General features: G+C 39.5%; 9 protein-coding genes and 1 pseudogene across 12 annotated transcripts in view; 4 read left to right on the top strand and 6 right to left on the bottom strand.

Moving 5' to 3' along the window:
* The window catches only part of LOC145500898 (uncharacterized), an 18,492-nt gene extending 787 nt beyond the window's left edge, over positions 1 to 17,705 (bottom strand). The window contains exons 1-5 of the mRNA XM_081480434.1: positions 17,439 to 17,705; positions 12,420 to 12,510; positions 10,436 to 10,516; positions 6,813 to 7,076; positions 1 to 3,420 (exon numbers count right to left, since the gene is read on the bottom strand). The exon at positions 1 to 3,420 is cut by the window's left edge and continues 787 nt beyond it. Of these exons, the coding sequence (XP_081336560.1) occupies positions 515 to 3,420; positions 6,813 to 7,076; positions 10,436 to 10,516; positions 12,420 to 12,510; positions 17,439 to 17,678 (3,582 nt within the window). The 5' untranslated portion in view covers positions 17,679 to 17,705 and the 3' untranslated portion in view covers positions 1 to 514. The remainder of the gene's footprint in view (positions 3,421 to 6,812; positions 7,077 to 10,435; positions 10,517 to 12,419; positions 12,511 to 17,438) is intronic.
* A 15,200-nt stretch (positions 17,706 to 32,905) lies between these two features.
* On the bottom strand, positions 32,906 to 59,925 carry LOC145500897 (uncharacterized). Its single transcript, XM_081480432.1, has 4 exons — positions 59,837 to 59,925; positions 41,724 to 42,408; positions 38,395 to 38,820; positions 32,906 to 36,075 (listed from the first exon to the last, which is right to left on the bottom strand). The coding sequence occupies exons 2-4, from the start codon at positions 42,352 to 42,354 to the stop codon at positions 33,149 to 33,151; spliced, it is 3,984 nt and encodes a 1,327-aa protein (XP_081336558.1). The 5' UTR covers positions 42,355 to 42,408; positions 59,837 to 59,925; the 3' UTR covers positions 32,906 to 33,148.
* Positions 59,926 to 68,586: 8,661 nt separating this feature from the next.
* On the bottom strand, positions 68,587 to 69,594 carry LOC145500147 (uncharacterized; annotated as a pseudogene).
* Positions 69,595 to 79,895: 10,301 nt separating this feature from the next.
* Positions 79,896 to 86,985, top strand: LOC145500920 (histamine H2 receptor-like). The gene is made up of 2 exons (XM_081480472.1): positions 79,896 to 80,481; positions 85,920 to 86,985. Exon 2 carries the CDS (start codon positions 86,014 to 86,016, stop codon positions 86,911 to 86,913), a length of 900 nt encoding a protein of 299 aa, XP_081336598.1. The 5' UTR covers positions 79,896 to 80,481; positions 85,920 to 86,013; the 3' UTR covers positions 86,914 to 86,985.
* A 12,227-nt stretch (positions 86,986 to 99,212) lies between these two features.
* On the bottom strand, positions 99,213 to 100,877 carry LOC145500921 (uncharacterized). Of its 2 annotated transcripts, XM_081480474.1 has the most exons (3): positions 100,133 to 100,877; positions 99,992 to 100,024; positions 99,213 to 99,714 (listed from the first exon to the last, which is right to left on the bottom strand). In XM_081480474.1, exons 1-2 carry the CDS (start codon positions 100,875 to 100,877, stop codon positions 99,993 to 99,995), a joined length of 777 nt encoding a protein of 258 aa, XP_081336600.1. In that variant the 3' UTR covers positions 99,213 to 99,714; position 99,992. The 2 variants fall into 2 exon arrangements, with proteins under 2 accessions (XP_081336600.1, XP_081336599.1); XM_081480473.1 differs by having other exon boundaries at positions 99,992 to 100,877.
* A 58-nt stretch (positions 100,878 to 100,935) lies between these two features.
* On the top strand, positions 100,936 to 101,943 carry LOC145500923 (uncharacterized). The gene has a single exon (XM_081480477.1). The coding sequence runs from the start codon at positions 100,936 to 100,938 to the stop codon at positions 101,755 to 101,757; it is 822 nt and encodes a 273-aa protein (XP_081336603.1). The 3' UTR covers positions 101,758 to 101,943.
* Positions 101,944 to 105,562: 3,619 nt separating this feature from the next.
* LOC145500901 (uncharacterized) lies at positions 105,563 to 119,250 on the bottom strand. The gene is made up of 7 exons (XM_081480438.1): positions 119,083 to 119,250; positions 118,413 to 118,695; positions 116,764 to 116,854; positions 114,394 to 114,492; positions 114,056 to 114,154; positions 109,875 to 110,138; positions 105,563 to 108,099 (listed from the first exon to the last, which is right to left on the bottom strand). The coding sequence occupies exons 2-7, from the start codon at positions 118,647 to 118,649 to the stop codon at positions 105,857 to 105,859; spliced, it is 3,033 nt and encodes a 1,010-aa protein (XP_081336564.1). The 5' UTR covers positions 118,650 to 118,695; positions 119,083 to 119,250; the 3' UTR covers positions 105,563 to 105,856.
* A 154-nt stretch (positions 119,251 to 119,404) lies between these two features.
* On the top strand, positions 119,405 to 124,537 carry LOC145500916 (uncharacterized). Its single transcript, XM_081480468.1, has 3 exons — positions 119,405 to 121,463; positions 123,556 to 123,632; positions 124,526 to 124,537. Exon 1 carries the CDS (start codon positions 120,095 to 120,097, stop codon positions 121,094 to 121,096), a length of 1,002 nt encoding a protein of 333 aa, XP_081336594.1. The 5' UTR covers positions 119,405 to 120,094; the 3' UTR covers positions 121,097 to 121,463; positions 123,556 to 123,632; positions 124,526 to 124,537.
* On the bottom strand, positions 122,449 to 129,326 carry LOC145500913 (uncharacterized). The gene is made up of 3 exons (XM_081480464.1): positions 129,048 to 129,326; positions 126,744 to 126,844; positions 122,449 to 126,381 (listed from the first exon to the last, which is right to left on the bottom strand). Exons 2-3 carry the CDS (start codon positions 126,832 to 126,834, stop codon positions 125,282 to 125,284), a joined length of 1,191 nt encoding a protein of 396 aa, XP_081336590.1. The 5' UTR covers positions 126,835 to 126,844; positions 129,048 to 129,326; the 3' UTR covers positions 122,449 to 125,281.
* Positions 129,327 to 137,598: 8,272 nt separating this feature from the next.
* Positions 137,599 to 144,179, top strand: part of LOC145500899 (uncharacterized) — a 15,097-nt gene continuing 8,516 nt past the window's right edge. Inside the window, exons 1-5 of one of the 3 annotated variants that reach the window (XM_081480435.1) lie at positions 137,599 to 137,892; positions 140,396 to 141,587; positions 142,434 to 142,539; positions 143,190 to 143,400; positions 143,897 to 144,083. In XM_081480435.1, the coding sequence (XP_081336561.1) occupies positions 140,410 to 141,587; positions 142,434 to 142,539; positions 143,190 to 143,400; positions 143,897 to 144,083 (1,682 nt within the window). In that variant the 5' untranslated portion in view covers positions 137,599 to 137,892; positions 140,396 to 140,409. The other 2 variants (XM_081480437.1, XM_081480436.1) reach the window with 2 other exon arrangements.

Below are 144,179 nucleotides of genomic sequence, written 5' to 3' on the forward strand. Positions count from 1 at the left end.
GGAACTATGAGGCACGTATTTCTCAACTAAGCTCGACTAAACACTTCATTATCGCTTTTTTCCTGATTTACACGATACATTTTTAGACGAATTAACTGTAAGCACCTTTTTTTTATCTTATTTATAGAGGATATCATATAATTTGTTAATTCAAGTTAACAAAAAATTGTCCGCTACAATAATGAGAGTCCAAAAATTAAATAACAAAGATCGTGACTTGCTATTTGATAGAAAGCCATTTACGCGCTACAAAAAAAAAAAAATTCACTTATTTCACTGAATGTCCGATTTAGATAACAATTAAAAATTGTCGAGAATTACATTCTGAAAGTAGGTTACGGTGTTTACACGAGTAGCTCGAGAAACAATGGTATCGCCTGTTATTGTCAGATGTTATTCTATGACCTCAAGTAATGTCAGTTTGAACGTGGTGCAGGGACGAGCAGTTTAAGTCACGTGACACTGAAGACAATCAGTCCTTCTGCCAGAATTCACTGAGTGGATGAACCTGGTATTACCAATAGCTAAGATGAACCTGAGGCAGTGCTTGTTGCACAATAGATCGTAACTCGTCCAGGGAGGCCAGTGGATTGTCCGTTAGGATCAGTTCCTCCAGATCAGGAATGAATCTTAAGCTGTCCAGCAGACCATGAAAGTCACGTTCATCCATAATTAAATTATCAAGACCTAACACTAGCAAGTTGGGAAAGAACTGCACGCGCTTGGTGAGTGGAGCAAGGCTACCCCTTGCGTTGAAATTGTAAAGACCAAGCAATTGTAAAGCTGGGAATGTTTTGTTCATTCCTCCAAACAGCGCCTCCATTTCCTCCTCTTGCAAAATGCTTTCATACACCCCCGATATAAGGAGTCTTTTTAAAGACGACATTTCAGGAAGTGACCGACCGAGCGACGCGGCTGCTACTAGAGTCAGGCTTATACCGCATAGCACCAGTTCCTTAAGAGTCTTGTGTGTGATACTACAAACAAGTTTGTTTACTGCTGCAGCACAGCAGTCATATAAATTAAGGCTAAGAGCGGTGATGTTGATAAATCGTGGTAACACACCAGCTAGTTTTTCTGCTGCCACTGATGTCAATGAACACTGTGACGTTGGACCACCAATTTTCACACAGCACGTGCTGGGATTTGGTACTTGTTCCAGCAGTTCACACATACCCTCTCCGCATTCACCAAATTCAATGGTTTTCAAATGTCTACAGTTTCTGATAACTGCACCAAGATCTTTCAATGTCTGCGCATTCACAATTTTTTTACAGTCAAGAGATCTTAAGAATTTCAAACATGACTGTTTTGAACACGAAATTTCGGAGCAAGATGGAGTAGAAATGGTAATAGTCTCAGTAAACAGTCTCGCATGGTTATCACAGTACAGACATAACCTTGTTACGTAAAACTGAGCTTTCCCATTATGGACACGAAGGACACAATCAATACAACACCCTTCGCATCCTACAGTCTTAAACTGCCTTAAAAAATCTTCAATCAAGAGAGCAGCAGAGTTCTCGGTTATTCTCAGTGGGACATGTAAGCAATCGAAAAACTCCAGAACCTCATATAGCCTTGACATCCATTTCCTGTCATTATCAGGAAAAAAACTGTAATACCAACCAACGTGAAAAAATAAAGCTTTACAGGAAGAATCTTCATTTACAATTGTCATCTTTGGTATATGTTCAGGAAATGGTCTCCTTAGGGAAATCAGGATGATCCCAGCTGTGCAGTCTAACCAATATCTCGCCAGTGCACCTTTTGATTGAACTTCTTTCAAAGAATCGTCAACCAAGGCACTGAACTTCTCATGCCTGTAAGTGACGTCACACAGTGGCTCGTCTGTCTCGTTTTCTACATCTGGTATTGTCTTTGATAAATCTAAGGTTGGATCAGTGATCCTGACTGATGTTAAGTGTTGAAAAATCTTCACTGCTCCATCGTCAGACAAGCCGCAAACGAACTGCACAACATTCTCCCAGGCTTTACATTCCCCCAAGGTACGTGTGTGCTGTTCAATTCCACCGAGATTTCTTTCAGGGACACATCTGTAGGAGATGAACCACGCTGCCAAAAATTCTTGAATGCTCTTGTGGATAAAGGATACCATCCCTGCTGGTCGAAGATTTTCTGCGTACTCGGTAACTTGAAGTAGGCCAATAATCTGACTTTGGTCACAGCGAACGGCAGCGGACAACTGCTCGTACTCGAACACATGATCGTCCCTCAAAAGACATTCCAACGCCACCTTTCCGATTTCAGCAAGAACATCTTCAAAATCGTGTACTTTGCCAAAGTGAGTAGGCGAATCTTTCCCTTGATTGTAATCCAAAACGTACTGGACGATCGCCAAATACAATTTTGTTTTGCTTTCAGGAAAACTCTTCGACTTGCCCTTTTTCCACAGGGTGCAAAAGAAGAGAAGAAGAAGCGGAACTTTCGCTAAGTCTTCCAGGTTTTGCTGGTCAAGATGACGACTTAGCTCTTTTGCTTCTGCTTCGCCACCAAGCATTTTTCTCATAAAGGCCTTTCTGTCCTCTTCACTAAACCCGGTAATCTCAGCATGCACGTCTTTAAACGTTCGTAGCTCGTCAGCTTTGGAAATTCGAGTCGTTATCAGGGCACAACAGTTTCTCAGTTTCTTTCCTTTGAATATCTCGTAGATTTCAGAGTTGCTTCCACAGCGATATTCGTCGTAGCCATCAAACACCAGCAGTACTTTGTCTTGGTTTTTGGTAATGTAACGTAACATGCCCTCGGTCAGGGCTGTCTCTTCCTCCGTAAAAATGGAAGACTGACTTATGACGTCTTGGAAGCTCTGGCATTTGGACACTTCCTTGAGATTAACAACAAGAACGAGCTCGAACTTTTTTAAGGCATCTTTCTGATTTTCACGCATGTCCTCATTGATGTACTCCTCATCAATTGACGTATCTTCATACTGCTCGTTACTTGATGTGACTTCGCAACCATCTTCACTTGACGAGGATTCGTCATCTTGTTTTGTGTCTCTCTTGTCTTCATCATCTTCGAAGCTCTTCATTGCATCTTTCTGTTCGTGTCCCGTTATCTCGGGATCAAGTTCAGCCCAGTCCACAGCCAGTTTCTTGACGAAAGTGCTCTTCCCAATACCCGTCTGTCCTTGCACAAGTATCCTCTTTGGTACAACACCGTTCTTGTTTGCAGTGAACACATCAGTGTAATGTTTCAGTTCAGACCGTGATGACCCAGCTGGGGTCTGTTCCTCTTTCACCCAGGACAGTCGAGTGTAGATCTGGTAAATGTCCACGGGGGACTTTTTAGACCAGGCAGAGGTGGGCACTGTGGCGGTTCTCTTGTAATGCTCTGCCAGTTTACTTCGACAGAATTTCACATCAAAAATGTCCTCCGCAGATGCTTCTGAATTAGTAACTGCAATGATAACGAATTAGGGCTTCAATAAAAATAGTAAAATAGCAAGCAAGCCGCGTTATCAAACTCAATATACGTACGCAAGTTAAAAAATCCACAATAATTTCACAAGACATTTTTTTTCTGCGCAAGTAGTCCCGTCGCTCATTTATTAGGCACCTTAAGATACCAGCACGGGACGAGCTAGGACGGCTACCGGAAGTAAATTGACTCAACCGGGCATGCGCACGAGAACTCTCGCCTAATCTCTCTGCCGTCCTTATCTCGTCGAGGACGCCATTTCGCCCGACTAGCCGTCGTATCGAAGACGTGAGTATTTTGCACTTGTTTTGCCCCGATAACTGTTCCAATCGCCTTTATTTTCAGTTATATTGATAGATATGTTTATAGCGTTCACAGTTTTCGTGATTGTAGCGTAGAATACTACGCTGAGATACGAAAATGTGAGTAAAAATATTCCTCGTCTGTTCGTTTGTGTTTCTGCAGCCACTGTGCAGACGCTATCACGAGTGTGCAAGCTCAATACAAACTCTATGCATTGAGAATACAACAGTGTAAGTACAGTTGATAAATTGTTGTAAGAATGCATGCCATGGAGCATCTATCGAGCAAATAAAATACACATTTTCAAACTGATGTTTAGTTGTTGTTTTTATACTACCCAGAATTTGATGCAACGTTTGTTTGATTTTTATAATGCCTGATACAATTACAGATGGAAATTGAAACGTTCAACAAAAGTCAGGATTCTTCGGCGACAGAATTCCCAAACGCTTTAGTGGTAAAAAGCCATCTGAAGCAGGTCGATCAGATTGTTCGTTTAATTTTTTCATACGGAAATTATGGTTTCTCTATTAAAATATTGACAGATGTTTGCTTCGCTTATAAAGAAAAAGAAATTCAGCATCGCTGTTCACTATCGTTTAAGCCTAATAGGATAAGATTTCTATCATCTCTTTTATAGTCTAATGGATGTCATTGCTTCTGTGAATAGCTTGTACGAGGTTCCAATTATTGACGTCGCCGTCCTTTGCGAAAATGCACATCTTAAGCATTTTGTTTTTGGCGACACGACGGGACCCGCGAAAGTTTCCCGCGTCCACTGCCGTTGCCGTCCTGGCCTTCCCGTCCTCGTATCTTAAGGTCCCTATTTTCACCGGCAAGGTAAGAAAACAATTGGTACATGAATTAAGTTGTGCATCATTGAACTTAGGCTGGTTTCCATATGATCGCTGTGATCGCTTCAGAAAAAGTTACGATAGTTGTCGTAACGATTCCAATGACCGCTGAACCCCTTTTTATGCTGCGATCTTAGAGATGATATGGAAACCAGCCTTAACGATGCGCGCAGGAATTTTGTCTTGCTCATTAGTTATGCTCCCCTGAGTTCTCGCGTGTATCATAGCTCGATGAAACACCCTCAGGGCCGGCAACACTACGCCAGAGGACTGAAAACGCAGCTTTATTTTTACGGTTAGGCCTTCTGTCCGCACTAATCCGTCACGAAAACGGAGCTTTTCGGAAGCGCACTTCAAACTGGAGGAATTTGAAAACGTCGGCTTTTCGTTTTTGTGTGAACAGCAAAAAACATTTTGAAAACGGAGCTTTTCGACAACGATGACGTCGCGATAATTACGTCATTTCCCTGACGAAGATTTCCTCAAATACAAATCCAAAAACACCGGTGATTGTTGAGTTTTCAAATTCCTCCGGCGCAGTGTGGACGGAAAACATTTGATGGGTTTTCAGAGTGAAACCTCCGTTTTGTGATTCTTCCGGCGTAGTGTGGATGAGGCCTAAGGCATGAGTCATACTGTACTGCACACGAGAAACTGAAACAATACATGTGAGAATGTAACTTCTTACTGTCTTTAATGTGTTTTACAATAGAAGGCCTTTTTGACTCAAAGATTGATTTTTACAGTGTAAATTCTTCACAGCTTTTCTGTCTTTTTCAACTTAATGTAAAGGAGTGGTAATAATCACTCCATAATGCATTGCAAACATGAATAAACCTCATTTGTCTATGTTTTTCCTTTTATCTCCGCGGAAATCACTTTTTTTGGGTTCAGATCGCGTCTACTGCAGGTTTTTTTCCCTTTTAATTTTCCAGTTCACTCACCAATTGGTCTAAATGTGACAACACGGTATAGATTAATAAGAAATAACACGCAAACTGCGGTGATAAACATGACAATAAAACGCATGTTAAAAAACAAAGTTCATTTACTTGACGTTTCGTATGTTTCAACATACATCTTCAGAAGTGACCGTTAGGAATAGAAGTAACAACTAAATTTCAATTTAAAATAAGTAACTAATTAACAATTACAATGACAGAAGCTGAGAAAAATTGGCATATAAACAATGCAAACTAATAAAGATAAAGCTTTTCGCTGCTTACATTATCATTTAGGGCGGGTTTTAATTCCCTTATTAGCAGAGTCTCTTTTATCTTGCAATGTGTATCTGTCCTACCTTTTGCTAATATATCAAAGTGGTCCCATTTGAGGTTGTACCCCTAAATAAGGTAAAACTAAATACGGTACAAAGCAAAATTGTTCCCAAAAAACTGAAGACCTACATTAAGAAGTTTTATGGCTGCATTAATCTTAGGGTTATTTTCCACAGCGCTTATCGCATTAAGTCTTTATTTCCCTACAAAGATAGGATCAACCGTTCCCAACTGTCGAAAGTTGTGTATAAGGCTAGTTGTTGGGACTGCCAGGATTTCTACATTGGAAAAACAAAACGTAGATTGCATGACAGAAAAACTGAACATTTTAAATCGATCACGAGTAGCTGTCATGCTTCTGCTATTGCAGACCACGTCACGTCAACTGGTCACAAATTCAATTGAACTTTGTTTTTTAACATGCGTTTTATTGTCATGTTTATCACCGCAGTTTGCGTGCTATTTCTTATCAAGCTACGATGGCCAAAGAAAAAGAGTATTTACGACAAGGTAGAGATTAACCCTACGTATTGTACTTTATACAAACTGTAGGTGAGCAAGGCTCCCGCCATGCTTTTCATCGTGTATGCGTAATACAACGTGACTGAAATTGACATTAAATTTTGCTTCTAAAACTTCTTAAGTGCGTAACAATGCTGTATGATCTAAGGGAATGCTCAGTAACTCCTTCAAGAAAGTCACCTTCGGGGTCCCTCCTAAATTCAATCCGTACCTAAGGGCTTGATTTCATAGCAGTTAAGAAAACACTGCTTTGCATCACATATAAGTGAAAACTATTGTATTGTGCCAAATGTACGAAGGCTAAAAATACTGTCTTGTAGATTGTGAGGAGACCCTATCCTCGGCTATTTTTTTCATTTCCCCACCTCGTTCAAGCAGTCACACTGTAGCAAAATGCTTCATGCAGTTTCCTTACCACAAAATTCGTTGGCCACGTTATTGAGACCAACTCTCTGATGAACCAAAGCGTAGTAGAGGTCACGATAAAGTGTAGCCGAAGCTGTTGTATTTCTCCAGTGAAGTAACATCCGATATGATTTGCGTTTTTCATTAGCATCTATTTCGTCCAGTTTATCTTGAGAAATGTCAAGGCGAAGTCCCAGCTCCTGCCACTTTGCACAAATCTTTCCTGCAAGCTCATCTAGGTCACGGTCACCAGGTTCGCCTTCTTTAAAAACAACTATATGAGAAAGAGGAAAAGTTTGCAGTTAACTAATGACGCAATTTTGTTACATATCCCAGTGATAAAAACATCATTTCTCTTCTCAGTGAAACAAGAAATTTATTCACGACACTTCAAGCCAAATTGTAAATTTTTACATTCGATTTTCGAAAAGAGCCATTGTTATATTTTTGCATAAAGTTATCCTTACCAGTGAAAACTCCAATTGAAAAATCTATTCTTTGCAGTTCAAAAACTTTTCAAGCTGAAAACAAAAGGCGACGTTGATGACAGGTTTGGATGTACACTCTTGATACAACGATGATAGTTTGACTCCATGTTTATACCGTTTAAACGTTGGAACGTGGTGTTTCACGTTGTTGTACTCAGTAAGCTGAGAAACTGGTTTGCGAAACTGTTTTTCTAACTGCTTTTTTTGGTACCTTTCTTCTGAGAAGTGGACAAATGTTTCATGGGGCAGTCGGCAAGAGAATATTTATAGCTGGGTTTCTTCACAAGTCGAGTGATGTGTCGAAAGAAGGTAACATGGCTAACTTTCTAATACTTCTGAACGAGGTTAAGATTTGTTAACACCTACGGCTAAGCTCATGTTGTTCTCTGTGTTTTAAGTGTGTAATCTTCAACTGTGTTAAATGTCTGTGATAATTTAAACAAACCTTGACTAAGCAATTTCTAAGTTCTTATGCTTAATTCTAGCGTAGTATTTTTTCTTTAAGTTACTATCGCTCTTAATTAAACAATGCTCTGTCTATAACTGATACTGTTACTACTTACATTTCTTTTTATATTTATATCTAAATATATTTTTTTTCTCTTTCTACCTCTTCTTGTCTTTATTTTTCCTACAACCGATTTAAAGCGTAATAATTCTTGTAAATACTCAGCTCGTTTAATTTTTACTATTTTGAGTAGTTTTTTTGTTTATTTAAGTTTAATGTATACTTTTGCTGTATGATATTCTCTGCATTATGCAAAATAAAATGGTTATTGTTGTTGTGTCAGCTTAGCAAAGTCGCTAGTCTTTGGTAGAGTAGTTTTGAACATTTTGTTTAAAAAAATTTTTTCCCGCCAATTTTCCCTAAGCCACTATTCGAAATTTTAGTGGTTTTGGAGAACTTTCCTCCTGATGCATGTAGTCGTACACTGAAAAGGGCAAGGATTGTAAATGGGCCATTCCATTTTTGTTCCACACCCCCCTGTTGAGGATATTTTCTGAGGGGTATAGGGAATAAGTCGAAAATTTCCGAAAGTCATGGGGACGCTTTTGAGATTTTCTGAGGGTCAGTATTAAGAAGATCTAAAATTTCTAGACAGTCACAAGGTTACCGTGCATTTTTTTTTCTGAGGGGCCTTGAAAACATCGTGTCGGCACTTTGATCTTTTCTTAGGGGGCTGGCAGTCCAATTACCTCATTAATGGAGGGGGGAGGGTGTGGATATTAAGTGGCATGGCCCAATGTCGGTCGACACTTGCGTAAAAAGCCCTACACATACAAATAATGTCCTTGTAATGCTGAACAACACAGCCACAATATAATCAAATAACAAGGCATCGACTCCCTTTAAGGACGAGCCTATATTCCTAATGTTTAAAGGGAGGGTTTCAGGATTCGGCGCATGTCTCGAAATCAAAATACTTTTGTTCGCTTCTTGTCAATGTTATCGCTTTAAAAAAACCCCCTCAGATGTAGTTTAGTTATCACATGCTATAGTTAGTCGTGGTAGAATGACGGATAACCAGACTTCTCAGAAGATTTCAGAGGATTTCACCGACGCTGTCAACCGTTGAATTTAGTGTTGACCCGTACGATTTATTCTACGGTTGATGATTTTACGGCTATTTGCATACGAAATTAGGTAACTTGCTCACGATTGGTTCATAAACAATGAAAAACTGGGCCTTTGCCAAAAAGCGTGCAAAGGCGAATAAATAATACAGACATGCGCTGAACCGTGAAACCTTCCCTTTAAATCAATTTATCAGTTATTTATTCATTTCTTTATTGTTAAAGTTATTTATTTATTTAGTTATTTTCCCATTGATTTCATTGGGGGTCAGCAACGGGGCCAGTAGCGGTCCAGTAAGGGTTCAGTGGGGGTCCATAGGGGTCACTAAGTGGGCCAGTGAGGGGTCAGTAAGGAATCAGTAAGAGGTTCAGTAGGGGAGTCAGTAGGGGAGTCAGTAGGGGGGTCAGTAACACGGTCCGTAGGGGAATCAGATAGCGGGTCAGTGAGAGGGTCAGTGGGGCTTCAGTAGGGGGTCAGTAGGGAAGTCAGTAGGGGGTCAGTAGGGGGTCAGTAGGGGGTCAGTAACGCGGTCCGTAGGGGGATCAGATGGGAGGTCTTGAGAGGGTCAGTGGGGGCTCAGTAGGGGAGTCAGTAGGGGGTCAGTAGGGGGTCAGTAACGCGGTCCGTAGGGGGATCAGATGGGAGGTCGTGAGAGGGTCAGTGGGGGCTCAGCAGGGGATCAGTAAGGGATTCAGTAGGGGGATCATTTAGGGGGTCAGTGAGGGGATCAGTGAGGGGGTCAGTACGGGGATCTTTGATGGGGTCAATAGGGACGTCAGCTGACAGGGTTAGTGTTCTGCGAGAACCCCATGCACTAGCAATTAGATTGCCCCTGGTGATTGGGCACCTGTTAGGCAGCAGTCTTGAAATATGAAATTATTCATTAAATAATTTACTAATAATTAGTAATTCACTAGCTGGGCTCTATTAAAAACATTCTTATCCTGATGTTAACAAGGAAGGCTCGCTCAATGATGCTGTTTTAGAAGTGATATAAAAATAAAAATAGTCTCGAAACAGAATTGGAATTTAGAACTAAGGGACTTGGTTTTTGTGGAGGGAGAAAAACCAGGAATGCTGGGGAAAACCCATAGAGAAAGAACAAGAGCCAACGATAAACTCATGTATGATGCTAAACCCAGAACTCAAACCCAGGACACACTGGTAGAAAGTGAGCCCTCAGCTCTTACTTCTGCATCACTCTGCTCTGACAAAGTTTCATTTCAGAAATTCATTAATACATGAATTTCACAGGGTGAGCACAAACAATATTGTCTTTACATTTGCTAGAGACTTAGATATAGATGAAATTCCAGCTCAGCTGGTTGCTAGGTTTTTTTTGAAACAAGACAAGTATCACATTGAATTAATTTGGAGGGCCATTTTGAACAGTTCAATAAACTAATATTAAAGCTAAGGGTTTTAAACCTGCAAAAATGCTGTGTTTTTCTGCGCCTCTAAATACACAAAAATACTTAGTACCTCTGAGAATGAAGCAGAATTTTGAACTATTATATTAAACTAGGCCTCAGCCTATGTACATACTAAAGACATTTAAAATAAATTAACCTGTTTTGTCCACATGTGTGAGTTTGGCTTGTTTAGGATCTGGTGTACTCCAACTGGGTGACAATCTTCTTTTCTCCTCTCCTGATTTATCAACAGAAACAAAATATCGGTAAGATGGAGACAATATCTCCTTGATATATGCACAGCACGTACTTGTAAACCCACTTACATTGGTCTCAACACATGTACACTATGCACAATTATTACAGCCCTTCAAGATTTATTTTCCTGGCTTTGCAGCAGCTCTTACCTTGTGGGGTGGTAGTAAGGGTCGTAGAGCAGTTCATTTAAGGGTTTTTTTAGAGTGAACATGTAAATTAGAGAACTCGGTTATCCATAAAAACTAAAGAGGGTTGGAATAGTTCTCTGTGAATGGAATCCAGCTACAATAAAGTTTGCCATGTGCCTGGTGCAAGAGCTGTTGTTAAACACTCACCTACTGCTCATGTTTCCTACAAGTATAAATTTCTACTTTCTTCTGCGTTCATAACTTAGACTTCAATAATTTATTCACTGTTATTATAACTTTACAACAACTTTAAGCGTGTCTAAGATAATAACACTTTACACTTTATTATTAAAAATTAGAAAAGGTTAGAAACTTAAACATAATAACAACATGAACCCACAGACCTATAGTCTAGGCTAATCTAGGCGGCCACATCTTTATCTTTTTATCTTATACCAACAACTTTATTAAGGTGTCTAAGATAATAACACTTTGCACTTTATTATTAAGAATAATTACACTTAAGTTAGCAACTTAAATATCACAATCAACGATAAGCCTACTATTCAACTACTTAGACAAAGATTTACGAACATGTTTATTGCAAGCGTTATTACACTGCATATGGCTGCCTCTCACAAGGACTAGGAACTACCGAATTCACAAATTTGATTGGCTGAAATCGATATTGACTTTGGTCTAGATTTTCCCATCTAGACCGGCATCTGGACTGGCATCTAGACCGGTTACATTTTGTGGGGAAAAAGTTGCAAACTAAAATGCAAGAATAATGGCAATTTTCTTTTAACAATATTTATTTACAGAAGTGCCAAAAAGCCTGATGAGAAAAAACAGTAAAGAGGACGAGCAAACTTTGGCAAAATTATGTTCGGCTCATCGCCGTTCGTAAGCAAAATGTCAGCAAGTACAAATCAGTCACATTAAATGAATTGAATTGTTCTTGTTCGCCATATAATAAACATCTTATTAACCAAGCTTAGTCAGTCTGTATGGGAGAATCTTGACCTTGGTCATGACCTTGGACATGACCTCAGTGGAGATTCTCCCATACAGACCTCCTGCTCGGTTAATAAGAGCTAATTATGAACTATTTTTGACTGGTTATCATTTACCTATTATTGATACTTGGAGCTATGACTAACTAGAGATAAGCTAAATGATGGTTCAAAATTAATCTAGCTTAGTTCAGTAAGCCAGTGCTAAAAGTGTTGAATTAAATCCCTTAACTAAAATGTGTTTCCTGTGGGTGGACAAATGACAAACCCATTAATTGTATAGGTCAGCAGGTACATGTACATGTAGATAACAAGATTAACAAGATGCATCAGGCTAAAATATGAAATTAGACAAATAATTGTTGATGTGTGTTAGCAGCATTGCTTATAGCTCATAACAAATGGGAAGAGAAAATAAAATAGAAAAAAAATACATATTGAATAAACATAATTATTAAAATGAATTACAGTAACACCACAGAGTAGTGGTTCATTTTGATTTACTGTTTGCAGATCAAACTGGAATTTAGACAAGTTGGCTTTTGTAGATCAAGGACAAAATTACTGACAACACAGGAGAACCCAGAAAAAATAATTAACCCAGCCCAGGAGCTAGATTGAGCTAGAACCAATAACAAATCAATCAATCCATACAACACTGTATTTAGGATTTAAACTTAGGCCACAAATTTCACACGGGGTTGGCTGACATTCCCTCAGCAGTAAAGTATCTACTTACTCAACGGTGTTGAATTACTGCCAATGTTTGACTGAGTCGGGACTGTGATCGACAGTGGAAGCCTGGGTGAAGGATTATATGAACCACAAGGCTGCATCAGAAAGAATGAAAGACAACCTGTTAGTTAAAACAAGGGACCTTATAAGTGACAAACTCCTAGCTAAGACAGATGTTCCTACAGCAAGTGGAGGCAGTGCCAGCATCTTTCATGACGACACATTAATACAAAGGCAAAATAGTTAATTATATATCTAAGCGAATCCACAAAAACATGCCCACTAGGTTTTCGCCTGGATTCGGGCTTTGCCTGAATCCAGGCGAAAAACCCAGGGGGGGCTCCGTCAAGGCTAGGCTGGGCACATGGCCCAGTGCCTGGCCTATCTGCTGGTGGCTTGCTGGGGACCAGCTGTCAAAAGTAGGGGGAGGGGAGGGTGTCTTTCACTGACACCTCCAACTAGCTAGAACTTGAGTTTTCAGTGTTAAATAAGCTTGATGTTGACTGTGTTTCTGGGTATTTTACCCAGTTGTTTGACCTTGTTTGAGGCTTCTGTCTTGACATGGCACTCTGCTGGAGTGGTCCATGCCAAGTGCATGCATGATTGGCCAATATCCTAACGGGGGGGGGGGGGGTGGTCAGAGGACTTCTGGCCACTGGGACTGTCTTTGAATCACTGCGGGCATGTTTTTGCGAATTCGGTTAGATATATTTCTGGATTTATGAAAACACACTGAATCAAGCATTTTTTTAATATTTATCCAGGCACTTTATTTATTTATTTTTGCTCTCATTAAGGTGCCAGCTTGTAAATCTTACCTAGCATGAACTGTAGAGAACTTCTTGCTGCATGTTTCATTTATTTATCTATTATTTTAATTACTTATCACTACCCTCCCCCCCCTTTTCAATTGGTGTTAAGTTAAGCCCAGGCTACACTTGTCTGAATTTCAGTTCACACGGTGACTCTGAGAAGGAGCCGACCAATCAGTGTTCTATAACTACTGTCTAAAGGAAGTCTGCCCGAGGACATCATTAGGTCCAATGAAAGTGCAAGTCGAACAATTTGCTAACAAGCGTTGCTAGCAAATGACATCCATTATCGTACATAAAGCGCTCCTGAGATGTATTAAACAGGACGCCATTTAGCCCCGTTGGAGTAGGTTGTTTGCACTGTGGCAATAATGTTGTGCTTGCTTTAGACAGCAAAGAGCTTTAGCCACATCAATTTAGGGCTTAGACGTGCAATGGACTAGACATTTCTGGGCTTTTCATCAGCGCTGAGTACTGACGCTCTCAAAATCGTGATAATCACAACTCTAACCTACTAGAAACAAAAACAATAGGTGAGTGCCTGTGACCAGATAATCAAAAGGAATGTGAAAATGACTTCTGGCATTTGATTTCCTCAGTATTTGGACTTAAACTATGGCAGAAAACTCATGTCTAGCTCACCCTCTGTAAGATATTACATTCAAATATTAAGTGCTGGTGTATTCAGAATCCTACATGATAACCATTGCGATGCGTGGAGTTTGGCAAAGTACATAATCTTCTCATTGATATTCAACTAATCAGTCTGAGATAATCCACCATAATTTGTATCCCTCAAGTGTTGTTATTAATAAACAGCAACCCAAAAACATAGCGAAGCCTTCCAGGGCCAGGGTCAGTCCCTTGCTTGCTAAAGTGAAATACTTATGTGCTGTTCTCCTTGCTAAGCCGCATGCTGAATGTAAATATGGCGTCCGATGGTGAATGGTCTGTCAAACAATGGTCAATTGATAGGAATTTGTCATGCATTGCAAAAAATGGAAAAAAGAATAATGAATAGAAAGATTAAATAACACGTTCAAAGCACACAATTTTTATTTTAAAGCCAAAAGGATCTGTAAATGTGATCCGTAAAATATCGCACAGAAATTTCCCTGGCAGAGAAACTGTGTTTTTATGTGTTTTGGGCTCGGGAAGGGGAGGGGCTGGGATAACTCCCCTGTATATGTTATCAGAGCTATGTGTAGCCCCAAAGGGTATGTTTTTAAACTGCTTATGTCTGAAAAAGGTGTAAATTTTGACCACATTGGAGTGAAATAGTTTGCTTTTCACTCTGGCTTGGCATTGAGTATTTTGTTTACATGGAACCGATTATTTCCGCATTAACATTGGTAAATTTGTAGCCCTTCTCAAATGTTTAAACAGATGGGGCCTTTTTCTGGTTTGCGGCAGTTGTATATTAGAGCTGCTTACTAATTTTACAGGTCTGATAATTGGTTATCAATTTTTCCCCCTGAGAGGGTGTTTTGGAGTTGCGTGACGTCTTGTATCTAACTATTTCATGTGACTGAGAGATCAATGCCGAATGATGTATCGTATACTATCATGATATATGTACCTATTTTGTTATATAATCACAATCTTTATAACTATTAATGAAATTCCTGCCAAATTTATCACTGTCAGAAAATAGTAGTAAGCTACAGAAGGGCAATGCCTTGGTAACTTTAGGCAAAAGTTGTCCCAAGTAATTGAACGTTGAACTTGCATACAGACATGCACTGGAAGGGAAAATGGACTTCAGGTTTACTTGCTGGTGCAGGCTAGCTGCAGTCCTATAACGGACGGCATGCAATCAAAAATTTGTGCCGGCTGCCTATGGGTGACCAAAGTGAGAAAAACTTCCATGGACTTGCCTGTAAATATTGATGATTGATCTCGACCAACATGAATGCAGGCCATCGTAAGTCCTTATGTCTACTAGCAACTCTGTTTGACCAATACATCAGGTCTTGAGAAAATAATAAAAAAAAGTTTCACAATGGAACTGATTTCACTGCCAGAATCGATAAAGATTATCAGAGCGGATTCACAGCTACCTTAAATTTTCCAAAGATTTTGGAAAATTTGAGGTGGTCCTGAATCTGCTCACATCATTCTTTTTACACTTACCAAAAACTTAAAACTTGACATGCTGATTAGAACTCGATTAAAAAAGGTTACAAGAGTCGTTCTTGAGTTACAAACCCATAAATCTAAAATTATGGGGTATTTCAAATGGGTTATTCTTTTGCAATATGCAATAATTTACATCAAGGAAATGGCCACCACTTGCTCACCAATGTTTGGGCATTTGTTTGATGCAATTATTGTAGCACTGAGGGCAGGCAGGTGGCCAGATGGCACAGATTAAACGGTTGTCTAACGAGAATCAATCATAGGCGATGCAAATAAGTCAAACAATGGACTAGCGCCTATACAGCCACCATAATGTTTATAAATTATTGTATCCCATCTGCAACACAATGTGCACAAACAATGTGCAGAAACGAGTTCACTTTCCACTACAATCGTAAGCTTTTCAATACATGTCACATATTTTGCTTTAATTTCTTTTTACGGTATTTTGTGGTCTTATGTTTCAGCACCGGAGTTCTGTGAAAAAACCTTTCATGCTATGATTTCAAACACAAAAAAAAGACTGACGTGATATAATCCACATCATAGGCTACAACTACTCACCATGCTCTTATTAAATCTTTCGATTCAGGTTTTGGCAACGCAACAAAATCCTATCAATTGACCATTACGTGACAGAAAAATTAAGTCGACATCGGACTGTTAACATTTCACCATGCAGCATGAGTGAGGAGAACAGAACATCAAGCATTTCATTTTAGCAAGCAAGGAAGGCTTCACTACTTTTATGGATTGCTTTTTAAGAACAAGGGACAGGAATGTGGTGGATTACCTCGGAGTTATTAGTTGAATGTCAGTGACAAGATGATGTACTTTGCCAAACTCCACGCATCGCAATGGTTATCGTGTAGGATTCTGAATACATGTACACCAGCACTTAATATTTGAATGTAATATCTTACAGATTGGAAGGTGAGCTAAACATGACTTTTTCTACCACAGTTTAAGTCTGAATACCAAGGAAATCAAATGAAAGAAGACTTTTTCACATTCCGTTTGATTATCAGGTCACAGGCACTTGCCTATTGTTTTTGTTTCTAGCAGGTTAGAGGACATTGTCATTATCACGCTTTTGAGAGCATTAGTTCTCAGTGCTGATGGAAAACCCGAAAATAATTTTATACCAGGTTTTACACTGACATTTTCCTCTTTCACAATGTCAGAATCTTAGGTGTTTTGCTGTTTCAGCAGGCAGTGAATTTGCCAATTCAAAATACATAATTAAGAATTTTGAGGAAGCGAATTTCAGTAATCTTAAGCGGCTCATTGTGACCTTGAAAATTAACCCACAGAAGTATAATTGACCTCAAAAAACTTGTAAACCCCTCAACAATACGTTTCCAGGCTCAAACTGGAGTGTTATTGTGATGCAGATTGAACAGAGCAACGTTTATGATAAGGTATTAGTCACTAAATTTTGTGTGTTTTTGACTAGAAGTGGGACTGTAACAAATTTTTGATTTTTTGGTGGGTTTAATAAACAATGAAAATTGTATTCAGAGTGAAAAAAAAATTCTGTTAGTAAGAATAATGCCTGAATACCTCATGGATTTGAATCAAGCATCAAATAGCCAGAGCCTCTGCACCAATCAAAATGTAGGATTCTTTTCACCTGAGCGGGGCACTCCCATATAAAAAGGCTGGGTTGCTCACTGTACCTTTTAGGTGTTAAAAAAGCAGTTCGGTACCTCTTAAGGTTTTCAGCCTAAAAAAACGTCCACAGTGGGAGCTTTTGAAGTACCTTTTAGGCTATTGAGGCGAAAAAAAAAAAAACAATGACAGGAGAATTTTGACAATGAACTTTATGAGTAGAAGGCATTTAAAGCAATCGTCTTTCTCCCTATCTAAAGTTATGAACAAATTATGAAATTGTAAGTTAGTATGTTGTTTTAGAATTGGTAGCTGTTAGGGGTTCTTTTCTAAATTTCCGACAAGCACCTCTGTCCTATTTAAATGGGAGTCCTGCCGGGTCTTTTCACTGGCCCCCTGTGGGAAATTAGTATATAAATAAACTCACAGAGTAAATAATGTTTCTAAATAATTATTGTTACCTGATTACTCCTGTGGAAGTCCATTAAGTCTGCAGGTAACTGTGAATCACCAACTCTTGAGAAAGATGCTAAAGAACTGCAAGGTGCATACCAAGTGGATGGAGTAGCTCGTCTAACTACTTGTGATGAAGAAAAAGCAGCTGGTGTTTCTGGTAGATAATAAGGTCTGCATGATGCAGTCTCTGAGCTGTCACTGGCAGTTGACTCGCCTGATGTCTTTCTTTCCCTCCTGTTGTCCATTTGTAGCAATACAGGTTAATCTGATCACTCAGCATTTGTTGGAAGCCTTAATTGTGGAAAATCAACAACTATTGAATCATAATAATTATAATTATACTTATATTCTAAAATATTATTTCAAATACATTTAGATACATTACGTATTTGCTGCTCATATTTATTAAATTTTGCAAAAACAGAGGAGGCAATCTGCTTGAGCATTTACATTTACCATTGGGCAAAAAAAAATCACTTTGGAAGAAGCATAATTTCACTCAAAAAAGTTCGATTTCTGATCCACATTTTATGCTATTATTTCACAAGTGGCTACTGAGAGTAGCCCCTCATGAATGTTATGTTAACCCGGACCATTTGATCCTGGGTCACTCCAGTGCACTTGATTAACCATAGCTCATTGTGCGGCTTCTTATGCCAGTGGTGGTGGTTCTAGTGAGACTGACATTCATAATTACAGCTTGCCTGAAGGGCAGTCCCTTTGATATCACACCTTTCTTTTTCTTCATTGGTTTGAGATCTTTTGAAGGTATTGTCAGTTAAGACTGTTGAGTGCTTTTATAAATAAATTGTTCAGCTATGAGCAACATGTTCCATAGCCCTGAGTTGGTGTAAGATCAAAGTTTTAGACCTGCAGGCATGAGACTCGGGTCTTAAGTGTCAGTGTTGGCTGGTATATTCTCTGACTACTAGTTTGTTAATTATACATACATGTAATGTACATGTACCATGCGACTTGAAAAGCAGAGAAATTATTTAGCTTCAATTTTTGCTATCAGCAGGGCATTTACTTGATTTGACATGGGACTTGACATGAAACTCACTGTTGCGCCTATTACCATGTCTGTGATGAACTTGTCTTGCAGCAAAATACAATTGAATTAAGCTACAACTTGCCTCGCAACAAGTTTGAATACAATGCTTGTTATTGACAATCAGCGACATGCAGCTATGCAGCACATTTAAAAAAAAAAACATGGCAGACAGAGAATTCAAATTAGACCTGGAAAATCAGAAATTTGTACTACAAAAAGACCTCATGGACTGTCATAGTCCTTGGGACACCTCATTTGTCCCTTCAAACAACAAGCAGCAAAAGGAAAAGGCTTGGAGGAACTGTCCGTTGCCGCACGTAAACTTTTTGATTTCACCTTCAGGGCCTGTCCTCATCTTCACTGAGCTAAAGGTCCAAACAGAGAGCAGCAAGCGCTCTCCTCCGACAAAGAATGAGTAGAGCAACCGCCATCTTTGTTTACACAGGACTGACCAATCATACGCGCAGGATTCTGCAAACTTGCAGCAAGACAAGTTGGTCATGGAAATTATGGCCCATTGCTTAATAAAGACAGTTTTAGTGACGATTTAGATCACAGTTGCAAATTAACGCCGCAAAGATTAATTCTGTAATAAACTAAGAGAGAGATTGCGAAGGGTTTTGATCTATAGCCTACGAGTAGTCCCACTTTCGCTTAGTCCGTCGAACAAAACCGCGAGAGAAAAAAAATCGCGATGTTCTTTCGCGTCTCGTTCGACGGACTAAGCGAAAGAGGCACTAGTCGTAGTCTAGGTTTGATCTAAAACTAAATCGGAACATTCAAAACATTTCTGGCAATCCAAGAGACAGTCTACGAAGAATATTAATTAAAAGTAAAAGCATTTTCACTTCACAGCGGAAGTGAAATGTGTTAACCTAACTAGCTACTCAGTCTGGAAGAAAGCGTCCATCTAAGTTAGGCCTTATTGTCTTAATTATTAACACAAACCTTGCAGCTTAACACCTGCATCAAACAAGTGACTGTAGTGAATATTTTATCCATCTGTAGATCGCCATTCCATCGCAAACATTCCGATTGCAGCCGTAAAAACTCTTCTGACAACACACTCGTCCCAGAATGCATCAGTTCAATATACACCACGGTTGCTCACCCTACCAGGCCCCGTCGATTTTTTGCTCTCGCCCCAATTTTCGCCCGACCAGTTGGCGAGGAACTCTTTGGTCCGCTTGTTACGCGGGTCAACAATGACTAAGAAAAACTCACAGTGCTTAGTGAAATAGAACAACTAAAGATAATAAATTTGTTATCATTGGAAAAGAGGCGATTGTTAGCAGATGTTACTTTTTTATACAAAGCTCCTCACGGAATAATTGATATCGATATTGAAACCTTATGTAGATCGCTATAAGGAAACTGATCACTATTCGTTTAGACACAATGATAAGTTAACTCTAAAGATAAGATATGCAAGAACGAATTTTCTTATATATACTTATTTTCATAGAGTTGTGGGAACATGGAACTCACTTCCGCTTTCCATTCGTGAGGCTACAAGTGTAAATTCTTTGAAAGCTTTGGTCAAAAAGTTTTTTATAGATTAATATATTCTTTGAATATTTTCTTGTTATAATATTATTATAATATTTAATATTTATTACTACCATATTTTAATTTGCATCATTTTTTATTTTAGTACCATTGGTGACCTGCTTTAAGAGGGTGGTGAATAGGTTAACGGATCAACGGATTTGGCCTTCAAAAGCGCACGGATTGCGGACTTTCGCGATCAATTGAGCGGTTTCGCGGATTTTTAAACTACGGCAGATCGTGGATCAGCTGTGAATTTCAGCGCGGATTCCGGACTCTCGATCTCTTGAAGTTCGGATCATGGATCCTAAACGAAGTTTTAATCATAGATATATGGTCGGTACGTTCAAGTTTCATCGACGTTATTTCTTTTTTCGGACGAAACTCAGTTATATAAACTCGACTTTGGCCGTCGATAAAACCAGGAACATGGAACATTCCGGAACATCCCGGAACATCGAATAATTATCATAATTACGCGAAAAATATGTAAAATGGAATTTTAAAAAATTAAATCAAACAAAAGTAAACTGGTATCAGCTCGGAAAATAAAAACAAAACAAAAACATAAAAAAGGAAACAAGAAAGAAAAATGAAAGTCACTACAATGAGTGAAGGCTAGCAACTAAGAAGAGTAATCCATTCCTTCCAGTCGTTCGCCGTCGGTTTAATCACGTGACTGTCCTTTATTCCCAGATTTCGTTCTTCACAGAAAACTAAGGTGGTGGCGTTCGAACTCCTTAATCAGACCTGAAAGTATGGGTACACGAGTGTGATTTCTTTTTTCAATTTATTACGTCAATACAAAGATATGCGTATACACGATTTCTCATGAAGAAATAGTTTCTCCATGAGATAGAAATAGAAACTCTTCGGCATCGAGTTTCTTGTCTAAACTAGTTCGGACTGCTCGACCTCTGATGACAGTGTAAACAAATATAAACACAAAATTTAAAAACATGCAGATCGTTATCTGACATTCGATCAAACTTAGTTTTCTATCGAGCCATTAGAACACCACCAAAGGAAACCAGACATGCGAAAACCGCGCGTGAACGCGCTACTCTATAAATCTTTGATTACCACTAGTTTAAATAACTTGCTTGTTACTCGGGCTTCCGGAAAGGCCGAGTCTGCGCTTAGTGCGTCATAGTGTTAGGCGTTCCTAGCGGAGTGGCGCGAAAACTGGGGATGATAAATAGCAACATGAAGATGGAATAGGGACAAGACTATGAATACTGGCTTAACAAGCAACTGTATGATGCTTAGACAAACACCTCAGATGGTGAAGAAATCAGGTATCAAAAAAGGAGACGCAATGAATTACCTGGCATTCATCGTCAGAATCGTCCATATTTGTGTTGAAAAACAGAGAGCTGAAAAGCGACGTGACGCAGTTGGCGGGAAAGAAGAGGAGCCTGCACCCATTGTGGTCAGTTGAATGAATACCCAACGTTCCCTACCCCTCTGCTACCGACTCCCCTATCCCTAATAATATCTTCTCATATTTCAAGCTGATACCAGTTTATTTTTGTTTATTTTAATTTTAAAAACTTAATTTTACATATTTTTCGCATAATTATGATAATTATTCGATGTTCCAGGATGTTCCGGAATGTTCCGGGATGTTCCGGAATGTTCCATGTTCCTGGTTTTATCGACAGCCCTCGACTTTGACGTTGTTATTGGAATTGTGTGATCTTTATCCAGTATGTTAAATTATTCACATTTTTTGCGAATTTGACAGTGCCATCCACATTTAGCAGTTTATTTACCGACGAACTTTTACGCTTCTGTTTCTTTCTCAGATAAAACCAAGTGGCAAATCCGTTTGATCAGTTATCCATTGTCTTAAGATTAGGAATTGAGTTATTGTGCCATAATTTCCAAAATACTGCGATGTCCTCCGGTCTAGAGTTCAGACCAAAAGGCTCAAAACCACGGCCTTTGGTGCCGCATATACCCCAAAAGGGGGGAGGGGGTAGTCTTACATACCACTGTTGCAGTAAAACTACGCCACAGAAAGTTTTTAAAAAACTGCGGTTCTGGATTTGAACGGAATTATTGGTGGATCGGCGGATTTGGCGAAAAAATAGCACGGATCGGAGGAGTTATGTACCCCTATTCACCCTCCTCCTTCAATATGGGGTCTTTGGTTCTTTTGCATTTCAACCTTTGGCTTCTCACTTTTTTTGTATGCCAGGAATTGTAATAAATTAATATTTAAATAAACTTCCCATTTGTTAAGAGTATGAAGGTAGATCGAAGACAAAATGTTCGACTAGTCGTTTCGTTATGACGTTTCACCGTTCATCCTCGGAGACCCAGGGGCAGTCAGTTGGGGCGGGAGGAAATAAGTCGAGCAAAAAAATGAAGCGTCGAAGGTTTACAAGCTGGTTTACAAGTAAGGCGGGAAGAGCTTTTCTCACCTCACTTGTAAACCACCTTGTAAACCTTCGACGTTTTGCCCGATTTATTTCCTCCCGCCGCCCCAACTAACTGCCCCTGGGTCTCCGAGGATGTTCGTCGTTCCGCACACCGATACTTCTAGTCGAGTGGCTGTTTTCCGAGATGGACTCGACCGTCGAATCTCCAGTTGGTCTCACCGTTTTAAGAAGTCGACTCATCGCTTCGTGAGTTCGTCTCGTCATTTTGTCAGTTCGCTTCGTCGACTGGCCTCTTCGACTACGCCTCGAGCAATGGACTCGTAGCCAATAAGATTGCGAAATTGTCAATAGTTAGCAAATAGATTACCTTGAATATTATAATAAACGCCCACTCTCTTTCACTGCCATGGGCATAGTTAGGTGTCTTTCACCACCATCTACTACTCATTAGCCTGAGTATAAATATACTAGTGTTCTATCACGAATGCTGTTTTCTGATTGGCCATGCTACTCATTATATCTATTCTGTTTTGATAAATCTACTAGCGTTCTGTCACGAATGCTGTTCTCTGATTGGTTACGCTACTCACTGTCTATTCTGTGATGGATAATGAGTAGCGTAGCAGTGTGTCCTTGCTAACAAAATGACAGCCGCTTCTTGGCGTTTTTGAAGTGCCTGTGAAGAGGATTTAGACAAAGTTTTGAACGACTAGAGGCCGGATTTATACTAAAACAATTAGATTATTCGCTCTCGCTTTCTGTGCGTGATAGTTGACTCGGGCTGCGCGCGCCCTCGTCAACTGTAGAAATCTAGAGCTCATAATCTAATTGTTAATTAGCTTTTGCGTAGATACCTAAAACAGGCCGAGACTGGAAGAGGTCACATTAGGTATTAACTTGCAGTTGGTGGTCGCTCACCTAAATTCCGGTCTCAAGCTTCTGATTTCAAGCAGCTGACAAACGCCCCCTCTGAGGTGTAAAGTTTCTATTATTCCTTCTACTAGTAAACTAATGCAAATGCTGCAATCTGATTGGCTGAGCTATCGCACACTATCAGCCATTCAGTGTACAGTAGCTGCAGATCTGTATACGAAAAATCGACTTTTTCTTGCTTTTCGGTTGTTTCAGGGTAACGTTTAGAATCTGGATAATTTAATTCCAGAGAAGCCCCCAGTTTCTGGACTTTTTAAAACTTGAAATTGTTGAAAACATTGATGAGCGCACGTACCGAACTGCAAATGACAATTCAGTCCACGCGATTTTTCAGTTAAAACCAGAAGTTTAATACAAAGTAGAGAAATCAGTATAGGAAGTTATTTGAACGAAATTTCAATTAGAATTATATTCAGCCTTCGCACTCGTCAACTATCACCTGATTGTTTAGTAGTCCGAGCGACATTCTGAATGTCTGCAATGGGTCAGTGGAAAGAAGAAATTTAAATATGAATGTTGTGAGGCACTTACAGTGTAAAACAAATCTTGTGCAACGTAATAAACATTACACGGCTCCTTTTTTGTACAAACCGTTTTTATAAGAACGTCGAGGCCGGTGAAGATTAAACCAAATTATAAGAACATACCCTAGGATGAGACTCACTAGAGGACGTGTCTTCACAAGAAAACAAACAAGATCGAATCTTTATCAGTTCCTTGTATCGTATGCACAGGTTATTGTGAACACTGGCGGAAAGAGAAAAGTGGCGCCTGTTGCTTGGATGATAATCATTGGTGACGCCCTTCATAACTTTATTGACGGCTTGGCCATTGGAGCATCATATTCCAGTTCAACTTATGTTGGTAACAGCATCTCACTGGCGATATTCTGCGAAGAGCTGCCACACAAACTTGGTTAAAACATTACTTGATGCAGTTTTTTTTACTATTATTTACAAATCAATCTGTTGATGGTTGTTTTGGTAAAGAGATGTCAATCCCGGCTTTACTTTCTGGTGCTTGCATGTTAGATACAATACGTAAATAATTTTGCACGCTTTTTAAGACAATAGAATTTCTTGTTTTCTTTGGATTAGTAAGTTTGTTGAATTTAAATGTTTCCCAGATAGTTTTGACATTCTTCTCAATGCTTGCATGGCATGAGCTTCTTATTTGGGGCTGATCATTGACTTGATACTTGGCACCAAAACATCGACAGTCAGGTGGACCTATGGAACGCCAGAACTGTCTTATGATACTTTTTTTTATTATATTGGGTGGTTATGTCATTATATTTAGTACTTATGTTATTATATTCGGTGATTAACTCATTATACTCGGTGCTTATTCCATTATACTCGGTGCTTATGTCTTTATATGCGGTGCTGTCTTCATTATATTCGGTGCTTATTCCATTATATTCGGTGCTTCCCTCGTTATATTCGGTGCTTTCTTCGTTATATTAGGTGCTTTTTTCATTATATTCGGTGCTGTTTTTATTATATTCGGTGCTTTCTTCGTTATATTCGGTTCTAACCTTGTTTGGTGTTTTCTTGATTATTACGGGTGCTAACACTATTATATTCGGTGCTCTCTTCCTTATATTCGGTGCAAAGGCCATTATATTCGGTACTTCCTTTTTCGGTGATTACTTTATTATATTCGGCCGGTGCTTTCTTCGATATGATCGTCACCAGTCTTCGCAAGGGGCCGTACAATTTGGAGGTAGTCTAGGGAAAGCCGGGAAAAACGGGTGTCACGAAAACTCAGACCCCGAAGACTCAGACCCCTCGAAATTAAAAACTCAATTGTTATCACCTGAATTGCTCTATGGCCACAATGGGGCGAGATGTTTATCTTCTCCGGTTTATGTTGTCGCGTCGATCAAACGGTGAAAAACAAATATTTAACTTCTCAGGTTTATCGCTGTCGCGTCGGTCAAACAGTGAAGAACTAACAAGGTTTAGAACAGCAGCCGACACTGTTTTTCAAAACAGACCTTTTTTATGCAATCGTATGCAGCAAAAAATGTGTTGTTCTCTGAAACATACTCGTTTGATCGCAATCTGCTTTTTGACTTTATGTGCGTTGCGTGACTGTCGGCACGTAACCCGCAGAAATTAACAAAATTTAGAAAAAAAAAAAAAGAAAAGAAAAAGAGAGTACATAGAGATAGCCATGTTTGCGTTCCAACTTATAACGGGAATAGTGAATATTTCTTTCAGGAAACAGTAAGTTTCAAACCAAACACTTCTATTTCTTTTTTTTCTTTTTTTTTCTTTTTTTCATACCGCCTGGATTAGTTAATTATTAAATCTGCCTCAGGCCCAAACGAAATAACTAACTGAATGCCTGGAACAAGCTAGAATTTTTGGCAGTACTGAAGAATTCTGTAGGACTGGAATTTTTTTTCTTGATTCCGTAATGAAGCTTATATTTCTTGAGTAAAATATCCTTTACATTCCTGAAAAGAATAATGGAAAACTTAGTACCTAGTAATAATATTTATTATCAAAATATCATAATGCAAACTACAGGGAAATAACATGGAAGATCAGGGGAGGGAGTGTAGACAGCAATTTCAAGAGAGCTTGTCTAAAGACAGAAGAAAAATTATTAATGATACATGACAATGCAAAAAGGTAGCTGATGCAGCTTTGTTCCCCTTTGGTTTATCTGAGTTCACTGTGTTTTGTACGTCAATGGAAGAAGCCACAAACACATAATTTTTATTATACAGCTGTATCTGCCTGTCACAGAAATTTTTGTGAACTCTTATTTAAATTTTTTATTTATTTATTTTTTTACATTGGTTCATTTTAATAGTTGACAAATTGTTCAGGCAGGCATGAGATCTGGGTTTGTAAGTGTGAGTAGAGTGAAATTGAAGTTTGCGACATTCAGGGATGAGATTTGGCCGGTAAAGCATGTATGCTTCTTTTGGACAGCCTTACTTGTAATAGCTGTTTACATTACACTTTCATGAACCAGTGCCTCACTCAGGATCATAACTTGGCTTACAGGGTACATGTAAGCAAAGGATCGAAGGATGGTACACTGTTATGAAAAGCAAAATGAATTAAAATGGATAGTGTAGACAAATTTCATTTTAAATTTTTTTTTCTGTTTATTGTAACAGACTCTTCTGAATGCTAAACCCATGTACATGTATGTGGCATCACTGGTGTGTGCGTACATCGTCATGGTGATAATGGGTGCAGTGGCGTTCAAAACTGCGGGAGGAAGTCTATTCAATATTTACAGACTAACTTCACGACAGACACAGCGTGACTACTAACATGAAGTCAGCATTAGACCAGTGGAAAAACTGTTGTTATGTAGCATTTTACAAGTCACACCATTTTGTACATTATTTTTTTTCTTTACTTAAATTTACAAGTTTTCTGTTGTGGTTGCTTTACTGGCGGGAATCAAGGCTTTTATTCACAACAGTAAGCGATATCTGCATGTCAATTTAATTGTAATTTTTTTCTTACTATTTCACACATCCATTAGACAGGTTTCAGAAATAGAGGAGCCGTCAGTTAATACCCATACAACAAAATTCCCAGAGCCGATATAGATAAGCTACAGCAATCAGTCAAGAGATTGAGATGGAAGACTTTTAGGAAATGAGTAACTTGTTGGCAACTTGGGGAGCGAGGCAACTCCCATATGAAAAGGTCTGAGAATGCTCAACTAAACATTTGAATTACACCCCTAAAGGAGACCAAATGAGACCTTTACCTTATTTGACACCCCAAAGAGTCTACATTCAAATGGACTTGACAGCATTTGTTTATCACTAAAATTTTCTTCAAGTGCAACCCTAAAATATCTTGGTGGCTAAAATAGTGATTTTTCAACCTGAACACCCTAAATATAAGTGAGACCAAAGTCCATGTTTTACACCCTTAGGGAAGACAAGCATCTCTGACTCTTTCACATGGGTTGACAGAGTGAACCCCCCCCCCCCCTTTCCAAGGTGTAAGCAGTCTAGCCAACAATTGAAATGCATTTGTAGTTTTCTACATAGTCAGAGCTGAAATGTAAAGCGGTAGTACAATGCAAGGTTATGTAGTCAAAGGTCATTCTGCCTCGATTCAAACCCACTTTCAGACCACCTGTTAATGGCATCTCTCTGATCGAAAAAAAACATTATTTCACTGCAGAAGTTGTTACCTCTTGCTACTTTTGGCACAGAACACAAACTAGTTATCAGGCTGAGTAATTATTGGCTTTGTTATTTTTGTCTCTGAAGAAGATGATGCATCCTCTATTGCAAAAACGGCAGCAGCCTGTCAAGTGTCATAGTGTTCAAGAGTGCTATATATGTGTTGCTTTTTTTTGTTGGAAACTCAATTCCTTTAATGGACGTTTAAATTATGCACTTGTGCCTCGATTGGACATAGCTTTTGGTTCATTGTTTTGGCTGGACACAACCACGTGACCATTAAAGAATCTGTCACACCCGGGCTGTCACAATGAGGCTCCATTAGCGGTGGGGGAGGGTCTGAGTAATTTTTGACCTAAATATCCTGCATCCTGCTAATTCCAGTTGCAAACATTTACAATTTTACTTCTTGATAACCCTTTTTATCTGATCCAAATATCTCATATCCCGTTAATTTTTCTCCCAAATGTGCTGTATCCCATTGATTTTTTCACCTAAATTTCCCGTAACCCGATATCCCTGGTAAAAGGGCCTCCACAACGCAAAAATTGACTGTAAGTGATGTACAAAGTCAGCTGCAAATAAAATAAAATGTTGAAAGATTATCTCGCTACTGAGAGTGCCCAGACAAATGGTTCATGAATTCACCAAACGGGATAAGCACTGGCCCAACACGCACAAAATATCACTGTATCCGCAATAACATAACCATCAATAAAATTAATGTACTGTTATTTACCTGAAACTCGTTCCCAGTGTCTGCAAAAGCCCTGGAACAAGGCTGTTAATTTTTGAGTCGTTTAGAAGCAAAGTAGGTATACATTTCAAATATTATCTTGTCTGCCGCTTTGTAAATATGATGCTCCGATTACGTCTCGAGTTTTCATTATAATCGTCATTAGATATTAACTCTCACAGGGGGGTGGCAGGGGGAGCGGAGATTCTCAAGTTTCATAACAGCCCCGACGATAGTTGATTAATAGTTAACGACTTCTTTTTTTTTTTTAGATACAAACGTATCTTTTGCAAAAGGATACATTCTTATGTATTTTTCCTCCTAGGCTTTGGTCCTTATCAAAGTCTGGTCAACGTTACTTTACAATTCTGCAATTACTCCCAAACATTTTTCATTGAGGCATTGCCCGCACTCTTGCCCAGTGATGCCTTTCCAGACTTTTCAGTGAACCGCTGGGCATGCTCTTTCTGGATACTACTCTTCAGCTTCTCAGATTTCTCTTTCAATTCTTGTAGTCTTATTAACGATTAATTGCTTGACGGTCAGTAGGTTTTGAGGGCTCCTCTTCTGAACCTCCTTCTGGAATTGCTGCTTGCAATGAGATAGCTGAAACTTTCATATGGGCACCTACTAACCATCCACATTACTGATTTTGTTTGGGGGGTGGGCCACTAAGTTTTTGTGTGCCACTTAAGGGGTGAGCCGCCTATTTTCTTGTTTACAATAATTCTGGGGTAGGCCACGGAAAAACGGTATTTTCAAAAATAATTTTTCATAGACCAACCCCCTCGCTCCCCTCCCCTGTCTGCAGTTTAAATTATTTCTTATCGATTTTTAAACGTTTTTAAAATGATGAGGCGAGACGGACTGCAACAGATATGTCCCCAGTCTTTCACCGCCCTTTTTCCCTCTCAAAATTTTCCTCACACTCCTTCTAAGATTTTACCCATTTACGGTAAAAATCAAACTAGAAGGTTTTTTTTTTAAGATAAAAAGACTCTCAATTCAAAGCCCTGTTTCAGTTTGGCGCTTGCAAATAAGAAATAAATATAGAGGAAGTTTGAAAATCAGGCCCTGTTCCGTACTACGAGCTTTCGCTCTACAGAGATCCCTGTAAAATTTCATGTTAAATTGGTTTCAATTCGCAAAAAGGAAAATTCGGCCATTTTACTCGCGACTGCGCCGCTCGTTCCTCGCGTGTTCAGAAAACCCATTAAACGAGAAAGCCCATTGAAAAACAAAATGCTTAAAAGGAGAACAAACTGCCAGTTCAGAATAAGTCATTTACCGATAAATAGAGGGAAGTATTGCAAGGAATCGTTCACTGTTTCACTGGTATGTAACTGAATTCCTGGAATATTCAACGTCCACCAAGTCAACATTGTTGCCGGTAGAATGTTATGGAATGCACTGAATTTCAGCCGTCCCTCCGAGTCGCACCGCCGAAAATTTAGGCTAATATGCGAGGGATCCGCACAGCTTGATAACCATGCAATTGGGCTTTCCTCTTTCCACAGAATTGTCTGTATAACTTAAAGACTTAGTCTGTATGGAAAACTAAAATGTAGAATACTTCAAGCTCTGACTATTATTAGGTTCCGTCAAAGGTCGAACTCCTTATGGGTCGAATTGAATTACAGTTTAGCTTGATGCCGCTGATCCCAATTACTCTGCAATATGGTTTGACAGGAGAACGTGCCGTGCCTCGATCCATACCTCCCCAGTGAATTAACCGAACTTCATTGAGATATGCATCAAACTACTCGTGATAAAAAATTTATCCACCGTGTTTAGCTCAACCTTTTACAAAGGCCTCAGTGCTCTAATCGAGGATGCGTGTTCAAACTGCCTTATATGCACTTCTTAATTCTTGAACTACTCACTTAAATATCAATTTTTATTTCTCTCTTGTATTATACTGTATTTGTAATTTGAGAAACAGTTTTTATATTATTTATAATTATTAATTCTTACTTATCCCTAGTGTACCCAATTAATTTTAATTCGTATTCTTAACTGTACATTTTAAATCTCAATACATTGTAACGTAGTAGTGTCCCCAATTAGCTTCTGTAAGCTAAATACCTACCCTGACACTTAAATAAAGTTATTATTATTATTATTATTATTATTATTATATCTCCCAGTTAGTACGCGCGCTGTAATTGGTCATTTTAACAGGCCGTATTCTACTGTACGTCCCGCTAAAATTTAAAGCTGTTTTTGTTGCCAAAAAGTTTCGTGATTTATCGCTAAGTGTTCTTAACTTTGTTAGCAAGTTAAAGTTTAAAACTATCTTTTACTTCTGAAATTGTGTATTAAAATCTGCTAACGACTTAAGGTTACAGTATACCTTCAGATCGGCAATTTTCTTCAAATTTGGATTTTTGGTTCAAAGTAATGGTCGAAGAGTAATCTCTAATTTCTGAAAACAAAATTGAAAAAAACTCAATATTGGGGGAGAAATGGAGGTTTTAAGTTACGGCCGGACGTAAAAGTTCCCTCTTGATTGACAGCCCTATAACGTGTACGCAATCAACCGAGACTACTTTCGCGGGAATATATGGATACCACGAATTGGCTGGCTACTCAGATCCAAGCATTTTTCGTATTAGATGTAATTCTATTAAGTTATAAGTAAACGTGGACAACGAAAAACTCTGTTTACCAGTTCGAAAAAGCGAAGAACGAATGAAAACACATCAATGAGTGAAGAAGCGAAAGTTGGCCTCGCGGATGAAGCTATAGCTATCGTATCAAGTGGGCAAAAAGATCGAGTCAAGAGTAGAGAAAGATTCTGTAAAAATTTGGGAACTCGACAGCTCTAACAGCGACGTTTACATTGACTCTTTTGTTGAGTCTGATACCGATGAATCGCCCAACTCATTGAGATCCATTGGAATATTATCCATGCACATTTGCTCCGCCGCGCTTTCTTTTGTTCAGTTTGTTATCGTCGCCCAGCCACTCTAACGTTCGTATCCTTTTACGTCTTCCCCATTTTGCCAGACCAGCGTCAAGAAAAACCGAGCTACAGAAAAATTATCTCTCCGCCTTGAGCGCATTGCGAAACACAAGGGTTTTTTCGAGATTCACGCGTAAATTTCACCGCGAGTTAATGGTAGTAAATTTTCCAAGGGCTGATTGGCTCAGTGATCTGAGAAACCAGTTGAAGGCGTTTGTGGCCGGAGTTTGTTTGCGAAGCAAGAGATTTTTCTTAGCGCTGTTTTCTCGAATAATTTTTTTCGCTTGAAGCAGACACTTTAAAGAGTTACAACTCAAAGGGGATTCGTTTGATTGCCCTCAAATTTGGACAGTAGCTAGATTAACATATAAAAAACAAAAACATGTCTGCGAATTGTTTATTTCGAAATATTTTTTCTCCGAGAGCAATTTTTGTACGATCACTTCACATTTTTTAAATCCTATTTTGAAAATGTTCTGTAACTTTTTACTGCAATTGAATGTGGCAAAACGCAGACACGCTTTTTTAGCGCTTTTTGTCCTGAAACCGAGGAAAAAAATAAATTGGCGAAAAACAAAATTCGCTTTGACTTGTAGCTTCCAAAAGATGATTAGGACGCTCGCATTTAGTGGCCGTGAAAAAATCGGCACTTCATTTTATTTCAAAATTTTTGGTATGGTTTGATAGCCAGCTCTACAAGCTTTAATTTGATATAGGGGTTTAGGTATCTACAGCTTAAACCGGACGCGCTACATCGCTTGGACGTGAGACACCCCTGAAGGTATACTGTAACCTTAAGAGTCACTTAAACAACGATTTTTTCGTTCCGCGTGAATAGAAACCGCTTCTGAACCCATCAGAAACACAGTAGAGATATAATAAATATCTTACTAACCTCGTTTTATCGGTCCGTACTGTAAGTTACGGATCCTCGTTTTTCCCTTTCGGTTTATGGCCCACGCGCTTTGCGCATGGGCTATAAATCGATGAGGAAAATACTCGGTCTGGTTCTTGCCTTACAATATAGGCCAAAAGTTTTCACACACCTGTTTTCAGTCTCGCAAGATTTAGCGTATTTGGATTAATCACACCTACTCGGATTTCAGGCAGTTTTTCCTTCATGCAGTAGTTAAAGGCTGCTTTCCTTGTGATCGATCACTCCAAAAGAAGTAGAGCGAACCTCACTAACCGGATTTCTACAGATCGCTAGGCTCATCGAAGTAAAACTAAAGTCTGTCTCGCTGCAGAGTGGTTTCCATATAATAACAACGATCGCTGAACCTTTTCGGCAGTGATCGTAAAGTTTATACGAAAACCAGCCTTCACGAGCTATTTTCAAAAATTCTATTACGAGAAACGAAAATAAAATGCACCTTTTTACACTGTTTACAAAATTACTGTTCATCTTGGAACTATGAGGCACGTATTTCTCAACTAAGCTCGACTAAACACTTCATTCTCGCTTTTTTCCTGATTTACGCGATACATTTTTAGGCGAATTAACTGTAAGCACCTTTTTTATCTTATTTATAGAGGATATCATATAATTTGTTAATTCAATTTAACAAAAAATTCTCCGCTACAATAATGTGGAGAGTCCAAAAATTAAACAACAAAAATCGTGACTTGCTATTTGATAGAAAGCCATTTACGCGCTACAAAAAAAATTCACTTATTTCACTGAATGTCCGATTTAGATAACAATTAAAAATTATCGAGGATTACATTCTGAAAGTAGGTTACGGTGTTTACACGAGTAGCTCGAGAAACAATGGTATCGCCTGTTATTGTCAGATGTTATTCTATGACCTCAAGTAATGTCAGTTTGTACGTGGTGCAGGCACGAGCAGTTTAAGTCACGTGACACTGAAGACAATCAGCCCTTCTGCCAGAATTCACTGAGTGGATGAACCTGGTATTACCAATAGTCAAGATCAACCTGAGGCAGTGCTTGTTTCACGATAGATCGTACCTCGTCCAGGGAACCCAGTGGATTGCGCATAAGTTCCAGCATCTTCAGATTAGGAATGGATCTTAAGCTGTCCAGCAGACCATGTAAGTCACGTTCATCCATATTTAACCTAATAAGAGCTAACATTGTCAAGTTGGGAAAGAACTGAACGCGCTTGGTGAGTGGAGCAAGGCTACCCCTTGCGTTGAAATTCGAAAAACGAAGCAATTGTAAAGTTGGGAATGTTTTGTTCATTCCTCCAAACAGCGCCTCCATTTCCTCCTCTTGCAAAATGCTTTCATACACCCCCGATATACGGAGTCTTTTTAAAGACGACATTTCAGGAAGTGACCGACCGAGCGACGCGCCTACTGCTGGAGTCAGGCTTATATCCCGTAGCACCAGTTCCTTAAGAGTCTTGTGTGTGATACTACAAACAAGTTTGTTTACTGCTGCAGCACAGCAGTCATATAAATTAAGGTGAAGAGCGGTGATGTTGATAAATCGTGGTAACACACCAGCTAGTTTTTCTGCTGCCACTGATGTCAATGAACACCATGACAGTAGACTACCAATTTTCACACAGCACGTGCTGGGATTTGGTACTTGTTCCAGCAGTTCACACATACCGTCTCCGCATTCACCAAATTCAATGGTTTTCAAACGTTTACAGTTTCTGATAACTGCACCAAGATCTTTCAATGTCTGCGCGTTCACAATTTCATTACAGTAAAGAGATCTTAAGAATTTCAAACATGACTGTTTTGAACACGAAATTTCGGAGCAAGATGGAGTAGAAATGGTAATAGTCTCAGTAAACAGTCTCGCATGGTCATCACAGTGCAGCCATAACCTTGTTACGTAAAACTGAGCTTTCCCATTATGGACATGTAGGACACAATGAAAACAACAGTTTTCGCATCCTACAGTCGTAAACTGCCTTAAAAAATCTTTAATCAAGAGAGCAGCAGAGTTCTCGGTTATTCTCAGTGGGACATGTAAGCAATCGAAAAACTCCAGAACCTCATATAGCCTTGACACCCATTTCCTCTCATCATCAGGAAAAAAACTGTAATAATAACCAGCGTAAAAAACTAAAGCTTTACAGGTAGAATCTTCATTTACAATTGTCATCTTTGGTATATGTTCAAGAAATGGTCTCCTTCGGGAAATCAGGATGATCCCAGCTGTGCAGTCTAACCAATATCTCGCCAGTGCACCTTTTGATTGAACTTCTTTCAAAGAATCGTAAACCAAGGCACTGAACTTCTCATGCCTGTCAGTGGCGTCACACAGTGGCTCGTCTGTCTCGTTTCCTACATCTGGTATTATCTTTGATAAATCCAAGGTTGGGTCAGAGATCCTGACTGATGTTAAGTGCTGAAAAATCTTCACTGCTCCATCGTCAGACAAACCGCAAACGAACTGCAAAACATTCTCCCAGGCTTTACAATCCTCCAAGGTGCATGTGTGCTGTTCAATTCTACCGAGATTTCCTTCAGGAACACATCTGTAAGAGATGAACCACGCTGCCAAAAATTCTTGAATGCTCTTGTGGATAAAGGATACCATCCCGGCTGGTCGAAGATTTTCTGCGTACTCGGTAACTTGAAGTAGGCCAATAATCTGACTTTCGTCGCAACGAACGGCAGCGGACAATTGCTCATACTCGAACACATGATCGTCCCTCAAAAGACATTCCAACGCCACCTTTCCGATTTCAGCAAGAACATCTTCGAAATCGTGTACTTTGCCAAAGTGAGTAGGCGAATCTTTCCCTTGATTGTAATCCAAAACGTACTGGACGATCGCCAAATACAATTTTGTTTTGCTTTCAGGAAAGCTCTTTGACTTGCCTTTTTTCCACAGGGTGCAAAAGAAGAGAAGAAGAAGCGGAACTTTCGCTAAGTCTTTCAGGTTTTGCTGGTCGAGATGACGACTTAGTTCTTTTGCTTCTGCTTTGCCACCAAGCATTCTTCTCATAAAGGCCTTTCTGTCCTCTTCACTAAACCCGGTGATCTCAGCATGCATGTCTTTAAACGTTCGTAGCTCGTCAGCTTTGGAAATTCGAGTCGTTATGAGGACACAACAGTTTCTCAGTTTCTTTCCTCTGAATATCTCATAGATTTCAGAGTTGCTTCCGCAGCGATATTCGTCGTAGCCATCAAACACCAGCAGTACTTTGTCTTGGTTTTTGGTGATGTAACGTAACATGCCCTCGTTCAAGGCTGTCTCTTCCTCCGAAAAAATGGAGGACTGACTTATGACGTCTTGGAAGCTCTGACATTTGGATACTTCCTTGAGATTAACAACAAGAACGAGCTCGAACTTTCTTAAGGCATCTTTCTGATTTTCACTCATGCCCTCATAGATGTACTCCTCATCACTAGACGGATCTTCATACTCGTCAAATAACGAGTCGTCATACTCGTCACTTGATGTGTCTTCGCCACCATCTTCACTTGACGAGGATTCGCCATCTTGTTTTGTTTCTCTCTTGTCTTCATCATCTTCGAAGCTCTTTATTGCATCTTTCTGTTCGTGTCCCGTTATCTCGTGATCAAGTTCAGCCCAGTCCACAGCCAGTTTCTTGACGAAAGTGCTCTTCCCAATACCGGTCTGCCCTTGCACGAGTATTCTCTTTGGTACAACACCGTTCTTGTTTGCAGTGAACACATCAGTGTAATGTTTCAGTTCAGACCGTGATGACCCAGCTGGGGTTTCTTCCTCTTTCACCCAGGACAGTCGAGTGTATATCTGGTGAATGTCCACGGGGGATTTTTTAGACCAGGCAGAAGTAGGCACTGTGGCGGTTCTCTTGTAATGCTCTGCCAGTTTACTTCGACAGAATTTCTCATCAAAAATGTCCTCCGCAGATGCTTCTGAATTAGTAACTGCAATGATAACGAATTAGGGCTTCAATAAAAATAGTAAAATAGCAAGCAAGCCGCGTTATCAAACTCAATATACGTACGCAACTTAAAAAATCCACAATAATTTCACAAGCCATTTTTTTTCTGCGCAAGTAGTCCCGTCGCTCATTTATTTTCACTGGCAATGTAAGAAAACAATTGGTACATGAATTTAGTTGTGCATCATATGGCTGGTTTCCATACGATCGCTGTGATCGCTTCAGAAAAAGTTACGATAGTTGTCGTAACGATCCCAATGACCGCTGAACCCCTTTTTATGCTGCGATCGTAGAGATGATATGGAAAGCAGCCTTAACGATGCACGCAGGAATTTTATCTTGCTCATTAGTTATGCTCCCATGACTTCTCGCGTGTATCATAGCTCGATGAAGCACCCTCAGGGCCGGCAACACTACGCCAGAGGACTGAAAACGTTGCTTCATTTTTACGGTTAGGCCTTCTGTCCGCACTAATCCGTCACGAAAACGGAGCTTTTCGGAAGCGCACTTCAAACAGGAGGAATTTGAAAACGCCGGCTTTTCGTTTTTGTGTGGACAGCAAAACACATTTTGAAAACGGAGCTTTTCGACAACGATGACGTCGCGATAATTACGTCATTTCCCTGACGAAGATTTCCTCAAATACAAATCCAAAAACACCGGTGATTGTTGAGTTTTCAAATTCCTCCGGCGCAGTGTGGACGGAAAACATTTGACGGGTTTTCAGAGTGAAACCTCCGATTTGTGCTTCTTCCGGCGTAGTGTGGATGAGGCCTAAGGCATGAGTCATACTGTACTGCACACGAGAAACTGAAACCATATCTGTGAAAATGTAACTTCTTACATGTATCTGCGAAGGCCATATCTAAAAATGTTGAAAATTACAGAATCTACAATTATACATACTGTCTTTAATGTGTTTTAGACTTGAAGGCCTTTCTGACTCAAAGATTGATTTTACAGTGTAAATTCTTCGCAGCTTCTCTGTCTTTTTCAACTTTCGTTTTACCTCCGCGGAAACCACTTTTTTTTTTGGTTCACATCGCGTCTACTGCAGGTTTTTTTCCTTTAATTTTCCAAGTCACTTACCAATTGGTCTAAATGTGACAACAAGGTAGAGATTAATAAGAAATAACACGGAAACTGCGGTGTTAAACATGACAATAAAACGGCGTGTTAAAAAACAAGGTTCATTTACTTGACGTTTCGTATGTTTCAACATACATCTTCAGAAGTGACCGTTAGGAATAGAAGTAACAACTAAGTTTCAATTTAAAATAAGTAACTAATTAACAATTACAATGACAGAAGCTGAGAAAAATTGGCATATAAACAATGCAAACTAATAAAGATAAAGCTTTTCGCTGCTTACATTATCACTTAGGGCGGGTTTTAATTCCCTTATTAGCAGAGTCTCTTTTATCTTGCAATGTGTATCTGTCCGACCTTTTGCTAATATATCAAAGTGGTTCCATTTGAAGTTGTGACCAGTTGAAGTGACGTGGTCTGCACTAGCAGAAGCATGACAGCTACTTGTGATCGCTTTAAAATGTTCAGTTTTTCTGTCATGCAATCTACGTTTTGTTTTTCCAATGTAGAAATCCTGGCAGTCCCAACAACTAGCCATATACACAACTTTTGACAGTTGGGAACTGTTGATCCTATCTTTATAGGGAAATAAAGACTTAATGCGATAAGCGCTTTGGAAAATAAGGTAGAACTAAATAAGGTACAAAGCAAAATTGTTACCAAACAACTGAAGACCTGCTTTAATAAGTTTTGTGGTTGCATTAATCTTGCGGTAGATTGCGTAGATTGCATGACAGAAAAACCTGAACATTTTAAAGCGATCACGAGTAGCTGTCATGCCTCTGCTATTGCAGACCACGTCACTTCAACTGGTCACAACTTCAAATGGGACCACTTTGATATATTAGCAAAAGGTCGGACAGATACACATTGCAAGATAAAAGAGACTGCTAATAAGGGAACTACTACCGCAGTTCATATATGAACTACCACAGACCATATATGAATTATTTCATATAAACTTCACATCAAGGGAATTAAAACCCGCCCTAAATGATAATGTAAGCAGCGAAAAGCTTTATCTTTATTAGTTTGCATTGTTTATATGCCAATTTTTCTCAGCTTCTGTCATTGTAATTGTTAATTAGTTACTTATTTTAAATTGAAAATTAGTTGTTACTTCTATTCCTAACGGTCACTTCTGAAGATGTATGTTGAAACATACGAAACGTCAAGACTACATCATATTTGGTCTTCTTTCTCTTTTACAAACCTGGTTTGACATCTACCATCCTCTGACTCTTGATTTCATGCGCCAGTTGTTCTACTTTGTCATCTGTTTTGGTGAAACTATCCTGCAGTTGTGCCATACCTTGCCCCATTTCTTCCACTTTGACCTTTGCTGCAGCAAGACCTCGTTCTGCTCCCTCGACTCGTTGTTCCACTCCTTCAATTCTTTGTTCCAATCCTTCGACTCTCCTCAATAATTCTTCACTCACCATTTTTTCCATGGACACTAGCCTCTCCAAGATCTTGTCAATCTCTTCTCTTCTAACCTCCTCTTCCTTTTCAAGCTTCGTTTCCACTGCATCTAGTCGTGCATCATGCCCTGCCAAGTCTGCAATGATTCCTTTTACTTCTCTTTGGACCAGAGATAGTAGATCTTTGTCCACAGCATGTCCCATACACAGCTGGCAACCTAAGAAAAGATTCATCAGTACTTTACTGATGACATATGCAAGTCACTAGGACAGGTCACCTAAGGACGTTCGCGTTCAAAATGTTCCCACCGACAGATTTTTTTAAATCTTGCCATGAAGTAAGGTAAAGATCAAATGGGGAGTTACCTTGCTCGTTTTTTAGATAAGGCACTTTTAAGACCTTTTGTTATTTTAAGATGATGTAAATTTACAGCTATCGGTCAGAAAACAAGCTACTATTCTAATGAAATTTAGATCAGGTAAATATACTCAATTCAACCGAACTAAGTACAGTCAAACCTCTATCAAGCGGCCCTCTTCTAAGCGGTCACCCTCTATCAAACGGACACTTATCAAATTCCCAAAAAGTAGTCCCCTTATTTACTGTCAATTTGACCTCTATTAAGCGGTCACCTCTGTTAAGCGGACGCGGTCACCATTTAGAATTCCCAACTGGCGAATTTTATCGTATTTCACCTCTATTAAGAGGTCACGTAGTCAATTACAATACGATATTTCAGGATATTTTGACACGATGATACGCGAACCATGTCCAGTTTCTTTCAACCGCTCATCAAACACAACATGATATACTGTTGTTGTAAACCGAGAGTCAGACAATATACTGTATACATGCTACTGTTCCATTTTTACCATATTTTATACTACATTTTGGGAAACCTCTATTAAGCGGTCAACCTCTATTAAGCGGTCAGTTGGCTCATTCCCGAGGGTGACCGCTTAATACAGGTTTGACTGTAAATTAATTAAACTTTTGCAGCTGATGTCCTTCTTAGAGGTAGAATAGGTACAGAAAAGGAGTAAATATTAGTCTTGTCCATCCACGTTCGAAGAAAACGTCAGTCACACGAGAGCAGAAAAAGCGAAATATTTGTAACTTTTTTACAGACAGATTTTTCCTGTTTTTTTTCTTTTGAGGAATGAGGCAATGTCTCCTGTCAGGTCTTAGAGAAAATGGTACAGAGAAGGAGCCACCTCTTTGGGCAGCTCTTAGAGTAGGTGGTGTAGGGGTGAATCAAGTTCCTCTACCTTCATTTACAGTAGATGGTGGAAGGATAGAGATATCTAGTGGATGGGATGGACAAAGCTCCCTCAGCGGCTCTTAGATTAGAAGGTGGAGGGATGGAACAAGCTCGTCTTCTTGCAGCTCTTAGAGTAGGTGGTTCAAAACTCACAAAGGGATGGACTCTTACAAGTAAGTGGTGGGGGAAAGTGGAAGCTCTCTTGGCTGTAATAGAGTACATGGTGGGGGATGTAAAAAAGCAGGTTTTCTGGGTAGCTCTTAGAGTAAGTGGTGCAGGATTGGAATTAGCTCCCCCGGAACTTCTTGTAGTAGGTTATGGAGGGATGGAGGATGCTCTCCTGTCAGCTACTAGGGTAGTAGGTGGTGAATGGATTGAGCAAGATTGATCTCTTGCCAGTTCTTGGACTAGGGGTGGTTGATTCTCAGAGGTGTCAAGAGAGTTTGCGCACAGGCTTGTCCTTTTTTTTCAAGAATGTGACGACTGTTGAGGATGAAGAGTGGTAGGGAGCCTGTAAGTTGTTTTGAAGGAGCAGCTTAAAATCAGAAATCTCCCTCAATGCTGGAACCACACTTGTATCAAAGTTTCTTGTCTTTCCACTAAAAATAATTATTATCACTTCTTTGCAACTTGCAGGGAAAAGTGGCTGAGTTTTCTACAATGTGCACCACAGAGTTTGAAGTTTTATGGCATCTCTGTATCTTCCGTGTATTCCTCTTTTCGCTGATGGATAATTACTTGGATTCCTCAGAAACAACGGAAAAGCATAAACAATATCTAGCCTAATGCAGATCAATTATGTAAAGATCTGTTATTCCAACGGATGGAACGAAGTGACTTGGAACGAAGTGACCATGGAACGAAGTGACTGTAAACAGTGTGGATCAGTCATGAATGATGTTACAGTCACTGCCAATACATTCACATATCAATAACAGATCTTTACATAATTGATCTGCATTATACAGTCACTTCGTTCCATGGTCACTTCGTTCCATCCATTGGTCACTTCGTTCCATCAAATAGTCACTTCGTTCCAAAGGTAAACTAAGCTACTACCCTCAAGAAGTTTTGTCCGCGGGTAACTGAGTAATACAATTCTTTTGATCGCTGTCACATGCGATGCGAAGATGAAACCCCTTTCACTACTTTTATAAGTGAACTAGAAGTTTGTATCGAATCGATTCAAGATGTATATTGAGTCGACTTTGCATGTGCATAAAAACGATGTCGAGATATAACAAAACGACATGGAAACGACAAAAGGACCGGATACCAGACAGTCCAAGGACTCTATCCGCTTAAGGTGTTTAGTAGCTTTGTAAGATTAGAAGATTACTTGCTTAGTTTGTAAAAAAGATTAGCAGTTTACCTGCTTAGTTTCCCCTTGGAACGAAGTCACTATTCTTTCGAACGAAGTGACTCTTTGATAGAACTAAGTGACCAACGGATGGAACGAAGTGACTTGGAACGAAGTGACTTGGAACGAAGTGACCATGGAACGAAGTGACCGGATACCATCCACACAATAATTTCGCTTTAGTGTATCTGTAGTCTCTCGTCGTAACTGTTGTTAATTATTATTTGTAATATAGTTAGTTTATTAGTTGTCTTTAGTCATCGTTGTCAATTCTAGTCTCTTAAGTTCTCTTGTTACCTTCAGTTGTATTTAGTTGTACCTAGTTGTATATTAATAACTCGTCCAAACATGACTCGCCTAGATTAGCTCAGCTATCCGCGGGCATGTTACAATTGTAATTTTAATTTGATAACAAATAAAATGTATGTATATGTATGTATGTATGTCGAGCTAGTTAAATCAGAATAAAGACAAACCAGAATCTATCTTTCATGAGTACCTTTTGATTGCCAATCAGAAAGCTGATCTACAGTGGTCTTCTCCACACCACCAGTCAGTCCCAGACTTCTCACCAATGTTGCCAGCTGGGAGAAACAATCACTGAAGAAGACTTCAGTCCAGTCAGTAACATTACAGTGGCCCCATGTGTTCCTGACATTTTCCCTGACATCATCAGCTGAACTCTGAATAGACAACCCTGGATTTGGAGAGTGGAAAATTGGTGCTGGGTTGTTAACTCCCAGCAGACGAAGGATTGCACTCATGTCCAGTGACTCGTCAAAGCCTGAAAACTTAGCAAGATGATCTGGCAGGAACAGCTTGGCCAAGTCCACTGAACTGTTGATGTTGTAGTTGTACTTGTGTAGGTCTTTCTTTTTCATGCCATACAACTGACGATTATTGTTGATGTTCTGGAATTTCAAGTGTTCAAAGCATGGATCAGTACTGACCTGATGGTAAGTCAGTGCCTTTAGGGTACAAGGTGTGGCCAGACCACTGCAGTAGTTGTCCAGGTTTGTATAATGAGTGTCCATTCCTTGTTTGATGAAATCCCTCAATACTGGGGCTGCTACTTTGTTCATGGCAATCCCAACTACAAGCCATCTCTTCTCCTCATCAGAGACCATCATCTTGACTTACCAATTAATTTTACTCTAAATAACCTCCACAATGTCTTCACAGATCTGGAAAACAATAAAAATGAAATAGTCCATTTTGAGTCAAATACATGTAATGAAACTCCCTATCGTCACTTGAGGTTACAAAGAAAAATATTTCATCCCACTGTAAATCAATGGTACTAGACAATCAGTAAGGCATAATTATGTACTTTGATGCATTTAAGTTTAAAAAAAAAAACAATGTCCAAATCTTTCAATCACCAGATGCTAAGAGCTATATCTGTAATCTGTTCTTTGCAATCTTGTGTACACAAGGTGAAATATTATGAAACTACATGCGTATCTTAACTAGAGGACTAATTTATTTATTGATATATTTATATGCAAACAGTTATTGACATTATTTTATAATCCATCAAATATTTTCACTCGGTTGGTCTAAACACGTCACGTAACTGAATATGACCCAGCTAAAACTGGCAAATACATGTATCCAAGTGATATTCTCCAATTTTCAAAACTATGCTTGTCGCAAAATATATTAATTTTGAAGGATATATAATAAACACAAATGCCCCAAAAGCCTCCATTTTGGCATGAAAATATAAAGGGATATTTGTCCTTGGACATTATCTGTTCCTCGAAGCTCAGAGTTTTCCTCAAGCCATGCTCACAGAAAACTGTTTGATTCTCAGAACAGATAATGTCCACAGACGAATATCGGTGCATATTTTTGCACCAAACAGACGCCATTGTTTATTTATCACTGCTGCTTACACTGAAGGTGCAAGAGGCTGAACTCATATGTTATAAGATTGAGGTGTTTGATTTGAACAGGAAAGGGTCCATCACAGCACCCCCATCCCTATCCCCCACCCCCCACCCTTCCTTGCCTGTTTGGGCATCCCTGGATTTGCAAAATGGTCTTGATCAAAGGACATGAAAAACCAATAAAAACTGTTCAATAAAAGTAGAGCATGGAGTTCCTGTTGTCATGGTTTGATTTGATCTATCTGCCAGTTACCAACACAAGCCAGGAGTGAGTTTTGTGAAAGATAAACCACTATCACTGTTATACATGTGGAGACTAGTTATATTTGCTATCTTCATTCCTGTGTGTGAATTATGTACAGTACTTGTATTGTACATATTATGTAACATATACATCGTATAACCCTAATTCCTGTGAATTACTCAGCATCGTTATAATGTAAATCTAATCAATTGCTACTGTTTTCTGATGTTTTTTTTTTCACGTGTTTTGTGTCACTAGCTGTCTTAAGGTTCTCTTTCAGCTTAGTCTTCTCTAAACCAAAAATACTGCAAGGTATGACATGTTTTGTCTTTGAAAGAATAAACAGAAAAGAAAATTTTTTTCAAAGCTTGAATGAACTTCACAGTCAAAAATATATTTCTAGAAAATAAACAAATGAACCACATAACTCTTACAAGAAACCAACCATCTTCTAAACCAGGTCACTTAAAACAATTTTTAATTATAAAGAATTTTACTGGCCTGTATGGAAAACATATATATTAATAATGGTAGAAACATCAAATCATTGAAATCATGTTTTACCACCTGGATTTCAAAGATTAAAGACCTTCCACCCCCGACCAGATTTCAATTAATTCATGGAAGCTACAAATTTACTTTTGAGCTAATGAAAAGATGTGAGCAGATCATAAAAAGTTTGTAACTTTAAATTGAAAATAAACATAAACTCAAGTACATTTAATCGTTGAATCATTTGTATTGAATACAGTTTACATGTAAGCCTTAAGCTCAATATTTTTTTCTTATCCATGACAATGCCATGGATCTGCGAAAGCTTGGATTTTAAAAGATTTTGACATCAATTTCACAGTTATTTCAGGCCTCATTTGAACTTGTCAGTTTTGTCAATAACATAATTATATATTCACGTTTCCATAAAATACATAATTATTAATAAAACAATAAATCATCTAGAAATGTTGTGTTCAATTGCAGTTGTTGCGTTCATTTAAATTAAATTTTAAAATAATTAATACAAAAAATCTCAATACATGTAGTGTCAGCTTTTGGATTGACAACTGTGAACTTGTCCACCTTATTTCTTCCAATGCCTAATTCAACTGGACAGAAACTTTGCGGTGAGTAGCATGTGTTGGCTTAACGGATTTTGCATTTCAGCATAAATGCATTTCACACACGGCACTGAAACAAACATCATGGTGAGATTTTGCTGACAGGACTTAAACTAGATCTGCAATGCATTGTGGCTTACAGGTTCTTGCAATTACCATAATAAAAATAAGCTCTGTGCATTTTTCCAGGCTTGCATATATATATTAAAAAAACAAAAAAAAAACAATTATTTGTTCAGCCACCAATGTTCAGTTTTGCCAAACAAAAGCAAAATGATCACTCATGATCATAATTTTATTTTCCTTACTGGCAAATTCCTAGCAACAGAGGCTACACTAATAATAAGTGAAGTGGGGCCCCAGTCAAACCAGCATTGCTGAACTGGGCATCCCTGACTAAATATCGTCAAAAAATAAATAAATACAATAACCACAGTTGTGGTGTTTGCTTGAGATCAGTCCATTCAAGAAAGATAGTGAAAAACTGTGACAGATGTCTTGAAAATATGATCAAGCCCAAGGTCACAGTTTTTCACCATATGGTCACTGACCTTAAGCTGGCAAATAATGTTTTTATTTTTCTTTGCTGCGGTAAATTGGTTTTAATTACAAATGGCCTTGTTTACGCAACTTTGTCATTGAATCGGCTTCTGCGCCAGATCCACTAACGATTTATAAAAACTCTTTGCAATGAGTGAGTAACTCAGATACTAGATAAAAAAAGATGTGTCAAAGAACAGATTTATTTCAAACTACTTTACATTGGTTGCATTTATTTCATCAGTTAAGTTCTCCAAAATTGTTTTTCTGCTGTGAAATTTCATGCAAAGAGAAGTTTTACTACAAAAACAATTATTTCTATCAGTCGTTGCTATTAAAATCACTTGAAATCAGACTTTTCTACCGTATATTGAATAGCGGAGAGTGAGAAAATTCGTTAAGTCTATTCCACAGAAATTCTCTTAAATACAGCAATGATCAGAGAGGTAAACTTAACTGCAATTGACTCATTTTTCATTTAAAATTTCACGGTGAGAGAAACACAGGCTTACAAACTATTACAGCTGCCAAGCTACAAAGAACTAAACAAACTCTCCCAACTTCAAAACACTCAATTGAATTCACTTCCAGTGACTTTCCTTGCCATTTAGTGAGTAAGGATAAACTTGCATTAATTAATCGTCGATGGAAGTGTAAAAAAGGCAAAAGATTGACAATTGTAGCCAAATTTAGGAGCGGTCCATAACTTGGGGTTTGGATGAGAACATCTGGACTGCTAGAGGGAGTGCAATTAGCCAATCAGATTCAAGGATTTAGGATTCCAGACCACTAGGAAGCTGGAGAAAAGTAAAAAGTAATATTTGGGTTTCTGTGATCTTTCCATGCACTTGGCTATTTTGTTGAGATCACGGTCAGGCTCCAATGACCGTTTGGAAAGTGACATCGTACACCAAGAGTACAAAATGTAATGTCACATTTGACATTACATTACAAGTGAAGTTCATTTCTACAATTTAAAATAGCTTTATTCAAGCATATTTAGGACTACAGGGAATGTCCCATACCTAAACACATTCCTCTATCAGGTGATTCCAGAAAATATCCATACCATACCATGGGCAGCATCTTAGAATTCCAGGGGAGTCGGGTGGGGGGGGGGGGGGGGGTTCTTGGACTGGAATTCTGAAGGCATGAGGGGGTTTGAACTCTGAATTTCCAGAGGGGGAAGACGTCGAAAGCTTCACTTGAAATTGCTGATCTGATAATTTTTCCAGTTTGTAACTCACCGCAGAAGCAGGATCAAGATCGATCAGGCAGGTGTTAGCGATCATGCGGAAAAGTGAGCGGATGGGTTGTGCAGCGAGCGCCCCATCAAAGAGGCTTTAAAGTTGATGAATTAGTCAACAGACTATTTTACAATAACTGTCTAATTCCTCATGCGTTGATTGGCTCATTTTTATCATCAATAAGAGTACAGATGGATTTCCTATCATTCATTCCCTGCATTTGACCATTTTGCAATCTTGTTATGTTAAAAAACAAATTGACCTCACTTTTTTATGCGTCTGTCCTCTTATTGATGATAAATTTCATCCTAACATTGTCAAAGTTTACTGCGGTTCCACAGCCCCTTTGACAATGTTATGATGCAATTTATCATCAATAAGAGGACACACACATAAAAAAACTGATGTCAATTTGTCAAATAAAATATAAAACAAGTCTCTTTTGGATCTAAAATTGTCGATTGACGATCTTGTTCCGTGAGCAAAACTCGCCCCAGTCTCTCGTTTCCAAATGGAGCGCCTGACAGATTTGTAGGCTGCATTACTAGTGGTCAGCAGTTACTCGATGAACGCAATTTTCAATATGGTTGGTTACGGCCAGCAAATTGTGAACTTTACTTTTTTCTTCCACTGGTAACAATAATTTATGATCTACTCTACTGAAAATATGAAACTAATGAACTGAAAACAAAAAGTTTTATTTAGTGGTAAGCAACTGATAAATAACACTTAAAATGGAAAGCTACGGTGTACTTTATTAAAATAATGTTAACAAACTTGAGTTGCTTGTTTGCTTGACCAAAACTTGTGAGTAGATTCTTGGTGGGGGAAAGAGCAATTTGCCCATTTGCTGGAAGTTTTAGGCAGTCAAACAGGAATACCAAAGGGTCTGAAAAAGATTGGAAATTCCAATGGGGAGGAGGAGAGGTTAATGATTTTGGAATTTGGAGGGCATGGGGGGAGGTGGGGTAGAGCATTTTGGAATTTCCAAAGGCAAGGGGAGGTTAAAATGTTAATGCTGAGCGTGGTAGGGTATGGATATTTTCTGGAATCACCCATTGAATCAACAGTCACATATTGAGCTTGCACGGTCTGTGGATAAATAAGAAACACTCTGATATATATTTGAACACTACTTTAAAACTACCCTGGCTTGCATTTGAAATAGATGCCTGAATCCTGGCGGGATCCCACAAAGAATCCCTTCTCCTGCCAAGGTGGCAACTTTTCCTGGCGGGATCCATCCCAAGAAAAATTCCCAGCCCACATCTTAGCAAGAGTCCCACCAAGGAAACTGTTCTCTCCAGGATCCCGCAAAGAAAAACTCTCCTGCAGAATCCCAGTGAGAGTCCTGCTGGTAAGCAAAATCTCAGTAGTATTACTAGCGAGAACTTAATTCTTGTTGAAAATTTGTGCATTCTTGTGGCTGACATGCAAATCCTGTTAAGGGTGCACTAAACCCGTTCTTGAAATAAAAAAATTCACAGTTGACCTATTGCAAGCCATCTCTAGTTAAAGTTTCATTACTTACAAAGACCCGAGCCTAAAATGTGGCAAGTTGAAAATGAGTTGTAAAGACGTATATGTAATCCCGTCTACACTCTGTGGTTTACCCTCAGTCTGTATTTTACTCCTTGTCTACAGTCTGTATAGTCCCCAGTTTACCCTCAGTCTGTATTTTACTCCTTGTCTACAGTCTGTATAGTCTAGTTCACCCTCAGTCTGCATTTTACTCCTTGTCTACAGTCTGTATAGTCTACAGTTAACCCTCAGTCTGTATTTTACTCCTTGTCTACAGTCTGTATAGTCTCCAGTTTACCCTCAGTCTGTATTTTACTCCTTGTCTATAGTCTGTATAGTGTGCAGTTTACCCTCAGTCTGTATTTTACTCCTTGTCTACAGTCTGTATAGTCTGCAGTTTACCCTCAGTCTGTATTTTACTCCTTGTCTACAGTCTGTATAGTCTCCAGTTTCCCTTCAATCTCTATTTTACTCCTTGTCTACAGTCTGTATACTCTCCATTTTACCCTCAGTCTATATTTTATGCCTTGTCCACAGTCTGTATGGTCTGCAGTTTATTCTGAGTCTGCATTTTACCCCTTCTCTACAGTCTGTATATCCTCCACTAAACCTTTAATCTGTATCTTACTCCTTGTCTACAGTCTATATAGTCTCCAGTTTACCTTCAGTCTGTATTTTACTCCTTCTCTACAGTCTGTATAGTCTGCATTTTACTCCTTGTCTACAGTCTGTATAGCCTGTAGTTTACCCTCAGTCTGTATTTTACTCCTTGTCTACAGTCTGTATAGTCTCCAGTTTACCCTCAGCATGTATTTAACTCCTTGTCTACAGTCTATATAGTCTCCAGTTTACCTTCAGTCTGCATTTTACTCCTTGTCTACAGTCTGTATAGTCTGCAGTTTACCCTCACTCTGCATTTTACTCCTTGTCTACAGTCTGTATACTCTGTAGTTTACCCTCAGTCTGTATTTTACTCCTTGCCTACAGTCTCTATAGTCTCCAGTTTACCCTCAGTCTGCATTTTACTCCTTGTCTACAGTCTGTACAGTCTGCAGTTTACCCTCACTCTGTATTTCACTCCTTGTCTACAGTCTGTATACTCTGTAGTTTACCCTCAGTCTGTATTTTACTCCTTGCCTACAGTCTCTATAGTCTCCAGTTTACCCTCAGTCTGTATTTTACTCATAGTTTTAAGTCTGTATAGTCTGCAGATTACCCTCACTCTGTATTTTACTCCTTGTCTACAGTCTATATAGTCTCCAGTTTACCTTCAGTCTCCATTTTACTCCTTGTCTACAGTCTGTATAGTCTGCAGTTTACCCTCACTCTGCATTTTACTCCTTGTCTACAGTCTGTATACTCTGTAGTTTACCCTCAGTCTGTATTTTACTCCTTGCCTACAGTCTCTATAGTCTCCAGTTTACCCTCAGTCTGCATTTTACTCCTTGTCTACAGTCTGTATAGTCTGCAGTTTACCCTCACTCTGTATTTCACTCCTTGTCTACAGTCTGTATACTCTGTAGTTTACCCTCAGTCTGTATTTTACTCCTTGCCTACAGTCTCTATAGTCTCCAGTTTACCCTCAGTCTGTAATTTACTCATAGTTTTAAGTCTGTATAGTCTGCAGATTACCCTCAGTCTGTATTTTACTCCTTGTCTAGTCTATATAGTCTCCAGTTTACCTTCAGTCTGCATTTTACTCCTTCTCTACAGTCTGTATAGTCTGCAGTTTACCCTCAGTCTGCATTTTACTCCTTGTCTACAGTCTGTATAGTCTGTAGTCTACCCTCAGTCTGTATTTTACTCCTTGTCTACAGTCTGTATAGTCTGCAGTTTACCCTCACTCTGTATTTCACTCCTTGTCTACAGTCTCTATACTCTGCAGTTTACCCTCATTCTGTATTTTACTCCTTGTCTACAGTCTCTATAGTCTCCAGTTCACCCTCAGTCTGTATTTTCCTCATAGTCTAAAGTCTGTATAGTCTGCAGATTACCCTCAGTCTGTATTTTACTCCTTGTCTACAGTCTATATAGTCTCCAGTTTACCTTCAGTCTGCATTTTACTCCTTCTCTACAGTCTGTATAGTCTGCAGTTTACCCTCAGTCTGCATTTTACTCCTTGTCCACAGTCTGTATAGTCTGCAGTTTACCCTCACTCTGTATTTCACTCCTTGTCTACAGTCTGTATACTCTGTAGTTTACCCTCAGTCTGTATTTCACTCCTTGTCTACAGCCTGTATACTCTGTAGTTTACCCTCAGTCTGTATTTTACTCCTTGTCTACAGTCTCTATAGTCTCCAGTTTACCCTCAGTCTGTATTTTACTCCTTGTCTACAGTCTGTATATTCTCCAGTTTAACCTCAGTCTGTACTTTACCCCTTGTCTACAGTCTGTATAGTCTTCAGTTTACCCTCAATCTGTATTTTACTTCTTGTCTACAGTCTGTATAGTCTCCAGTTTACCCTCAATCTATATTTTACTCCTTGTCTACAGTCTGTATAGTCTGCAGTTTACCTTCAATCTGTATTTTACTCCTTGTCTACAGTCTGTATAGTCTCCATTTTACCCTCAGTCTGTATTTTAAGAATTGTCTACACTCTGTATAGTCTGCAGGTTACTCTCAGTCTGCATTTTACCCCTTGTCTACAGTCTGTGTAGTCTCCAGTTTACCTTCAATCTGTATTTTACTTCTTGTCTACAGTCTGTATAGTCTGCAGTTTACCCTCAGTCTGTATTTTACTCCTTTTCTACAGACTGTATAGTCTGTAGTTTACCTGCACTCTGTATTTCACTCCTTGTCTACAGTCTGTATAGTCTACAGTTTAACCTCAGTCTGTATTTTACTCCTTGTCTACAAGCTGTATAGTCTGCAGTTTACCCTCAGTCTGTATTTTATGCCTTGTCTACAGTCTGTATAGTCTCCAGTTTCCCTTCAATCTGTATTTTACTCCTTGTCTACAGTCTGTTTGCTCTCCATTTTAACCTCAGTCTATATTTTACGCCTTGTCCACAGTCTGTATGGTCTGCAGTTTATTCTGAGTCTGCATTTTACCCCTTGTCTACAGTCTGTATAGCCTCCAGTTAACCTTAAATCTGGATTTTACTCCTTGTCTACAGTCTGTATAGTCTCCAGTTTACCCTCTGCAGTCTGTATTTTACTCCTTGTCTACTGTCTGTATAGTCTGCAGTTTACCTGCAGTCAGTATTTTACTCCTTGTCTACAGTCTGTATAGTCTACAGTTCACCCTCAGTCTATTTTACTCCTTGTCTACAGTCTGTATAGTCTGCAGTTTACCTGCAGTCTGCATTTTACTCCTTGTCTACAGTCTGTATAGTCTCCAGTTTCCCCTCAGTCTCTATTTTAAACCTTGTCTACAGTCTGTATAGTCTGTTCCCCTCAGTCTGTATTTTACTCCTTGTCTACAGTCTGTATAGTCTGCCGTTTACCCTCAGTCTGCATTTTACGCCTTGTCTACAGTCTGTATAGTCTGCAGTTTGCCCTCGGTCTGTATTTTACTCCTTGTCTACAGTCTGTATAGTCTACAGTTTACTCTCAGTCTGTATTTTACCCCTTGTCTACAGTCTGTATAGTCTCCAGTTTACCTTCAATCTGCATTTTACTCCTTCTCTACAATCTGTATAGTCTCCATTTTACCTTTAGTCTGCATTTTACTCCTTGTCTACAGTCTGTATACTCTGCAGTTTACCCTCATTCTGTATTTTACTCATTGTCTACAGTCTGTAGTCTTAAGTTTACCCTCATTCTCTATTTTACTCCTTGTCTACAGTCTGTATAGTCTGCAGTTTACCCTCAATCTGTATTTTACTCCATGTCTACAGTCTGTATAGTCTCCATTTTACCCTCAGTCTGCATTTTACTCCTTGTGTATAGTCTGTATAGTCTGCAGTTTACCCTCAATCTGTACTTTACTCCATGTCTACAGTCTGTATAGTCTCCATTTTACCCTCAGTCTTTATCTTACTCCTTGTCTACAGTCTGTATAGTCTCCATTTTACCCTCAGTCTTTATCTTACTCCTTGTCTACAGTCTGTATAGTCTGCAGTTCACCCTCAGTCTGTATTTTACTCATTGTCTCCAGTCTGTATAGTCTGCAGATTACCCTCAGTCTGTATTTTACTCCATGTCTACAGTCTGTATAGTGTGCAGTTTACCCTCAGTCTGTATTTTACTCCTTGTCTACAGTCTCTATAGTCTCCAGTTTACCCTTAGTCTGTATTTTACTCCTTGTCTACAGTCTGTATAGTCTGCAGTTTACCCTCAGTCTGTATTTTACTCCTTGTCTACAGTCTGTATAGTCTGCAGTTTACCCTCAGTCTGTATTTTACTCCTTGTCTACAGTCTGTATAGTGTGCAGTTTACCCTCAGTCTGTATTTTACTCCTTGTCTACAGTCTGTATAGTCTCTAGTTTACCCTCAGTCTGTATTTTACTTCTTGTCTACAGTCTGTATAGTCTGCAGTTTATCCTCAGTCTTTATTTTACTTCTTGTCTACAGTCTGTATAGTCTGCAGTTTACCCTCAATCTGTATTTTACTCCTTGTCTACAGTCTTTATAGTCTGCAGTTTACCCTCAGTCTGTATTTTACTCCTTGTCTACGGTCTGTATAGTCTGCAGTTTACCTTCAGTCTGTATTTTACTCCTTGTCTACAGTCTCTATAGTCTGCAGTTGACCCTCAGTCTGTATTTTACTCCTTGTCTAAGGTAAAGGTAAGGTAAGGTAAAATCTTTATTTAGACATGGTATTTCCTTCAGGACTATACAATATTTAATTTAAATAAATCTAACAACCTAACTAATTTAATATTGTAAATAACTACTAGAATAAGAGAAATGATAAAAACCTGCTTTACAAGGAAGCCGTGTATAAAAACAAAATAAAATTCATATAAGGCCACTGTCAAAATCATAGTTCTTCAACTTAGATTTAAATTGATTAAGGGAGAGCGATTGTCTAATATTCAAGGGCAGACTATTCCACAGTACAACTCCGCTGTAAGAAAGACTTCTTTTACAGTAATTAGTGTGGGGCTGTGGGATAGCAAGCGTACCATCACTATCTCTTAGCTTATAAGTCAAAGTATCGGAACGGAAGACAAAGCGTGAACAAAGATATTCCGGAACCATATTATTTACAATCTTGTACATCATTATTGATTTATTAACAAGGCGTTGACGGTCCAGTTTAACCCAGTTGACCATCCTCAACAATTCATCAGTATTACAATCATAATTTGAAAAAAATATGATGCGTGCTGCCCGATTTTGTAATTTTTGTAACTTTTGAGACAGAGGTTTAGAACAGGATCCCCACACTGAACTGCAGTAATCGAGATGAGGTTGGACTAATGAATTGTAAACGGAAAGTAAAGTCTTATATGGGACCAAATACCTAATACGTTTAATGGCGCTAATGCCAGAAGCAATCTTTTTGGAAAGCTCATTGATATGACACTCCCAAGTAAGATTTTCATCAATGTGTAGACCTAAGGATTTAACAGTCGAGACTCGTTTTAACGGAAACTGGTTGATATTAGCAGTAGGATTCACTGTAAAATTTGAAAGCCTTTGCTTGGAACCAATCAGAAGGAATTCTGTCTTTGTCATATTTAAAGTTAGTTTGTTGGCTGCAAGCCACACATGAATTCTCTCCAAATCAAGATTAAGATCATCACTGTCACTACCAGCAAAAGTAATACTAATGTCATCAGAGTACATCCTTGGTTGGGAATGCTGGAGGCAATTAGGCAAATCATTTATATACAATAGAAATAAAAGGGGCCCAAGAATCGTTCCCTGTGGAACACCACAGCGAAGGAACATTTTGGACGATTTATTCCCGTTAACAAGACACGTTTGGGTTCAGTTTTTTAAATAAGAGCAGAACCATTGGTTTGTGGAACCCTGAATACCATAAGCTTGTAATTTTGAGAGAAGAATAGAGTGATCCACAGTATCGAAAGCCTTCTTAAGATCTAAAAATACAATGGCATTAATAAAGCCACGATCGATGTTTAAAGACCAATTAACCGTCGCTTCAATCAATGCAGTAACTGTAGAATGAAGCGAGCGAAAACCGGATTGGTGTCTACTGAGAAGATTATTTTCATTTGGGTAATGATACAACTGATCATAAATAATTCGCTCGAAAACCTTGGCCACAACCGGGATAATCAAGATCGGTCGATAATTAGAAGGATCACTCCTACTTCCTGCTTTCTTAAAAAGAGGCGTGATTCTTGCATTTTTCCATTCATCAGGAAAAATACCAGTATTGATCGATTGATTGAATATCAGAGCGAGTGACCAGGAGATTAAATCCGGACATTCTTTTAGAAGTCTTGCTGACACAGAATCGAGACCTGTAGCCTTTCTCTTGCATATTTTATTTAGGTGGGACAAAACGTGCGATTGAGTCACACGCTGGAAACTAAAACAATTGCTGGTTTGGCAAATATATTCATCGAAAGAGGTGCCGACTTCCTCTATATCCCTGGACAGTTCGGGACTGATTTCTGCGAAAAATTTATTAAAACCCTCTGCGATTTCGGTCGAATTCGTTATTCTCATTCCATTGAGCTCAAGCTCGTTAATTGCAGCTTTATCCGATTTGTGGCGTGTCACCTCATTGATAGTTTCCCATGTCTTGCGCGAATTTCCATTGTAAGCTTCAAAAGTTTCATAATAATAGGACTTTTTTACATTCTTGACCTCATTGTTCACTTCATTATGCAACTTCTTAAAATTATTCCAATCACTTGGATCGCCTGTCTGCAAAGCCTTAATTTTAAGACGATCTCTCCAATACATCAAATTCTTAAGCTCAGGAGTAATCCATGGACTTTTAGAAGCACGAACATATTTTGTGTGGAGTGGAGCATGCAGATCACACACTACTAAGAACAAAGTTTTCCATTTCGACCACATTTCATTGGGGTTATCCATTCCCATGAGATCAGCTCACGGTTGAGCCAAGATGTCCGACTGAAACCTATAACGATCGAAATTTTTAAATTGCCTATACGAAACAGTACTATTTCCCTTGATGGCAGATGGCAATGAAATTTTACGAAAAACATAAATCAAACTATGGTCACTGATTCCGACATGAGATACTCCAGAGCAAGATACATTGTCCAGGTGACTAGTGAAAATAACATCAATTAAAGTGCTACTCACAGGCATTACTCTTGTCGGTTCATTAATAAGTTGTTTCAGATTGTAAATATCAGTAATGTTTAGTAACGCCTGGGTATTTACATTATTCAGAGATGATGAGAGCATATTACAATTAAGATCACCCATAAGGTCATACTCTTTCCCTTCAGCATCCAGCTTTCCAACAAAAGATTCAAAATCAGAAAATAATTCAAAAGGTGAATTGGGAGGTCTATACCATGTAGCAACAATAAAAGACTTACTTCTTGGTTTGCTAATTTCGATAGTAAGGCTTTCAAGTTGGTCAAATACGAGGTCCTTGCGAACATTATAATTAATATTAGAACGAACATAAAAGCAAACCCCACCTCCATTTCTGCCGTTTAGCGGTCAGTCGCGGCGAACGATATCGTAACCATCAATACTGACCTCATTATCGGCGACAATTTCATGTAATCGAGTTTCATTGACTGCTAGCAAATCAAGGCATTTACTACGCAAAATGATGCGAAGCTCGTCGATAGGTCTCGGGAGACTAGTAATGTTTAAACAGGCCATTTTAAAGCCACGTTTGCTAGGAATCAATGTTTGAGTATTAAAGGAAAATATATTAGGAGGGACAGAATGGACGCGAGAAGAGGGGCTTGAAGGAGACCCTTCAAGATCCGAGCAAGTTGCAAATTTTTTTTTTTCCCAACCTCTCGCCAATTTGTTAACAAGATTATTGCGTGTGATGGATGACACTGGTTACTGGATTTCACCAGTTTCTTTTCAAACCATTCTTTTCACTTTTGTCTTCTTGGCTTGACGCAACGAGCACAAATAATACTCCCTACACAATTTTCAAGCTTTTCCATTGCCTCAAGTTTCAAGTAATATGTGTAAGTCTGGAGAATATGTGTAAGTCTGTATAGTCTGTAGTTTACCGTCAGTCTGTATTTTACTCCTTGTCTACAGTTTGTATAGTCTGTAGTTTACCCTCAGTCTGTACTTTACCCCTTGTCTACAGTCTGTATAGTCTGCAGTTCATCCCCAGTCTGTATTTTACTCCTTGTCTACAGTCTGTATAGTCTGCAGTTTACCCTCAGTCTGTATTTTACCCCTTGTCTACAGTCTGTATAGTCTCCAGTTTACCCTCAATCTGTATTCTACTCCTTGTCTACAGTCTGTATAGTCTGTAGTTTACCCTCAGTGTGTATTTTACCCCTTGTCTACAGTCTGTATAGCCTGCAGTTTACCGTCAGTCTGTATTTTACCCCTTGTCTACAGTCTGTATAGTCTCCAGTTTACCCTCAGTCTGTATTTTACTTCTTGTCGACAGTCTCTATAGTCTGCAGTTTACCCTCAGTCTGTATTTTAGTCCTAGTCTACAGTCTGTATAGTCTGCAGTTTACCCTCAGTCTGTATTTTACTCCTTGTCCACAGTCAGTATAGGGTCCAGTTTACCCTTAGTCTGTATTTTACTCCTTGTCTACAGTCTGTATAGTCTGTAGTTTACCCTAAGTCTGTATTTTACTCCTTGTCTACAGTCTGTATAGTCTCCAGTTTACCCTCAGTCTGTATTTTACTCCTTGTCTACAGTCTGTATAGTCTCTAGTTTACCCTCAGTCTGTATTTTACTCCTTGTCTACAGTCTGTATAGTCTCCAGTTTACCCTCAGTCTGTATTTTACTTCTTGTCGACAGTCTCTATAGTCTGCAGTTTACCCTCAGTCTGTATTTTACCCCTTGTTTACAGTCTGTATAGTCTCCAGTTTACCCTCATTCTGTATTTCACTCCTTGTCTACAGTCTGTATAGTCTGTAGTTTACCTTTACAGAGCTTTTACTGAAACTGGGCCACTCAGAGAAAGAAAACCAATCAGATGGCAGGACTGAAACAACAGATTCCAACATTTTTAAATCCAGCCAATCAAATGTCCGCACGCGGTGACCTCATGGTTAGTGCGCTCGTCTCCGGATCGAGCGGTCCAGGTATAGTCTGCAGTTTACCCTCAGTCTGTATTTTGCCCCTTGTCTACAGTCTCTATATATAGTCTCCAGTTTACCCTCAGTCTGTATTTCACTCCTTGTCTACAATCTGTATAGTCTCCAGTTTACCCTCAGTCTGTATTTTACTCCTTGTCCACAGTATGTATAGGGTCCAGTTTACCCTCAGTCTGTATTTTACTCCTTGTCTACAGTCTGTATAGTCTGTAGTTTACCCTAAGTCTGTATTTTACTCCTTGTCTACAGTCTGTATAGTCTCTAGTTTACCCTCAGTCTGTATTTTACTCCTTGTCTACAGTCTGTATAGTCTCCAGTTTACCCTCAGTCTGTATTTTACTTCTTGTCGACAGTCTCTATAGTCTGCAGCTTACCCTTAGTCTGTATTTTACCCCTTGTCTACAGTCTGTATAGTCTCCAGTTTACCCTCATTCTGTATTTTACTCCTTGTCTACAGTCTGTATAGTCTGTAGTTTACCTTTACAGAGCTTTTACTGAAACTGGGCCACTCAGAGAAAGAAAACCAATCAGATGGCAGGACTGAAACAACAGATTCCAACATTTTTAAATACAGCCAATCAAATGTCCGCACGCGGTGACCTCATGGTTAGTGCGCTCGTCTCCGGATCGAGTGGTCCAGGTATAGTCTGCAGTTTACCCTCAGTCTGTATTTTGCCCCTCGTCTACAGTCTCTATATATAGTCTCCAGTTTACCCTCAGTCTGTATTTCACTCCTTGTCTACAATCTGTATAGTCTCCAGTTTACCCTCAGTCTGTATTTCACTCCTTGTCTACAATCTGTATAGTCTCCAGTTTACCCTCAGTCTGTATTTTACTCCTTGTCTACAGTCTGTATTGTCTCCAGTTTACCCTCAGTCTGTATTTTACTCCTTGTCTGCAGTGTGTATAGTCTGTAGTTTACCTTTACAGAGCTTTTACTGAAACTGGGCCACTCAGAGAAAGAAAACCAATCAGATGGCAGGACTGAAACAACAGATTCCAACATTTTTAAATCCAGCCAATCAAATGTCCGCAAGCGGTGACCTCATGGTTAGTGCGCTCGTCTCCGGATCGAGCGGTCCAGGTTCGAGCCCTGGCTGGTCACATTGTGTTGTGTTCTTGGGCAAGACACTTTACTCTCACAGTGCCTCTGTCCACCCAGGTGTATAAATGGGTCCTGGCAAACTTAATGCTGGGGGTAACCCTGCGATGGACTAGCATCCCATCCAGGTGAGAGTAGAAATACTCCTAGTCGCTTCATGCTACAGAAACCGGGATAAGCTCCAGCCTGATGGGCCTCTTGGCTCGCATGCAGACTTTACCTAATCAAATGTCCAGTTCAAAACAATGAATTTCATTTTGTTCATTGTGATGCTTATGCTACCATTGTCAAACTCAAGCCGTTAGCACTTTCACATTAGAAAATATTGTGTTAGTTTACTTAAGATTTTACACTGACAAGCGAGATAAACTCATTAGATTGACCGTTTTCCAATGTGAACGTACGGTCACAAAAAATATCACTTTTACAGTTGTTGTTTAAAATCGTAGAATAATAGATTTTGACATGTTTTACAGAATAAATTCCATTCCAGTTGTCTGAACGTGTTTCTATTTTTACACAGCTTTTGGGTATTTACCATGCAGTTCTTGGAAAAACCATTGCATTCACTGCCTCAGCAGCTGTACATTTTGGAAATTGAGCTCCCTTTCAGGGTTATCAGTGTATTGAAATAACATGTTCATGGAAAATTTAAACGAATTTTTTTCTGTGTTGTACTATCAAAGCCTCAGTGTGTAAAATCCCTCACTCGACACGCAAAAACAAACGACGATAGTGCCAAGCCTCCCCTGGATGGAATCGAAGATATTTCGAACAAAGAATTCAGGTTGCAAGTCCATTTTTGTATCAAGTTAACTTTTCATTTCTCCTGCTTTAAGTTTGCTTTCAGCTCCTCTCAGTTACATCGAAAATAATCCCTTTCCAATTCATACAATTTTCAAACCTGTACAGATGTGAAACTACTCAGAGACCATTTGAAGGGTTTCTTTTAAACAGCCATGACAATATTGAAACTCAACACCACACACTCTGGTAGCGATATATATTTACAAGTGACACTCCCAAGCAGCTTTTCTTTCCATGTATTTTCTAAACCAACCAACCCATAGAAAGTGGAACAGCATATAATTCTCCTTAAATCCGCCAGCACGGAAAACTACTGGTTAACAATTTATTAATTGCATAAGTATCACAACGAATAAGTTGAGATTTCATTGTTTTGTTCTGGGACATTTGATTTGCTGAATTTGAAAATGGGACATTTGATTGGCTGGATTTGAAAATGTTGGAATCTATTGTTTCAGTTCTGCCATCTGATTGGTTTTCATTGTCTGGGTGGTCCCGGTTTCAGTTAACGCACTGTAAGTGTGCATTTTATCTTATTTCTACAGTCTGTATAGTCTGTAGTTTACCCTCAGTCTGCATTTTACCCCTTGTCTGCAGTCTGTATAGTCTATAGTTTCCCTCAGTCTTCATTTTACCCTCTGTTTACAGTCGAGTCTGTATAATGCTTGGTTTTTCTCAGTCTTAACAATGAATTTCTCGTGACAATGTAAGCTGATGAAGTCTTATTTAGATCAGCGTTAACAATTAACGGATCAACGATTAATTCTGCAATAAAATAACGAAAGACTTCGACGGGTTTGATCCAAAAGAAATTGGAAACCCCAAAATATTTTTGGCTGCCCAAGAGACAGTCGACGAAGGGAAAATTAAAGGGAAGCAATTTCACTTCATTGCGGAAGTGAAATCTGTCAGCCTAACTAGCCATTTAGTTTGGAAGAAAGCGTTCATCTAAGTTAAATTATGTCTTAACTATTCACACAAACCTTGCAGCTTTACATCTGCATCAAACAAGTGACTGTAGTGAATATTTTATCCATCTGTCGCCAACATTCCAACCATAAGAAGCACTGCCTTCTTCACAGTAAGACATTTCTGAATTTGCCCGTCCCAGAATGCATCAGAAGTTATAAGGATCATCTCTCTAGCCTCGTTTCCATGCTGTAAGTTGGAACTTGTCAGTGAGTCATAAAGTACAGAGCTCACAGAGCTGGAGGGAGGGCAATCTCGTTCCCAGAGTCTTCATTCCCCTTGACCAGCGGTCGGAAAACGAACGAGAGCTCTGAGCAACCATTGTTCGCAAGACTGTTCGCAACCATTTTGAAATAAGCGAATTCTGCCCATCCAGTTTCACTGCGCAGTCTGCATCTATGGCGCACGGGAGGCGCACGCCTGAAATGGTTGCTCCCAGAGCTCTCGTTTTCCGACCGCTGGTCAAGGGGAGCGAAGACTCTGGAAACGAGATTGGTGGGAGGGCTAAGAAAATTTGGGGTGGTTCACTATTTTTTATTGCTCTGCATCAGGGACTTAGTCAAATTATTCTCTCATCTCACAATTGTAATTAACGGCAACAAACGTTAATGAAATCTCTTTAAGGGTCCATTATAGTATCTGTTGATGCCGTTGCTAGGGAAAAATCAATTTGCTATAACTCTGCACATGTATGATTCAATTTGGACCAAATTTGGACGATGCCCATAGGGAGCAAATATGATCCAGTTCATGACGTTATCGGACCACGCCCACTGTCACGTGACCAGAAACAGAAAAAAATGCATTTTAACTAAATTGCTTAAACCTTTTTTCCGTGTTTTCTGTACAAAAACAATTCAAAAGCCGTTTTGAAGAAATTTAAGCATGCATGAAAAATAAAAAATGAGAATGGAAATTGTGCTTCTTTGACCACTCTTTTTACCGCATAATTTTTTTGTTTTTCATTTTCTGGCAAAACGCATCCTTGAATTCCGCGAAAATATGATGTTCTTTAGAATTGCTTTAAAATCCAGCAACTACAATTATCTCTCGAGGAGATCGAGAAAAGTACTTTTTTCGCGGCACCGGAAGTGATGAGCGAATTTTGAAATGATACGGCTTCTACACCCATCTCAACGCAACTACCATCAAAAAATTTCACCCGAACATTGTGCTTTAATAACATACACACTTGTACTGGCTTTTCCGGAAGTGAATAACTCGTCACGTGACTTTTCAATTGACAGCAACTTGGTATTATTTTAAAGCTTACCGTGTTACTAGCCCGTCTCAACGGCTTCTAAACTCATCTCAACGCAACTACCATCGAAAAATTTCACCTGAACATCGTGCTTTAATAACATACATACCTGTAGTGGCTCTTCCGGAAGTGAATAACTCGTCACGTGACTTTTTAATTGACAGCAACTTGGTATCATTTTAAAGCTCACCGTGTTATTAGTCCATCTCAACGGCTTTTACACCCATCTCAACGCAATTGCTTTGGAAAAATTCCACCCGAACATCGTGCTTTAATAACATACACACTTGTACTGGCTCTTCCAGAAGGGAATAACTCGTCACGTGACTTTTCAATTGACACCAATTTGGTATCATTTTAAAGCTTACCGGGCGCGTCTTATTAGTCCATCTCAACGGCTTCTACACCCATCTCAACCCACTTATTTTTGAAAAGAAAAGCACACGATCTTTCCAGGCATATTTAAGATTTCGATCGCATGGCTTGTTGCGTTTCAAGACAAAATGGCAATCGTTCTAATTAGCGGTATCCACGGTTGCTGTTTGTAATCAGTATTAGTGGAAATACCGTGAGATGGAGATTACAAAACTTGGGAAAAGACCATTATCATCAACGACCATCAACCGTCGGCTTTAAGCGGACAGGAGCAAACGATTGATGCCACCGCCGCTCTAAATCAGTTGTTTACCTTGCCATTTGACCGACGATTGTTATCATACAGACATTCCCATCACCAAAATCGCTATCGATGAAAACTAAAAATTCACCACTTGTGATAGCGTTAAACAAGTTTATCTTCTTTTACTTTCAAGTTTATTCTGTTTCCACAGGGGAAAGCGCGGTTCTCATTTTTTTTCCTTTTTTTCTTTTAATCATATCTTTGGTTGTCTAATTAAATTTAACGTCCACGTTTATTCTTATTTCTATCGGGAACTTTTAAACACACTTGGGTAAATTGTCCATTCAAGTGTCCTCTTTAAGCATTCTGTTAAAACACAAATACTTTCACCAATCAAAATAAAATCTGAAATCTACCGAACTGTTTGTCTTTCCGTTGTTGGATTCAATGTTAAAGAGCAATCGAATCAAGCAAGCACACGAATGACAAGAATGTAAAGAATACGGACTGTCCACTTGATTGCCGGATTCGGATAACGCTCAAGGCCAGAACAATGCCACGAAAGGTACGTATAACTTTTCTTCCTTCCTTCCTTCCTTTCTCTCTCTCTCTCTCTCTCTCTCTCTCTCTCTCTCTCTTTCTCTCTTTCTCTCTCTCTTTCTCTCTTTCTCTCTTTCTCTCTTTCTCTCTTTCTCTCTTTCTCTCTTTCTCTCTTTCTCTCTTTCTCTCTTTCTCTCTTTCTCTCTTTCTCTCTTTCTCTCTTTCTCTCTTTCTCTCTTTCTCTCTTTCTCTCTTTCTCTCTTTCTCTCTTTCTCTCTTTCTCTCTTTCTCTCTTTCTCTCTTTCTCTCTTTCTCTCTTTCTCTCTTTCTCTCTTTCTCTCTTTCTCTCTTTCTCTCTTTCTCTCTTTCTCTCTTTCTCTCTTTCTCTCTTTCTCTCTTTCTCTCTTTCTCTCTTTCTCTCTTTCTCTCTTTCTCTCTTTCTCTCTTTCTCTCTTTCTCTCTTTCTCTCTTTCTTTCTTTCTTTTTTTCTTTCTGTCTTCATTTATCTATTTATTTATTTACTTGTTTATTTATCCATCTAACCAAGGCAACAGGACAAACAGGATAAAACAATAATTTGGAAGTTTCTTTAGTGATGGGTAGTTTATATTGTTCGTATTCTTTGGGGGTGCAATTCTCGAGTGTGGAATATTGTCAAGCACCTGATCTGAAAGTTAACCAGATTATCTTTCCCTGACAGAAGCAATATTGCATCGATAGAAGTCAGAAGTTTCGATTTTGAAATCATTATTTTATACATAGCTCCCGCCAGGAAACGTAAATACGAGGTGATCATCGGACTGTGTGTGTCAGGGGATAGTCAGAAAGCTTAAAAATCCATTTAACTGGACGGCTAGTACGATCCCGCGTCTAATTAAGTAGCCGTATAGAATTAGTTTCTTGTCAAGACATTATATTTTGGTTATAAGTCAGATTTGCTAATATCAGCAATTTGGATACTGCGCTAGACAAACACAAATTTTTAGCGGGAGAAATTTTCTTGTATTCGATGCTTTAATAATGCAATATTTGATAGTGCAATTTGTACCAATCCACTTTGTTTCCCAGCTGTTCTTTTTGTCAGCTATAAATTTCCAAACGATTATTTCATGCATGGCAACCTCGCGCTATCGAATTGAAAGATAAAGTACGGCGAAGTTTTGGAAAATGATATACCCAACCGCTGTTCAACCCTAGCAAAAATAAAAGAAAAAGGGGAAAAAAACTCTCTGTACCGGATTCGAATGGTAAACCAATACTGAACTCCTGCGTCTTAACAACTGAGCTGTAATAGCGTGGGAAGAAAGCATGATCCAGTTATTTAGACTTTAACAAATGCGCATAGAGAAGCTTGACAAAATTGCGAATTGCTCAGCTATAAACAAATCAATCCAAAAACAAAGAAAAAAAGACAGTTTTAAAGTCAACGATGTTTGTTAAATTTCTGATTTATAGCTTTAATACTCAAGCTACAAAAAGAATATTTGTTAAATTATAGAACTTTTATGGGAACGTAGTTACTTAGAATGTATGGGCACGTTCACATAACTGTGAATTTCTCGGCTATAAACGATTTAATCCGAAAACAAAAATAATAGCTTTAATACCAGTCATATAAGGATACTTTTCGCCAGATATCAAAAGAAATGGTCTATTATTGGAGCTATATGAACTATTTAATTATCTAATTTATCGATTTTATATCTTGTTTGTGTAGTTATTTACATTTTATATATTATTATATATATTTATATATTTTGATTACATGACGTAGGCCTCTCGCTTTGATTTAAAAGAATCCGAACCCAATAAAATGATTTTGATTGCGTAACTGACTTTCCGACTGAAATAGATCGCGGCTAATCCAACTTTGGCGGGGCTAGCGCAGTTGACCCCCACACAGTTACAACATTGATACCCAAACGAAGAAAATTAGCTTTTAGTACAAGCTGGGTTAATTCCTTTTAATAATGGAGACAAAATACAACCTGGCAGTCTTATAGTATATTTCTGGTGCTACACTGATGCTAGTGAATTTATATTGGTTACGTAAGATAGGCGATGACTCAGAAATGATTCTTAAAATGACCGAGAGACCAGTAACATCCTATTACCGTCACATGGTTAGTGCGCTCGTCTGTGGATCGAGCGGTCTGGGTTCGAGCCTTGGTCGAGGACATTGTGTTGTGTTCTTGAGCAAGACACTTTACTCTCGCAGTGCCCCTCTACACCCAGGTGTATAAATGGGTACCGGCGAACTTAATGGTGCGAGTAACCCTGCGATGAACTAGCATCCCATTCAGGGGGAAGTAGAAATACTCCTAGTCGCTTCATGCTACAGAAACCGGGATAAACTCCGGCCTGCAGCTGATGAACCACTTGGCTCGTATGCAGACTTTACCGTCACATTGGTATTAAAAAAGATGTTTTTGTTTTCTTGTCTTCAATCTTTTAAGTAATTTACAACACATACAAATACCACTAAAGAGTTTGTGTTAACGATTGTTAAGAGGCAAATCGGCAGCTGCGTTGTCACGATTTGGAGCCTTGAAGAACATTCTTACTACAAATGCCTTGAATTCGGGCAACCGCAAAGAGTATATTATGGGGTTAAACAGCGAGTTGGCCAAAAATAAAATTAACGCAGTCACGTGAAAGTAGTAAAATGAGTTCCAAGAGTCACGAAGACTTATAATGATGTAAACAATAGGAAATGGCATCCAACTCAATAAGGACACAAGCGCGGTAATAAGTAAGGTAGTCGTTAGTTTTCTTTCTCTCAGACTGGCTGCACCATGATGATGACGATGACGACTGCAGCGAACTTTTATGAAGATGCAGGCACAAGAGACACAAATAACAAAAAGAGAAACAAATTGATGTAAATAGTACACCGCTAATGCCATGTTAAAGTCGAATTTTGCTGGGTAGAACTGAAAACGTAGTCGGAGACATTCCCTCGATATAGTCGTCACCCAAATGGCAGTGATCATTACTCCATAAACCCATTTCTTAAGGGCGCGATATCTGAATTGAAGAAAGATCGCGTGTAACCGTTCTAGGGAGATTACAGCTAGATTGATTAGGGAGGCCAACGGGAAAAACCATCGTACGCCAAGAATTAGAAAACCTGGCAAAGTGTTATACGGAAAGTTATCCTTGAAAATAAAGTCGAGCATTTCATAATAGACATTCAAAGGTCCTTAAACTGCCCCAGCTAAGAGATCTACCATGGCCATGGCCAGATGAATGACAAAGTATGTACCTCGGCGCTGTAGCTGACGCTGCTTTATAAATACAATTATAGTGACGATGTTGAGGATAACTATGGCCAGACATTCAGGGATGAGCGCAACAAGCCATGGAATGCATTCTGAGGCAGGGAGGTGAGCCATCGTCTTGTCGTAGCTGGAGTTTGAAGTACTGTTGCTGTTGCGGATATTTGTAGTCATTATGTTCCTCTCCTTCTAACGCCTTCCAAAAACCAGATCACCTAAAAATGAGGGCTGAAAATTAAGACATCACAGGTCCATGCCGCAAAGAACCCAGACTTGTGTTTTTTTGTTTGTTTGTTTGTTTGTTTGTTTGTTTTTTACTTTTATTTTAGTTTTGTGAAGATCGCCAAGGCCAAAATCATTCGTTCGCGCTAACTGTTTCTGCGCATTCTTGCTGCTCACGAGATTCACACGCCACGTCATGCATCGAGCGCGCGCGCTAAGTGGTAAGTGAACAATAATAGGACAAATGGCCACTGCTACAACTTTGCGTGGATTTAACGATCTTGGACGTTCGGTGACCCCTATTTTTCTTTTAATGGGCCATTTTCTCTACCGATTTTCAACGTTCTGCGAAAAAAGGAAGAAAATCTATTGAGTAGAAGTTTGAATTTCTTGCAAAACGCACCATCAAATTCCGTTTATTTGACCTCTTCGTTTAGCTGTGCGTCGGTTTCAAATGCCTCTTGAAGGGTTAAGGTTTGTGAAAATGATGGAAATATTTGGAATTATTAAAGCCACAGATTCACTGATACAAAATATTATTAGGATAGTTTGCCACTGTTGACTTATCTTTGATATTTTAACCTAAAAACCCCGGAGACCATGCTGAATTACGCGCACCAATTTATCAAAATCAGACTAGTTTTCCACACGCTTGATCTCTGAAACGAAGACGGTGAACCCCAATTTTTATTTCATTTCTGAAACAGGTATATCATTATCTGTCCGCAGTAGAAGTTTAAAAAAAACAGGTTATCGAGTAGAAATTTTTTGCGCGAACGTCTTTAAGTGGGAAAACGTTTCTCGCAGACAAATCACCTTGAGATCGAGAATGTTCCGCACAATACTTGAAAATATAACTCAATAAACCACTTTGCAGTCGGTTTTGAAATTATATTACAACTGAAATAACCCATATATGCATCTAAAACAAACCGCTAGACGGATGCAATATAACAGTTCCTAATGGAACTTTCTTTCTCCAAAGCAAACATTTGGTAGAGGTTGATTAAAACTAGCAACTGCCAGACTTAGTTTTTCGCTCAGACTCATTCAGAATCTTTACTTACTGCAAAGCAGTGTTCTCGGCAGCGATGATTGATAAAGATGACTGCACGCTTTTAGTTTGATTTGTGTGATAATATTGCGTTCTATTGATAATTCTTTACCGCTGTTCATTTTTCATATCCGGTTCGTTTTGATGCACAAGCCTTTATAATGTACAGTCTCCAGCATTACGCGTACAAATCGTTCTCGGATTTCTTTGTGTAATTCTGGATACGATGATAAAAACGAGAAAAGGAGCTTATATTAACTCCTGGATATAAATTAATTTCTACTTGCTCAAATTGTCAAGCACCAATCAAACCTGCAATTTTCAAGTTTTATTAAGAACGAACCACACATGCTTGTCATTCGCTGATGGCCTGAATTTGCAACTAATGTTTCCACTAAATTACAACTCATTCGGAATCACATGGTACTACGGGCGCTTACCATTGATCAAAAATCACCAGTTCAACTTTTCTGAATCTTTGCTGTTCGAATGCAAGGCGTCTGACCGCGTTCCAGAATTCGAGGTCACGTGCTCTACAACACAGGCATGCTGGGTGGAGTTTGTTTTGTTTAAAAATGGTGGATTTTATTTAACATTTTCAAGGGTTTAAACAGCATGACTCTGAAGCGATAGGTTGCACCATTCTCGACAACAATTACGGTCCTGCGTAGTGTGAACAGGGCCTTAACCTTCCTCTGTAAAATAAAATCACAAAATTATATGGATTTTGACCAAACAAAATGTGGAAGATTATTTTTTACGGGCTAAAAATATCAATCTTTTTCATAAGAATTTTATTAGAAGAAAACGTAGTTTCAACGAAAACGAAAGGCAAGGAATTTTACTATCTTTACCCTCAGTTTTGATGTGTTTTACATCAAATTGCTAATTACTAAAAAGCGTAGTGAAATTTGCAAATTTAGATTCTGATAGAGTAATTCTAACAACAGATGCAATATGCAAGAAAAGTTTTCCGAAACTGGAATATACTTTTTTTAATGCTTTTACTAACTTACAAATATCACTTACAATACATTCAAAAACCTGCTTACAATACTTCGCATTACATTACTTGCTTACTTACAATATGCATTAATTACTTAATATGGCATAACCTACTGGCACATTACGTTGCCTAACGACTTACAATACACTGTAATTACAGTACAATACAGTACAATATTCACATTACGTTACTTAAGGACTTACAGTACACTGTTTTTACTTACAAAAACAAAAAAACAAAAAAAAACCTCGCAATAAAGTACTAACAGACACGCCTTAATGGGTGAGAAAGAATTTTCACTTCTGTTGAAATTCTCTTTCACCATTCAGTGTGGTAGCAATATATATTTTTTTCTCGATTTTTTCAGGCACTAATGAGATGAAGTCGCTGAACTGACGAACATAGTATTATTTATCGCGTTGATATATAGAAAATATTTGCCCAGCATTATGAGGTGGTTGAGAGTCAAATGGTGCGTACAGGGACGAGTAATTCCAAACAAGACTTCTGGCTCGGAGAGAAGTAAACTCGCATTACTTACGGTAGAATACCAACTTTGGAACTTATCCCAAAAAGAAGAAATATACTTTTAATCTGACTTAATTTAGGAAGTTCTGAAACTGAATTAGAAACGCATGAATTTTGTTACTAACATTTTAAACTTTCATCTTGTACACACATTTTTCAGACAATCAGTTGAACTTTGAAGATAATCAAGAGATTAAGAAAAACCATTGACATCCGATTATATACCGTCATTGGTATTAAAAAAGGATCTGATTTTCTTGGAACGACTTCACTCTTTTCAACTGATTTACAACAACATACAAATACCACTGAAGAGTTTGTGTTAACGATTGTTAAATGACAAATCGGCTGCGTTGTCACGATTTGGAGCCCGGCGGAACATTCTTACCACACATGCCTTGAATTCGGACATCCGGAGAGAGTATATTTTTGGATTAACTAGCGAGTTGGCCAAATATAAAATTAGCCCTGTCATGGCAAAGTGATGAAATGCGTTCCAAGAGTCTAAACGAACAGTAGATAAAATCATGAAAAAAAATAGGAAATGGCAACCAACTCAATAAGGACAAAAGTGTAATGATAAGTAAGGTAGTCGTTAGTTTTCTTTCTCTCAGGCTGGCTGCACCGTGATGATGACGATGACGACTGCAGCGAACTTTTATGAAGATGCAGGCACAAGAAACACAAATAACAAAAAGAGAAACGAAATAATGTGAGAAGTAGCCCGCTAATACTGTGTTGAAATCAAGGTTTTCTGGGTAGAACTGAACACGCACTAGGATATACTCCCTCGATATTGTCGCTATCCAAATGGCAGCGATCATTACCCCATAAATCCATTTCTTAAGGAGGCGATGTCTGAATGGAAGAACAGTCGCGTGTAACCGTTCTACGGAGATAACAGCTAGATTGATTGGGAGGCCGACGGGAAAAACAATCGTACGCTGTTAATTAAATAATCTAGCCAGGGGAAATACGGAAAGTTATCCTCGAAAACGCAGTCGAGCATTTCATAGTAGACATTCAAAGGTCCTGAAACTGCGCCAGCTAAGAGATCGACTATTGCCAGATGGATGATCAAGTATGTGCTCTGTAGCTGCTTTACAAATACAATAATGGTGATGATGTTAAGGATAACTATGGCCAGACATTCAGGGACGAGCACAACAAGCCACGGAATGCATTCTGAGGCAGGAAAGTGAGATATCATCTTGTCGTAGCTGGAGTTTGAAGTACTGTTGTTGTTGCTGATATTTGTAGTCATTATGCTCCTTGTGATGTTTTCCAAAAAAAAAGATCACCTAAAAATGAGGGCGTAAGGTTAAGATATCAAAAAACTCATGCAACAAAGCAAGACTTTTTTCCGCCTTTGTTTTTGCTTTGTGAAAATTGCAAGGCCAGAATCCTTACAAATCTAGTCACTCACTAATTCATGTTGTAGTCAAAGTAAAATAAAATTATATTAAGATTACAATATTCAGAGAGGAAGCCACATTGGTCCTGGCTGGTTTTCATGCAGGTCCTCTATCCTATGTTAGTCTTTGTGGAGAAAAAACCCTCGGAGCAAGGCAAGAACCAATAACAAACTCAACCCACGGGGCTGAAATCAAACCCGGGCTACGAGCTACGGGCTACGTGGGAGACGAGCGCTCTTAACACTGCTCCTTGCTTCCCGAAAGCGACAGTAAGCGATATGAAGCTATTCTGTTAAAAGAGCTCAGTCACTGTACTTTGAAGCATTTTGTAACGTACAAAATTAAAATTACTTTTTAATTGAAGGAACCCGAAAATAATAGTTAACTGAAGTAGAAAAACACCAAAGAGCTAGTAATGAACCATAGAGGAACAAGGATGGTTAAGGATGGAGAAGATTGACTCGGATTAAAAACGACGAACGTGAAAAATCTAGGCTAAACTTTTCAAGATGTGAAAACCGTGACGCAGCTTGTTTAAAGAACATATTCCCTTCGGACATTTACTGGGCAAGGTTTTCTTTCAGTTTGATCACATTAGTCAGAATCCTCTCTCTATAGTAAGTTATAGTTACCGTAATATACTAACCTTAGACTTACCTTCAGAATGAAATCCACAGACTAACCATCGTGAGAATGTTCCGTTCAGTTCTTGAAAATATAGAAAACACGCAATACTGAAAACAGGGATCACTAATTGTAGCTGGTTATAAAATTATATTACAACTGAAATAACCCACATCTCAAACAAACCGCTAGACAGATGCAATATGACAGTTCCTGATGGAACTTTATAATTCGTTTTCCAAGCAAACATTTGACATATATCTATTACAACTGCCATGTCATGAATAATCCCAGCAGATGAACTTTTTTCGTGACTCAATCGCAATCTTCACTTACAGACAATTAATGCTCTCGGCAACGATGACTTAATGAAATTGACTGCATGCTTTTAGTTTTTTCGGATTCGCTTCAAACTTTATTGATACTTCACTTCCGCTGTCCATTTTCCATGTCCGGTTTGTAATGTATCATCTCCGGCATTACGCATATGAGTGCCCTAAATATCATTGATTCTTCTTTTCAAGAACTTCTCTATTATCATATTATTGTCACATCAAGTTGCAATTTACTTTTATGTTACAAATGCTATTGTATTTGCCACTGTTTTCTGTGTCATTCAGGGTACGACAATAAAGACGAGCAAGGGAGCCTCTGCTCCTGGATATAAATTATTTCTACAGGCCATTCCGAGTTGCAAAAACGAGCGAAACGTTGAAACACATTTAAATATGAATTGTTTCACTCAAAAAATCGTTTTCACACAAAGGCAAAAGACAACTTGGAAATGACCTACTGTCAGGCGCCATTTAAATCTGACATTTTGAATCTCTCTGAGAACGATTCACTCATGTTTGTCATTCGCTGATGGCCTGAATTTGCGATTAATGTTTATACACTAAGTATGCAACTCATCCGGAATCTTCCGCTACTAAGTAACCCAAAACAGCAATTCCCTTGTTTCAAGTCTGACTCTTTCTTAATTAAATTTGGGGGAAATATAAAGCTTTCTATTGGACTTTTGTAGTCAGTGTTCTCACAAACACGATTTAGATGGGAGACGGCTTTCTTACAATCGCACACTGTATAGCCCGTTGCTTTTGTCGCAAGATTGCAAAATAACAACAGCAAAGCCGCAAAAAGACTTAGAAGGTCTGTCGTTAATGCAGTGGCCCAAGGCTATTTGGAATCTTTGGGAAACAACAATAACGGCAACGGTAAATTGCTATCTAACCTTCCTTCCCTCCCTGTATTAAAAGACGCCGGCACCTGATCACAGGGTACGGCGACGGCGACGGGAATATCAAGAACAAGAAGCTTAAAACAGCGTGGTGAAATTTAAAGTGCATTACCTCGAATCCATAGAATACAGTTCTATGAAGGAGCACTAGCCAAATAGCAACAATACAATAACTCTACTTACGGGCAAAACCAGAAGAAGCAAGTGCTCGCACTTTCTCTGGCCTTTGTGAAATGTTAACTGTGAGAAAAACTCTGCCTTCTTACCAAAAACACGGCATAACTTCAATTCCCCGCAGTGTAAAATCTTCCCAGAGTTTTCAAACCTCTTGATAGTATTCTGTATTTCTCTTAAAATACTAACTGATTCCAAAAGTCATTTCGCTTTTCAAATTGACGAATTTCCCGAGCTTAAGCTCCTAAGGAGGGAGAGAGGTGAGGGGGAGGGGGAGGGGTGGGTGGCGGGTGGGAGAGCACTTCCTATAATGATCTGCACGGGGAGGTTCCGCCTGTAAAGCGTACCTTTCTCATGCTTCAGGTATATTCAAAGGTAGGAATTTCACAAATATAATTGAGGTGTACATACCAGAGTGTCTTTATTCCCACCACAACGTGACCTGGGGAAATAATACGTTGTTTTTGTAAATCTTCTGGTAAAGCTTGATGTTCTCCCATATTAGTAGAATTCTACTAGTATACTAATCCAAATTCTGCAGTCTGTTGGCTGAGCTACTCGTATAGTATCAGCCATTAGTATAAATCTACTAGCGTTCTGTCATGACAGAATGGCGTTTTCTGATTGGCTACGCTTCTCACTATGTTGTAGATAGTAAGTAGCGTAGCCGTATGAGCTTGTAAAAAAGATGACTGCCGCTTCTTTGCGTTTTCCAGGAGTCTGTGAAGAGGATTTATATAAAATTTTGAACGATTAGTAGATCTCGAGCTCATAATCTAATTGTTAATTAGAATGCAGTGGCTGGAGGTCGTCGAAATGATGGCAACCTTTCCTAGTTTCTGTGATGTTTTGAGGAAGATTTAGAAATAATACTGGATGATTAAATTCTCAAGAGCGTTAACCGTAAAGAAAGGAAACTGACTCGCATGATGTGGCTTTGACATAAAACCTTAAAACTTTCAATGAGCTGACGAGCACGCGTGCACAAATGTAAGCTTTAAATAACATTCCAGTCCATTCTATAGACTTTCTAAAAGTCCTTTCCAATAATTCTTTCCTAGCCTGTTGGTTTCACCGTCGCTCGAAGATAGCCTCTCGCTTCGCTCGAGAGAGATAAATAAGTCAAGGATTAAGAAAAGGTCGACTTGTGACAAGTCTATCCGTTCTACTAAAGCATTAAGTTTAATGCTACGTTGGGAAATTATTAAAAAATCTTTATTTGAAGGAAATTTAGTTAGAATTGTACAAAAACAATTAGATTATTCGCTCTCGATTTCTACGAGGTGATAGTTGATTCGGCCTTAGGCACCTTCAGCTATCACCTCATAGAAATCTCGAGCTCATAATATGATTGTTACATATATAGTGTTTATTAACTTCATTCTAGGCGATAGCAAAACGATACACTGTTCTTATACATATCTTGTTAATAGACCTTAGATAAACGTGAGAATCCAAATTTCAGAACCAGGCTGAAAACAGACGACGAAATATCGTGTTTAGCCTTCAGGACGTGATATAAAAGTTGCCACACTCGTCTTCGAAATCTCCAATCGAGTACTTAAGATGTTCGAAAAGTATACTGAGCTGCTCTAATCTGTAGCATTTATTTTGGTGAATCTACACTCTCTGGCACCTTCTAACGTTTATGATGTGTATTTCCTGTCAAGGCTGGACAGAAATTACAAGGTAGAAAACTAGTAGGTATCGACAATATGAAAAATAGACTTGCATAAATCAAGTGAAAACAAGAGAGAATCTATAGCGCTTCTTGCGTGAATACAACCAGTGACGTCACAAGGTCCTTAAACTCGGTTGCAGAGCCCGGACACAGTTTTGCTCCAAACAATCGATTTCAACAGCTAAAAAAACCACTTTCCGTTAGGATTTGACAGAAATAAAGTTCACCATTACTTTAAGCACGTTTGAAACTATAGATTGGGATAATAAAAGAGAGTACGAAAATTTCGTTTCAGTGGCACTTTAATAAACATCAAGTACACTTAGAACATTTCAAAGAGTCTTTCCTTCGAAATTCTGTACATTTTCCGAATATTGATTTGATTCGGCCATACATTTTTTAATTCGGCAAGACATAGCTGATTTATAGATCCACGATAAGTCGTTCGAATATTTTTTATATATTTCTACTTTATCGGAAAATAGTTGATGCGAACTGATGCAGGAAATCTCGAATAGAAGTGAAGAGAGCGCGGATTAAGAAACACTGACATTTCTTTCTAATTATTTTCTATGTTGGCCTCGCTTTTTGTAAACCAAGGTGATCATGACAGAGCTCGTGACATCGCTGTAATTCGGACTAAACTTTCAGTCTGACTAAAATGAAACTTTTGAAAAATCGCACAAAAAAAGTTATTGTAAAACCCAACTTACCACAGCGGCTAATTTTGTTATTCCCCTACACATTTCATCGCCTCTTTACAAAAAGTTCGTCATACAATCACAACTCAAGAAACTCAAAATTCACTTCTTAAATTTTTTTCACCCTTCGGTCTGAAATAAGCGACAGAAAAACGCTTTTCATTTTAAGAACCGCGCTCGTCTCAGGCTGCGAGGCTTTAAATGAAAACACTCGTGACGGCAAAAGACCTTTGTTGGGCAATAAGGTCACGTGTTGCTGGAGTGAGCTCTTTAACAACTTAGTTATCTTTTCAACAACTTCTAGCTGAGGTTATAAATAAATCTATAGGGTAAATAAACAAGGTAAAATGTTAGAGATCAAATCATGAATAACATTCATTAGCTAGTGATAACTTTCTCTGTTCGGTGATCTATATTCTGTTCACTCCACTGATCCCGAGCAGATCTCTCAGTATAGCGAGTTGCTCATTAGGCCTCCTACATTGACTGATGTAGGGAACAAGGAGAGCTAATGCATTGAACTTATCTTAGCCGGAGAGGCAGGCGCAACAGTTACTTGAAAATGACTTGAAGGTGCATTAGCTTATACTGACTCCGTATTATTACAATACTCTCGCAGAAAATGACTTCAGAGAATTTACCTACCTTTATCCTGGTTTCGTCCGTTAGAAACAAAATGTTATGGTCATCTCTGTGCTTCTATCCACCTAGCACATGATCAAACCATACACCACATAAAACTGCTAGCAGATCTAGCAAGTTTCTTATTAAACGACTCGACTAAAAAGCTTTTCTAGCACAGAAAAGGAATGCCGCATCGTGCTGGCCAACAATGAGGATCACTACAATTTGGACAAGTTCAACGATTTGAAATTTGAATGGCCCATCACCAAGGCAATTGTTAGATTAAATCCATAACTTAGTAACAAATGTAGTACATCGGCGGCATATTAGGCGACTTTGAAGAGACGCAGTTGAGCAAATTAAAATAACCATGGCAAGACCAAACCAGCCTGATATGCCGCTACAGTTGGTCAAAAAAGGTTTTCACCACATCCATTGTCGGCCATAAAACAGGCCATATCGGGTCAGCGTCTTGATATCGCAAGATATCAGCTTACTGTTGTGCTCAACAAATTGCTAAACAGTCTAAACGGAAAATACGGCAAACAAGCAACCAAATAAAATTGCAAGAGCCTTGGATCGTGTTTTGGACTCTAGACTACGTATGATTTCGTTATTTTGTAAATACATCAACCGATTTAACTACAGGAAATTTTCACTATCATAAAAACTGGTTATCTTAGAATTGTCTGAAAGTCTTGATTCTTGATTAAACAGAAACCCCAGTTCCCTTGGATATCATCGCTCAATGAAAAACACTTAAAAGCAAGTGTAGGAATCACACCATCAGCTGCCACGAAATGCAGATAAAAGGATTCCGAAGGAGTCCAATTGTGGCCGTTAGGAAAAAGGGGGAGCCTGGGCCCGCCGGAATTTTCATACAGTTCAATTATCCAACTAAAGTTCCATGCATAAATAATCCAGAATACTGATCCCTGTTACCAAACAACCTATCAAGAGATTCTCCGTGTCAAGCTTGTGTGCTAAACAAACGATTTTCATTTACCCTTTTTGATACAAAAAAATGGTTTCCTGCTTTTGAGTCTTGGAAAATGACTACCTTAGATATTACACCGGGCTCCTAGAAAAGATTCGTTTAATTCTCTTGAGCATATGACTGAAAAAAATCGGTCGAGAAACGACATAACCTTGGACAAAACAACCTGTCTATAAACCAATGTCTTCACCAAACGGGTTAAAATGAACTAAATGTTCCACGCAGTCGTTCTACAGAAATGACAGCGAAATTAGTAAGGAAGGTCATAAGAAACAAATTAAACAAATAATTCCAAGGGAACTGTTAACTACTCCGGTTGGCAAACGTTTTTTTCCTTGAACACACATACACTACTAATGAATGATGTCCAGCTAAACTCACGAGTTTTTAAATTTATGTAAATCTTGGAAAGTCCCAGAGGCGTCTCTGCATATATTTGAGTTTGCGCGACAATGCAGACTAATTTTCAAGCACTCTACATTACGACTGTACAGTAATCAACAGTAATCAATCTTTATTTGCACCCACTCTTGCTAAAGAAAAAATATTACAATTTCAATGAAAATATTACAAGTAAAAATTAGAGTACTAACTGCCTGGAATAACCGTAGGGGCTAGCGGAGCCAGGCAGCCAGTTGACAAGAGTCTAAAAGCTGAGCTCCTGGATACTACAAACCAGTTAAAAAGCTTTGTAGGAATCATTTAACGACCTTGAACAATGCTCGAGACGAGACTGCTTGGAAATTCGGGGTATTCCAAAGAGTTCTAATGACACACGGGCTTATCATAATCATGTGACAGAATGAAAAGACTTACATAAAACGGCTAATTATGTAACAGGAAAAAAAGTTTAGAACATACCTTAGAGCAGGTGTAAGGAAGTCGTAGCTAGAGACAACATTATTTAAATTAGTTGCATTGCTTGCTTGGTAAATAATCTCCTAAACAAGGCTGGAAAAATGTTTTCATCGTGATTCATATTGTGAGTGTCAATTGAGACAATTGGGGCTTGACTGAAAAGAATTTCAAAGGATTAAACATTCGAGATTTTGAAATCTTTCCAAGAAACAGGAGAAAGGAAGTCGTAGCTAAAATAAAAGTTTCGCAAATTTGTTGCATTGTTTAGTAGGTAAATATAAATGGACCGAGTTAAATCACTTCATTGAAGGTTTCAACCCGTTTTGAAGGTGCTTCAGTAAGAAGAAAAACATAGGCAACAAATTTATTTTAACGTGGTAATTATATTCAAAGAACACTAAATAGCTAAAAGCACCTCACAACTTAATCATGAATATGGGAGCTTTTCGAAAGTTAGAAACAACATATAACGAGTTGTTACGAATTAATGGGCAAAATATGAAGACTGATCTCTGGCCTCTAATCAAGTATTTAGGACAGGTTTGCAAAAGCAGGAGATAAATATGACAACATTGAATTAGATTTAAATGATGCTGCGAAAGTCGAAAATTTTTTCAGAGTAGGTTTAATATCAGCTGCCAGCTGCATGTTCTCAATTAGGTTAGAAACAGGAAGTTAGACCTATTTATCACCCAACGGCTCTGGGTTTTCCGTCATCATTTATAAACTGAAACTTGTAAAGTCTACCGATTTAGTTGGTCAAGAAATTTTATTAGCTCTGGATATGTTTTATCACATTGGCCGTTTTCTCACTAGGGACGGATAACCCGTCTAAGACGGGTTATCCGTCTCTAGTGTGAAAGCTGCCAATGTTTATTAAAACCTAAACATGCCTTAAGGACATTTAACGGCCCATAATAGTTTGTGGTCTAAGTACCTTTCTTAATTACCGATGATTGTGACTTCTCGTGTGCATTCACGCGGCGGTTTGACTGCGGTCCAAAGTTAATGATTTCATGAGGCAGTTAAAGTCTGATTTTTCAACGAAAAAAGGGGAAAAGAAGATCCTCTCATCAAAACTGTCCGAGCCTTAAACGACCTAGTGTATCATGACTATCTCTGACTCAACTAAACGCAGGTTAGAGGTTTTGAAGTTTTATTAATATAAGATTTAAGGCATACTGCGACAGAATTGAAGATTTTTGGCGAAGTCTAAATTATACCATTATATCCACCAGAAAAATTCCATTACATCAGTCTGAATTATTTCCCCCAAAATTACTGTGGGGATCGGAAGGAACAAGCTTTTGTCTTTTAAAACCCTGATTTTTGACCATTTATTTCGTGTAGGAAACAAATGATGGACAAGGATTGCTCAAATTGCTGCTAACATATATTTTGATGTCGGCTCTGCAAGATTTGGAACTTTTTTTATTGGCCTAGATTACGCGAAGCCTTTTGACAAAACTCAGTTATTATCGGTTTTGCGTAAGATAAATCGATATTCAACCAAACGAAGTGTGCTGCAATTTGTCTCAGGTGAAGGTATACTAAAGAATATAAGAGAAATTACTTTTTCGAATGTTGGCGTCAAATGTTTGACCGTTGGTAACATTCGCTCTTCAAAACCGAAGGAAGTCTTCCACTCTTCAGTTTATTCGCTTCCACTTTTTTTTGAATAACATGCGGAAGGGAACTGGTCCAGTGCTAAGCAGGCAGTGGTAACATATATCAGTGAGGAACAAATTTTGTTTTCACGTCGCTGTAAACTGTCCGATATCTGAAAACACGAAATAATTACAGTGAAACCTCCATTAAGCGGACACCCTCGAGACCTTCCCAAGTGTCTGCTTAATAGAAGGTGTCCGCTTAATAAAGGTTTATAACAGTTGCGCAATGTTTGGTAACAATTAAAATTCAAGACCATTCAACGGTTCCTCTGTACTGTTATTAAGTTCCAGGTTGTTAACGAGGCTATCCAGAGTTCAGGTTAATCAGCTTTCATTATCAACTTTAATTTGTTTGTAAAAATGCCCTTTGGATACGGCAACGATAATACGGGTTCATGTGATTGTCTATTTAATCGACTATTTCCAGGACGTAGTCCAATGCCACATTGTTAATTCAGTTCGGTGTCCGCTTATTAGAGGTTTTTAACAATGGAAATTAGCCAAATACGATATATTTTAGTGTCCTCGTCTGCTTAATAGGGGTTGATTATAAAGGGAAAATCGGACGTTAATTTTGGGACCAGGCTAAGTGTCCGCTTAATAGGGGGTGTCCGCTTAATTGGGGTCCGCTTAATAGAGGTTTCACTGTAAAATGCCGCGCCCCGTGTGATCTGTTGGTGGGACTCAGCCTGAGTCAGTCACGGTTTTCTTGCTCGCGGGGTAGGAGGTGGAAGCATCTGGCAAAGAAAAACCTGACACAAGAGTCTTTACTGCAGTCTTCCACCTCCTCATAGCGTGACAAGCGTCAGCGTACGTATTAACCAATCAGAATCATTTCCGGCTGTCATGTCTACTCCATGCATCACAGATCACAACAGCGGGAATTTGAGCAAATAATCCAGTTTTAATTTTTCCGATTTTGTAATGGTTTCCCACAATATTTGCACAATTTGCCTTAAAAATTTTCACACAGAGTATGGAAAGTGTGTCGCCAGAGTACCGCTGTTTTCTGAAACTTCTAACAAAGAGTTTTCTAATGTTTTTTTTGTGTGTGTGAAAAACCTGTCATTCTTTGGAATTATTGCTCGAGTTGAGAATTGTTGTCATTCAAGATAGTGTGGACGGCAAAAGGTCTGTTTGCAAAATATGCACTAGGAAAATAGTGAATGTTCACGGGGATACGGGAGGCATTGGCAGGTGGTAGGGCAATCGACCAGACGAACGAAAGCGCTCCATGAACTCCTTCGAGAGCCAGTCCTAGGGGAAGAATGCTACATTATTTCTACCAATAGAACACCGCTTTATATAGTGAACAATGTGCCGTAAGGTTAACTCAGGCAACATGAAACAGCGAAACAGTTTTACCTCTTAGTAACTCGACCGGCTGGAATTGAAATCGGTGATACTTCAATACGCTGTATATATGTAAATATATTTTGTTTGACCAGCGATCCCCAACTGGAGTGACTCCAAAGGCGAAGCGGCAAAAAAAAAGCACTTGTGAAAATGAAGCTGAAGGAGCTCAGCGAAGACCCTCAACAAAGAGAGTTCTGTTTTCTGACCAATACTTTGAGCTTGACGATGAAGTAACAAGCCTGATGAATATCCCGACAGAAAAGAATTTACCACCAATCAAAAAGCTTTCACTTCCAGTAGTCTGATGTTTGTTGCATTGTGTATTATCCAATCAGCGTAACATCCAGATTTAGGATGTTCGACATAAGCCAATTAAAACGTTTGTGTCAGGCCTTTCCCTGCAATTCCCCTCTACACCTACCCTCTTGCTAGGAAAGGCCTGACACTCAGGTTAGTAGGACTAAGTATTTTATGCAATTCTTTATAGAAATAGAGAAACAGCTGCAAAATTGGACTTTTGCCTCTCGAATCTGTTGTCTCGTTAATAGAACTCGTTTAAGCTGCTAAAACGTTGAGACTAGTTAAACCAAATTGAATAAAGTCAATGAAAGCATTATCAACCACTGTCTGAAGTAAAAACGCGACAATACATTCTAAAATCGCATCATCGTTTAAAATCGTGTTACGTGGTGTCAAAAGGTTAATTTTTTTCTACTTAACCAGCATTTTCTTTTCGCAGAGTGACTGTTTTCTACTGCCGGGGTTGCCACTAAAACCACTAATCAGGAATTGAAATTTCCTATATATTTACAAGGTAAGGAACACTTTCTAAGCATTTTTCTGATAATTTATGACTAGGGTATCTAAAATATAGTAATGCTGCGGCACATTCTGTTGATAGTGACATATTTAATACCGTGATTCATTTATCTGCGCGTTTCAAGACTTGAATTAACTGTTATTTCTCAAAGTAGTGTCAAATCGTGGTGTCACTTAAAATCTGTCCTTGTATGCATCAACTTCAAGCATGATGACGCATCGATGGCGAGGTGTGACAAAGGATCGAGACAAAAAAGCACATTGTTATCTGAAGTATGTTTGGACATAAAACGATACACATCAGCCTCCCCTTTACCAGATCGCGAAAATCGAAAGATGTGGAAATTGTAGGAGCAGAAATCTAACTTATAAATTCTGCACTGGTACGCATTAAATATCTCTAGAACTTGACAGACTGTGTCGAGAACGTGTTCATCGCGATGTGTGAAACTGCTCAAGCTTTAGCTTAAATTCATGTTTCGATGAAAAGGAATAGATTGCAGCATATATGAAATCAGCGTGTTCCACCGTTTTCGTTTGTTTTAATTATTCTACAGGCTTTAGTAACGACGATTTCTCTTCATTTAAGAATTCGACGAAGGAGGCGAGACTGCTGAGAAATGACATACTAAGATTAAGATGCCACAATTAATCGTCCAGATTTACAAACTTTCACATACCGCATAGCAAGAGTTGTAAAAGTCAAGCACGATCTCCTTCACATCGCTTTACAGGTAAATCAGAGCAAACTTTCTCAGTGGAATCCACGCGAAAAAGGACGACGGCTCGACGAGTATGACATCCTCTTGTTGTTCGAGGCGCAATGCACTCCGGTAAAAGTGGCGCAGTGCAGTCTGGTTAACTGCAATGCATTCTGGTAAAAAGTGATGAATTCGAGAATTCGTACCCCCTTCTATATATTCTTCTTAAATCCTGATTATGTTGCTGCTCGCTCGCTACGCTCGCTCCGCAGCAATTATAGTTTTATCCTCTCAGCTGGTTAAAAAAACATGCGCAATGCTATTTAAGAAATAGAAAACATGTACCGTGTTTCTATCGAGTTTTAGCAGAATTCTACTAACGTTCTATCACGAATACCGTTCTCTGATTGGCTACCCTACTCAAAATCTATTTAAACAATAGAGTGTTTCTGTCGAGGAACTATCGGCTGATAGTTGCCCCTGGGAAATTTGATGTCCTTAAAACAAATATTTGCCCGAGAAGCGAAATATGCTAGTTTTAAGAACATCAAATTTCCAAGGGGCAACTATCAGACCGATATTTCGAGACATAAACCCTCTATTGTCTTTGTTGTTCACCACTAAATTTTCTTTCGCGCGCCAGTTCAAAAATCATGTTGAATTTTTCAACTTTTTTTAGATGAAAGCCGTGAAAGCCAAATGTAAAATTTGAAAAAGAAAACAAACAAAAACCCTTTTAATACAATTTCAATTGTTTACTTTCTATACGCCCGCTTGTTTACAGAAATATTTTCACGGAGGAGTACTATCCATCCGGGTATTTTCCTCGGACGGGCACCATGGGCTGATAGGGCGCTTTCCATTCGACCAAAAATTCCGGTAAGAATTTCCGGAAATTTCCATGGGCGAATGGTACAGACTTTTCCAGTGTGGAAAACGACAAGCCGCACAGTTTTGTTCGCTTGGAATTTTTCAATGACTTCGAGGTTTAAATCGCAAATGTAGAACCAAACAGAACACTAATATGTCGACATCGTGACTTTTTATAGACCACAACAGCAGGGACCTTATACAAACCACAACGGCAGTGAAAAAGTCGCAAAACAAAGGGTTTAATGAGTCGTATAATGGTTCTGCGCGCGTTATAAATCTTTGTACATTTCCTAGCCAGCCTACGCAAAACAAACAAGTACACTACGGGGGAATTATTTTTATAAAATGTTTTCTTCACGAATTTAGCTGCAGCTAGTATTTATCGACATATAAGTGGAATGATTCTAAAGTATTTCCACTTTCGAATACGCGTCGCTGTCATCCTTGCTTGAGATGTCCATCTCGCTGTGATCGCGGCCAAAAGAACTAGCGCTGAATGGAAAATCGAGAATTTGCATAATTTCCGAAAAAAAATTAAGACAACCTCGTGAGGTATACCCAAATTTTCGAACATATTTTCCCGGAGATTTCCGTTCCATTTGATTCTCATCCCGGAATTTCCAGAATTTTGGGTTGAATGGTTCGCTTTTCGGAAATTCAACAATTTGCGGATTTCCTGGGACCTTTCCCGGGAAATTTCCGTACTATTTGCCCTCGTTTCGAAAATTTTGGAAATTTTGGTCGAATGGAAAGCGCCCATAGTGTCTCTCCGCGGATGAACACTATCGCGTAACGTGATCAATTTAAACTAATAAGAATAGGAGAAAATTTAGTGGTGAACTATAATCTGTGATAGATAGTGAGTAGCGTAGCAGTGTGCCATTGTTAACAAACTGACGGCCGCTTCTTGGCGTTTTCGAAGTGTCTGTAAAGAGGATTTAGATAAAGTTTTGAACGACTAGTAGATTTATACTAAAACAATTAGATTATTCGCTCTCGATTTCTATCGTGTGATAATGACTCGGGCTGCGCCCTCGTCAGCCATCACGCGCTAGAAATCTCGAGCTCATAATCTATTTGTTTAATAGAAACACGAGTGGAAGTTTGGGAGAACGAGAAATGCCCTGGGAACAAGAGCCGCAGGCGAGTGTTTCCACAGCTTTTGCGAGTTCTCCCAATCTTTCACAAGTGTTTCTATAACTCGATAGAAACACGGAGAACATGTTTTCTATTTCTTTTAGAAAACACCGCGACGAAAAAAAGGGAAACAACTTGTTTAGTTTGATCATCAGAATGTAAATTCTCTTTGCTTGCGCCATCATTACGTCAACAGCTCGTGCTAGTTCGTTCTGTGTTTCTATCGAGTTATAGAAACGATCATTTTTTTCAGGCTTCTTCTTTCCAGTTGCTTAAATTGGAAAATTTATTGCGATGATCATTCTTCACTTTCATCTACAACCGCAGTTCAAATATAAATTATTATATGTACTTCACATCATTTCACTCCTCACGGGAACATATGAACTCAATTACTTGACCTAGCTCCCAATGTGTGGCTTCATAGCTCAGTTGGTAGAGCATCGCACCGGTATTCGCGGAGGTCACGGGTTCGAATCCCGTTGAAGCCCTGATTTTTTTCAGGCTTCTTCTTTCCAATTGCATAAATCGGAAAATTTAATCCTGCCCTATTTTCAACAAGTTAACCTGACATGAGCCCTCGATCCAATCGAAAACCCGCACTTTGTCAGCGGTCAACTTCAAAAAATACGTGACCTCGATGAGCTATAAACTTGAGCACGCGATGTGGTCACGTGACACTGGTCAGGGGATACCTTGTTTTGGCAGGTGTCAATTGATCATAACATGGATGTCCAATATCAAAGAAGTACACGGTAAACCAAGGCTGCATGTCTCTGTCAACCTATTATTTGGAGTATGGCCGCCATGTTGCGCGACTTCGTCGTCGCCGTCGCCGTCGCCGTCGCCGTCATGCGTACGCGCCCACGAGCAATACCGCTAGTCATGATAACCATGAAAAAATTAACTCATGGGTTTCCTTTTCTTTCCTACATGAGCATGGGGCTCCACTTGGCGGCCCGCCGGAACTCCGCTATCAATAGAGTTTATGTTCGCGGAAGTAAATATGTTTTGGGCCGAACTCAGACTCATTTTAGCCCGACCTCCTAGGCGAGGGTTAAAGTGGGCGTTGAGAAGAGCCTAAAACATATTTATGCCCAAAACTATAAACTCTATTACTATTATTGTCACTTTGGGCATTTATTCGAGGCTGGGCGCTTATTAATTCTTACTGCCTTTAAGATGGGCGCTTATTCGAGGTGACGCTAATTCGAGGTTGGGCGCTTATTTGAATAAATACGGTACTTTTACGTCTTTGTTTTATATTTATACTAATGCAAAATTTTTATCTTCACTTTTAAGCTTAATTGATAATGAGCAAAGTTCGGTCGAGACGTCGCGCGACCGTTAGTTTTTACTTCAAAGTCAGTTGAACATTTCAAAACCGTGGATAGTGTTGTGCAATATTCTGGATGAATTCAGTTTACAGTTTTGTATTAGCTGCCACGTTTTCGCTGTTTTAACTCAAACTAAATAAGCTGTCAGTTTTATTTTGGGTCACAATTTATTTCTCCAGCAGCTCAGTGGTTAGAGCGTCCGGCTAGATCACGGAGGGTCGAGGGTTCAAATCTTATCTGGTATTCGGATTTTTTGCCTAGTTGAATTCATTTCTACATTTAATAAAATTTATTTTGGTGACTGTTTTCGAAGGCGTTTTAGAAATAAAATTGATTACTGCTTAGTTTGATGATGTTTTATTTCCTAGTGCTATGATAATTGCTCCATCAGAAAGTTTTATACTAAATGCGAACTTAACGTTGATTGAAACATTTCATTATTAAGAAAAGTGTTTACTGTGTTGTGTTGGTGCAGATTTGAACAGCCTACGACACGTTTACTTTTTCATCCCATTCAAATTTTGAAGGATGTTTAGGTGCTTGACAGAAGCAATATTATTCCGCAGTAACTGAAATTTGAGAAAACAATCAATCGAAACACGTGCGGAAATTTTCTCAACCTATCAGAATCATCAAACGAATTTCGAACACGCGATTGTTGATTTAAGTGAACAAAATTTTTGTCCTTAAACTTAATTCGACGCGATGTAAAAAGCTATTCATTAAAAAATGAAATAAATAAATATTTTGTTTTCTTCATATAGCCTCGGTTACAATTTTTGTCTGGCAGTGGCCTTGTTCAAACGATTGTACTTGCATTTTTCTATGCAATGAAGTTCGACTGACATCTCTATTCAGATCGAGGGGGGACCTTTTGAGGCCCACACCAAATTTGAAACTTTAAAAGCATCAAAATCAAACTCCAGATTTGGTGACCTTTCCATAAAATTGGTTGGCAACAACTTTTGGTATAATATGTCATCGGTAAAGGATCTTGGTGTTTTCATAGCTACTTTTGCCGATTTGGTCGATTTTGACTATGTTACTCCAAATTCCTAACGTTTCATAAAGATCATGAAATCCTTGATGACGGACTAAGATCGCAGCTCTTTAAAAAATGATGGCGTCATTTTATACTATGGTAGGTCGTCGTCCCATGTCATGGACCTCGAAGGAAATATGTTTGGACTTCCAAAAAGTCCTCCAAGCCTTTTTGCATTAACTTTCGATATTTGGGGATTACACAAATTGCTGAAAACATACAAAAAAGGCCAATTAGAAACAACAACAGACATATTGAAAACTGTTTTTGAAAATCCAAAATGACTTCCTGCACATTAATTGATGTAAGCATTGAATTCCTGTTAATTTCATGTCTTCTACAGTAAGTAAAAGAACCTGACAAAACAAAGTCACTTCCTTCCACAGGCAGACGAGTAATTACTTCTAACAGCAACAAGAAAATGACAGAGCTCTGAGATGTCTTCACCCGAGTGTATAACCTGGATGACCGTAGGCTTAGCCGAGTCTGTTGCCATAGTAACACTCAACCTCTGTACGATAATTGTTTTTATAAGGAACCGCAATCTCCGCAAACGTAGCACGTACTTGATGATAAATTTGGCAGTTACAGATTTGTTGGTTGGAGGAGCTGGCGTCTATGTTCTGTTCTATCGGTTTGGAGTAATCTGTAATGTATGGAAGGGGAAGGGGCATCTAAATGTACATTTGGTAGATTACATAGTAACCAGACTACTTATTGTTTTACCTGGTTTGTCTTTATTAAACATAGCCATTATTGCTTTAGAGCGGGCGTATGCGACATTTCGGCCTTTGAGGTATCGCCTGCTAAAAAAATGGGTGTATGGCCTATTAATTACCTTTGTTTGGGTTTTTATGGTATCATTTACTTCGGTAAATATTAGGTATTTCGGTACATCTGAATATGGAGTTCTTAATCTTTACTTAAAGATTTCATTTAACTTGTCTCTACTTTTGATCATTTGTGTTTCTTACTCATCCATTGTTAGTAAAGTCCGTTGTGGAGCGCAGCCTCAACACCATGGTGCAGCCAGTAGGGAAAGAAAACTGACGATGACATTGTTAATTGTGACTGTTGCATCTCTTCTGTTGAATCTGCCAGCTGTTATGTTCGCTTTTCTCCTTTATAGCGGTAAATTTAAAAAGTCCTTTTCTCAGTGTATTAATATAACAGGTGCACTTTGGGTTTTAATTTATGCAAACTCCCTTGTCAATCCTATATTATACGCTATCCGCATCCCAGAATACAGATCAGCTATAGCTGCACTCTTTCGCAAAAAAACTACACTCCGTTACCGTGAAAGGCGAGCTGTAGATTTACCTCTTCGTGACTTGTAATACATTATGAAGCGCCATTGCGTTTTTCTAATAAATAGTAATAATAATAAAAATAAGAATAATAATATTGATAACAACAACAATGATAATAATAATAATAATAATAATAATAATAGCAATAGCGATAACAATAACATTAACATTAACATTAACAATAGCAATAGCAATAGCAGTAGCAATAGCAGTAGCAATGGCAATAGCAATAGCAATAGCGATAGCAATAGCAATAACAATTGCAACATTGTTTGGGGAAACGGAAACTGTTGGATAACTTTACACGGGTTGGCTCCAGAATATCTAAGTTCTAAATTCGAGAGGCGAGAAACCGCAAATAACCTGAGGGAATCTGCGAACAAACTGTTTCATTGCCGCGCACAAACTATTATAAAAATAGCTTTAGCTATAGTGGCGCCATTCTTTGGAACAGCCTTTCTTGCGACTTAAGGAAAGCAGACTCCTTGAGGCAATTTAAACGCCAACTCAAATGAGATGTCTAAGGCACGGCATTCGTGGAAAGCAGCTTTTTTGTTTAATTATTCCCATTATATTAGATATTAGCTATTAAGTATATATTAGGTTTTTAAGCTGACGAATTTTAAAACCATGTTTAAATAAAGATTAATAAATAAATTAAATAAATAACACAACAACCGATGCTTTATTGTTTAAATTCCTAGTATGATATATAGTAGGTGACTAAAACCTATGTCATAATTTTTTCATCGTATAGTAGTCATTCGAATGTTAGTCATCAGAACCACTTGCCTTAGTCATGTTTTCCGTTTTTCTTTTTTTCTTTTGGAAGGGGAAAGGTCAAACACTGCTAACAAATAAATAAACAAACAAACCAACCAACCAACCAACAAACAAACTCGGTCATAACTTTTTTCTGGCCAAGGCCCTGGTCATGTTATAATATCTTGTGTGCGATTATATCCACTATTTCCTGTACTCAACATTTTTAATGATGCCAGGTTAATATCGGAGCAAAAGGTTTTTCCATGATTTGATTGAATGAATTACTGAGGCGCCTTGATGACAGAGCATCTCGTAATTGACAACCTCTTTAATTTGTGTTCTTTATTGAGTAAGAACTGAATAAGAAGTTTACAAAACGAGAAATTACGAGCTGGGAGTTTCCGGTTCGGATTAAGAAAACTTCAACTTCGTCTCAGAGTGCTTTTCCCTTCGAAGATGGGAAGGACTGGAAAGGAGACACGAGGAGAACAAAGAACCTTTCCAACAGAGCTGGCAAACTGCATGTCACGCGTAGATTACTTTATGCATGATATATCATCCATGTCAAGGGACGAATGGCAAAATCTACTCATCGACTCAAGAGCCTTCTCCCATCCTTTTTATTTTTCGAAGGGCAAAGGGTTGTAAAGCGCCCTTGGTTAAAATATGATATCATACATTTTTATGTACATTCATCTTTAGCTATGGCGAATGCAGTAAAAGTATAAGATAAATCAAAATATACTGCTGTATCAAACTGTTTAACTTTTTCATGGTGTGTTTAGAAGCCGACAGAGACGACAAATACAGGACACATTACGGGCGTGCAATGAGACGTCCCAAGAGACTGTAGAACATTTAAATTATATGCGAGTGTGTGTGGGGTGAGTTGTTGTTGCGTGTGTGTTTTTCTGTTGCTTGAAGAGTCGGATCATAAGTCTCGATGTAATACTGCCGGATTAAATTGCTATGTCCAATTCTGCAAGTGTGCGTTGTTTTACTGGGCGCGTACATTCCAAAGTTACTGTACTGTCATCTTCCGGGGCACCAGTAAGTACATCGTCGACGAACATGTTCGCACTCACTTCCTTAGCTGCCGTAGGATGGTCTTCCTCGTGTTCTTTCGCATGCTTTTGCACTGTAGCAATGAAGAGGAAAGGAGAAGGGGTATCTCCGAATGTCACTCGGGTCATGCAATAAATTTCCGGTGTTCAATAGTCGCGCCAAAACGTATGATGGACAATCCCCAACTACTGTGCATGTCATCTTAAAGGTCCAAACTTCAGCCAGGTCTCGGACATATTCTAATCAGATTTAGGAGCCATCGGATCAGTATGATAATGGTAGACATTAAGAAAGTTTTTTTTCAAATCAAGCTCAAACGTAAAGATCAGACCAGTCACAGATTCCTGTGGAAAGATCTGCATCGTCATCGAGCACCGGAAGTTTATTGCATGACCCGAGTGACATTCGGAGATACCCCTTCTCCTTTCCTCTCCATTGCCACAGTGCAAAAGCATGCGAAAGAACACGAGGAAGACCATCCTACGGTAGCTAAGGAAGTGAGTGAGAACATGTAGGTCGACGATGTACTTACTGGTGCCCCGGAAGATGACAATACAGTAAAGGTAAGGAATAAACTTTGCAATTTCCTTTCAAAAAGGGGATTTCAATTGACAAAATGGACTTCAAATTCTCAAAAGGCTATGGAAACCACGCCTCTTCGTGACAGAGCGCCAACATTTGTGCCGACCACTAAGCCCGAAAAAATGTCACACATTAAAAGCACTGGGTACTTCATGGAACACAAAGGATGACGTTCTGATGTTAAAAAACGCTTCCAGTATCTTGACAGAGAAGGACCCTTAGACAAAGGGAAGCTTGATCAGTTTGTACTTGAGAGTCTTCGATCCCATGGGCTTGTTAACTCCATTTCTAATGATTTCAAAGTTGCTATTTTAAGAATTGCGGACTCGAGGTCTAGACTGGGATCAGCCACTAGACTCAGACATCGCGAACTCTTGGGAGAGCTGAAACAGGAACTAGCAAACCTCGACCAAATCAACGTTCCAAGGTGGTTGCTACGAAATCTATCTTCAGTTGATAAAGTTGAGCTTCATGGATTTGATGACGCCAGCGAATCGAAAGAGCTTATGGGACAGCGGTTTACATCTGTGCTGAGGATAAGGATGGCCAAAGAATCTCCAACCTAGTCATGGCCACGTCAGGGTAGCACCGGTGAAACCATAGTTAGTAGAGGAGACTAACTATGGTGAAACGAATCAGTTTGTCAAGACAGGAGCTTTTTGCAGCATAAATGCATGACAGCTAAGCTACTTGACTTTTATTATTTTTTTTTATTTTTTTATTTTTTATTTAACATTTCTTTATACACGGTTAAAAATCATCGGGTAATACTAATATTTAAAAATTAATACTAATAAACTACTAATAAACAGTCCATGCTAAATACTAATTAATATAAATTGAAGTAGTAAATCCTAATTTAAATATTAAACTAATCCTGTTTTCCATGAATACCGTGTCTAACTTTGCTTTTAAATGTTATTCAAGCTCTCCGAATTGTGGTGGACGCAATATATGGTTGGTCAGATGGTCAGATCACACTTGTGTGGATAAGGAGATCAAGTTCTAATTGGAGAGTATTTGTTGCAAACAGAGTTCAACATATTCACCAACAAGTGGCACCGAGCCAGTGGAAATTTTGTCCAGGAAGTCAAAATCCTGCAGACCTGGTCACAAGGGGAATTCCTGGATCTAAACTCAGAGACTGCAAGCTGTGATGGAAAGGTCCACATTGGTTGCAACAGCCGCGCAGTCACTGGCCTGTTAGTGAAGTGCTGAAAGCAGTTCCAGAGGAGTGTCTTATTGAAGCAAGGAACGAATCTGTTGGCGTAAATGACATTTTTTGTCTAGCAACGGTTTAAGAAAGCATTCCCGCACTGGCATTAAGATATGAAACCTGGAAACGCTTGGTACGAGTAACTGCATGGATCCTAAAGTGGTCACGTTTACGTGGGGAGCCAAAGAAAGGGAAGCTGTCTGTCGAGGAATTAAAGGAATCTGAATTCACTTGGCTGAGAAACAGACAAAGAATTGTTTTCTCCCTGGAAATCTAGGAACTGTGTACTAAGGGACAAGTGAATCAGAAGAGTCGCATTGTTAAGTTGGATCCACAATTTGATCAAACCAAGAAGCTACTTGTGGTTGGTGGACGTCTGTAGTTTGCACAGATTCCAGAAGAAGCCAAGCATCAAATCATAATACCACATGGCGACCCAGTTATAGAGAAATTGATCATGGACCTTCATGTCAGAGCTTGCCATGCGGGTCCAGATACGACTCTAGCCATTCTCCGTCAACGTTTTTTTAACCAACGCCATAGGAAGAGATTTGGGAAGTCCCCCTGATGCACCTCCAAGGAAAGCAGAAGTTTATCTCTCGGAGTGCTTTAGGTACCAGCAGCGACTTCAAATTCACTTTCGGTCTCGTTGGTTACGGGCTTAACTGTTCGCCAGAAGTGGACCCGTACCAAGGAAGAGATACCATTGAAACAAAGCGACGTCGTACTCATATCAGAGGACAACATACCCAGAGGGAAATGGAAACTTGGGAAAATTGTGGACATCTTTCCTGGAAAAGATGGACGAATTCGCACATCAGTATATCAGTTATCGGAAGGCGAAAGTATTAGTTCTTTATTTACGTACTGCAAGCTCAAGTGTTTCGTTCAGTCTATACTTCACTTTTGACCAAACAAAATGATCTTGCCGTTTTTGACTACAGCGCAAGGAAGAGGTGCACAGATACATGTGATGTAAAACGTGTACGCAGGCCTGAGTTACAAACAGTTTCTTAACGTTAAACTTTTTCATTTTGCAAATTGTACAACACACTCCTGAATGGAAAAAGGCTTTAACGGCTTGTTCGAAAGCTAGACTGCCTTCACATCCCAAGTAGTTCCTTAATGAGCAATGCCTCATAACACCCTTTCATGATATATTTCCCAAGTTCAGTGGCTCACAGCCACTTTGATTATATTTAGCTTGATTTAAGTGTTTTAATATGTATTTTTAGGGATTTTTACATATATATATAGCTATAGTTTTTAAATATTTGTATCTCCATTTTTTAGTTATTTGAGGGCCACAAGTTTATTAGCTTTTAGCTATTTAGTGTTACCCTTACTAAGTAAAGTGTTTACTTACTTACTCACTATTAAGCGCTAAAGAGTGGTTCTAACTTTTGAGTATCACGTCTAAATTGTCTATTATGTATATTAGGTGGTACATTTACTGCGCCTTTCAATGACATGCGAACTCTAAAATTCAAAGCTCAACCGACAAATGCGTTTCTCGCTACCGTCAATCAAGTGTTCGGCGGCTCCTCCCAGCTTCCTATTACTACCGGGCGCGTCGTAATCAAATCGTTGAGCACAGTTCAGACAAAGAAACAGTGCTCGGCAGAAGTCGGAAGCTGGGAGGAGCCACCGAACATTTGATTGACGGTAGCGAAAAACGCATTTGCCGGTTGAGCTTTGAATTTCAGGGTCCGCATGTTATTGAAAGGCGCAGTAAATCAAAACAGGAGAAGGATCAGTTCTGCAACTAACCAGTACAACAGAGGGTTCACAAAAATGATGAATGTGACATGAAAAACGGGCGTTTGGCAGCTACAAATGGAGCAGATCAGTAGATAGGTTTAAGTAAACACCTTAATTTGTGACGCTACAGTAAATCTCCTCTTTTGAACTGCTCCGAAAAAATTAAATGTTATTAAAAGAAACAGTAACATTTGGTACACATATCAGTGGAGACTATGTGGAATGCTTACCTCTTTCTTTTTTGCATTTGGCTCTTCAGGTAACTGTGAGTGACAAAAATAAATGAATCATGTTATATTTCTCACGCTTGTAGTAAACCTGCATAAGTAAAAGTTGATGTTATGTCTGTCTGCTCATTATGCATTCCTCCTCCATGAAAAACTAGCTAGAGAAGCCCTCTTCACTCAATATTTCAAACGTGATTCGAAAGAAAACCGTGAGAAAAAAGAAGTGGCCGCACGGAATCCTCCTTTAGCGGGTCTCTCGCTCCCAGGATTTGTGCAGCCATTTTTATCTCGCAGGGGGGGGGGGGGGAGGCGGTTATCAGGGCCGGGGGTAGGGCAGAGGGTACGGTTTGATTGTAAATCTTAGCCCGCGGGTGGGGCTTTTGACTGAGCTTGCTTTCTCTGGGGTTGGCCCATTTGAATTTTTCTCTTCGCCCGCGGTGGGGCTGTTTTTGATGTCTGGCTGGAAGAGACTTGTACCCAGGTTACAGCTCTCGCTTCGCATATGCGATGCAGATGTGTCTTTGGAAGCATGGAGGACATCTGCATCAGATAGCTTAAAACAGAAAAGTCGGTGCAAAGAAAGCCACTATAAAACGAAAAGATAAGAAAGGCGTAAGACAAGCTAGTTCTTGTAAGGGTGTTCTGCACATAAAGACAACTCTGGAGATGTGGATAAAGAAAAACAAGACCTTTGTCAAGAGTTAACAAGGCTGTTCCCCCAGTTTTTGAAGGATAGACAATTTCGTGGATTTCATCGATGGCTGCCTCTTTTGGTGGGACGTCACTTGTCTTGGCTTCGAGAAAGATAACATTTCCGATCACGTTCACTGGCTTTGCCTAAAATGCAGTGAAATCTGGTAGCAATATATCAAACACGAGAGACAGTGTTTCATCGGGATATCCAAACACCGAGAAGAGAGTTGAAAAAACGAAGCGCGGCGGAGTATTTTGATGGAATTCGAGGTGTTTGGATAGCCGATGAAACACTGTCCGAGTGTTTGATATATCTCCTCAATCGAAACAAAAACTAAGGAGTAAAAGCTAGTAAACGGAGAAACAAAATCGTCAAAATCTATGCTAATTAAGTCCGCGTATGAGTTTGAGAAGTAATATATCAAACACCCAAGACAGTGTTTCACAACATTTACAAACACCTCGAAGTTTGTCAAAAATGCTCCGCTAACGCGTCTCATCATCAGCTCTCTTCTCGGTCTTTAGAAATGTAGTCAAACATGGTATTTCGTGTTTGATATATTACTTACCAGACGTCTTTATTCAGGGACTTTCACTAGAGGGTCTATTATAGGGGATCACACATTCCGCGAACCGCCATATTTTGTTCCTTCCAAACCACAGACCGCTTTCGTTTTCTCCTAAAAACCGAAACCGCCCTACTAGCAGGACCGATATCATCATAAAAATCTTTTAACAGTTCATAGCAAATACTTATACGATATATTGGGTCAATAATCGCATATCTCCTCACTAAAACGACATGATCTCAACAACAGAATAAATCTTTTGTTAAGGGAGAGGCTTCAAGGAAGATATAGTTGCCACTCGGTCGGCTGAGCCTCTTAACACTGTTTGAATGACCGCTACAAAAACACGCAAAAACCGACAGTACGACAAACTCAGACACTTTACTCTCACAGTGCCTCTCTCCGCCCAGGTGTATAAATGGGCACGGGTGAATTTAATGCTTGGGGGGTAACCCTGCAATGGACTAGCATCCCATCCAGGAAGGGAGTAGGAATACTCCTTGTCCCTTCATTCTACTGAAATCGGGAATAAGCTCCGGCCTGATGAGCCACTTCTCTTTTAAGGAGACTCAACCTTTACCTTACTAATTTTAGTCTAATAATAAACGACAATGCTCTTTTGTCTTTCCTTTCGTATGCTTTTCCCCCTTTTTTCTTGCATTTGTCTTCGTTTTGCATGTAGACTAATGACCTTGAAGGTAGCCAGACTTTATTAGTAGGGACCTTTACCGGCTGCAGCAAAAGAAGGAAAATTCAGCCTGAAGAAGCACTTGCCTAAATATTATGTTCATACTGCAAATTAAACGGAAATACTGAAGGGCTGTGTAAGCAGCAAGCCTGTATCCTTGTAAAGACGCGAATCAGGCCAGATCAAGAGAAGTTGTAGGTAAAACAGCTATAAAGCTCACGAACGATGAGCGAAACAAACCCGAGAACACCAGAAGTTAAACGCCTCGTCGAGTTGCAACAGGCCGTAGTCATATTTATATCGGACTTTAACTCATCTTTTTTTCGGTATCGACCAGCGTAGTTTGCAGTTTAAATTACTGCTTATCAAGGCGCGTGGAGTGAATTCAACAGATTTATCCGTAGAATCTCACCGCCTCTCGCCCTCTGAAAATATTCCTCACCCCTCCATTCAGAGTTTCCCCGTTTCCGGTCAAAATCAAGCTACAATGTTGGTTGAGAAGAAAAACGTGCTCTCATTTCGAAATCGTGTTTCAGTTTTACGCTTGCTTACGGCTTGCGCTCTACAGAGATCCCTGTAAAATTTCATGTTGAACTGGTTTGTTTTAAATTCTCAAGAAGGAAAAGTCGGCCATTTTCCTACGCCGCTCCTTCCTCGCGTGATCAGAAAACCCACTAAAAATGGAAGCCCATTGAAAACCAAAATGCTAAAATACCAATTGCCAGTTCAGAATAAGTCATTTGCCGATAAATATAGGAAAGTACAGCGAGGCATCGTTCACTATTTCTGAAGAACCTGTGGTAGAAAACAAAACAAAAAAAGGAAAAAGCGAAAGACGATGAAAATTATTTTCATAAAAAGAGAAACGATAGTGATCTTATCAGACAGGATGAAATGTAAAATAGCGAGAAACATTTAAATTGTTTACTGCACGTGAATTGAAATTCAGCACGCTACAGGTAGATCGATACAAGTACAGCTGCTCTACCTAGAGAGAGTGCATAAGATGTAAGAGAAATGCAGGACATAAGAGTATCTTGCTTGCCGAGTCAGACAGTAAACCAGCTAGTTTGCAGTTGAAATTATTGCTTATCAATTTTATACGTTTTCAAACTGATGAGGCGCGTGGAGTGACAGAGTGCAGCAGATATCCCTCACACTTCCCTTAAGAGTTTCCCCATTTACGGCCAAAAGCTACAATGTTTTCTGAGAAAAAAAAAATACTCAGTTGAAATCCCATTTCAGTTTGGCGCTTGCCAATAAGAAAGCAAATATAATAACCTTGTTTTCTTCTATAGGCGTGGGCTCTACAGAGATCGCTGAGAAATTTCATGTTCAACTGGCTTGTTTTAAATTCACAAAAGGGAAAAACAAAATGCTAAAAACTGCCAGTTCAGAGCAAGTCATTTACCGATAAATGCAGGAAAAGTATTGCGAAGAATCGTTCACTGTTACTCTGGTATGTAACTGAATTCCTGGAATATTTTACACAACTTAACATTGTTGCTAGTAGTAATGGACGCTCATATGTGCGGTAACCAATCAGGAGCCGAGAAAGACAATAGGCTATTGTTTGGAGAACAATGGACGCTATTGTTTTCCAAATCCAAGATGGCCGCCACAAATTTCAGCCAATCAGGAGCCGAATTAAGAACAATGGATGCTATTGTTTTCCAAATCCAAGATGGCCGCCACAAATTTCAGCCAATCAGGAGCCAAATTAAGAATTCAAGATGGCGGCGCCCACGAAAGTCGGCCATGTTGGAAAACAGCCCACCAGCCTCGACGGAGGACTGGGATCGGTCTCACGGATTTCCATGGCGACACAAATCACGCCAGGGTCACGCAAAAAAATGTCATGCAACTTCAAAATCGATACTTACAGTGTCCCGTGGTCCTAAACGACAGAGGTCCATCCAACAAGTGGCCTTGATGGAGACTGAGAGACTTGTGTCCGAGGCACTTATATACCTTTCTATTCGTTCCAAAGCATCCTGGGACGCTGACCTCATCGGGAACCAATCCTAGACTTGCCCCACTCCCTTCACAGTCGAAGGGGTAAAAATAGGGGTAAGGGGGTACTCCCCGTCCCAAAGCATCCTGGGCTGATGACCTCATCGGGAACCAATCTTAGACTTGCCCCACTCCCTTCGCAGTCGAAGGGGTAAAAATTGGGGTGAGGGGGTACTCCCCATTCCAAATCCTAGATTTGTCCCACTCCCTTCTCGCCCAAAGGGGTAAAATAGGGATAAGGGGGTACTCCCTCTTAGTCTGCTATTTAAAACCTTCACACGTTTTGAAAAGGACCAAAACAAAGTTTGGTGACTCACGAAATGGAAGTTAGAAGAAGTCGAAGACTACTAGGATTGACCCCGAAGTAGATGAGTTCAAGGACAAATGTTTCATCTGTCAAGGCGACCTTGTCATTGACTCCTTGACTCGATTACCAACGCAACGAATGCCATCAATAGGTATCGGCGAGGGGGACGGCCTTATCATATTCACAATCGTAATATTGTTTCGTGGAGGACCTTGCCGTACCATGCGAATCTTTCCATCTGGTTTGAATTTTTTACAAGACTCACCATCTTCGTGCAGCAAAGGGGAAACGCTACCCTGTACATCCATGCCTATGTCAACTTGCCGTGGATGACCATTACTCAATCAATAAGACAGACGGTGTATGAAATGTTCAGTAGAAACATCCCAACGGAAGTAATGCTCTGCGTACACGAAGTAAAGTTTCGGTTATTGTTCCTGTCGTGGCTGCACTACGACGCTGAGGATCAAGTGACTATCAACAGATTAACTCTTCAGTCATCTTTTTCACCCCCTATTTACCCTGAAGACACAGCTTGGGTGTAACGTGTAACTTTTATTGTAACTCAAAAAACTCGTAAAACAAAACAAAAACAAAAACAAAGAGTCTGAGTCTTTATAACGTTTATTGAATAATGATAATAAAAATAATAACATGAGCTCCGAAAGAGAATTGGTTACAATTTTTAACTCCTTAACTCTTGACCGTCGGTATTCCACAAAGTGTTGGGAACTAAACTCGTTTCCAGTTTCACAGACTCTTGGTCCCTGGCCCCAAAACGCACGATATTCTGCCCCAGTTTTCTTTGCTTTTGGTCATGAAGTCTTTGCCTGATCCGTTCCTTATTCTTGGCATAGTAACTTCTCCAATACTCGTTGATCCGTTCCCTGTTGTTTTTACAGTATTGTCTTCGATAATTTCTGATGTGCTCCTTGTTCTGTCGACAATAGGCTCTCTGGCTGCTGGCGAGTCGTTCCTTGTTGTTTTCATACCATCTTTTACGACGGGTTTTGAGAATCCCGACGTTCTCTGCACGATATCTCTTTTGTTGGGCCAGGATTCGCTGTTTGTTCTTGGCATAATATTTTTTGTGGTAGGCCTTTTTACAGACAACCCTCTGGTCATTCCCTCACAGTTGATTGGAGCAATTCATCTTGCATGTGTGGCGTCTTACAAATAATGACTAAAACCCTGGAATCACACACTCTTATAAGAGTCACATGGCTAATTCAGGTCTTAACCTCTTCTTCTACTTCCTCTTCGTCATCATCGTCGGGGAGTAACTTCTTCCGCATTAGTCTGTTTAGCAGGAATTTTCGTTTTGCCACTGCCGACTCGGCCGCTTCGTCAAAATCCATGTCGTCTTCCTCAATAAAGCGTCGAAGAGTCTTCATGACTTTACGGTGTATTGCGTCGTGTTTGATACGGTGAGTCCATTTTAGACGCTCTAAGTAAGTTCTTCGTAGCCTTCTTCTACTTACAGGTAATAGGACGTTGAAAGCAGCATTTTCGGCATAGTTTTGGGATTTTCCCTTATCCAGAAACTGCTGGACTTCCTTCAGCTAGGTTTCTTTGACGTCTTCCCCGACGTTTTGACGTAGCGGACTTCACGGATCTGGTTCATCGTCGTCCGCTTCTTCTTCCTCTTCGGAGCTGCTACTATCTTCATCTTCTTCCTGTTCCTGTTCAGGCTCCTCTTCATCCACCTCTTCTTCCTCTTCAACGTTCTCATCATTGTTATCTTCCACGGGGCCAAAAATATCTGTTGAACGATCATCCATGATTCTCGTCGACCTTCACCCAAGACAACGTACTTCAAATGAACCGAGTCGATTAAACTGATGTTTAATATACCATTTTGGGCAATGATCAGACATCCTCTCTCTTTCTTCGATGCCAGCGTGGGTATCCTTCGTGCGTCATGAGGTGACTAAACACGCGTTTCCTGTCATCACTGGCGGGATGTAAATCCAGGACCGTGTACCCATCCTTATTCTTGGCATAGTAACTTCTCCAATACTCGTTGATCCGTTCCCTGTTGTTTTTACAGTATTGTCTTCGATAATTTCTGATGTGCTCCTTGTTCTGTCGACAATAGGCTCTCTGGCTGCTGGCGAGTCGTTCCTTGTTGTTTTCATACCATCTTTTACGACGGGTTTTGAGAATCCCGACGTTCTCTGCACGATATCTCTTTTGTTGGGCCAGGATTCGCTGTTTGTTCTTGGCATAATATTTTTTGTGGTAGGCCTTTTTACAGACAACCCTCTGGTCATTCCCTCACAGTTGATTGGAGCAATTCATCTTGCATGTGTGGCGTCTTACAAATAATGACTAAAACCCTGGAATCACACACTCTTATAAGAGTCACATGGCTAATTCAGGTCTTAACCTCTTCTTCTACTTCCTCTTCGTCATCATCGTCGGGGAGTAACTTCTTCCGCATTAGTCTATTTAGCAGGAATTTTCGTTTTGCCACTGCCGACTCGGCCGCTTCGTCAAAATCCATGTCGTCTTCCTCAATAAAGCGTCGAAGAGTCTTCATGACTTTACGGTGTATTGCGTCGTGTTTGATACGGTGAGTCCATTTTAGACGCTCTAAGTAAGTTCTTCGTAGCCTTCTTCTACTTACAGGTAATAGGACGTTGAAAGCAGCATTTTCGGCATAGTTTTGGGATTTTCCCTTATCCAGAAACTGCTGGACTTCCTTCAGCTAGGTTTCTTTGACGTCTTCCCCGACGTTTTGACGTAGCGGACTTCACGGATCTGGTTCATCGTCGTCCGCTTCTTCTTCCTCTTCGGAGCTGCTACTATCTTCATCTTCTTCCTGTTCCTGTTCAGGCTCCTCTTCATCCACCTCTTCTTCCTCTTCAACGTTCTCATCATTGTTATCTTCCACGGGGCCAAAAATATCTGTTGAACGATCATCCATGATTCTCGTCGACCTTCACCCAAGACAACGTACTTCAAATGAACCGAGTCGATTAAACTGATGTTTAATATACCATTTTGGGCAATGATCAGACATCCTCTCTCTTTCTTCGATGCCAGCGTGGGTATCCTTCGTGCGTCATGAGGTGACTAAACACGCGTTTCCTGTCATCACTGGCGGGATGTAAATCCAGGACCGTGTACCCATCCTTATTCTTGGCATAGTAACTTCTCCAATACTCGTTGATCCGTTCCTTGTTTTGATACCATGTTTTACGACACCACCACCACCTCATCCACTACCCCCACATTTACCACCACCACCTACACCACCACCACATTTACCACCACCACATCCACTACCACCACCACCACCACCACATTTACCACCACCACCACATTCACCACCACTGCCACCACCGCCACCACCACCACATTCACTACCACCGCCACATTCACCACCACCACCACATGCACCATCACAACCACCATATTCACCACCACCACCTCCTATATCACCACCACATGTACCACCACCGCCGCATCCACCACATTCATCACCACAGCCACATCCACCACCTACACCACCACCACCACCACCACCTACACCACCACCACCAAATTTCCCACCACATCCACCTCCACCGCCACCACCACCACATTCACCACCACCACTGCCACATCCACCACATTTGCCACCACCACCACATTCACCACCACCACCACATCCACCACCTACACCACCACCACTGCATCCACCACCACCACCACACTTACCACCACCACCACCACATTTACCACCGCCACCAGCACCACCACCACATCCACCACCACCACCACATTTACCACCGCCAACACCACCACATCCACCACCACCACCACCACCTACACCACAACCACATTTACCACCGCCACCAAAACCACATTCACCACCACCGCCACCACCGCCACCACCACCACCGCCACATCCACCACATTTACCACCACAGCCACATCCATTACCTACACCACCACCACCGAATCCACCACCTCCACATCCACCACCACCACCACATTCACCACATTCACCACCACCACATCCATTACCTGCACCACCACCACATCCACCATCACCACCACTACCACCACCACCACCGCCACCGCCTCCACCACACTCGTCAACTCGATCATTAATCATGTATAAAACTAAGGCATTAACTGCCTCAATTCATTTTGAGTCAAACTAGCAAGGAGTCATGTCCCTTTACTGTCGATATTGTCATAGACTATTCTCCCGTGCAGACAGTAGAATTCGTCACGAAAAACATAGTTGTAAAAGCAGTGGATCAGAAAAGACACGAGATGTCCCAAATATCACATTTCCTACCGAAAAGCACCATGGGATCCCTGGTAGAATAGAAATGGGAGAAGCGTTTCGGTTCAAGACACCCTCCAGTATTTTGATCGTGGGCCCTTCTGGTTGTGGCAAGACTTGTTTTACCGAATCGTTACTCTTGGATCACTTGGAAGAATTGTTTGTAAACCCTCCCACTACGATTCATTATTGCTACGGGGCGTGGCAAGACGGATTTAGAGACATGGAAGACGCTGGTGTGCAATTTCACGAAGGGATTCCAGAGTCAGACCATCTCAAGTCATGGTTTCCGAAGGGTGGATTACTTGTACTGGACGATCTGATGGCAGAGGGTGGTGAGGACAAAGCGTTGCTAGACTTATTCACTAAACACTCTCATCATCAAAATATCACCGTGTTGTACTTGTGCCAAGACATGTTTCCACCAGGGAAATACGCCAAGAGTATTTCCAGGAACGCCCACTACATCGTAGCCTTCAAAAATCCGAGAGATCAATTAGGGATGAAGAATTTACTGCTTCAAGCTTTTCCCACTTGCTGGCAAGACATGATGGACGCGTATCAAAAAGTGACCGAACGACCGTTTGGGTACACGGTCCTGGATTTACATCCCGCCAGTGATGACAGGAAACGCGTGTTTAGTCACCTCATGACGCACGAAGGATACCCACGCTGGCATCGAAGAAAGAGAGAGGATGTCTGATCATTGCCCAAAATGGTATATTAAACATCAGTTTAATCGACTCGGTTCATTTGAAGTACGTTGTCTTGGGTGAAGGTCGACGAGAATCATGGATGATCGTTCAACAGATATTTTTGGCCCCGTGGAAGATAACAATGATGAGAACGTTGAAGAGGAAGAAGAGGTGGATGAAGAGGAGCCTGAACAGGAACAGGAAGAAGATGAAGATAGTAGCAGCTCCGAAGAGGAAGAAGAAGCGGACGACGATGAACCAGATCCGTGAAGTCCGCTACGTCAAAACGTCGGGGAAGACGTCAAAGAAACCTAGCTGAAGGAAGTCCAGCAGTTTCTGGATAAGGGAAAATCCCAAAACTATGCCGAAAATGCTGCTTTCAACGTCCTATTACCTGTAAGTAGAAGAAGGCTACGAAGAACTTACTTAGAGCGTCTAAAATGGACTCACCGTATCAAACACGACGCAATACACCGTAAAGTCATGAAGACTCTTCGACGCTTTATTGAGGAAGACGACATGGATTTTGACGAAGCGGCCGAGTCGGCAGTGGCAAAACGAAAATTCCTGCTAAACAGACTAATGCGGAAGAAGTTACTCCCCGACGATGATGACGAAGAGGAAGTAGAAGAAGAGGTTAAGACCTGAATTAGCCATGTGACTCTTATAAGAGTGTGTGATTCCAGGGTTTTAGTCATTATTTGTAAGACGCCACACATGCAAGATGAATTGCTCCAATCAACTGTGAGGGAATGACCAGAGGGTTGTCTGTAAAAAGGCCTACCACAAAAAATATTATGCCAAGAACAAACAGCGAATCCTGGCCCAACAAAAGAGATATCGTGCAGAGAACGTCGGGATTCTCAAAACCCGTCGTAAAAGATGGTATGAAAACAACAAGGAACGACTCGCCAGCAGCCAGAGAGCCTATTGTCGACAGAACAAGGAGCACATCAGAAATTATCGAAGACAATACTGTAAAAACAACAGGGAACGGATCAACGAGTATTGGAGAAGTTACTATGCCAAGAATAAGGAACGGATCAGGCAAAGACTTCATGACCAAAAGCAAAGAAAACTGGGGCAGAATATCGTGCGTTTTGGGGCCAGGGACCAAGAGTCTGTGAAACTGGAAACGAGTTTAGTTCCCAACACTTTGTGGAATACCGACGGTCAAGAGTTAAGGAGTTAAAAATTGTAACCAATTCTCTTTCGGAGCTCATGTTATTATTTTTATTATCATTATTCAATAAACGTTATAAAGACTCAGACTCTTTGTTTTTGTTTTTGTTTTGTTTTACGAGTTTTTTGAGTTACAATAAAAGTTACACGTTACACCCAAGCTGTGTCTTCAGGGTAAATAGGGGGTGAAAAAGATGACTGAAGAGTTAATCTGTTGATAGTCACTTGATCCTCAGCGTCGTAGTGCAGCCACGACAGGAACAATAACCGAAACTTTACTTCGTGTACGCAGAGCATTACTTCCGTTGGGATGTTTCTACTGAACATTTCATACACCGTCTGTCTTATTGATTGAGTAATGGTCATCCACGGCAAGTTGACATAGGCATGGATGTACAGGGTAGCGTTTCCCCTTTGCTGCACGAAGATGGTGAGTCTTGTAAAAAATTCAAACCAGATGGAAAGATTCGCATGGTACGGCAAGGTCCTCCACGAAACAATATTACGATTGTGAATATGATAAGGCCGTCCCCCTCGCCGATACCTATTGATGGCATTCGTTGCGTTGGTAATCGAGTCAAGGAGTCAATGACAAGGTCGCCTTGACAGATGAAACATTTGTCCTTGAACTCATCTACTTCGGGGTCAATCCTAGTAGTCTTCGACTTCTTCTAACTTCCATTTCGTGAGTCAACAAACTTTGTTTTGGTCCTTTTCAAAACGTGTGAAGGTTTTAAATAGCAGACTAAGAGGGAGTACCCCCTTATCCCTATTTTACCCCTTTGGGCGAGAAGGGAGTGGGACAAATCTAGGATTTGGAATGGGGAGTACCCCCTCACCCCAATTTTTACCCCTTCGACTGCGAAGGGAGTGGGGCAAGTCTAAGATTGGTTCCTGATGAGGTCATCAGCCCAGGATGCTTTGGAACGGGGAGTACCCCCTTACCCCTATTTTTACCCCTTCGACTGTGAAGGGAGTGGGGCAAGTCTAGGATTGGTTCCCGATGAAGTCAGCGTCCCAGGATGCTTTGGAACGAATAGAAAGGTATATAAGTGCCTCGGACACAAGTCTCTCAGTCTCCATCATGGCCGCTTGTTGGATGGACCTCTGTCGTTTAGGACCACAGGACACTGTAAGTATCGATTTTGAAGTTGCATGACATTTTTTTGCGTGACCCTGGCGTGATTTGTGTCGCCATGGAAATCCGTGAGACCGATCCCAGTCCTCCGTCGAGGCTGGTGGGCTGTTTTCCAACATGGCCGACTTTCGTGGGCGCCGCCATCTTGAATTCTTAATTTGGCGCCTGATTGGCTGAAATTTGTGGCGGCCATCTTGGATTTGGAAAACAATAGCGTCCATTGTTCTCCAAACAATAGCCTATTGTCTTTCTCGGCTCCTGATTGGTTACCGCACATATGAGCGTCCTATACTACTGTTGCTGACTGAATGTTACGGAAGACATTGAATTTCAGCCGTCCCTTTGAGTCGCACACTAAAGAAAATTTAGGCTAATATGTGAGGGATCTGCACATCCTGGTAACCATGCAATTGGGTTTTCCGCTTTCCAAACGTTTTCACACACCTGTTTTCGGTCTCACGAGATTTAGCGTATTTGGATTAATCACGTCTACTCGGATTTCAGGCAGCTTTCCATGTGATCGATCGCTACAAAAAAAAGTAGAGCGAACCTCACTAATCGGATTTCCACAGCTCGCCACGAAAGTGAAAATAAAATTTAAGTCTGTCTCGCTGCAGAGTGGTTTCCATATAATTACAACGATCGCTGAACCTTTTTGGCAGTGATCGTAAAGTCTATACAAAAACCAGCCTTTAAGGGCTATTTCCTAAAATGCTACCACGAGAAAGAAAACAACAACAACAACAAAGAAAAAGAAACGCTAGAAACTTTGCAATTTTAACTACTTTCATGTTGGAAAATAAAATGCACGTTTTTACACTGTTTACAAAATTACTGTTCATCTTCGAACTACGACGCACGTATTTCTCAACTAAGCTCGACTAAACACTTCATTCTCGCTTTTTTCCTGATTTACGCGATGCACTTTCAAGTGAATTAGCTTGAAGCACCCTTTTTATCTTATTTATAGAGGATATCATATAATTTGTTAATTCAATAATGTGAGAGTCCAAAAATTAAACAACAAAAATCGTGACTTGCTATTTGATAGAAAGCCATTTACGCGCTCCAAAAAAAGTTCACTTATTTCACTGAATGTCCGATTTAGATAACAATTAAAAATTGTTGAGAATTACATTCTGAAAGTAGGTTACGGTGTTTACACGAGTAGCTCGAGAAACAGTGGTATCGCCTGTTATTGTCAGATGTTGCTCTATGACCTCAAGTAATGTCAGTTTGTACGTGGTGCAGGGACGAGCAGTTTAAGTCACGTGACACTGAAGACAATCAGTCCTTCTGCCACAATTCACTGAGTGGATGAACCTGGTATTACCAATAGTCAAGATGAACCTGAGGTAGTGCTTGTTGCACAAAGGATAGTACCTCGTCCCTGGAACCCAGTGGATTGAAGCGTAGAATCAGTTCCTTCAGATTAGGAATGGATCTTAAGCTATCCAGCAGACCATGTAAGTCACGTTCATCCATTATTTAAGCTCCAAAGACCTAAATATGTCAAGTTGGGAAAGAACTGAACGCGCTTGGTGAGTGGAGCAAGGCTACCCTTTGCGTTGAAATCATGAAGCTCAACTGAAGCCATTGTAAAGCTGGGAATGTTTTGTTCATTCCTCCAAACAGCGCCTCCATTTCCTACTCTTGCAAAATGCTTCCTTCCACCCCAAATAAATGGAGTGCTTCTAAAACGGCCACATTCTAGGAAGTAACCAACCGAGCGCCGCGGCTGCAGCTGGAGCCAGGCGGCTAGAAACAAGTTTGTTTACTGCTGCAGCTCAGCAATCAAGTAACCTAAGTTTACGAGCGGTGATGTTGATAAATCGTGGTGACACAGCCATTGTTGCTGGTTGCAGTGATGTCAATGAACCCTGTGACAGTGGACCACCAATGTTCACATAGCACGTGCTGGGATTTGGTACTTGTTCCAGCAGTTCACGCATACCTTCTCCGCATTTACCAAATTCAATGGTTTTCAATTGTTTACAGTTTCTGATAACTGCACCAAGATCTTTCAATGTCTGCGCGTTCACAATTTCATTACAGTCAAGAGATCTTAAGAATTTCAAACATGACTGTTTTGAACACGAAATTTCGGAGCAAGATGGAGTAGAAATGGTAATAGTCTCAGTAAACAGTCTCGCATGGTTATCACAGTACAGCCATAACCCTGTTACGTAAAACTGAGCTTTCTTATTATGGACACGAATGACACAATTAAAACAACACCTTTCGCATTCAACAGTCTTGAACTGCGTTAAAAAATCTCCAATCAAGACAGCAGCAGAGTTCTCGGTTATTCTCATTGGGACATGTAAGCAATCGAAAACCTCCAGCACCCCATATAGCCTTGACATCCAGTCTCTGTCATCACCACGAAATAAACGACAATAACGAGCATCGTGAAAAAATAAAGCTTTACAGGAAGAATCTTCATTTAGAATTGTCATCTTTAGTATATGTTCAGGAAATGGCCTTGTAGGGGTAATCAGGATGACACCAGCTAAGCAATCCAACCAATGTCTCGCCAGTGCAGCTTTTGATTGAACTTCTTTGAAAGAATCGTCAACCAAGTTTCTGAAACTCTCATGCCTGCCAGTGACGTCACACAGTGGCTCGTCTGTCTCGCTTCCTACATCTGGTATTGTCTTTGATAAATCCAGTGTTGCGTTAGAGATCCTGACTGATGCTAAGTGCTGAAAAACGTTCACTGCTCCATCGTCAGACAAACCGCAAACGAACTGGAAAACATTTTCCCAGGCTTTACAATTCTCCAAGGTACGTGTGTGCTGTTCAATTCCACCGAGATTTCCTTCAGGGACACATCTGGAAGAGATGAACCACGCTGCCAAAAATTCTTGAATGCTCTTGTGGATGAAGGATACCCTCCCTGCTGGTCGAAGATTTTCTGCGTACTCGGTAACTTGAAGCAAGCCAGTAATGAGACTTTCGTCACAAAGAACGGCATCAGACAATTGATCATACTCGAACACATGATCGTCCTTCAAAAGACATTCTAAGGCCACCTTTCCGATTTCTGCGAGGACCTCTTTGAAATCGTGAACTTTGCCAAAGCGAGCAGGAGAATGTTTCCCTTGATTGTGATCCAAAACGTACTGGACAATCGCCAAATACAATTTTGTTTTGTTTTCAGGAAAGCTCTTCGACTTGCCCTTTTTCCATAAGGTGCAAAAGAAAAGAAGTAGCAACGGAACTCTCGCTAGGTCCTTCAGACGTTTCACCGAAAGATGACGGAACAGCTTTAATGTTTCTGCTTTGCCACCAAGCATTCTGCACACAAAGGCCTCTCTGTCCTCTTCACTAAACCCGGTGATCTCAGCATGCATGTCTTTAAACGCTCGTAGCTCGTCAGCTTTGGAAATTCGAGTTGTTATCAGGACACAACAGTTCCTCAGTTCGTTTCCTCTGAATATCTCGTAGATTTCAGAGTTGCTTCCGCAGCGATATTCGTCATATCCATCAAACACCAGCAAAACCTTGTCTTGATTGTTGGTGATGTAATTCAGCAGGCTATCTGTAAGATATTTCTCCTCCCGAGCGAAAATAAATGAGCGACTTATAACATCCTTGAGACTTTGGCATTTTGACACTTCTTTAAGATTAACGACAACTAAAAGCTCGAAAGTCTTCAGGATATCTTTCTGTTTGTCTCCAGTTGTCGCGTCATCAAGTTCAGCCCAGTCCACAGCCAGTTTCTTGACGAAAGTGCTCTTCCCAATACCCGTCTGCCCTTGCACGAGTATTCTCTTTGGTACAACACCATTCTTGTTGGCAGCGAACAGATCCGTGTAACGTTCCAGTTCAGACCGTGATGACCCAGCCGGGGTTTGTTCCTCTTTCACCCAGGACAGTCGAGTGTAGATCTGGTGAATGTCCACGGGGGATTTTTTAGACCAGGCAGAGGTGGGCACTGTGGCGGTTCTCTTGTAATGCTCTGCCAGTTTAGTTCGACAGGATTTCACATCAAGAATGTCCTCCGCAGATGCTTCTGAATCAGTAACTGTAATGATAACGAATTAGCGCTTTAATAAAATAATCACATAGCGTGCAAGCCGCGTCATCACACTCAATACACGTACGCTTGTTGAAAAATTCACAGTAATTTGACAAGAATTTTTTTTTTCTCGCGCGAGTAGTCGTGGTCGTTCATTTACTTTTACTGGCAATGTTAGAAAACAATTGATTAATGCATTTAGCTGAAACTGAACAGAAACACATGGGAAAACAATGTAACATCTTTCATGTATATACTAATGCTACATCAACAAATATTGGAATTTACAGAGTCTATAATCATACATCCTGTCCTTAATGTGTTTTCCACTAGGACATCTTTTTGACTCAAAGATTAATTTCACAGTGTAAAATCTTCGCAGCTTTTGTGTTTTCTCAACTTGTCGTAAACGCATGTCAACGATCGTCCCATAATGCATTGCAAGTACAAATAATCCTAGCAGAACCTACTTGAAATTTCGCGCATGTGCACTAACAAATTAAAGAATTTTGTCTTCAAATCGTTTGTTTAACTCAATAGAAACTGCTATTTTTGGGTTCAAAGTGAGGGTAAAGCTTTCCTTACGTCTATTTCGGTCACTTTTTTTTCTCACAAATAATTTTTCCAAGCACTTGCCGAGTGGTTTACATTTGACCACTAGGTAAAGATTAAATCCACTGATTGTACTTCATACAAGCTGTAGGTGAGCAAGGTTCCCGCCATGCTTTGCATTGTGTATGCGACATACAACGAGGCTGGTGCTGACATTAAATTTTGCCTCTAAAACTTCTACAGTGCGTAAGAATAAGTACTTAATGACTGGCCCCTCGGGAAACAGTGAGTTTTTTTTCCCCGAGACCATCAAACACTGAGGCCGAGGGGAAACAAAACTCACTGTTTCCCGAGGGGCCAGTCATTAAGTGTTTTGTTATACCTTCCGACTCAAAAATAGAAAAACCGCGAAAAAGTGATTCTTGACGCCTACGGTGGCTGTGCTTGCAGTACGAGTGGCAGTCAAACAGAACTGTTCTACCGAAACGACACGATAACAGTCTTTTTCTTCGAAGCTAACAAAAATAAAGACAATACTTAAGTTGCTTTGCCTTCTTTTAATGCGTAACTCGAGAATTCTGGGTTTGATTTGACGAGAAACAGCATATTTTGTTGTAAATGACACAACTATTTTCCTACCTGGCGAGTGGCGACAGTGATCGAAGAGCGAGTTGCCGAACGCGGGCGACCTATTTTTTGGCGCCAAATTAAAAGCTTTAAGACCCAAAAAGTTCATATTTTCCCCTTTGTTGCATGACCTGATCACGTGCGAGTCGAAAGTTCAAGTTGTTGTTTCCCTAGGGAGTTAATGAGTTTTGTTCGCCCTAGGGAGTTAGTGAGTTTTGACCCATGACACGTGACACGTTCTCCTCCAATCAGAAAACCTATCTGAGTTGGGAGATATAACAATGCTGTTTGAACTTGCCTATATTTTCCCAGAAACCTAGGGGAATGCTCCCGTAACCCCTTCAACAAAGTCACCTTTAGGGTCCCTCCTTAACTCAATCCGTAGCTATGAACTCGATTTCAAAGCATTTAAAAAAAGCATGGCTTCGCATTATATGTAAGCGAAAACTATTGTCAGTTGACAGTACTGTGGCAAATGTATCAAGATTAAAAATACTGTCTTGTAGATTGTGAGGAGACCCTATCCCCGGCTATTTTTTTACATTTCCCCAACTGGTTCAAGTAGTCACACTGTAACAAAGTGCGTCATGCAGTTTCCTTACCACAAAATTCTCTGGCCACGTTATTGAGACCAACTCCCTGATGACACAAAGCATAGTAGAGGTCACGATAAAGTGTAGCCGAAGCTGTTGTGTTTCTCCAGTGAAGTAACATCTCATATGGTCTATCTTCTTCATTAGTCTTTATTTCGTCCAGTACATTCTGACTAATGTTCAGGCGAAGTCCCAGCTTCTGCCACTTTGTACAAATCTTTCCCGCCAGATCATTTAGTTCAAGGTCACTAGGTTTGCCTTCTTTAAAAGCAACTGTATGAGAAAGAGTAGAAGCTTGGCGTTAAGCAATGATGCAATTTGTTACATATCAATTGAAAGTTGTGATAAAAACATCATCTCTCTTTTCACTGAAACAACAAATTTATTCCTGACACCTCAAGCCAGCATAAAATACTACTGGTAAAAACTGCAATTGAAAAATTTATTCTTAACTGTTCAAAAACGTTTAGAGATAAAAACAAAAGGGAACGTCGATGAGAGGTTTGGCTGTATGCTCTTATCGCTAAGCTTATCTTTTTCTTTGTAATCTTTAACTGTGTGAAGTGTCGGCTTGGCAGAGTTGCCACTCTTTAGTAGAGTAGCTTTTAACTTTTTGTTTAAAAGGATTTTTTTCACGGATTCTCGAGCTAACTTAATCTCACTTGACACTTTCTTAAAAATCTTTATAAACGTGTAAATAATGGCATTCTAATGGTGAACAACACAGCCATAATATAAACACACAACAAGGCATGGGCCTCCTTTGAAGAGGAGCATATATTCCCAAAGTTTAAAGCAATTTATCAGTTATTTATTTATTTAATATTTATTTCTGTTAGTTATTTATTTTCTCACTGATTTCATAGGGAGTCAGTAGTGCTGTTGGGAGGTGTGGTGGCCTCATGGTTAGTGGGCTCGCCTCTAGATTGAGTGGTCCAGGTTCAAGCACTGGCCAGTGACAGTGTGTGTGCTTAGGCAGGACACTTTACTCTCACATTGCCTCTCTCCACCCAGCACCCCATCCAGGAAGGGGGCGGGGAGTAGAATTACTCCTGGTTGCTTCATGCTACAGAAACCAGGATATGCTCCGACCTGATAGGCCACTTGGGTCAGTAAGGAGTCTGTAAGGGGGTCAGTAGGGGGACAATAGGGGAGTCAGTAGGGGGGTCAGTACGGGATCAGTCGGGGAGACAGTAGGGGTTCAGAAGGGGGTCAGTGTTCTGTCGATACCCTACCGCACTGGCAATAATTAGGGACCTTAAGATACGCTACGGCGAGCTGCTACTACGGCTACTTTGGCCGTGAGGGACTAGGCTGACAACGGTGTTTTACCTGCCAAACTCAAATGATTAAGATTTTGCTGTACGGCAACGGTATGTGCAGTCTCTACGTGTCTTTACAAAAATAACTACTTTCAAGGACACCAGAGATTATTCTACTTTCATACGAAATAGGCTTGATCAATGACAATGATTTCCTTCTCCTGTATCCGTCTTACATCTCCCAGAACTCAGATTTGCCTTTTAGAACTTGATAGAACCGCCTGTAATTCTGACCACAAAACAAAATATAAACTCTGATATAAAAAAGCTAGATTTCAACACGGACAGGTTGTTCGTACAACGATTACGTGATAAGCCCGAAAATACAAAACTTTCGATTACAATAAAATACATTTTGAATAGTAATAAACAATTATAACTCAGATTAGAACATACGAAGCTTTCTTATCTTCGGCCGTTCAGCCCAATACTAATATGACTGAATTGATCATCTCGCGGTAGGTGTTAAAATCGTTTAAATTTTCTGTACAAATGACAAAGAAACAATGATCTTAGAACTGATTTTTATGATTGAGAACTTTATCTTCAAACTAAGTTGTTCAAACAGCAAAAAAGCGTTAAAATGAGAAGTAAACAGCAGGCTTATACTCACGTAGTGAAGAGTACGTGAAACCAGCGCTTTCCCGTAGTAGAAAGCAAGGCTACGGCGGGAAAGCCGTACTGGTACGCGCGTCATGACGTCACCGGAAGCGATCTTCACTATCTGCCGCCGTACTACAGCCTAGCCGTACAGTATCTTAAAGTCCCTAATATTAGAGTCTCTGGTGACCTGGTGTCTGTTAGTTTGCAGCGTTGGAATATGAAACTATTCATCAACTAATTTATTGATTTTTAATTCACTAGCTGGGCTCAGTTACATACACTCTTATTCTGATATTAAAAGTGCAAGGGCCGGGGTCACCAAATCATGCTGTGTTGCAAGTGAAATGAAAAAATAAAAATACATCAAATAACTTGGAATTAATGTAGAGGCACATCCCCAAATAGAATTGTAATTTTAATGGATTTAAGGTGGCCGAACACAGTTTTCAAGTGCCTATGCCTAATTCACCTTTACTTTTAAACTATTTATGCTTTGGCGCCCGTTTTTTTGCAAGAGTTAAGGTCAACCACGGAAGGGTTTATTCTCGCATTTTGGCCAAAGTTTGTGCTGTTGCCATGGCAACGAAGCTGGCTAAAAACAAGGCTTAAAAAATGGTTTTTGTTTATTTAAAAAAAAGTCCAGTCGTCAGATTTTTTTCATTATTTGCCCACTGCGAATTGACATTAAAGCCCTTCTGTCAACACTGTTGTAATAAAATTTTGACATAGACGATTTTCGTAATTCGCCGTAAATCGTTTTCACTGCATGTTCTGTATTATTAAAAATTCCCTATGTTAAAATTCAGATTTTTTGTGATAGATCATTTACGTGATTTCTGAACTATTTTTTTGGCCAAATTTCTTGAAATTTTAACGACTGGATCGTTAGAAATCGGCAAGTTTCTGCAAAAGGAATCGCTCTCAATTTTTCGAGCAGCTGCGCATGCGCTACATTTAACTGGGTTCTTTCGGTAACAAAGCAAAAGCTGAGAATTGCTGGGTTCTTTGCTTATCTTTGTAATAAAAGACTTGAACAATCAATACACTGCATTCAATAATAGAGAAAAATAGCACAGATAGTGCGGGTGTTGAGTAAATAAAATGATTGCTCTATTGACGGCATGTTTGTTTTTTAAATCCTTGTGCGCACTCTGAATTGCAACAGTAAAAGCGCGCGCGAAAACTGTGTTCGGTACGGTCACCTTAAGTGACCTGGTTTTTGTGGAGATAGCAAAAATATAGAAGCTGGCAAAGACCCTCAGAGCAAGAAAGGAGAACCAACAACCACAGGCAGCCCAAGCTCTCTCTGTGAACCACACAAGCAACACAATATGGCATCGAATTATAAGGGTTTATATGGGATTTTCTACAAGATATCCATGGAGGTAGTTACAAGTGAAAATTCTCAATAAAAATGCCTTACCTTATTCAATACGTGTGTTGTTTGCTCCTGGTGTGGTTATTTTACCGATTGAACTTGATTTAAGTGACTTTTTTGAATTCCGATTTTCCCTTTATCTAGATCTCTTTATAAAGGGAAAATCGGAATGAACTTGATTTAAGCGACGTTTTTGAATTCCGATTTTCCCTTTATCTAGATCTCTTTATAAAGGGAAAATCGGAATTCAAAAAAGTTGCTTAAATCAAGTTCAATCGGTAAAATAACCACACCAGGAGCAAACAACACACGTATTGAATAAGGTAAGGCATTTTTATTGAGAATTTTCACTTTTAACTACCTCCATGGATATCTTGTAGAAAATCCCATATAAACCCTTATAATTCGATGCAATATTGTGTTGCTTGTGTGGTTCATAGAGAGAGCTTGGGCTGCCTGTGCAACAACAAACTCAGCCCATGTATGATGCTGAACCCAGAACTGAGACCCAGGACACACTGGCTAGAAGTGAGGGCCCAGCTGTTACCACTGTATCACCCTGCTCTGGCAAAGTGCCATTAAAGACCTCATTAATACATGCATTTCACAGGTTGAGCACAAAAGAATTTATTTGTTTGTATATTAAATATCTTAATTGCCTAAATGGTGAAAAAAAAAAAAGGTTTGCTCAGTTCTCTGGACATGATCAGGTGAGGCCAAGGGTTTTAAACCTGAGAGAACACTGCTGCTGTTGATTAGTAAGCCATGCTGTACATCATGTACTTCTGAGAGTGAAGAAGGCTTGAGTATTAAAAAAAAAAAATAAGCCTGTGCATTCCTTGGCTAGGTTTGTTCTATGTTATACTGAAGGCATATAATAAAGTAACCTGTTTTGTCCACATGTGTGAGTTTGACTTGTTTAGGATCTGGGGTACTCCAACTGGGTGATAGCCTTCTTTTGCCCTTTCCTGATTTACCTGATTTATCTGCAGAAACAAAATAAGGTAGTGACACTACTGTATCTCCTTGATTTATGCACAGCATACATTAGTAAAGTCACCAACATTGTTCTCAAGACATCTTCACTGTGCATAATAATTACAGTCCCTCAATAATTCACACACTAAAAGAATGAAGAAGGCTTGAATATTAAAAAAAAAATAAGCCTGTGCATTCCTTGGCTAGGTTTGTTCTATGTTATACTGAAGGTATATAATAAAGTAACCTGTCTTGTCCACATGTGTGAGTTTGACTTGTTTAGGATCTGGGGTACTCCAACTGGGTGACAGCCTTCTTTTCCCTTTTCCTGATTTTTCTGATGTATCTGCAGAAACAAAATAAGATGGTGACACTATCTCCTTGATTTATGCACAGCATACATTCGTAAAGTCACCATTGTTCTCAAGACATATTCACTGTGCATAATAATTACAGTCCCTCAATAATTCACACACTAAAGGAAATCCTTCACTAAAATGTGTTTCTTGTGGGTGGAAAAAAGCACACCTTAATTACATGTAACTGCATAGGTCAGCATGTAGATAACAAGATTAGGAACTCAAGATTCATCAGGATAAATATATGAAATTAGACTAATAATTATTGACGTGCGTTGGTAGCATTGATTAAATCTAATAACAAATGGGAAGAGAAATTAAAAAAAAAAAAATTATATAAACATGTAAATAAGTAGTAAAAAATGAATATTAATCTCAATTCTCATCTACATTGAGTAAATGTAATCTTGTACATATAGAGGGAAAAAAATTAGAAGTTCATACCATGTGTTATTGTGAAATAATAATATTAATTAAGGGGAAAAATGAGATGTGAATGTCAGAAAAGTACTGTAATTTTGCAAGTAACCAGTATTGTAAATACGGTAAGTAATGCAACTATGTAATTAGCCATAAGTGATATAGTGTATTGTTATTAGTGTAAGTAAGCAGTATTGTAAGTAATGTATTGTATTGCATTGTACTGTTGAGTATTGTAAAATGCATTATCATTGAAAGAAAAAACATTCTCAGTGTGTCTGTTCATTTACAGCAACTACTGTTTCCAGATTAAACTGGAATTTAGACATGTTGGCTTCTGTGGATCAGGGATAAAATTGAAAGGGGAGCACCAAGAGATAACTACGTGTATTAACTCCAGGAGGTGGCGCTAGAATCAACAACAAAATCAACCCACATAACACTGTATTTAGGATTCAAACTACGGTGACGGATTTCAATTGGGGTTGACTGACATTCCCTCGACAGTTAAGCAAGGCTGCTGCCTAACGGGCGCCCGGTCGCCTGAGGCGCCTAAGTTACGAGTGTGGGCGACTAAAGTTTCGTTAAAGGAGCCCGAGTGGGCGCGTAAACATGGAGTTTTCATTCCCATCTAATCTGTCCGATGACTTCAATCTTCTCATGAAATCGGCCAAAAGATCATTCACACAGTAAATTAAACGGAAAACAACAGCTACTCTGGTCCTGTTTTACTTTTAACACGAGAAATATGGGCCAAAACACGGCAACAAAGTCTCTCTCCGCTCACAAAACAACCGAAAACAGCCATAGTTGAAAATCGCCCTACAATGCATTGCAAGCTCAGTATTGAATAAATGCATGTCATGTATGCCAATGGATTGTGTCTTTGTTGATGCCCTACTGATTCCAGTTGCAAAATAACTACTTAGTCTTTGATTAACAAATATTTTTGGAATTGGAGTGATGCTGCTGCTGACATTATATTTAGATTTGAATAAGGATAAATTCTTGGGCTTTTTTTTTTTTCTCCAATACTTTGGAAAACTTTACTTAGCTGTACTGAATGAATTTCTGTAGTTTCTGAAAGGATATTTATGACTTAAAAGTCGAAATATTCAAGTAGCTACAAGCCAGCAAAAAGAAAACAGCATTGCAATTCTTTTTGCATACCAGGGTTTTATATTTTAAATTATCAAACCAATTGTCATGGCTCTGCCCAATATACGAGAATATATTTTCTCCAAAGCAGCAGCCAATATAATGCAGTAATGCTACCTAAAAAATGCACCTTTTGTTTATACTTATGTCCCTGAAGCCCCGGGAAGGAAAGCACATTTCAGTGAGGCCAAATTCAAACGCCCCAAATGCATATTTCATTTTTATTTGTTTTCATTTGCAGCTTGCATTTCATGATTTGTTTAGAATTGCTAAACTCAAAAACGAAAGAGGCAATATAAATTTTTGTAAAAAAAGCTGCAGCACTTGCATGGATACACCAATTATTGAATTTGCTTGACCACAAATAGTATTCTCTCTCAGTGATGACCTGATCACTTTGCTGAACACTTTATTTCAAAAATTTGATTGATAAAACAGACCATGTTAGTGTCTCATGGAAAATCTCTGCCTCCGGACCCCTCCCTTAAATTTCCAAATTCACTCCACCCCCCCCCCCCTCCGTCTTCCCCAGTCTCGCCAACCCCCCAGATTTACCACGGCAAATTTATTCTGGGCTCCTAAAAAAGTGGCTTGGGCTCCTAACTTTTGAAGTTAGGAGCCCAAAGGGCTCCTTAAAAATTTCCTTAGGCAACAGTCTTGAGTTAAGTATCTAGACATACTCAATGGTGTTGAATTACTGCCACTGTTGGATTGAGTCGAGACTGTGATTGGCAGTGGAAGCCTGGGAGAAGGATGATATGAACTGCAAGGCTGCATCAGAGAGAACAAAAAAAAACAACCTGTTAGTTAAAAAAAGGGTTATCAGTGACACTCCTAGCTAAAATAAATGCACCTGAGTACAGTAGGAGCAATGCCTGCATTTTTAATGTAACAAAACATTAATACAAAGGGGAAATTAAAGATGATTTCCAGTACTACCCAGTCTCAGCACCCTTATGTTTATAAACATTACAAATCTTACTTGATGGAATACGAATCAATGTTATTCATTACGAACCACACCTTCTACATCTACGTTTATTAAGTCCATAAAATCATAGAGACATTGCACCAACTAAATTATAAAAGTTGATTAAAAAGTTAAGTTGAAAGTTGAAAGTTAAACTTCTTTGCTTATAATGCCAAATGATACCTTGACTGATAAAAACATTGCCAATCTATCCTTAACACTCTAACTGATACGAAAACTAAAAGAAAAGACGAGAACTCTGGCGCCTTCTGAAAGGGAGTTTGCCCCGCTGCGAGAACCTCGCCTTATGTCTTGGTCTCTTTCCACTTTTGTTATCACATTCATGGCAAAATTACAACCACAGCCTGTATCCTGGGCCTGTATCCTGTATCCTGCGTTACCTTTGAGGCCGTTCAAATATTTTTGCAACAGCTTCAATGATTTTTACATCCACAAAGTTGTTTCATCAAGTGATATGAGAAAGAACGAAGCATAAAGCTTCAACCACTTTGCATCCATAATGGCAGTTGTTTGAAACTTTGAATTTACTTTATGTTAAATTAAATTTAGTAGTTGCAAAATATTTACATTTTGTGATGTCTTACATCATACAAAACAAAAAAATGCAAATTCTTGAGAATGCACAGTATGGACTGCAAATCATCTTAGTTTAAATTTTTGATTGGGTGTTTCTCAGAAGTTATTGTTTGTAAATTGCGATCAACAAATGTCTCAAACAGAGAAACAAACATTTTGAGTCAGTGCCAGACACTGAAAATGAATGCTCTGTGTATCTCAGTAGTGCAACCAGAGTGTTTTCACAAATCATTTCAAAATCTAACCATGAATGTGATTAAGTGCACTTTGGTTTAATTGGCATTTGGTGCACTTGCTAATAATTTGTTAAAAAGAGACATGCAACATATTAAATATTGTATGAAATGGCAACCTTATTAGCCAATCAGCTGCTAAAACCAATTAACCGATCATAAGTTGGATTTAATGCTGGCCATCACACATGTATGCAATACTTGCAACTTCAATTTCATGACTTTGATTTGAACTCTGATTGGTTTATTTGTAGCTGACAAAACTGTACAATTAACAACTGCAATAATTGTGCTTGTGTAAAAACGAAACATGATTTATATAGAATAATGTTTGAATACTTGATAGATTTAGGTCAAGCATCAAATAGCCAGAGCTCAAGAGCTTCTAGACCAATCACAATGCAGGAATCTTTTCCCTGCCTCTACTGAAAATTATTCACTTAAACTAAATCACACAAAATTTAACAAAAAATATTACAGTCTAACATACATATATACATACATGTACTCTATATATTCATTATATTACCTCATTACTCTTGTGAAAATCCATAAGGTCTGCAGGTGACTGCGAATAATCACCAACTCTTGATGCTGAAGAACTGCAAGGTGCATACCAAGTGGATGGAGTAGCTCGTCTAACTACTTGTGATGAAGAAAAAGCAGCTGGTGTTTCTGTTAGATAATAAGGTCTGCATGATGCAGTCTCTGAGCTGTCACTGGCAGTTGACTCGCCTGATGTCTTTCTTTCCCTCCTGTTGTCCATTTGTAGCAGTAGTTTTTTATCTGATCACTCAGCATTTGCTGGAAGCCTTAATTGAGGAAGATCGACAACTGTGAGTGTCTTATTATTACTTACAACAAAAATAATTGTCCTAATCCTATCTCACACACTCTTACATGTAGCCAATCAAATCCGAGGATTTAGGATTCCGGCCCGCTCAGATGCTTGAGAAAAAAATAAATTGCTCTTATCATATTTTCTAATAATTTGTGTCACCCACACTGTTTTATATATTACGCATGTTGGACTATTTTCTTTGCTTTTCCTGACAATGCCGTAGATCGGCGAAAGTTTGGAATTGAAAAAATAACAGCAGCTCAAAGGCCTCAGTCGATTCCCACACCGAACATGCTACTTACGTTAAAAATATGCCTGAAAAATGTAATTTGTACCCTGTTTGTATACATACACATACCTGGCAGGTTTGGATCTCATAAAACAACGTACATAAAGGAATCTTTCTGCTCCAAAAATCTTTCTTTCCTAGAACAAGTGTCCGACAAGAAATGATTCCTTGTTCTTTCCACATGTTCAGAAATGATTTGATCAGCGCATTCTTATTTCACCTCGTCCCCAGAGCCTGACGACATCTTCCCACGAGAAGAACTGAGGACGGCTATGGTTTCGCTCGTCCCGGCCAGGGGCCTGTTTCTCGAAAGCCCCGGAAACTCTTCGGGCCCGTAAAGCCATTTTTAGTTCATCTGTATCTACAAACGGAGAAGTGCATACGCCTGAAACTTCTTGTATGAAGGGAACCTCTGTTCATATTAAGAATGCGTGAATAAAACAGTTCTGTAATCGTAAGGTTCGAGATTTTGCTACGGCTTTCCGGGCCCGAAATGTTTCCGGGCTTTCGAGAAACGGGCCCCTGGTCACAGATATTGGCTTCAAGTTTGAAAAAATTGAGCGAATTTCGTCCTTCATGTAAACAAAAAAATTTACGAACGTAATATGTTTTCTCAATGTCCTCGGCATGATTGTGATAAGGAATTTTAGCGCGCTCACAAAAGCGCTCGAAAACGAGTGGCGTAGCCGCGAGCAGCCTGGGAAGGAGGCAACTAAGAAACCCACTAAACCAAAAATTCCGGAAATTTGGAAAGCAGAAACTGCAAAGCAGACGCAGCTTCGAGGGAATTCAACATGCGCACAGAGTGGATGCTTTGGAAGGATGTCTTTCGGGACATAGCACATCACTTCTATGTTCCGGAGGTAGACCTGTTCACGTCGCGTTTGAACCATAAGCTGCCTCTTTATTTGTCGCGACTTCCCAACCCCAGTGCTTCAGCGGTGGCTGCCTTTCAACAGGACTGGAGCCAGTGGAAGAGTTTCATCCACCCACCAGTGGTGCCACTACCTCGAATTCTTGAGAAAGTGAGAAGTGACAAAGCAACCGCCCTACTAGTAGCCCCAGACTGGCCAGGTCAACCATGGTATGTTCAGATTCAGCTGATGCTGACAGGTACACCGTACCCACTTCCCAAGGGGAAGTCACTGCTGTCTCTGCCTTTCGACCAAGAGGCAGTTCACCCGCTGTGGCAGTCTCTCAGTCTGACTGTATGGCCGATATCGGGTCAGCCTACCAGGCGGCAGGTTTCCCTGAAGAGGTAACTAATGTCCTCCTAGCGTCATGGTCCCAGTCAACCAAGAAGCGTTACCAGGGTCCTTGGCGGGCATGGTCCAATTGGTGTTCTTCCAGGGGCTTGTGCCCCCACTCAGCACCAGTCACAGATGTATTGACCTGTTTGACAGAGACAGTGACAAATCAGTCCCTAGAATATAGAACTCTGGCAGTGTATAAGTCTGCTATTTCACAGGGATACCTGCCTGTGGGTCAGACTAAGCTTGGAGACCTTCCAGTGGTGTCTCGTTTTATGAGGAGAATTTTTCGCATGAAGTCACCAACTCCTAGATTGAGCTCAACCTGGGATGTTAAGCGCTTGCTCGAGTTTCTCGCAACCCTGGATCCACCTGCTGGCCTTACACTAAAAATGCTATCCCTGAAATTAGCAGCATTACTGGCCTTGACTTCTTCTGCTTGTGCAAATGAATTGATTAAACTGGATCTGGACTTTGTCTCCATCAAGAGCAATTCCAGGGAATTCTCTTTGGCTAAATACTCAAAGGTGTCAAGACCTGGTCACCCGGCTAGGAAAATTTATCAGCCTGCCTTCCCAGACAGTCCTAAGTTTTGCATAGTTAAAAACTTACAGGAGTATCGATCCAGGACGGAGACCAGGCGGCAATCTTCTCGCCTCCTGATTTCATTTGTCAGACCGTTTAAACTCATCTCAAGTCAGACTTTGTCCAAATGGCTGAGAAAAACTATGCAGCTAGCAGAGATTGCTTGCCACTCCACTAGGAGTGCCTCTACCTCTGCAGCTGCACGAGCAGGTGTCCCTTTGGTTACTATTAAGCCTGGTTTATGTTGAGGATTATGGTTCTCATGTCAGTGACCCTTAAAGTCTGCACAAGTATTGTGAGTATCAGTCGTAGAGGGGGTGAAGAAGAAATTATATTTCCCCGGAGGGAAGGTACTTACCTGACATGGAGATGTAGTTCTTCAAACTCACTCGGAGACTGATATGAGCAATACTGTTCCCCTACCAGTGTCGGTTTTCTGTTCCTCCCCTCCCTGTTACTGTCATTCGGGACCTTCGCACTACTCTCTCAGAGGAAGCAAGGAACGCCTTGAACTTTTTAAAATTGTGGTACCCAGACTGCGCGCGGCCGCACTCTGCAGAAGTGTTGCTCGTATCAGTCTCGGAGGGAGTTTGAAGAACTACATCTCCCAGTGAGGTAAGTACCTTTCCTCCGGGGAAATATGATTTCCTTTTTCATCGTCGACGCAAATCGACAAAAATGACAATCAATCAATCAATCAATCAATCAGTCAATCAATCAATTAATCAATAACCTTTATTTATGATTGAAATGTCACTGCGTGAGCTATGTTTGGAAGCGCATAGAAGATGACCTGAGTTTGACAGGAGTAAAATTACCGTAATTTTACACGGACCACTTGCTAGCTCGATTCTTGATCGACCATATTTTTGCTATACCAGTTCATACCAAAGAGTCAAATAATGTCACCGCTAGCAGTGAACAGCCACAACAGCATTTCATAAATTATTGCTTAACTCACCCAGGAAACTTTTGATGTCCAGTAGACTGTTTTCTTTAACTTAATGCACCTATCAATGTTATGCCGCTGGGGGGGGAGGCCAGGCAGAGGCGGGGGATTTGAACTCTGATCATCTTTTCAGTTCAAATACCCGACTCCAGGGAAATTAACCTTGATCAAAAGAGTGCAAATGCCCCATCCCAGAGAGTGTTAGTCAAAAGAATGCAAATTCTCCACCTCTATCTAGAAAAAGGCATAGGTCTGTCAAAAAAGAATTAAACATCAAAAAGTTGTAAATAAAAGGCTACAAAGCAACAACTTCAAAATGCGTCTGTATAATATAGAAATGTCACCTAATTTATATTAAAATTATGACAACTGCCTAAACGCATACGACTAAACAAGACTAGTGTAGACATGGAAATTCTTACCATGACTAATGTCCTACGTACACCATTGTGACATTTTAATTACTTACATTTTAAACAGAAACGATGGAAAATGTTAACCTCTATCTGTAGTAGAGAAATATGAAAAAAGCCCCATAAGAGGACTCAAGATCTTAGATGTATTCACTAATTCATAATAATACACTGCACATGGTAGGCTCGTAAAGATGAAGTTCAATAATTCAATTTCATTTCAGTACTAAAATGATAACCATGCTTAGAAACAACATGCATTGCAAATTCAATGAATGTATGAAGGTGAATACAGAACACTATCCTGTAAAATGTTTCATAATTTCAATTCATTTGAGCTTAAATTAAAAACAGTCTTTTGTTATGTAGGATTCGGAAATTTGTTTCCATGCACAACTTTCAAAATACAAATCAATGTTGTTTAGCAATGGAGTTAACCTTTAACTAAGGAAAAACTAAGATCTGTAACAAAGGCCTTGTTTACGGAATGTCTACAACAATGTTCAGTTCAACACCAAACTTCTGAGCATCTCATACACAGCCAGCGATCTGGAACATTGTTTTCTTCCAATTCTGCACAGTTTGTTTTCAGTCATTCTTGGTCATCCAAGATGGTCAATTTTGCGGATATCCAAGATGGCGTCGATAGGACCCAGTCTACTAACGGTTGAAGTCAAAAGTTCCGACCCCGGGACTCGGCAAATGATCAGAAGTCCCAGCCACGGGCAGACTTGTTACGTCAAACCCCCCCCCCCCCTATGCCCGGCCTCCCCCCCAGCGGCTTAACATTGATAGGTGCATAACTATTTAAGACAATATTGCAACTCATTTGCTACTATGTCTGATCATGTTGTCTTTAGTGACATATTTACCTTAAATACAGTTTTGTGCGATTTTTCTTATCCAACAGACTAACCAATCAATTTGTACCTTGTGACATTACAATTGTAAAGGAGACAAGTATATTGTGTACAAACACAGTCACAGTTTCTTCAGTACTTCCTACAGTGATTTCTATATGACTGATCTAACTGACTACTCATGGCAGTTTACTGTAACTGCAGCACAATTCATTCTAATGTTACGCTCACAAGCCGACGCATCCCACAGAATCGCCTTTAGGCATCTTGTTTTATGATTGTTACTGTCAACCGATTACAACACTTGATGAATGAAATTTTTATTTTGACTTGTAATTATATATATATAATTTAACCCACTGGGAAGCCACACCATAAGTATGTTTAACTGTTCATTTGTTTACCTGTTAAATACACACTAGACAGAGGTTATTTACTGCCAATCTTTCATTGTTATCTTTTCTTTTCCAATCACACTTTGACAGACCTGTTCTATGTCCCATGCCCAGAAACTGAAAAGAATTGCATTCACTCATCTTTGAAAGATCTCCATTCTGAAAAGGTAAATGTATCTGATCTTCCCAATTGTTAGATTTCACAATAATAATAATGATAATGATAATCACAATTGCATCGATGACAGAAAGAGAATTTGAAATAGCTAAAATTTAATTAGATTATAATTAATGGAAGTTCCAGTGCTGCAGCTGTGCTGGCTCTCATTCACTCTAGCCAGGCCCTAGACTGAAAAGTCCTTCTCAAAAACTTGGTATGTTTATGATAAATTTGGTTTGCTTTTGGCTGCATGTACCTTAACTTAACTAATCCATACATTACTACTTGTATTCAACTGGACTGAATGCTTATGACCAGTTGAAACATAAGCAAGCTACCTTTTAACATTTGATTTATGGAATAAGTCATTTTTTTAAATGTACTTTGTTATAAAAGCTAATGATAAAAGTGAATTATGTTGGGATGCAAGTTACACAGTAGGACTTCCAAAACAAAGGAACTCGTACCAGTCCAGCCTGACTTTCCTTTGTTTTGAAAGTCCCACTGTGTAACTTGCGTCCCTGCATAATTAATTCCGTACCATGTGACCGGATCCTGCAAAGGGCCTATATATTAAACCAAGGACTTGAACTTGAAAATGGCTGATGGTTGGTTGAAATGTCATTCACTTTTATCTTAAGCTTTTATCACTTTTAATGTTTGTAGATAAAGCAATTTAGCTACAACTTTGTGAGCACTGAAGCTGTCCTCAACAAATATTAAACAAACTCAGATGCCACTTCTTTCAAACTTGTGGCATACTAATAGCCACTGTACATGTGTCAATTTCTTGATCTAGTAAATGGTAAAACCATTGACTTGCTTAGTGATTATGGTATATATCCTATGCTGTTTCGCTGATTCTTGTTGACAATGTTCTACTTTCTTTTTGTTCTGCAGATTCAACCCCGCCCAGTGACACTTGAGGATTTCCTTAATGTTTTGTCACGTAACACGAGCACAGTAACACAGGAAGATATAAAGAGATTTGAGCATTTTACAGTAAATCTTGGATGCACAGGATAAACAGTTATTGAAACTGTATGAACTGCAGAAACTATGTAGCATCTTTTGAATTCCTCATTGCAGGACCAAAATATGAATTTGTTTAATTTATACTTCAAAATCAATGGTTAAAATTATGCCAACATTATCAACCTTGAGATGCCGGGGCTGACAGTTAGTCAAGTCACAAGTGTAGCACCAAGCATTCTAGCCTGCATGGCAGGCACTAGAGAAGGGAAGGGAAAGGGGGAAATCAAGCGTGAGTGCACAAAGCAAGGGGAAAGAGCATGCAGCCCTCCATGCCCAATTCTCCCTTTCCTTCCCCTTTCTAGTGCCCACCATGTGGGCTTGAAGCACTCTTATCCTATGTTTTGCTGTTTTTAGCATCTCCAGGCTTTTTGGGCCAGGCATAAACTATGTGGAAAAATGCCTGTATTTAATGAGGAGGCGAGGAGGCACCATCCTTAAGTATGTGATCAGCATTGACTGCTTTTGCTGGCATGTTTCCTCGTGCATCATATTGTAGAGTGTACCTGTTTTCTTCTGGTTAAAGGCCTACTTCACCTGGACTACTACACCTCAAAATGTTCACTTTGTTAACAGGTACATGGCAAGAGAAATGGCATGTCATTATAATATTTTATTACATTTTTAAAGAGTTTTTGGCTTGCCAGTCTCCTGTATTGAAATGTGAGAGTCCTCTTCTAGTCCAGTTTCGGTAGGAACTTCACTTTGCTCAGATGGCTGCTTGGCAAGAAACATTTCCCTTCTATCTTGTGCTGATGCATGTCCATTCTCGTGTAACGCGGGACCATAGATTCCTGATGGCAACGACTCTTGCTGAGGCTCAGAACAAGGACTGCTATGAAATCTTGGATGTGTTGGCTGTGGTCGAAAAAAGGATTGACCCATTGCAGCAGGTGTGGGCTGGTAGGTGGGGTGACCCATTCCAGCAGGCATGGGCTGGTAGGTGGGGTAACCCATTCCAGCAGGTGTGGGCTGGCAAGTGGGATGACCGATTCCAGCAGGCATGGGCTGGTAGGTGGAGTAACCCATTCCAGCAGACATGGGGTGGTAGGTGGGGTGACCCATTCCAACAGGCATGGGCTGGTAGGTGGGTGCCATGGGCATTCCATAATATGAAACCCCTCCATTGGCTGAAATGTTCATGTTAACAGCTGGATTTGCAGGCACTCCATTGTTGGGCAGAATAACAGCACCAACCTGGTTTGCCATGAATACTTGCCCTGGGTTAACACCTCCCCTTAACTGTGGAGTATTTACTGCTTCTTGCATGTTAGGCTGTTGAAGATTAACCCCACTCCTGGTGAATTCAAGTTGGAAATAATCCACTGAATTACCTGGTTCGACAGTGACAATGAACTCCAGCTGTCCTATTTTAAGTCTATCATTGGTGTTCAGGACTGTCTCCCCAGCCTGCTTGTATAAGGGACTTCCATTGATATAAACTGGCTTGGTACTGCTCACAGTCTTAACAACAAACACATTTTCATAAGTAGCAGGGTTTGTTTGCAAGAAGAGTTTCATGTGTTCTCGCGAAGCTTCCTCATCATTCAAAAACACCCCCACTCCATGACCACGCCCAAACAGAACTTGATTGTCCAATGGTTGAGATATAGGCTCATTTGGAATTCCTTTAAGAAGTGCACTGTGGTTTGGTGCAGGTTCTCTTACACAGAATATGATTTTTGGTGGACTGGACACTGTTGCCTTGTCCCTGTTGGCTAAACCTACAACAAACATAGATTATGTGTGTGTGTAGTTGCACTGTATAAACAACTAGAGATAATCATTTTCAAGCACAGAAGTTGGTAGAAATCACCAATAAATTGTTCAAAAACAGCTAATGTTTTTCTTTTTAATTCAAATGTTGATCCATGGATATTATTGCCATTTAGTCTCAAAATAATGAACTTCATCAATTTTTGTAGCCAAGGATTCAGTGAATTCAATTTATCACTTAAATTGATTGTCTGTGGGCCAAAAACTAGACCTTCAGCCAAGTACTTCTCTCTACTTCTCTCTGTTAAGCTGTGACAAGAGCTTGGAAACACACTGCAGTGATTGGGAAACTTAGCAAAATATTCCATACCATCTGTCGATTCTACAGTGACACACTCTTGGTTAACTATTCCTTCTTCCTCAAACTCTTTTGTGCTTGCTTTTCTATCAACTTGATCCATTTTATGGCATCTGCAAAAGGCAAATTATATTGTTTCACCCCTGGCAAAACTAGTTTTCTGAGTTCTGGGAAAGTTTAATACATGTTGACTAAAAAAGAATCTGTAAAGTAGCCATAAATCTTTGAAAAATGTCATAAATTAAAACTCAATGACAAGGTAAGCATTTTCTAGAGGTGCCACTTTTTCAGTGAATGGTGAAAGGACAAAACACACACCTAATTTCTAGAAAGAGGAATGGTGTGACATAACACAAGAATAAGGGCTCAATTGACAACCAGTGAAATGTGACTTCTCAACCAACTCAAAAACTAAACCCTTCCAAAGCATTTTTTCCCACACCACCCCACTCCCCTACCCCTCTCCCTCTGTAAGGTTTTCTTGGAGTCCTTCTGAATCAGTGAATAAATGCCGGGGCACTTTTGAGAAAAACATCCCAGGCTAATACATATCCCCTCTTCCCCAAAATACCATACCATCTTTAGGGTGGTGTGTTCCAACCAGATTTTTCAATAAGTGAAACAAAAGCGAGGGAAAAACTAATTTTCAGTTTTAAGGACGGTGCCTACTTTTGTTAGTGTGCACACGTTCTGCACATCACGCAAGGCAGGTTTAAGCGCCACACGCACACTGGGGTTGTCACTGACGCAATTAACTACACTACCAAGTACACGACTGAAATGAAAGCAAAATTTTCCCACTGACCAAATCAAGTTTAATGAACCTGTACTTAAACCAGCAACACCAGAATAGCAGCATATCGCTAACCACTAACTGTTAACGTCTTCCAGCTGAAAGACTAGCTGTTATCTGTCGAAAATTGCACTGAAATCCAACTGCAAACATGTACCTGCAGATGGCCTAGTGCGCGTGCAAAACAAGTTCGAGATATGCAAATGTTTTACTTACTGGGGAGGTGACAGGAAAATATGTAACGGGCAATGTAAAAGTTTTCAAAAAAGATCAATAACTTTAAAAAAACACTTGGCTACCCCTACATTTTATGTTGTGAAATGGAAGTGACAAGCCTATTCAACACGTCATTAGTTTCTGGTTGTGAGCAAAAGGTATTTAGACTGTATTTTAGCTGAACCAGAGGAAGGCTGTCAGAAATCTTAAAAGCGCCATTGCAACAATTTTGTTATTAAAAACATACTAAAAATGGTCTTTATGTTACCATTTACCATGTAGTTTTAAGATCTTTATAAATGTGTTTGCTTTTCTGTCTGTAAAGGCGAATTCTAAGGAAATCTGTGAAGAAATATCCTTTCCTTCTTTTTTCAGAAAAATGCTGATGTCAGCATTTTTGTTGAGATTTGAGGCTAATTATCTCGAAAAATGCATGGCTACCCCAATTTTTCTTCGGGGATTCCAGTAGCCCTTGCAAAGATCTACGTTTTCCGCGTGGTCCTAACCTGGCGCAAAAACCTTTGTATTTAGTAGGCACCGTCCTTAAAACTAAAAACTGAAAGGTTACTATCGGCCACGTAAGAGCCCTCCGCCGCCGCTGTAATCGTAGGCTAATCAACTTCAAAGTTATCTAATTTTCAGTGCTTGTACGGTTTATTTATTGACATCCTCCGTTTAATACTGTTGTCACTTGACAATATCACAACAACCGTTTAAAAAAAACGCTGCTGTTCGCCTGACAGAAATACTAGGGAGTTTACGAAACCGCGATGCCGACGCCGAGGACAACGTCGATTAAAAAATGAATTTATATTTTACCTACGAATCTCGCGATACTCTTAAGTCATTTACTTTGTTTATCACTGTCAAAACTATCGCAGAACTAAATCCGGAACACAGCGATAAATTTGAAACAGAAATTTAAAAAAATTAGCCGTCGTAGTTCACGTTCTCCAGACAACGCAAAATTTCGTCATTTCACGTTGTTGTTTTGCTGAGGACGGCAAAGAAATGTACCAAGAATTACACCGCACGTGCACAGCCATTGTACTGCTCATTAATTCTTTTGTTCAGTGACGTTCCCGTTACCGTTGCCGTCGTGGTTTCGTAAACTCCCTTCTGTGGCGAGAAAACACGCTCTGATTCATCGATAGCGTATTGTCAAACAGATCACTATTATATTTACAACTTACGTTGACAATGGTTGAGAGCAAGAAATCATTACCATAACAGGATTTTAAAAAAGCACTACAGACCAGATCAAGTAGAAACTCGCTGGGCAAACATAAACTTATATAGCCACCTACCTATTGTGTTTTTCGAAATAATTTTATACTGTGGATTTCTGAACGATCACCCAGAACTTATCCGTCCCAAGGGACTTCCACTTGTTCTGAACTGTTGGCTCGTCGCTCCGTGTGATCGCCTCAACCAACTTCAGAAACTTCTGAGTTGAGCAAAAAGCTTGTTGAATCTCAGCTTATTACAGTGTAAAAGCTGTTCTTAGAAACTTATTTCAAATAGATGTAGCAACCCAAACAGGAAGATACATCTTCCCTTTCCGCCTCTCCCCTATTTTTCGTCGAAATGTGTAATGTACTCTGCTTAGTAGCCACCCCTTCTTTCACTATCACGAGCGGACGAGACGAGCTAAGGGCCTGATTACATGGCGAATTTCAGCCCGGGCTGGAATTTCAGCCTGGTTAGCCGGGCTGAAATTTCAGCCCGGCTTCTGAAACAAATTCTCATGAAATCAAATTGGCGATTACATGGAGAAGGATTCAGCCCGGGCCGCAATTCAGCCCGGGCTGAAAATCCTAGCCCGGTTTTTCAAACTGGGCTAGGATTTTCAGCCCGGGCAAACGGGCTAAACAGTCTGAAAAAATCCCATGTAATCGAAACGGAATTTCAGCCCGGGCTGAAAAGCAGGAAATAAGATGGCGCCCGCTACGAAGTAGAAGCGATCTCAGTGGAATAAAGGCGATAAAATAGAGAATCTCTCTAATTTTAAAGCTTAGATGGAATATAAGAACATCGAGACAAGGTTAAACAGCACGAGGCCGTCAGGGAGGCCATGAACTCGGTAAGCTTGAGGACATATTTTCTTTCTACGCAAGTACGTCTCTCTGGCTAAGAGACAGGTTTCGTTTCAGTTCCATCATCATTGTAGGGTGTTACTATCCCAAAAAGTTAAAAACTGAGCGCCAACAAAAGGTCAAACTACGAGAGAAGCGATGCGCCTATTTTCACGATTCGTGTTCTCGGCGCCATTTTGATTCTCTGGAGACTTTTCGCATACAATTTCATATTTGGCGCCGAGGCTAATATTTCAGCCCGGGCTGAAATTCGTTATGTAATCGCAACAAAATTTCAGCCCCCTAGCCGGGCTGAAATTCGCCATGTAATCAGGCCCTAAGATGGACAACAACATGGGTGGAGCGACAAGTTCTGTCCCAAAGCCGCACACAATTCTCAGGTTTATTTCCATTGTAAATACTTGGTTAGATCATTCCTTTGTTTTATATGGAACAACCCGCACGGTGATTGAAAGTATAGTTGAAATAAAGTCGCATTTCTGTCTGGTCCATACGTACGTGTAAATGAAGCTGTTTGCAGCGGAAATATCATTTATAGAAGAGGAAGTTTTGAAACATTGTGCTGTCAATGATTGGTCGAATATTATTGTGTCACTAAATGCTAATAAGTTTGTGCTTCCTAAGTTCCGGTAGCAAGATCAAAGTTCGATTTCCTTTTTGCTACAGTTGTAAGACAGATTTTTCGCAAACTAAGAAAATGTGAAATCAAAAATAGCTCAACATCTGTCTTACAGATTTTTATTTTACTTTGCATGAATGTTACATGTAAATCAGAGCCAATTTCTTATTCCTGAAGTTTTGAGGTGGGGTCGTCATACGGGTAGATTTTGAGAAAAACGTGATTTAACTTACTAGTGCCCAGTCTCTCTTTAGGTACTCAGTCGTTCATTTTGGCCATTTGTTGATGTTTAATTGTTCATGTTCTACACAGAATGGTGAAAGACTTAAGTAAACAGTAAATAGAGGAAGGAAAAACATCTTGGAACATTTTTGAAGAGTTAGAAGGGCTGTTATAATCCATCAAAACTGTAGGAAGCCAACAAAACCTGAGCCAACAGGTAATCAAGTGCATTATTCTTTGAATCCCGTGGTCTTGTACCAATTGCGTGGCTGCATTTATTTTCAGGCTGGACTAAGTGTCGCGGCATATTCCCAGTACCGTCGCCTGCTAACAGAGTTTGAGTACTCCACAGATAATCTGTCAGGTGGCACCTACTCGTCCCCTTATGCCTCATTCCCAACCTCACAAGGCCTAGGGGATCCATTTCAGGCCAAACCTTTCTCTAATCCACCACATGGATCAACTCTCTTTTTGTATATTTCCCACAAAGCATGGCCCACAAATGGAACAAAAACAGACTATAGTGCTCAACAGTAGAGTTCTTTGAACATACCGCATTATGCAAATTTGAGCAGAGACTGTCGCGAACTTTTGCATTTTACCTGTGTGAACCTTGATTGCCCAGAAATTTTTTTTCCATATTATTATAGTACAAACAACACTCTTTTGCACAATACTTGTTTTAGCTCCATATCGGACATACCAAGATGCGTTTTAAGCCCGTAAAAGTACGCAATTTTTGCCGTTTGCGAAGACTTTAAATTCTAAGAAAATCGGAATAATATTTTCGAAAGTGGCTCCCTAAAAGCGTTCTCTAGGCAAAGTTTCAGGATTTACGATTTTTTTAACCTGGCCAGCCATTCTCGATATTTCCAGTCAGTGACTCTTAATAGTTTAAGTAGAAAGTGAATATTATGGACTTTTCAGTTTTGCTGCAATCATAAATATTCTATCAAAGAATTAACAGTTGGAAATTCTTATGTTATCTTGCAGGGAGTCCCCTGCTTTACTGCTTAAAAATTACGGCAATTTGATTCTTGTTAGCTCCACCTATCTGTGCCCCCTCCCCTGAACGGAGGATTTTTACTGGGGTACCCGTGCCCCAGTTATAACATTTTCCCTTTCTTCTATTTCTGCTTAAATACTAAATTTACTAGTCAAGAGTTGGCTCAAAGGAATTCTCTGATTTGTGCTGCTGTTCGCTCTACTGATGCAAAAAAGAATTCAAAGAGGAGCGCGCCTTCCGGCTTATCCCCTCCCCGGGGGGGATACTTTGGGAATTTCTGAGTGGGGATGTGCCGCTGGGACCCTGGAACCCTTAGCCTATACCAGAGCTCGTTCAGCTGAATTTTGCTACCCTATTCTAGAGTAAACTTTTCAAATCCCCTCATCTATCGACACTGTTGAGGTTGATTTGCATAAATTTAAACTTTCCGATTTGATTTTTTTATATTTTTGAGTGGCAATTCCTGGTTTTCTTTAGTCTAGATAAAATCTTCAACCAACTAGTCAGTTTTGTGAAAAATGATACCCTATTCTAGACCCAAACGCTCTGATTTATATACCCTATCCTAGAGTAAACTGCTTGAAAACCATACCCTTAACGGCACATACCTATATAGCCCATCAGTATGGCAGTGCTACCCCCCCCCGGGATCCCCTCAATAGGTGCCCAAGTCATTCACCGAGACTTCTCGAACAACAGAGTGTACAACTTGGAGTAGCCCCAGGTATCCATTTCTAAAACTACGTTCACCAAAACAAACCTATAGCTCCTAATCAAGCTACTTATTCCACACCCTACCGAATTCTTGCAGTACTGTGCTTTCAAGAGCAGTTTTTTTTTTAAACAACAACAAGGAACAGGAGACCCAGGTTACGCTATTGGATCGTCACGTTTATTTCTCAAGGGGAACGGGGTCGTAACCATCAAACTTGCATGCTAAGCTTTCTACAGAAAAAAATTGAACAATGTCTTATAAAATAGCGAAAGAAAACTCATGCAGAGGTTTTAGCCCGAAAAGCGGTACAAGAAAATTGGAAAAATTCCGAAAATGCATGAATAACAGATGTCGGCTCGTCACGCAATCTCCTCCCCAACGTTTGGGAGGAGAGATTGCGTGACGAACCAAAAGAGGGTCAGTTTGGGAGGCTATCATGTACAGCTGTATAGGCTGTATGGCCAGTATGTTTGTACCTTCATTCCTTTATATAGACCCAGGGGCGAGCGATTAAATTCAAAATTGGTGTGGAAAAAATTAATCCGCGGATAGTTGCAGGGCATGAGAAAGTTGAACGGTAGGAAAAAATTTCCCCCGGAAGCCATCACCCTTAGTGAACACCGCGGCAAAACGTATGCGCATGCGTCAAGTTCAGCATTTCCGGTTTGCCCGTGTTGTTCGGTGGTTCAGATTAATTTTGCTGTTCACCTCGCGGTGTTTAAGCTTGTTCTTGTGAATCAGCAGCCACAGATGAAAGAAGAAAGGACCACAAATACAAAAAAGGTATGCAGACAATAACTTGTTGCAATTACTGGTCCTGGAAATGTTCGTTGGACCCTTTAAGAAATGCTCCGCAGTGGCCGTCATTACTGATTAGTAAGCCTTTTGTCAGTTCGTGTTGTACTTACGTACATTTATTTGATAAGTAGGTTTTAAAAGTATGCAACTGTACAGCTGATGTGGACCTACTACTACTAAGTCTAGATAAGGAAAACAGAAATTTACAATGCAATCGTCATAATACTAAAACTAGTGTACAATAATGGTTAAAAAGAGGGATCAAATAATTTAAAAATATCTAAAGTTAAGGTTCTTCTTATGTATGCCTGTTTTTTTTTTTTTTTTTCAATTTGTTGCTTGGACTGCTACAAGATTATATCCGTTGAAAATTTTTTTCATGGTGACAGAGAAGGTTCGTAAGTCTATTCGTTGTTTATCGATTTTATTTAGCCTATAATACTACGAATTTCATAATGGAAGTGATCTCACGATTTCAACTTGTTGAGCTGATCATGAGAAGCTCACTTAAAACTCAAGCTACATGTAATAGTCAAGCACCTGCATGAAAATACAAATTTTCGGTTTAGAAATAAATTTCAATTTTACTTTCAGAATTTCATGATTACAACAGCAGCAAGATTGCCTTCTTTGGTGAGCCATTCGAAATAAAATGCCAGAGAACTTTGAGGTACCATTGGATTTTCATTCAGGATGGATAGGTCAAAGGAGTCTTCAAGTTGTACATTGCCAGTAATAAGAGGCAGAACACCATTACAGAACTGTGTAGTAACTCACTCATTTGAAACAATAAATTTATTAAAATTTAAAATCATTTCAGTGACTTATATGATTTTCTATGTTACAATAACATGTTTCCTTTATGCGCCACTGTTTTGCTAGCCTATCCATATGTACACAAAAAGACTGGTCAACTAACCGGACAAGTTTTTAATTCACAGTATTTTAAAGTTATAGCTTTCAGATTTTAAACTACCATACTTTAAACTCACTTGAAGTACATTTGAAATCTGAAAGTTTACAAACATTGGCTGCTCCCTGAGGAGCCTGCTCTTTTGACCATCCACATCCCTTCGGCTTGTGCTGAAACCTCAAATTCTTCCAGAATTGATAACATCTCAGAATGCCCCACGTTGCTGGATAAATAATCCCTCTTCTCTTTGAAGTGTATTTGTTTTCTGAGAGCTATAAAAAGAATGGCATTGTTGCAAGTTAGTTCACTGGAACTACTTTTATGTCCTTACCTTTCAAGGGGTTAAATGTGAAGAAAGGTAAAACACCTAGTAATTTTACTTCATTATATAATAGAACTGACATTTATATTGGGGTAAAGCTGTGTCTGCTGTTCTAGTTAAGAAACATGCAATAATTAATTAAACAGACTTTTTAAACTGAGTGGCCTTATGGTCTTCCAAGGAGACCTGTATTTTAAATACAAATAAGAATAAAACAGGGCAAAGTACGTGAAATATGCTATTGTGCACAACAAAACAAGAGTTCTTTTTTCCTCTAATACATGGTGTTCTTCACTCAATCTTGGATCTTCCCAGAGAATAGACTGCAAAATGACATTGAAAAGACCAGGTGCAGTTTTGCCAGCAAACTCTTTCATCTGTCCAGGAGCATACAGTGGCACAGCATTACTGCTTTCATAATGATGTTGCAATGATATTTAAAATTTTCTGATCAGCTGGTCAAAGGAATTTTCTGAAATTAATAGAAAAGGTAAATATCTATTTTACTAATTTAAATAAATTATTGAAATAATTTTATTTATTAAATTTAAATATTTAATTCTCTGCTTGTGTCAATCACTGTCATGTGTTGGTCTTAACACATCCTCTTACTTATTGGATTGCACAAATGCAATACCTGTATCAGAAATATAATCTTGAAATGGTGTCTGTTACCCTTACCGGTCACCTAAACAACATGTTATTTTGATTGTTACCTAAGTCACTAGTCAATATTCAAACAAAAATAATTATCAGTTTTCCAAATCATTGAAAGGATGAGACTTGAATAGTTTGTGGCAACTCTGATGCAGCATATTTTTCTTGGCCAAGAGACTCCTCAGATAACTCTTCCAAATCATTGCCATAATAATTGAGAAGTCCTCTAAATCCTTCTCATCAGTGCTTATGACTTCAACTGAATGATAAAATTTATGATATTGTCATTGACCATGTGCAATACATGTAAATAATGATAATCTGTTTGAATGAGTTTTGGTCAGATGGTGTTATTATAGTGTGCCATGGATTATCATGATGTCAAACAGTTATCCTTCAAAATACTTGTATCTTGTATGTCTTGTATCTTTACATTTCAGGTAAGTGATACTAACCTGATAGTTGAGTTAAGTCATGGATTTCTGTTGTCATCCTGTTACAAACTGTTTTATCCATTGTAAATTCACAATAGCAATTTATTTTTACCACCCCAAATGATGTTTGTATTTCTGCCATGGACGTTTGCTGTTCTTTTGGGTACTGTAGGTCTATTCCACAAGCCTCTTCTAGAAATTTAAGTCTTTAGAACAGCAATTGGAAATGGTTCTGAACTTTTTGGAGGCCTTCACTACTGCTGTGTTGCTGCTTTAAGTTCTTGTGTAGTCCTAAAATTGGTAAATTGCAAGATCTAAATAAAAAATTAAAAAAAAAAAAAGAAATAAACATATTAGTGATGAGTTTGTTTGTATCCAGATACTGAAAATGGATGTCCAAAAAGCATATCTCCCCACTAATGAAAAATGGAGTAGGTAAATTTTTAGTGAAATTTTTCACGACACCCCTCTAACTGAATCCTCGGTGTGGAGACAACATTGCAGTACTACTGAATTTCAATAAGTATATGTGAAAATGACATTAATTTTTAGACGATATTATTGGTGCAATTTTATGGATTTGGTCTTAGGAAAAATAAGTTTGTCAAGTGGCAGAAAGTTCTTGTTTTGCTGTCTTTAAAATTATTATTTTTCTTTAAATTCGTTTGGCAATTAATTTTTCAAAATAATATTTCCCAGCTTCTGTGCTACCTTTTTCTTTCCACAATATACCAATTTTAGACTGAACTGCCTGAGGTGGCTTTTTGCTACCTGCACCCCAACAATTAATTTTAGTGAAGCAACTGACAGTACTGTACTGTAGTCAAGAAGAGTAAAATAAAAATGGGAGGTACATTAATGCAAATAACACTCCAACATCAGTAGTGCGAGATAATTTTATAGGTACCTTTTGAAGTTTGTCATCTGAGGTCTGTTTATTTCCATCTTAGTGGAGAACCATACATGCGTAAGACTTGGATCATTTAACACGAAATATAATTAAATTTATAATGAATTTTTTTGGTATCATGTCTATTTTGCCCCAAATTTTACAAAATTTGATACAAACAACTTGTTTATTGTTGCAACAAAAATCTTTGAAAGAGTATGCTTTCCTTTTCCTTAATTTCATTTAATTTGCTGGTAAGGAGATTCCGAAAATCCTTGCAGCAATCCAAGGCAGTGCGAACCTGCGTGTCAATTATAATTAACCGATGTCTAATTAACTGACCTGCCAGTAGTTCGTAACACCGGCGGCTTCTATTCAGGATCCGAGGTAAACCTTGTTTCTTCGTCCACTCTGGTACAGCATTTGTAGCACCACCTTGCGCCTGACTTGTACCCATGACATGTTGCTCCTATGGCATCCAGGACTGCAAAAAGTCTCGCAGGAATCCGCTGTTTCCTGACGCCTCGCGAATGGTTTTCTCTAGGAACCGAACATCTGTTGTTGCTCGTCCGTATTTCGTCCCGGTGAACACGGCAAACTGTTGAGCCCACTTGAGTTCGGCAGCTCTAGTTAAATCTTCAGACAGAAAATATTTTTTGCCGGCGCATTTACGGCTGCTTTTGTTGGCTTTCCCACATTTTTCTGCGAAGGAACCGCACAACCAAACCAACGCAACAAGGAGAACTACGTAAAAACAAAAATTGCTCTTGTCGAGCGCGAACGCGCCCGAAATTCTCTCATATTTTGTTGTTGGTGCAAACACCAAACCCCTGGGTGCAAGCGCTTGAAACTTAAATGAAAAATAAACTTTTCAACGAGACAAACCATTCCCCTACTTTCTTTTGCTAACTCTTACTTTTTGTTTTCAAACTTCGCGGTACGGGATTTTATCTTGTTTACATTGGATTTTAATACGTAACCGGAAATGCGTAATTTACCGGAAGCTCAAATTTGTACTCATGCGCAGTGCGTTTTACCGCGGTGTTCCCTTAGTGTGGTTTCCTCAGTTCCCAAACGTCAAGGCTTGTCCCCAGTCTCTGGGATCGTTGCCGTCGTTGCCAGTCGTCGCGGAAATTGTTACGAGGCACAGCTTTGCAGCACCGGTGTTGTGTTCTCAAGAAGTTGGTTAAAGGTATGTCTAAAATAGCTACTATAGTTCCATTTCTCTCCAGACTCTGGGATTTCCATAAAGAATTGGGTGCTAGTTTTAAAACGGTAGAAAGTACGAGCTTCGGTCTTTAGTGGGACATCAAGAAACGAAAGTACCAGATAGAAAGTACGAAAACAACAGTCTCTTTACCATTTTTTCAATTACAGACGGAGACGTGCTTGCCCTGCCGGCTCAGGCGCAACGAAAAACAAAGGGATAAACAATAGACCACACGGAAACAGTAGATGACCAACAAAGCATTTAAATACTGGTCTTCTATCTGCACTGTTTCTTTTAATATTCTCATTGGCTGAGCGAACACGGAAATAATGATTGTAATTATGACAAAATTAGTATGGCAATCAGATTTACCTTATTCTCCAAGATGCATGAGTATTCCTGTGAAGTTCGCTCGTTGACTGCTAGTCCAGAATGAAGGTGTAAATCATAATAATTATGGTCTCCATGATCATAGCTTGTTAGTTCCTGTAACTCATTGACCAGCAGCCATTGAATTGGAAGGGGAGTTGGGTCCGTCAGCAAATTATGGGAAAAAGATGGTAGGAAGGCTGAAAGAACTGGTTGAGGGAGGACTGAAGGAAGAATTCCCAAGGGGTGGGTGAAAGAGATAGGGCGTCTTCAAGGAGCAGGAAAAGAAAGTGGGAACCAGGATTATGAAAGTGGAAAATGTTGCAATAGAGTGGTTTTCAGTTGAACATCAAAAGTAAATTGCATTTGCTCTGGTTTTGTATTGATTTACTCTGTGATTGGCCAGCAAAACTTCTGCCACTTTCTCAACCAATGACAAGCAAAACCAAGACCAATCACAATTTGCACACACACATATCCCCACGCATTGCTCTGGTTATGTGTAATTCCTTTGAATTCTGATTGGCTCAATACGGTGTTTCAATATGGTGTGATTGGTCAGAGTAATTGCTTTGGTTTTGGTTTTGCAACACTTAATTGAGAACTGCTCTAGTGCTCAATGATCATGATATGACAAAGAGGCAAGAAGCAGTATTAGGAAAGGGTAAGAAACAAAATAAAAATACAGTAAATTATTGTTTGTCTTCACAAAATAGTCACAATTTAGTCTAGCTGCTTCGTGCTAGTCTTCATCAGTTGATAAAATTGTCATTAATTGGTGACACATCACCTTTTGAATTAAGGTGTTTAGCTGTGATTAGCTCATTTCGATCCTGGTAATTGCTCGATCAAGAAGCTTGCCTCTGCAGTCCACTGCTGTACTGATCTCCTATATACATTGAGGACACAGGAAGAACTATGCAGTCAAGAATATAATTGTTGAGGAGTGTGCCCTAGACCAGTACCTCCAATATGAGAGTAGTAAGAGCAATTGTCTGCTTTGAAACAAAATTAAGTTTATACAGAGACAACATTCCTGAAGCAATGGATGTCTTCCATTGTGATTTTAACCCAAGAGAAGACTGATTCAGTAGTAGATCACAGAGAGAATAGTTTCATGACTCATATACGAGGATCAAAATAATACTCATGACAGTCAACCATAATGGTACAAATGGATACCTGATGGGACTAGCAGTTAGCAGTCAAAATGTCTGTACCAATATCTTATTGTACATATTAACTATTTCTAACTACTATGATGACCAGTAACAGACTTTTGTACAGATTAAAGGCATTGAACTTACCAGCCCAGTATCCCTCTCCCCCTCATCAAGCTGGCTTATGGATAGAAGGAGAATTCCTTAACCTTTTGTTTAGCATAAGGTTTCCACAAGTGGAAAGTTCAGACCCCACTATAAAAATAACAAACTATGATAATTGAACACAAACCTAATTTTTACCTGTGGCTTTCTAGAGTTGGTTGCCCTGTGCACAGTTATAGGCAGAAAAATCCACATTCCTGTAAGGATACCAAAATGGCCACCCCCCTTGATTTTTGCAGGGGCATGTCACGGCCAGTAAACTGGTACCATTTAATAAGACGTGATAAGACATGTGGCAAACATGTGATGTGAGCAGGCCATGTGAGGTCGTCTTTCTGCTAGATCTTTCTTTGAATTCTTTCCATTCAGTTGCCGTACGCTTTGCTATTATGTGCTCGAGATCAGCGTTAGATTTTGGTTAATTTAAATGCTTTGAGGCAGCATTTATCAAAATCTGAGGGAATTGTCCTTGTCTATTAACACGACTTGGCTTTGGGATGTTAACCATGGAAAATTCAGCTACATTTTGATTGCATTTGTTGATTAGTTCCAATTGCAACAAATAGCTCGGTCTTTATCTGGTCAAAATTTTATTGTTTGGAATCGGTGGAAAAGTACTCTGAAGGCAATTAAAAAGATCCAAAAGTCTACTTTATTCATCAGTGGAAATACTCCAATAAGCCGCTCAGAGTTTGTTTACAAATGCTAGCTTAAATTTGTGCTTCCAGCTTAGAATAATGTACGTAATTAAATATTCTATGAAACTTGTGAGTCTACAGAAACTGGTGGCGTCACGCAACGTATCATAAAATATCAAAAAATCATGACCTCTTCACTAGCATGGACTTTGACACTATGCATATCTGACTGTGAAAACTGACGGTTGCTGCGGGAAAATGTTGATTTTAGCAATAGACAAAGGTTGAAAGTCAGCTAGTGAAATCATTTATTTAGGTATTGAATGCACTCTCATAATCTCTAATTATTATTACTAGTAATAATAATAAATGATGTTTAGTTGGGATTGTCACTTTTTCCTCACAAGGGCTTTTAAACTAACGCTTTCTCTTTCATTTGCAGGGTAAATTACCTACATGGAAATGTTTTACGCATCACTTAAACCAATCCTATTTCATGGCAACAACAGGACGCATCAAAATTCAGAATTTGAACTATCAAATTCTCTGGAATCAATAATTGACCACTTAGAAGGGAAAGATCCAACTTGTGTTGTTGTTTATGGTGAACCTGGCTCTGGACGTACAACATTCCTGAGTAAGGTCTGTGATACACTCCTGGAAAGAAATCTTAAACAATCTGAAATATGTGGTTTGAGAGTGAGAGCAGGATGTTCTGCACAGTCACTGTGGAATTTTCTGAGTGGGATTTCAAAGGACAGACAAGATAAAGCCACTGCTTCATTACTTTTGCAGTCAAGTGCCAAATTAAGTAAGAAGTACAAGGCAGCACAAGCCTTCATTTCATCTAACTTCAAGCTTGTCTGTATCGATGATGTATATTCAGATGGCGGATTGGTTTGGTCACACTTATCACAATTATTGCCTAAAATAAAAGCGCATGTAATTGTTGTCAGTACAAGGAAAGAAGCTCCTCCCATTCAATCCACGCTGACAGAACAGACTGTCCTGTCTGTGGAACTGAAAGGTATTGGTATGGATTCCTTCAAGCAATCTCTTAAGAACAAACTTCCTGATTGGAAGTTAAGTGATGATGAGCTGTTGAGAATTTGCACCATGCTGAATGGCAACCCAACATCACTGAAAATTTTGACTAATTCTGTCAATGAATTTAAACTTCCACCAGAAAGTTTTGACTGTGGTTTCTTATCACACTCTGAACCCTTGAATGAAGAGGAATCTTCCCGTTTTCTTATGGTGCTCCAGTTTGTATTTCAACACTTGACAGTTTGGGAGAAACAAGTACTTGGTCAGCTTTGTCAGTTACGAGAACCGCTTCCCCTGAGGACTGTGTCAGAAGAGATAGGAAAGCTTGTGAGACTTGGCTTGGTGGATAAAGAAGCCATCAGTGAAGACACAAGAACAAATAAGGGCATCCATTCAGTCTCAATTGCTTGTTGCATTCAGTTGAGCTCATTACAACTCATTGATGCCTCTGACAACAATGGCTTCAGCCCTGAAGCTCAGTTGCATTTCAGTGTCTTTGATCTGTGGTATGGTCTTCTTTCTGAAAAACTTCACCAGCTTGTAAATGATGCACAAGGGAATGCTTGGCCATTTGTGCCTGAAAAGTGGTAAGAAAACTGAGTTATCCATATTGTATCTTATAATAAGCATGGTGTTGTTTTTAATTTTTTTTTTTTTTTTTGCTTAAGACAATATCAAAACAATTTTTTTTATTCCCTTCATCTTAGAGTCACCACAAAAAGAAAACAAAAAGAAAACCAAGTAGCTACAGTTTGAAAAGCTTTAGATAAAATGCGAATTCAAACCACAGCAAGTTTGCTCTCAGACTTAGCTTCCTCCTGATGAAGACAGAACTGTCTTAGCTTGCACAGTGGTGCAATCTGGTACAATGGGTAGGATCTGATAACAATTAGATCCTTTTTGTTTTACTTGAATGATTGGATCTTAAGGGTAAAGGCCCTAACATCAACACTTGCATTCTTCCTATAACTCTTCATCCTGTATCTCTTACAACACTAGCTGGGAGAAGTAAGACATTTCATCTTTAAATTTTCTTTCTTTCATTAATTTCCCTTTTCTTTCCTTTATAAGCTTTAATATATAGTTACCTGACTGTATGCCTAATTTCACAATAGCAACCTTGTAAGGAGAAATTAGAAGCTGGTCACTGTTAGGGTATATAATTATATACTGGATGTTAAAGCTACAACAGTCAGGATCACCCACAGCATTAAGGTCCCCTCCTGGGTATTGATAGCCGTACAGCTGTCTCTACAGGTTACTGCTCTTACATGTAGTAGGGTGAAAACAGTTCTAGCTAGCTTGTGAGTGTTTAGTAAAATTGTTTCCATTTTCTCATTGATCATCAGTTCATTAATTTTATTGTCACCACAGATGTCGGTAATACCTTTAATAAACAAATTTATATGTTTCTAATTATCTTTGTAATGCAGGCAGTACATTACAAATGTTGGAGCAGAAGAGAGGTACAATATTAAAGAGCTGATAACAGCAAAGAACTCATTTGTACCGCATTTAACTGAGCAGGACATCTTGGAGGTGTGTGTTGACCGACTCTGAGTAAAAGACAATTTTCCTCTCACTAACTCTCTGTGGTTACATCACTGACACATGTCTGCCAACCAGCTTGCCAACTGCTGACCAGCTAACCAACTGATTGGCATGTGTATTTATCTGTGTCAAAACAAGAACACTGCAAGGCTGCATTAATTTACAAAATTTTCGCTGTTAGCTGATTTCATTTTCAGTGATTGTTTTTGTCCTGTCTAGTGGCAGAAGGTCTCCTCAAATATACATTGGATGACATCATGCAGTCAACCAACCAGTTGAACTGTTCTGTTGAACTGTTGTTAACTGTCAAAACAGAGCATGGTACTCTGCTGTCTTAATGTTATCCTTGTTTGAAATATAGAATCTTATATATTCTTCTTGTATTGAAATAATTTTTAAAACAAAACATGTACAGCACATAGAAAGTCAAAGAAACCTCAAGTTGTAGTTGGTCTACAAAGTGATCTAGAAACTGAGAGGTCAAAATTTATTCACTATGTTCATTCATTCATTCATTCATTCATTCATTCATTCATTCATGCATGCATGCATGCATGCATTTATTTATTTATTTATTTATTTATTTATGTAATCTTAAATATTAATTAAAACCATAAATTTTACTTTCTTTGTTGAAGGAGTGTTTGTTTCAAGCAGTCAAGGAGAAGATGTACAGTACAGTGGCAGCTCTAGTATTTGTAACAGACAGGTTCAGTTATTGGCAGGGAAGCTCACACACGACTCTGCAGCTTGTTGAGTACTTGAAGACTAACAGCCCTGGCACAGCAATTGCACCTCAACTGCTCATTAGAAAAGTCAGAGTTATGAAAAATGCGGGTGACTTACATGGTATTTAATATACCCGTAATTCTTTTTATCAGTTTTGTGTTTGCTCCATAGGATATGCATGCACTCACTAACAAACTGACAAATATTTTACAAATATACATCAGCTGCTGGGAATATTAAATTATCTTTTGGTTTTACATGTAGTTTTCTAGATCATCTTTGCCTTTTAGGACTTACATGTACAGGCATTTGGTTGTCATTTTTGAGACAATTGAACTTAAAATTTGTTACAGGAGAATTTCTTACAAACTCTCTGGCAATAAAGAAAACAGAATGGCTTGGGCTTTTTCAGGTGCTTTGGCACAATGCAATGAAAGCAGTAAAAGAGTGAGATTTGGGCCAGAACTTGAGTTTTGTCTGTTTTAACTAAACTGTTTTTCCAGTGTTTCACCAAGCCTGGGAAAACTTTTTGGGGACCTATTTATTAACTATTGTATAATATAATTGCCCCCATACATGGGCAGTTTATATTACTAATTTTTCACATATGTTTCAGGTGCAGAGAGAGCTCTTGATGAACTTCTAGTTAAGAAGAGCCAAGTGGGTAAATGGGTCTACAAGCAAAAACATGACCATCAACTGGTCAGCGCAGTTTGCATTCAGATCAAAGGTGATATTCAGTACAATCTTGGACAGTGGCTGCAAGGAGCCAAACTATTAATTGAATCACTTATTTTGTTCAGGTATGTCTAGAGATGACTGATTGTAGCTTGTGCCATCTAAATTACGGCCATTCTTTATGACATATTGTGACCAGTATTTTTTGGAAATTTGGATAG

This window comes from Orbicella franksi, chromosome 10, assembly GCF_964199315.1.
Source record: "Orbicella franksi chromosome 10, jaOrbFran1.1, whole genome shotgun sequence".
NCBI classification, from domain to species: Eukaryota; Metazoa; Cnidaria; class Anthozoa; order Scleractinia; family Merulinidae; genus Orbicella; species Orbicella franksi.

Excerpts from the sequence above, each read along its gene's own strand:
- LOC145500916 (XM_081480468.1), top strand. The coding sequence starts at position 120,095 with ATGGTATGTTCAGATTCAGCTGATGCTGACAGGTACACCGTACCCACT.
- LOC145500897 (XM_081480432.1), bottom strand. The coding sequence starts at position 42,354 with ATGATGGTCTCTGATGAGGAGAAGAGATGGCTTGTAGTTGGGATTGCC. Across the intron at positions 38,821-41,723 it reads TTCTGATTGGCAATCAAAAG|GTTGCCAGCTGTGTATGGGA; the intron begins GTACTCATGAAA and ends ATCTTTTCTTAG. Across the intron at positions 36,076-38,394 it reads GATGGTAGATGTCAAACCAG|TTACTAATTCAGAAGCATCT; the intron begins GTTTGTAAAAGA and ends TTATCATTGCAG.
- LOC145500901 (XM_081480438.1), bottom strand. The coding sequence starts at position 118,649 with ATGGACAACAGGAGGGAAAGAAAGACATCAGGCGAGTCAACTGCCAGT. Across the intron at positions 116,855-118,412 it reads ATTTTCACAAGAGTAATGAG|CCTTGCAGTTCATATCATCC; the intron begins GTAATATAATGA and ends TCTCTGATGCAG. Across the intron at positions 114,155-114,393 it reads CACACATGTGGACAAGACAG|ATAAATCAGGTAAATCAGGA; the intron begins GTTACTTTATTA and ends TTGTTTCTGCAG.
- LOC145500920 (XM_081480472.1), top strand. The coding sequence starts at position 86,014 with ATGTCTTCACCCGAGTGTATAACCTGGATGACCGTAGGCTTAGCCGAG.
- LOC145500921 (XM_081480473.1), bottom strand. The coding sequence starts at position 100,877 with ATGATTAATGATCGAGTTGACGAGTGTGGTGGAGGCGGTGGCGGTGGT.
- LOC145500923 (XM_081480477.1), top strand. The coding sequence starts at position 100,936 with ATGTCCCTTTACTGTCGATATTGTCATAGACTATTCTCCCGTGCAGAC.
- LOC145500913 (XM_081480464.1), bottom strand. The coding sequence starts at position 126,834 with ATGGATCAAGTTGATAGAAAAGCAAGCACAAAAGAGTTTGAGGAAGAA. Across the intron at positions 126,382-126,743 it reads CACTGTAGAATCGACAGATG|GTTTAGCCAACAGGGACAAG; the intron begins GTATGGAATATT and ends TGTTTGTTGTAG.